This window comes from Tetrao urogallus (genome assembly GCF_951394365.1).
Source record: "Tetrao urogallus genome assembly, chromosome: Z".
NCBI classification, from domain to species: Eukaryota; Metazoa; Chordata; class Aves; order Galliformes; family Phasianidae; genus Tetrao; species Tetrao urogallus.
The window spans coordinates 59017465-59161643 of NC_136816.1; the positions used below are offsets into that span (position 1 = coordinate 59017465).

A 144179-nucleotide genomic window follows, 5' to 3' on the forward strand; every position below is an offset into this window, starting at 1 on the left:
TCTCACAATCTTCTCGAGAAATTGACTCACATAAATGTGTACATAATTTTCTGATCTAGAATTTATTTTTTTAATGCAGCAAGGTGTTAGGACTCCAGGTTTTGTAAGCAGCAAAGAAAATGTGTTTGTGATACATCTAGTTTTTTTTGTATAGCTTAATGAAGCATTGTTAGGAGCAAACACATTACCAAAAATCATTCTCTTCTCCCAGTTGTCCCGGAATCATCTCATAGAACTGTACAATGCCTTGGATTGGAGAGGTCCTTAGAAATCATGCATGTCTGATCCCATGGAATGTCCTGAAGTTTTGATTTTGTCTGCCATAAAGCACATCAGAACATATTTAAATGCTTTGAAAATAGGATTTGCAGAGTGACCGTAAGAGGAATGAGTTCATTCCGTGTATGAAAGAGGCAGGTTGGCCTGGCTGACTTCTTTTGACCAGCAAGATCCTGAGTCACTACAATCTGTTCTGTGGGAGATGGAAGGCAGTATGACCTGGCTCTTAGACATGTTTTCAGCAGTCATGAGAAAACAGCCTGTGGGCTCAGTGATGCTGTGGTTCTCCATGCTATTCCTGTTCTTGTGGGCTGTGGTGCTGCAGCAGATGGTTTTGTCCGGTTGGGTGGATTTGAAAGATCAGGGCAAGGTAAGAGCAGGACAGGCGCTCAGCTGAGAAGAAGGGTAGGAATGGAGAGGTATAAATGGGCCATGTGTATTTTCTTCTTTTTCTTTGATATTTTTCCTTTCTATCTTCAAATTCTGTATGTGTATATAAATATCTAACTATTATATAATAAGACCATTTTAGTGGGGAAGGAGAACAACAAAAATGTACCGTTAATGTTTCCAATAGTCAGGTAATGTTCTGATGCTTTTTTTTGTATTTATGCGGAGAATTTTCAAGTTCATAAACACTTTGTCCCCATTCTTCCTAAATGCATCAGTATCTAAAATGAATTAGTATTAGCTGTGTTATTACCACAGAAGATAAATTGGAAAGACAGAAAAGGAGCCTGGAACTACTTAAAACCCTTGATTTATTTTTTTTTTTCTGTATTTTAATATAGGACTTTCTACATCCATAAAAATCTGACTTCTCAGGACTGAAGTGTTTGAGGAAGTATAAGGGCCACTTTACAAAATTCTTTATATTCATTTTATAGTACATTATGAGAAAAGGCAGTAATTTTATTCCTGAGACTTGCTATAATGCTCTTGACTAATGGGCCAGACATACTTAGAAATATTACTTTTTGCAGCCACTAGCAGAGTCATAGCACAGGCTGACTGCATTCATCTCCTGGATAGGGTAAATCTTCTGTGCAAGGAACAGCTATTTTTATCTTGTTTATACAGAGTCTGAGGAGGATCAGTGCCGTTTTGAGCTTTATAGGTAGTTTGGGGTTTAAAAGTGAAATTCTAGTTTCCTAGCAGCTCATGCTCCTTAATTATCATCACTGATACCCTGGAAGCAATCTGTAATATTTTAATTCATTTTGATAATCTCCAGGCTTCAGAGAATATCAACTTGAGAAATACAGAGAAAATCTATGCTAAGTCTAGTCAGGTTCTTTTTTTTTTTTATTAGCTATAAATACTCAACTGTCTGCAGACTTTTTCACGACTGTGCATCTGACACAAGTCAGTTATATTGCTGTGCACATTTAAATGGTCTATTACTAGTGTGCTGCCAGGCACTAATAAAAATATATTAACTCTCTGATCAAATTTTATTATTTTTCTAATTTTCTTTCTAGACGGTTTATGGTTCGACAGGATTCTTTAATTCACAGTCATGATGCACTGTTAATAGGTTTTGTATCTTGTCTTCATGGCTTTGTGCCAAAGAGAAGTCTCAGTTATGCTTTGAACAGCTTCACATGTGGCAAATACATAGCACTCTGACTACCAATACAGCTGTAAATGTGCTGTAGTAGGACAAATTTGTTGCTCACGTTGCGGTTCTTTATACATAAACCTACTCATAAGTATGAGGAATGTATTTGTCAACAAAATTTCATCTTACTCTCCTCTAAACCCCCAAAATTTGAAAATTCAAAACTGAGCTGAAAAAGAAAATTAGCACCTTTTGTAGTAATATCACAAAGAAATGAAAAAGTAGAGTTATCGATAAGAAAGAGTGCTAACATATTCCAGTATTTACTGGAGAAGAGACTCAGATAATGAAAATTATTTATAATTCCTTATTACTGTAATCTACTGCATCCCAATATTTGATCTAAAGAAGGACAGGTTGTCTTTCTCTTAGGAGCAGCCAGCTCTTTGCACCTTTTTCTATTCTTACTTGCCTTGGAAGTCTTAACTTCTGGCAAGATAATGAGAGCCTGGATGTATCCACTCCTTTACATGGAATTTAGTGAATAACTAGAGAACAAGCACTAATAATTCCCATGTTTTCAAAAAGAAAAGGGTATAAGGAAAGCCAAAATGTAGTCACAGCTCTTCAGCAACTCAGCTGCCTCATTCCCTATCTGAGGTCACAAAACGTGGCAAATCCAGGTGCTGCCAGAGCCCATTCATAACTGAAACTATTTTAGGATCTTTATGGAGGAGATAGTTTCTGTGTAGAAGTAACACATTTCCTGAGCTTCTCCAAGGCATAGACTTAGAAAAGAACAAGTCTGAGCTCGTGTCAGTTCCAAAAAAGAAGTTTTGTTTTCCTTATGGCTAGCCATTACCTAGATTATTCCAAGAAGCTTGGAATGGGGGTGGGAGGGAAGAATTGGAAAAAACTACCTATAAGTCAGAAGTGAAATATTTACTCACCTGAATAGGACTGCTCACAAATAAGTATCGAACACTTGAAGCAACTTGCCAATCTGAGGATTTTGATATATACTTTGTACTCTTCATCTGTTAAACTGGGCATGAACATGTATATATGACATTTCCTTTGTTGCTCTCTAATATCAAATAGGATTCTGGTGAAAGCCTTATAAAATCCAACAGTTCTGCTTGTGTCTTAATTAAACCTTAATTTGTATCATTCTGGAGATGATCTTTTCCTGTTTAAGTGATAGCTGAAATATAAAATGAAAGTATGCCCTTAAATACTTCAGGAAGTAAATAAACCAGATTTGCTGAATTTATAATGCTCAGTGGTTGTGTTTAAAAAAATTAAAAAGTAATAAATTCCTGGGTCTGAAATTTAATCTTGCTGAAGCCATACTTTGAATATTTTATCTTCTTTTGGACTATGGTATATGATTCTCGACATATTGTTAACTGACTAGTAGATCCATATAACTGGGTATGACAAGGGTAAATGTTACCATATGGCTTTGTTAACCATGTTTTCAGGGGTTGTCATGATGTTGATTTGCAATTGGTAGTGGTATTGTTGAACTAGAATGAATAATATAGTGACGTGCAATTGGTAGCAATATTCTTGTACTAGCATGAATAATATCTGTGTTCACTTTGAAGCTTTTTCAGATTAAGGTGGGTCTGAAAGACACAGAGTGGTACGGCACTGTATTAACACTTCAGTACAATCTGCAGAAAAAAAAATTTTGCACATCTGGATTGTGTCTTGAAACATAGGTATTATGGAATGAAGCCTTTCAAATGACTCCTGAAAAGATGAGGAAAAGGAGTGGAGGTGCGAGAATAGTTTTAAAGGAAGATACAGTTCATTTGTAACACCATGTGTTATCAGCCTTTTGCAAACAACAGTAAAGAAAACTAATCATGATCCAAATGCTTTCTGCTTTGAGTTCTGTGTCTTTCCCTTTGTCTTTGTATGTTCCTAATGGAGCATATATATAATATATAGAGAGAAAATTTGCCCCCTTTTCTCCAGCTGGCTGGTGAAAGCAAAGAGAGTGATCCTTCAGCACTGACTTTGAACGTAAGACAGGAGGGAAGCAGCAAGGCTTTCTGTGAAAACCTGATCAAGAAACTAGGTGTAACTGTACAGATGCAATACGGCATCGTAATGTGCAGCCACAGAATCTAAGTTCATCTTTTTCTTTGAAAGCTAATGATGAAAGATTGTTTTCTTGGTCACCGGGACAGAACAAAACAGACTTTCAAAAACTCAGGATATAATGGCATTATTTTAAATTGATTAGCTCACTGTTATATGCAGGGTGTTTTTGTTTTTGGACATAAGGAAGAACTTCTTCTCTCAGAGAGTAGTCAGGCACTGGAATGGCTGCCCAGGGAGGTGGTGGAGTCACCGTCCCTGGCAGTGTTCAAGATGCGTCTGGATGACGTGCTGCGTGATATGGTTTAGTACTAGTGGTGGCAATGGTGATGAGGAGATGGTGGGACTGGATGATCTTATAGGTCGTTTCCAACCTTGTGATTCTTGTGATTCTTGTGATTCTTGTGTGCAGTGCAGACAGTTCTGAAAAAAATGAGTCCTCCTAAATGTGCTGCCATACAGCCATGTATGCCTGTACAGCCATACCCTAGCACTCCATCAAGCGTATGTGTGGAGGTAGAATGAGTGTCAAAAGCACAGGTGTCACTCAGTGCCGGGTTCCTCTTGCAGGTTGCGAGTAACTAGAAGCTGGCCCAACTGCTGACCTGCCTTTAAAATCTGTGACTTTGTTGTTAATTGTAAACAGGGTCAATAACAGCAGGGCTTTATCTGATCAGCTGAGCACTAGAGTCCACTGAGGAGGTTTTCTGGCTTTGCCAGAGTGTGTTGCGCTCTTAGCAGTAGTATCATCGAGTACTTAATGAACTGCAACATCATAAATGTCATGGGAGAGTGCTGTCGTCCAGACTCATTCCCATCTGTGTACTTGCAAATCAGTCCTAGAGAACAGCCCATTGTTAGTTAGTCCAGAGGGAATAATTTCTTGTCTATGATTCCACAGTTTCAAAAAAGCATTGTATTTGTGCTGGTCTAATGGATTTGTTAAATTATCTCTGTTACGTCTCTGTTACATGGATTTTTAATAGCAGAAGTGTTGTAATAAATTTTTGATCAGTTGATGAAAATTATATGATCAATTTGAGATTTACTATATTTTGCTAAACAGGTGAAATCACAGTAGCAATTTTCATACGTTAGTTACTGAGGAAGATTTTACTGAGAAGCTTTCCACTGATGATGACACTATAGATGTGTGATCAGGTAATAAAATTTTTTGTAACTTAATTGCAAAGCAGGTAAAGTGCATTTATATCGCTTCCATATAATTGTTTGATTGTGTTAATACTTCTGTAGAAATATCAGTGATTTTATGTAGCCAAAAATTCAGTCTAAGAAATATACTTTACATTTGTGGCATAATTATATTTTTAAATAAATCAATACAAAATATCTTTTTATTTATTTGAATAAAACTAGTACATGTTGGAATAAACAGATTTTTGGGAAGTGGCTTGTGAATCTTTAGAAGTACAGGTATGTGCTGAATTTCTTCTGCTTTTTGCTTTGTTTTCAAAACCATTATTTTAAAATTATTTTTCTAAGTGGTGGATTATGCTGATGAAGTAATTGTTGGAAGTAATAAAGTGTGACTAGGCTCCAACTTTCAGCAAAGCCACAGTTTAATCATACAGAGTGACAAAGCTGTTATGACTATGGTGAAAAATAAGAAATAAAAAAGCAATGACATTTCAGAAGGCATGCTATCATGCTGCTGACACTGAAGTTTAGTAGATGATTCTGATATTGTTGTGTTATAAATCATCTACACTTTGAAAGATATTCAAGAGCAGGAATAGTTATGCTCTTTTGAAACCGATTTTAACTCATATAGTTACCGTAGTTGGAAGCAGTACTCAGAGAAGCAGTTTAAGCATAAAGCTGCAGCTAAGTTTTCCAAAGCAAGTCTCATCTTTCTCTTAAACTGTTTTTCAGAATTGGTGGAAACCTGCTTATCAATGCTGAATTAACACACTAATGCAAAATGCTTGTTTCATGTATTTTAACTGTGGTCCTGCCTTAAGAAATTTTAAGGAACATTTTAATTGCTTTGTTTGCATACAAAAATGCCATAGTCCAAGATTTATTTAATATACATTTGTATTTGGACCTCTGTAAAATTGAGTAGTGTACAGTGTGTGCTAGACTTTATTGTACTTTACTGTACTGGATTGGTAGCAAACTCCCTGTTGTGACAAATGCTGATGGGATTTTAGTTTTGGCCTTGCCACCATGTAGATTCCCTGCGCTTTCATGCTGACTTTTGTTGGTAGTTGGTTGCCGGGCTGATTCAGTGTTGCTGATTTAGAATCAGCTGAGGAAAGATAGCAATTTTTTCTTCATTTGGATGTGAGAAATCATAGTATGCACACTCTGACAAGGAGTTCAAGATATTAAAGTCTATATGACCAATACTGTTTTCTTCTGGGAAAAAAATAACCCGCTGTCTGGTAAGACAGTCATATAAAAAGCATTAAAATATGACCAGCCTGGCTAAAACATTAACAGAGGTTTAATATGCTTTCTGAAATGAACAGTTTTGCTGGATAGCCAGAGAGCTGAACCATCCCCAGGTGGACTTGGAAGCATCCAACCCAAATATGAAAAGGAGAGTTAGCTTCCAAAATAAATTGTTAAGAGCAGACATTTGTAGTAGACAAAGCCAAATATGTTTTCCCTCTTCTGCTTTTATGTCAACAGATGATGGAAGTTACTTAGTTTATACTGAAAATGTTGGAATGTGATAGCTGGGGAGAGCTGTCACACCTGTGTTATGCTTTCCTGGTAGTCTAGACATTCCAGCCTCTGTTTATTCCTGTGGATCTGAATCCATCACCTGTGCTTAATACTGACGCCTGATGAAAAAAGTAAATACTCCTGCAAATGGTGTGTCATGTGCATGCTCTTCTAACTTCAAACAGGTCTTTAATTCTCTTGGGTTATGTGAAGTACATTGGTGTCAAGATAGAAAGATTACTTTCAAGGAACCAGGTGTTCATTCTTTCAGATTTTTTAATAGACCTACCCCTACCTCTCCTGCTGTTTTCAGCTATATCAGAGTGAGGAAGAGTGTATATTTGTGACTATGATGCTGCAACCTTTTCAAACATACCTGTGGAAGAGGGTATCCAACTTCCTAGAATGATAATTCTCACTTGTTGAAGTATCGCTTGCAACAGCTAACTCAGTTTCCTTCTCTTGAAAGTAGATCTCATGCTATCTTCAGAAAGCAAACTTATTATTTGTATTTGTTGATATTTAAATTAGAGACATTGTTTCCACAGTTCTCTCTTCTTTTCCTACCTCAGTCACCTGTCATCTTTCCAAAGCTTCAAAAGAGTACAATGCACATTAGATGTGAGAGAAGCGGTGTCTCAGTTAGACTGACCTGATCAGGAAAATTCCCGTCGTCTTTTCTTCTTCTCCACTTTAACCCGAAATGACTCCTTCAGGAAACATCCAATCCTTCTGTAGCCCAGTGGATCAAAGTGCTGTATTGTTGGATCTTAATCACATATGAATGGTTCCAGAAGGGATCAGAGCTCTCTTTGTTCATTAGAGGCTTCTAGGCCGAAACCAGTGCCAGCAGCCATAAAGGAAATATGTAAACCTCTATTTGGTCATTCAGTGAACCGTATCACTCTAGGCTTGACCTCCACTTCTTTGCACAAACTTCCTTCTGCAGGAAAGCGGCCTAGATCATGCTCTTAAAATATATTAATGCTAGCAATTGTACAGAAAGTGTTTTCTTTTTTTTTCTTCTTCTGTACTAATTTTTCTCCCCACAGTTTCCTGATTCAAAATTTTCCAGCCTGAAGTAGAAACCAGATTTCAAAGTATTCCAGCTTTATCTGTATCAGATACAGGCATAACCTATATTATACAGGCATTATACAGGCATAACGGGGGTATTGCAGTGTCTTGCAGTCCGCAGTGTTTAAAAAACAGAATCAATCCCATAAATCACTGTTGGCTGGGAGATGCAGTGTTGCCTCTTCTCTCCTCTCTGGTTTTGGAAGAGTGCCTGTTGTGAGGTTAGTAGCGTGCGGCCAAGCCCAGCGCACTGTAGAAAGGTCTGAACAGTAGCTGTTTCTACCAGTAAAAGAAAAATAGACTTAAGATATGTTTGAATGGGCAATTAGTGATTTAATTAAATAGTACTATTCATTCACAAAGAATACTTATATGAAGGAATCTGAAAGCTTTTTGAATTGTGCACATTCCAAACAATTTTATTATTTTCAGCAGACTGGAAATAATTATTTCCTGTTTTACCCTGTTTTTCTTCTCCTCACTTATCCATGCAATTTCTCACTTGTACTTACCATTCAATTTCCACAAATGTGTGATTGCAAATGAACTTGAGGCTACTGTGCACAAGTATGTGCAAACATCAAAGTATAAGACCACGGATATTTTTATCTTCCTATAAAATGGGTTTTTGTTGGAGAGGATGCATGCATATCCTGCTAATTGGGATTTGTGATAGGTAGATGAAGTTTTTGTGAAAGAGAATTACTTGAGCAAGTGCTTTTACTTCTCTATAGCACATCAAGATTTTGAGTCTTAATGAGACTAAATATTGTTGGGTATGACACTAACAAGATGTATCCTTATATTTCTCCTCTTGCTTCAGCTAGACATTTTTTTGTGCAGCCATTTCAATAATGATGTCACTTTTCCTTTATATATAATAAAAATTGAAATGTTCTTGTCTATAGACTAACATGGGTAGTTAGATGTATCCAGTATAGATTAAGTGCAATCCTACATCTTTATTATGCTGTAGTATCAAGGATTCATCAAATACATAATTGCAATTAATCTTACTGCCATCTCTGTTAATAACGAAAGGAAAATAGAAATTAACAAGTTGCATGTCATCCACAGTATTTGTGTACAAACACCAGTGGTGGTAGTTACTGAATTACCTTCCTCTTACTGTCATGTTTCAAAACATTATCCAGAGAAGAAGGAAAATCAAATTAACTGAATTGGTCATGTTTACACATTAGGTTAGAAAATTCCTTGTGCAAAGTGAATGGTTGAATGTGTTCACAGAAATAGGACTGTTTTATATATGAATTGTAAGTGTACAGGCTATATTAGCAGAGCAATATATCTTAGGAAATAATTACTTTGGCTTTTTAACTTTATATAGGGTATCTGTAAACATAGACAAGGCTAGAGTGAAAGGAACTTAATGTTTTAACTGATACTTCTGGTAAAATTTATGAAGTTTACATGTTATCCTTAATATAAATGGATTATACAAATCTTACTAAATATATTATGCTATTGCATGTGTTTTATATAAAATAATAAGAACTGCTGTCTCACCTTCTCCAAGAACAGATCCAAAATTGTAGATCCAATCAGACCACCAGCCTCTAGAGTTTTTGACAGCATTCAGCTGTTTTTTGTCCCGTGCTTGTTTTTAATCTAAACTCAGCTGACTCCATTTATATATTTTCTAATAGTTGCTTTTAATGCATTTTAACTCCTACCAAGGGAACAAATGAATCATTTTTTGTTTCGTGTGAAAATTGTCACTGTTTCGCCATGACTTTGTGAATACTGTCCACCTGCAGATTCGTACTTACTAGTTGGCAAGCATGAAGCTGTTGTACTAACAGCTGGACTTGATTTTTTTTCCTTTCAATATTTTTGAAAGGAAAAAAATATTTTTTATTATGCTGGATCAGACATCCTTAGAAGCAGTATGATTCATTATTTGTATGTCATCTAAGTCATGTTATGTGGTCAGTGTCTTCACACCTCTCTTTACTTTCCCTCTCCAATTCCTTCCACGCTGCCTGTGGTCTGACTGGCATGTTGATGACACTGTCCTTTCTATTAATCTGTCTACAGCTTGGCTTATAAAACTGCATGGCTGGTGGCAGCCTTCAGTAGAGGTTGAGGAAACTGCTATACAATGTGCAGCTCATTCAAAGTCTGAGGATTTGATTCTTCTCCAAAACTGCTTTTCAGTGGGCAGCATAGTATCTTTTCCAGCTTTTCTGGGCTGATGTATGAAACACTATATTTGTTACACTGATTTTTTTTTTTAAGCTGTTTTTACTGCTTTATCTTCTAATGAGGCCACTTTTTTTTTTTTTTTTTTTTTTTTTTTTTTTTTTTTTTTTTTGAGAGGACAATTGAAAATATTCCATTAGCAAGATGCCAAATTTCAACTAGTACCAAATAGACTTTGCTTTTTATTTTTAAGTCACTTAAGCATCTGTGAACAATGAGCAACATATCACTGGTATATTAATTCATTATAAGTCAATAGTAAAATTTTGGGAGGATGGGAGCAAACATAAGGCGTTACTTAAAAAATTCTACTCTGTTCAGTTATTATGGCTCAGTTATGTCTGTCTGTATTTATATGATCACACTAAACATTCAAATCTAAAGTGCTACCTAAGAATGTATTTTTAGCAGTTATTTTTTATGTATTCAAATCCAAGAGTTCATTGCAATAGATACTCATTTTTGTCTGAAATCTGGATCTTAGCAAAGTTGAGCAACTGACTGCCTGAGCTGGAGATGGAGGAATATTCAGTAATCTGTTGCAAGTTACCCTCTTTTCATGCCACCCACTGCCTAAATGACATTAAAAAATATGTAATTAGCTTGAAGTGTGAGGTGTAAAGCCACAATATAGTGCTAGTCTCAGAAAAACTATTTTCGGTGCTTGTAGCTGAAAGGTATTCTATCTGTTGTGCTACTTTGGAACTGCACAGGCTGTGGTGGAATAACGCTACGTCCTATACCATATATTTTAGAACAGAAATGGCAGAACAGTTCAATCATATTAAGCCTTTCAATTACCTCCCTACAAATGACTGTTTATTCTGCATTACTTTCTCATTCAAGAAACCCTCAACCTCATAAAGTACTAATCCAATACTGAATACTGAAACCAGTGCTTTATAATGTCAGATTTTTTTTCAGTTTATACAGTTAACTTGTATGAAGTTTAAAAATAATGCTTTAAAAGAATCAATTTCATGGTGAATGCGTCTAGTCAAACAAGTCATTTAAACAACATCTTACTCGTGTGTAGCAGACCGTTTTACAAGTAACTGAGAGTTTTACAAGCCTGTGTTTCAGACAGGATAATTGGTTGTTTCATATATGTGAATTTGGGATTTAAACTCATTAACTTCAATGTACAGAACCTTTCTTGGTTTGTATGAAGTGCTTAGTTACGTTCTTTTTAGCTGTATTAATATTTAATTGTTCTTTATTAAGTATAGTGGATGAATAGTGCCAATTTCAAGAATACACTACAAGCTTTTACACTGTCACAAGTGGTCAGCAAACTTATCACATGGTGATTTCTAGTGTAAAGAAAATTCAAATAGCAATTGTAAATGTGCAGGACTGAGATTTTTGCATAGGGAGCATCAACAACCCAAAATCTAAAGAAATGACTGTACGTTAATTAGATCACCATTTTGAATAGGTAAGTTATTTTGTCAGGGGAATGGAAGAAAATGTTCTTAGAAAAATCTCATGTGTGAAGATATTTTAATCAACTTGTGTTAATCTTTGTTAATCTCTTTGTCCCCTTAAAAGTTGTGGTTTTTTTTTATATTTATGTCCGTATGTAATTCACTTTATCACAATAGATCCTTTTTTGAGTATCATCGGTATTATTATCAGTAGGCCTTGTTCAGAGGGACCATAAGTTTTATGGATACTATTTCTCTGTCCTAGAATTTGCACATTTGTTGGAGAGCAGTGTGGTTTCAGTGTAACTTTCTTTTATGTTTGTGAAACTCTCAATCTACAGCCTACTATTTCCTCTTTTTTCTCAAAGTGTGGCTCAGGATAAGGTAGGGCAAGTGATATCTTGATGCAGTTAGTGAGGATTATTCACTACTCTTTTGTTTGTCCCTTTCCGTGGTACCTTTTTACTCTCAAACTTCTCAAACAGAGCTATCTACTACAACCTACTGCAGTGGAAGGACTAAGGCTCCAAAAAGATTGATTCTAACCTGTTACCTTAAATTTTGAGAACCAGAAGGAAGCTGGAGACCCATAAAGTTCTACAGCATCTCACTGCGTTCACCATCTTCTCAAAATCCTTCCAGTCACTCCCAGCTTTTCCAGTAGTCATCTCTGCAGTTGTTTGCTGTTGCCCCCCAGGGCTGGAAAAACCTCCATTATCTGGTTAAAAAACGTCTTCTCTCAGTGCAAAGAACTCCCTTTTTGCCCTCTTTATGATTCTTTGTGCGTTTACTAACACTTCAGAGGTGGTGGTGAATTGTTTTGCACATCTGTTCTCTATATATATCCCTTACATTTTGTATCCATGTGCTTTATGAGAGAATATGAAACCTGTGAAAGGCTTCAATTAAGCAATATCCTGTTTAGGGCTTGAAGGTGTTCCACCACATTTCTAGGTGGAGAGTTATTTTTTATCAAGAAATGGAGATAAGTCTGGAGTAGCTGGAATACCTGGCTTAAAGTGGTGGCTTGCTTCCAAAATTTATTTTGCTGTTTCTGATCTGGATTAGAAATAGTTAATTGCAGCCAGGTGGTTGCCATGCAGACTGCATAACAAAATCTCACCGAAGAGGACCTGAAAGGAGGGTGAAGCCATCCACATTTATTCACTCTGCTCTGTACCCACAGAACGAGCATGATAGGCACGACCTCTAATCTTAGGTGCGTGAGCCCATATTGTAGAACCACAGCTACTGCTGAATAAATGCCTTTTCTTTGTGTTCTCACTGCCTGTTGGCTTGGAATGCTCTAAGCAGTGTAAATGTGGGGAACCAACCACAAAGCCCTTGGAAACTGATGCTCGCTATTGACACAAGAATACGTGTCCATACAGTGTTGTGAAGCTTTGCAAACGTGGGCACAGAATACAGATGTTATTTATTCAAGTACGAGATGTATGTACATGTTCAGGCACACACAGATGAATCATCACATATGCACTTCTGCAGAAAATACTGTTTAACTGTTATGTGAACAGAAAACATGCTATTTGCAGAAGGAGTGTCACAATAAGGATTAATACTTGCACTTTTGATTATTCTAAAGGTTATTTTGACATTCAGCACCATAGGTAAACTTTTTTTTTTTTTTCATTTTTTGCTAAAACCAAGTGTACTGTGGCTTAGGCTTTGTTAGTAGCCAAAGCCACAATCTGTATTTAAAGATAGCATATTTTGCAGCTGAAATCAGAATGCTATGTTCTTGGTATTATAGTCTGAAGTAAACAATGAATATTTACAGTCTTTAAAACAAACAAAAAAAGCTATAAAACTGTGAAAGGCTGATGGATATCTGCTCAAAAGGTCCTATGTGTGGAATCTTCACTAGCTATTTGTATTTCTTAAGTAACTTAACCAAAATGTAATTTTAAAAGCTGCGAAGTGAGAGGGTAAAAGAAATGGTAATATGTAGTAAAAGGTTTTAATAGGTTTATTATAAAATTATTTTTGTATATGCCCTATTTTTTGAACTGATTTGGGCAGTGATTAAAATTTAAACAAATTATTTTGAGTTGAAAATGATCTTAAATTCAATCAGTTATTCTAGAATATCTTAATATGTTTGGATATGCTAAGAATTTGTACTTGTATACAAATCTGTCCTAACTTACAGAAAATGAACATTTCTGTCTCTTTGTAATATGCAGGAAAAATGTGGTATTTAGATGTCCTCCAAATATCTGACTTTAATCAATGATAATTTTCAGCTTTACTCTTAAAGATTTTGTATTCTAACACTCTAACTGAGATTTCTAGGTGAAAAAGAACTGATGCTGCACCTCCATTAAAACAAGACATTGTACAAGCATGCATCTGCCACTATCTGCTGCAACCCAAATTAGTTTGGATAAGAACAGATAGCTGAGGAATGAGTAGCAGTAGTGACCTACAGGATTAGTGATGAGGTAAAAATGGTGCAGTCCAATACAGAAAAATTACAGTTTAATATTATATATGAGAATCTGATTTTTGATTTCCTCTTCACTTTATTTCTTTGTACTAAATTGAAGACTTAAAGCTGTGGGCACTTAATTGTTATTCTTCTGTGCTTTCTTTGCACATTTTTTGTTTGTTTTTCAAAACACTTCCTCTGTTCTCATGGTTTCACTCATCACTTAAGAATGGCTTCTGTGTTGCTCGCTTTGGGGTTGGATATTGGTTGTCCAGCCTAGTGCTGTTTGTATGAATCTTCATCTGGAAGTCTGGTTTTCTCTGCATAGGGTATTACTACCATCCTCATATTATCTGTATGTTTTCCAGGTATATGAAAAACACATTATTAGATAAAAAGAATATGTTGAGTAAATAAAACATGGAAGGCAAAGTACAGGTGTATCCTTTTGCATAGTAAATGATTGCACGAAAAAGAGCAGATAGGTGCTAGCATCCACTCAAAGCCTATCTTTGCTTTCATCTAAACACAGTGCCTCATGCAAGCCTTGGTAGTGCCTTTGCACATCCAGCAGTTTTCTGTCATTACCTGTCTTATAGCCATAGATCTATCCTAACATAATTATATGTATCTGTATGAAAAAATACCCCGAGTACTTATATGTTTAAAGTCTTCCACTCTCTCCATCCTGATAAATTACACAATATTTTGTATTTTACAGTAAGCACCCCACTGTATATTTCTTCCTAAGTTGCTCTCCTTTCCTCTGTCTCACACTTTTATTTGCCAGGACTGCTTGCTCTCTGTTTGGAACAGCATGTCTGTACTGACTTGCCAGAGATCCTATTTTTTCATTCAGAACAGTTAGGAATCTTCTCTGAAATACGTTTCTTTAAGCAATTACTTACAATCTGAAAAGGGTGATGTCTTATGGCCACTCAGTATAACAAGAATGAAAAAGGGCACCTGTTCCACAAGCCACAGTGAAGCACAGTAATTTTGTAAAATATCCGTGTAAGAAACTATTCCTCTTTGTAAAGACTCATGAGACAAAATATCCACCACGTGTATTATAAAATTAAGTACATAAGTACTTAAGGCACAGTTGGAAGTGTTTCAGATAATCTTTTGCAAGAACCAGAATTAAAAAGTTTGGAAAGCTGTACAATTTAGAAATGCTAATTTCTAAAGCATTTACTATTACCTGTGAGGAGCTGAACAAAAGTCTTGTGCTTGTGTTGAAATCTTGTCTGGAGAATTTGCTTAGCCTGCTGCTGGAGACATGCTGGAGAAACTAGAGTTGTGTTTTCTTTTGCTTTTGCTTCAGCAGGTCATACTTCAGCAGACATTAATCAATCAATCAGTCTGTCAATAAAAGAGGTTCAGTGGCATGGTTCTGGTCATCATGGTATGCATTTAATTGATTTATTGCAAATGTTTGATGTTGCACTTAGAGACCTCGTGTTCAGTGGCACAGCTCAGCTGGCAATAAAATATGTAACTTCAAGGAACAAGGGTTTTAAGGACATTTTGATGGTCGGTAGTGTCTTTAACCTCAAATTGGCCTTTCTGGAAATAGTTCCATGCATGGGTTGCTGACCAGAGCTGTTCCTGATCCTGCAGTCCCCAGCAGCATCCCCATCTCTTCCCATCAGCTGAGGCACTTTTCTTCCTGTCTCTGCTGGGTAAGAAGTACCATGTGGAGTCAATAAAGATGAGGTATGGGTGTTTTAGGAGGAGTATGAGACATGGGTGCATTACAGGGATCCCTTTAGACATGGATGAGATCATTTTTCTAAAGAAGCATACAAATAGTCACGCATGAAGTATCATTATAGGAGGATATGGAGTGTCTCAATAAGAAGAATAAATATTATGAAACTTCTAACAGTTGTGCAGGTTTGAGCAGCTGTTCTGGTCAGACAGGACGCTTTTTTTTCCACCAAGTGAGGTGTCAGATAAAGAAGTTACCGGCAGATTTTTAGGAAAGGCATGCAACTGTTCACTTGTACAGCAGTGGATTGAACTAGTTGATTTAAGATGAAGTGGCTAAATATCCTTCAGCTCACTTTTATAAATCACTGTATACTGAGAACAAGATCAGCAGAAAGCATGTGTAGCAGCAGAAGAGACTGTGCAGCTTGCAGTCCAGCACAGCAACATAAACTAGAGTAGATTTCAATGTACTTTTTAGCATCAGTGGTGATTTAAGCCATGGGTTGCACTCTATGGTTAGTAGGTCAACATTTATGGTTTCTATTTAATTTGCAAGAATTTCCTTTCTTTTGTCTTCTATTTTCCTTCTTTAGACATAACTTCTTTTACCTCTAATACTATCCTTTTCCTTATTGCAACTGTTGAAAGCTTTTTTTGTTTCTTTCAAAGTCTTCTGTAGCATTATAAATATACTCTGAGCCTCTAATTATGGATGGTTTTTTTCTGTGCCACCTGCAAACATTTTACCATTTTAGTTGATTTTCTTTAAGTTATTCATTTTATGTAGTTTCCCTTTTTAAAACTTAATACTATGTGATGGACTTTTATGGCTTTTTCTCTTCTCCAAAGATACTGAATTTGAGCCTGCTTTGGTCACTGTTACAAGCAGCTCTTCTGTTGTTCATGGGCTCACTGCTCAAAATTACCTGTCTCTTGTGGGTATTCTAAACAGTTGCCCCAAAAAGCAGATTTTTGTGATGTTTGTGAGTGTAATCTGAGCATCACAGCCCAGTGAAACATTTTCAGTGTCAATACGGGGAGGTCCCATCTCCCATTATTGTTGCATCTCTTGTCCGTGGGGATTTGGGATAAATAAATGAAACATTCCTTGTAGTTAATATATGGATTCAGCAAGTTAGGTAATTTTAGTTTAATTTATACCTTCACCAAAGCAGGAATACTTGCCTAATCCTGTAAAAGACTTAGAAAAAATCAGACTAGTAATGAAACTGACATGACTGTGCAGCTTTTGATTAGATCTAATGTGTGTATGTTACTACAATTTGTAGCGTAGTGGATGAAAAAATATTTTATCCTTAAATTATCCAAATACAGCCTGGTAAAGTAAGCAATTGATGGCATCTAAACCTTCTTTTCAGCAAGTTAGAATGTACTGGAGGCCTTTTTGTATTGACGAACTTTCATATTAAATTTTTTAATTCAGATGAAAACAATGTATTGAAGCAGCTTTTTTTCATCTTGAGTGAGAGACAGAAATGACTCTGTATTCATGTATTCTTACAGTATGTAAGTTTTCCTGAATGTCTTGTGCTGCAAACTGGCTAGATGAGGTTCAGTAGTAGAATATATAAAAGCTTTCAGCCAGGACCGGTAAATCAGTTTACGTAGATCAATTTGGTAACATCAGTTCCATGCTGCTGTGCTAATTTACCCCAGCTGAGGTTCTGGGCATCAATCCTTTTATTGTGTCTTGACTTTTGCAGCGCATAGGTTAAGCAACATTTGATAACCATATGCTTAGTGTACTGTGCCAACAGAATAGGACTTCAGAAGGTGAGGTGTGGGAGGAGTAGAAATAATTGCAAAAGTGTATTGTTAATTTTTTTTTACTTCAGAATGTGGCATAAATGCAATGTCAGCTTCTCTATAAAACAAGGCCCTCATGTGGAGTCAAGACATACAGTGAAATCCTGTTAAATAGTAGTAAAAAAGTCTTGAAATGATGTGGATTTAATTGATTATATTTTCTTCTTAAGGTTATGTCTTAAAAATTCAGCAGTCTCAAAGTAAACACAAATGCAAAGCGAGTATGTAAATGTATGTCTGATGTGTCAGACATCTGAAGCATGTTTGAGTCTTAATATTTTGCTTCAGCATCCATGAGTAGGCAGAACGCTTTTCATCAGTTATGCAAGAGAGCAAGACAAAAGAGCTCCTCTTAATAGCTGCCCTCCTTCATACTTGTGCACTTCTAGGAGCTGTAAAATAGTTACTGGTGCTTATCTTGTTAGGAAGGGGCTACCAAGGTGTGTAGTCAGAGGATTTAAACTTCCTTTAGATACTTCAATGATTAATGTACCTCCTCATAGGAAATCTGGCAGAGGACAAGTATATATAATGACCAGGCAGAAAGCAGCTACAGAGCAGTGAAATGAAAGTGGATGGAGCTGTGAGCATGCGAGTGGAGAACTCAACTGCATAAACAGCAGCAGGCATCTGATTACGCCAGTCTATTTTTGTGTTGTTTTATCTCTTATATGTAACAAAAGACTCAAGTCTGAAAACAACTTCTTATTGGAACTGATTGATGGGAGAAATTGTAGTACATTGCAAGTGCAAATATTTGTGCCTGCAAACTTATTTCCGGGATTTTCAAAACAGTAGAAGCCTGCAAGTGATGAAATAGAGTAACATACTACAAAGTGTCTCTTAGCTTGTAGAAGATCACTTCTGTGCTAATGCTGGTTTAGTTCGTTACTACTTGTAAGACAAGTAGTGTTATTTTTTCTGATTTTGCATTAGATTTTTCTCTGTGGGTGTGAAGAAAATGATTGATATTTTTCTGATTGCAAGGAGTTGTGTTTTCGTGCTGTTTTCAAACCTCCTCTTAATGAGTATTTTAATTTCAGTATTCATTCAGACTTACTAATGCAGAGACTGTGAACTGTTCCTTAGCTGTGTAAAATGATGGCAGCGCACTGCTGATTTTTTTACGTCTTGATTACACACCAAGAAATATTAAAAATATATTTTAGTCTTCTTTGGGCATCCAAATAAAAAATGTCTCTGGAAAATTTGTCTTATGAAATCAGTTGATACTGTTTGAGTATTGAAATAGAAATTAGATCTTGAAGTCTGCAGGCACTGAAATATAACTTGAAGTCATTGTGTTTTTCTTGGCTAAAGACTGCCTTGGGAAGCAATGTTGTATTTGCTCACAAATGCACAAGACTCAGTGCCTGCTTACTGCCATCATTTCCTTTTGTATGTGTTCCTACATATTTAATGATTTTAAATCCAATTAATCTCATTAAACATAATAACCTTTTCCTAATCATTTCCTCATATGGCACAGCCTAAGTTAAAAAGCATATGTAAATAACACTGCAGACAGAGTTCATTGAGCTCAAGGAGCTGATAGCAATAGTCTTCCAGTAGAGGGGGTGTGGTAGACATCCTTTGGGTTTTGGGTCCGAAACATCTCAAGTTACTCAACCATATTTGTCAGCTTAACACCAGCAGGCTGCTCCATCAACTAGCTGTGCTGACACCTTACTTTGTTATGTTTCTGTGCCCCTTTTACTTCCTCCTCTTGTTTTGCAGTCAGGGAGGCTGTTACTGAGAGAGGCAAGAGAACTTTCTTTCCTGGCTTGTTGAATTATGTGATCAGTGCCACCTATTTAAAATATTAATGGGAGAAAATTCAATTTGGTGTCACTTCAGCTGCAAGAAATATTGTTGTGTATCACTGGTAGAGATTATTGTTTATATTCTGATCATGTACAATCATGTCATCATATTAGTTATTAATATGACACTGTGTCAGCAATGCTAAGAAGTTGATAATAAAATAGCAGTTGTTGCAGGCTCAGTTTTTTTTCTGATTTGTTTGATGTGCAGTGAGTGCCAGGTACTGCTCTTCATTTTCTATTTTTTTTTTTCAGACTACTATTTATAGTTTTATGCTTTGTTAGAAATACATTTGAAAAGTTTCCATCTATATCTTCATTAGGGGAAGTGGAAGTTCAATTCTCAAAACCAAATCACTTTTTGTAATATTTGTTAATAGAAGCTCTACTCCAAAATCTTTACTAAATGACAAACCTTCTTCCACATTGCCATGGCTGAATTCTGATTTGTGTGAGTTGATGCAATCATAGTTAGTTTCTTCTATTATAATCCATTATTAAATGAATAGGCATGTTGTGTAGACACTACACAGAACTGTATAGAGATGCTGCAGGTTGTTTTTTCTCCACTGCACACGGAGCCCTCATGCTGTGTGGCTCCAGTTGGCTATCTAGGGAGTCCACTGCCTACCACAATATGAGCAACTGTTCCTGTTGCTATTCATGTGCATACTTGTGGCTTGGTCTGCAATAGAAAAAAATTAAGTATATTTGGCAAGAACTATACAGAACAAGAATATGCAATCTAAGTTAGAACTAAATATTTCTGTTAACGTGCTGACAATAGCACATATTGGTATAATTTTGGGTTTAAAAACTGAATGTCTATTTTGCGCTAGTCTATTTTTGTGTTGTTTTAGTCAGCCATGAGTAGGCTTTTGGATCAAATACTATCAAAGGCTGAGAATCTGATGAAAACAGCTTAAGATAATCTACTGACCAAAATGACCTGTAAACTCTTTCTAATAGGCATTTATGAGATAAAAACCATGTTTTGATACTCCACTTGCTAATTTGAAAAGTGAGTAGAGGGTAGTATTCAAACATTTTATTTCACAGTGTTCCTGTGGGTCTGTTTCTAACTTGATACTGATCTTTTCAATAAGTAGTATCTTCTTCAGTATATTTTGTCAAGGCATATAATAATTCCAAAACTTGCAATTCTATACTGCATCAAAGTCCTTGCCTCCTTGATGCATATTTGCTGCTGAAATAAAACTTGTTTTATTTTTTACTAGTTTAATTAAAAGTCTTCTTTCTTTATAGGCATTATTACATATTGTTAGAGAGTGGCTGAAAGCTGATGGAACATGCAGGATTTTGAATGAAAACCATCATGTCCCACATTTTTTTTTTTTGTTCAAATCACATTGATGTGCTAATATTCTGTGCTGAATTTTAAAAACAAACTGATTTTGAAAGAATTTTGCTATAAGTTCAAATGCAACCTAGAATTTCTTTATTACATTTGCTATTTAGGCTATGCTTTTGAAAACTTGCTTTGTGTGCTTTGCTCTATGCCTTAAGTACATATAATTCTTCCCCAGACCTCCCATGCTTTAAACGTATGGATAGAATGGTAGCTTGCAAACAGGTCACTCACCCCTAAAGAAAACACTTTCAGGTCACAACATATAACCTATATTATAAGAACAGCTGTGGATAAGATGCTAAAAATGAGGTTCCTGATCTTTTACGTGTTGTTTTTGTCAATTTGCATGCTGTTTTCTTTCTTATTTTTTTAAGATGTGAAAGAGAGAGTGTGTGGTGGTTGTATTAGTAATACATTGGTCTCTTTTGTTTTTCCTTAATAGATCAAAAAATACTTTGAACTTGAGCCACTTGCACGTGGAAAGCGCTGGATTCTTAAACCCTGCTCCTTGGATGATATGGAGGCAGTAAAAGACAGCTTCTCTCTTCTAATAAACTTGTTGGAGGAGAGAGACTTCGAACCTTCAAGAATGTGAAACACAAGAGGGAAGAGTGATTCTCCAGACAAATCACTGTACCTGTTCATTCTGCTCACAGATTACTTATGGTGTGGTATCAAGACTGTGCTGTGATGTTCATACACAGTGCAGAATATCCTTTTGTTAAAATAAATGCTCTGTGAATCAGGTACATGACTATTTCCAGTAAAGTCGTCTACACTACTGAAATAGGGAGTTCCTCTTTGTTTACCACTAGTTCTGCACACACTGCATGTTGCTTTCTTGCCATCATCCTTGATAGGAAATTCTGCACGCACAAGAATAACATAGTCTGTAAAGGTGGGATACTACTTGCTAGCTTGTTTTCCAAAAATAATTCATGTCTTAAGGATTTGTGAGACTAATCTGTGTTAACTTGTTTACTGACCCCACAGTATGGAAAGCACAGCCACTGAGAACCTTAACATTAGTGATACCTTGAAAGTTAAGTTGTTTTATGTCAGTGCAAAGACTACTCTGAAATTTTACTAAATTAAAACACAGTGGATATATTAGATGATTCCTCAAGCCACTGCATAACCTTGTCAAAGGCAGAACCATTATCTTGCTGGAAGTTCCCTTAAAGGGAAATTTGCACACAGATGTGTGCGGGTAACAGTATTGCTTAAGAATAGGTGGCATAAAAAGGTGGTAAGAAAAAACAATGTTTTTAGAAAATATACAGAAGTTGGCTAAACTAGCAGTTAAAATAATTTTTTTAGCAGAGAAGCAAAACAAATTTCTGTTAATTCAGCTGTGGAGGCTTTATTACTAGATATAAGTGTGACCGATTTTAAGTAAAGATTGCCTTCTTTATCACTCATTCATAGTATGCTGTTGTTACTTTAATGGTGCCAAGGTACCATAATGAAGGAACTTCCAGTGTTTGTATCATAAGCTTCTCCTTTCAAGGGATTATAACTTGTTCTTTCAAACTTCCTCTGGCTACATGTTACTTAGAAGACAAAAAAGTATTCATTGGAAACAGCATTTATAATATGTTTGGAAAAATCCCATTTAGTCCCAGTAACACAGTGCACACTTCTTCTTTCCAAATTTTGCCCATCATAGATTTTCAGGTATTTTTTTACTGACTTTACTTTTAAAATGTTATTGACTGATTTTATTCTTTAAAGAATAAAGAATTGCTAGTTCACCATGAAGTCAATCACAACAGGGTATGTGCAGATTGATCACCAGGCTGGTGCACACCTTGAATGTTGTGCCTTGTGCATGAGTGTCTGTGTACACAAGCTGTAGTGACGTGTCAGTGGTTCCTCATGGATCCTGCTTATGTTTTGAAACTTGTAACTCCTGTTGCAAGGCCTTAGGCAACATATCTTTCCACTCCAAGCATTTATTTCTTATGTTTAAAGTTTATTGTAGTTTCTTATTAGTTTATTTGAGAATAAGAAAATAGTCAGCATCAGCTTTTAAAGGAAAAACCATTTCTCTATTTCTTGCAAATATTTCTTGTTGTTAAACAAAATGTTTTTATAGGTTTTTTGTTACTTTTCCATATCCTTGGATATCTTGTATTGCTCCCTCAGAACTATTTCTGCCCAAATGCATGGCGTGATAGTTACTGTTTTAACTCAGTTCCTACTATAAGAACAAAGCTGGAAAACCTGTTAAGCTCATTGTTTGACTTTGTGACAGAATAGGCAGAAAGTTTTGCTCATAAGCATGAAGGGCATCTCTTCTTGCTTCATTTTATTTCTTTTTACTGCCAGGCCAATCACCCCATTGGTTTCTCCTCTTGGAAATATCCAAAAACTGGAATTACTCATTTTAAAGCACACAGAGAAGCACTCTATGATAGCTCAAGCCTCTTTGGCTGTAGAAGCAACTCGGTTGCTCATCAGTTCCTATGCTGTGGATTAAGGAGGCTCCTTTACCTCAATTGGCAGAGGAAATGGATCTGATGTGCAGCCATAGCTTACATGAGTTTAGAGATAACAGCATCCCAAAATTTTCTTCCCTGATTAGGGAAAATGACAAATAGAAAATGGTGGGGAGGAGAAAGAGGCTTGTCTCCCAGAGAAGGAAGGCAGTTTGGCAAAAAGGTTAGGCAAAGAGATGGATTCAGAGCTTTTACTGCTTTGCCACGGAACATCCGTTCCAAAAAATTAATTCTTCTCAATTTTTTCCTCTTTCCTTCCTATTTTGAAATTATTAATTTTTGAAATTATTTTGAAATTATGGACCAAAAGTACAAAAAATTGAAAGAATCCCAACTTTATCACAGTATTGGAACTACACTCATTTGTACTATTAGTGTTTCTGGTCCGGTTGAGCAACCTGAACTAGTGGTAGATTCCCTGTTCATTGCAGGGGAGTTGGACTAGATAACCTTTAAGGGTTCCTTCCAACTCAAATGATTCTATGACTCTAGGATTCTATGACTTCATAGTTCCTGAGTTTTATATTTTAGTCATGATTTCCCAACTATGCACTGTTGGAAGGTGCTACATGACTAACATCCAAAAGGCCCACCCAACTAGTCAATGAGAATACAGCTTTGGCATGTGCCAGTATGCAGCTAGACTGGACCTTTTGATGATAAATACTTTTTCTTTATGGGGATACCAACTGCACAGTAGCAGTGATTTATTTTTCAAAATAACTTTAAATATGCTTTTTCTTACTAATACAGTGATAATTCCTTACCACAGGTTGAAACAATACCTCATAAATGCTTAAGGCTAAGACCAACGCTTAACTTTACTTTGAATGTAGTTCTGTGGCTTTGTGTTGTGGATGGACTTAATGGATATGTACCCTTTTACTGTCTGTGAACACCTTCATCTTTTTGTGAAAGTATTAAAAATGCTTATAGCAGTTCACATCACACTTCGTTGTCTAAAGTGTTTTGAATACTTTGGCTATGGCAGAATATGTAAGCACCGTGAGCACAATGCAGATTTTATTTGGATGACCAGTGTCAATGGCATTTTCTTGGTTTTGTTTAGTTTGTGACTGTATTTTTTTTTAATCTTTTCACACATGCTCATTGTTTAGATGAAATAAACTTGGGTACTGGGCTCTACTTTCCATGCAAGTTCATTAAGGATAGAACATTGTCTTTTTAAAAAAGATACTGTGCTTTAATGTTCTTTAGACATCTGTTAAATTACTTTGTGTGTATGTGTGAGTGCGTGTATGCGTATGTGCCCACATCAGGCTTCTCAGAGCTGTAGTTGTCTGCAGCGTCTCAGCCGTCAGAATGAAAACATTATCAATCAGTATCCAACAACAGCTGGTTTTGACAAGCTTCTGTCTGCTGCTTAATGCTTTACAACTTGTCAGTGCAACTTTTTTTTGTCTGCTTACTCTGAGCTGATAATCTTACTGCTTCCATGTTGTGTCCTGTACTTGTACTTCTAGCATTTGTATGGAAAAAAGTTAAATCTTAGTGCATTTTGATATTATTTCTTGATGTATAATATTCCGCATGTATCTTAGCTTGCCTCTTCAAAATGCGCTATACAAAAATCTGTGATGTATTATTTCATTTAATTTCTTGCATTTCATTATATTTATAGAGGTTGCAGATTTTTGTACCGTATTAGTTAATACAGTTGCCTTTTTGTAATGGCAATTAATTTATATTACAAAAGTTTGTATCTTTACTGTAGTTGAGAGTATTAGTTAACTGCCATATTATCTTGACTTTATACTAAAAATACAGTGTCTCTACGCAAAAGTTGATCCATTTGGGTGGACAACTACTAGACATGAGGAACTTGTACTGTTTGTGATTTATACATGATTTCCACTATCAAGAAGACAAAAAGAAAATAAACACTGTAGAATTGAGCTGCTAAGTTTGGATTTTTTGAGTAGTAACCAAGTCTAGGGACCTGGTGTATTTACTTCAGTAGGGAAACATCAAAATAGTTTATTTACTCTTAGATTTAAAAAAAAAAAAATGATTGGAGCATAATCACTGCAAAATTATACAAATCTACACACTTAGATATATGTGAAAAATTAAAATTTCCAAAAGTTAGCTGGCTTATTTCCAAAGAAAAATGTTGCTACTTGAGAAATATACCTGAGAGATATTTCAGACGTGCTGGAACAGAAGCTGGTGTAATTTTTATATAATTATTCTATAATGTCAAACTGAGGGACTTGTTTACATGACTAGAAATCATCGGCACGGTATAATACATATGACATGGCATAATACATACACAGAAAATGCTTCAGAATTTGAACAACTTAAAATACTATGGGAAAAAGAAAAGCTCCTTGGTGCTATGCTATAAAACACTTCAACAGAAAGACACTCACAGCTGATGGAATTACAGCACTAGGAGCTGGTCGGTAGGTTTCTGATTCATCTCCTGAGATATGCTTTTTCAGAATTGTATTATTTTTAAATCTGCATTAACGGAGATGGAAGTGAAAGATTTGTAAACTCAGAATATTTTCTTCGTTCTTATATGTTATATAAGTAGGAACAGAAAATCTGCTGATCATCCCTCATTTGATAGCTCTTTAAAGAATTTTCATTAGCTCATTAGCCCTTTGACCTAATAGTTCAAACAAATAAAAACATCTGTTTGTGTCAGCTGTAGGGTTAGTCATCCAGGGCCTAGGTTGACAAAAGGATGAGAGAGATATCCTATCTGAAAGGAGAAACGATTCCTTTTTCAGTATCTGCAGCTGAAAAGGAGCCCTGAAATCTCCCTGTAAAGAAGTAGGACTGCTGAGTTCTGTTAGATGAAGGTACAGGGAAAGATCATTAGCCTGCTCAGCCCTCATGGATGAACTGACTAATATTATTGTGTGGGTTGGACTGAAGATCAAGTCTAATTGAACAAGTAATGAGACATCTATGCTTAATGCTAGCTGCTTTTAATATATTTCAGCTTTTATCATAGCTATATTTATAGAAACTCAAGATATGTTGTCTATACTGCTTGTTCATTCACCAGATTTCATAGGAAAATGTAATGTAAACATGTTATTTTGGTGGGTTTTAATGGAATATATTCAGGACAGACTCACTTATGCAGTGTGTTTATGCATCAAATATGCTGAGCGCTTCCGTTTATGATGTTTTAAATCTGCCTTCATCACTGAATCACTGAAACTGTCTACAGAAGGGTATTTGTTCCAATGTGAATATTGAGGTTAACTGTAGTCTGCACAGCTCCAATTATCCGTGGTGGTTAGCTGGAGAGAACGCAGGGCAAATGTTAATCTGTTTGTCTTGTTTACAGTAAACCCAACAACAGTTTACAGCAAAATGTCCTGTGCTGGTTTGGGATAATCATGAAAAATAAAGTCAGAGTGGAAAGTGTGGAGGGTGGAGATGATGAATAATCCATGCTCAACCAGTCCACTATTGTGGGAATGGAGGACTTACTGCCTAGCAGTTTCTCGATTTTTGGTTGGGAGAATATTTGTAAAGAAAAGCTTTTATACAGTTGATTTCTAAATACAGCAACATTTCTTCTTGTATGAAAATTCTGTTTATATGCCCCTATGCTAGTACAGGCATGTATACAGAAGCATGCACTGTAGCTTTCTATTATTCTTCTGTGCAATATGAAGAAAGCAAGTCATTGTTATTTTCCTTAGTTCTCACTTTTAGATTGTAAGCTAAAACTAAGAAAAACAAAGTACAGCAGAGATCTATTTTATCTGCCACCTTGAAGTTGTGAAATGCTGTTGTTCATTTTTATTACTATGCCATGTAGCTATGATTTATTGCAGTTCAGTGTGCCCAGGGAAGTATTTTGTGTGTATTAAGTAAAACAAGATAAAAATTAATTATTTTGTGGTTTCGCAACTTCCATGTATAAAGAAATGCCCCCTTTCTAAAGAGACATTTGCTGTTGGAGCATAGAAGTCTCATATTATTGCTCTGATGTAAATTACTGCTAGCTGAAATGCTCAATCATTGAAATCCCAAACAAAAGATCCAATACTGGATGTTGTGAATATCTTGCGTAGTTCCAAAGATAGTGTGGAGGAGAGAGTAAAATCATTACGTACCTGTACATGTTGCAAAACCAAACCAAATATAATGACAAAGCACAGCAAAGTATTTGCTATTTTAACAATGTGACAGTCTTGGATTTGGAAGCTTGGTCGTTTTTTCAAGATCAAAAGAGCATTTTGTAAAAAGCTTAATTTTATGGTAGGTTACATTTTGAGCTTATGAACTTTGATGCAGTCTCTTTAAAGCAACAATTCCTGTGTGTTAAGGCTGGTGCTTTAAAAATCCTTTGCAGTGGCACCCCATCTCATTTCCACTTTGCACACTCATTTTCCACTAATAACACATCTTGTTGCTTTTTTTTTTAAACAAAAGATTCTCACACATTTCATAGAAAACTCTGTGGGCTACCGTGTGGGATGGCATAGTCTTAGAAAAGATGATGACCAAATTAGGAATAGAGTCAATGTTTTTTAGCCTATGTGCTAGGATTGCTGTATCACATTCAATGACTGTTGTTGCTGCCAGTATTAAAATCCTGAGTTTTTAATGCTTGTAACAACACGTCTTTTAGCAGAACTATGTCAGAATTATTTTAGTGTAGCAATCGCTGGTAGTGTTGTCCTAAGACGTACAGATTCAAGATGTGAATTGGATTGTAGCATTTAGGATTAACAATGATTAAATGGCAGTATCTGGGAAATTTTCTGTTTAACAGTGAAGGGAGCGATGCAGTCTCATCACTGCCTCAGTATTTACCTCTCCACAGAAGAGAAATGCGCACTCATTGTCAAAAATGCAAATTAAAAAAGCTTTAGTCTAGCTTTACTAAATTGCTTTCTTGCTGTCAAGATAGTTTAGGTCCTTGGTGTATTTGTATGTTAGTTAAAGCTGAAAGAATTCCTTTAAGTTCATGAAACTATGATTAAAAACAAGCAAAACAGACAAACAGAAGATTCTAATTGCCTCTTCTAAAAATATTTTTATGCATGATTTGCAGGACTGTGACTGATGGAGAAAAGTTCACTGTTTACCTTTAAAATTTAGATCATGACCTTTTGGTTACAGTAAATACAGTACTGCAAGTCTGGTAAAGTAATCACATATAGTAAAGGTATTGAGACCATTTACTTCACATTCCTCTCTATTAGCTTCCACAATTAACATGATCCACAGCTGAAAAAATAATTCTGGTTGTCAGTGATAAATGGGGTGTAATCGTCAATCACTGAAGTTGACAGTATTATTTTGAAGAGATACTGCAAACAAATGTTTACCCAAAGATAGCAGTATGTTGCTGAGATTTTGTTCCCTGCGGTTTTCATTTCATTTACATGGCAAGATGATTTTAGTGTTCATTTTCAGAATAAAAAATGTATTTTTTGTTTCCCACTTTTTATTCCTATAGAGTAAGGAAAACATTCAAACATCAAAGTCTTCAGCAGAACCAGGAGCATTCCTGGTAGCCCAGGCCATAAAAGCTGAGACAGAACCTTAGCTTTTATTTCTTTCCTTGTTCTGATGAATGGACCTGAGGTTTTGTTTCAGGTTTGTCACCATAGAGAGGTGCCAGTAATATATGAATCTACTGCAATGGGCTATATAAATATCTTGCTTATTTTTAGCACTTGGTTTTGATCCCCAGAGAATTTTAATATCAATGTCAAATGCTATGTGATGTTTTCATATCTTGATCCATTGGTGATTTAGACATGTAAGAAAATGCAAACCATTTTTGTAGAGAAGATATCCCATACTAGCGTTTTCTGAAAAATCTTCCATAAAATTGCTTCAGAATGGTGAATCTTGCTGTTCTGATTACTTGTGAGAGATTCGGCAGGCAATCTCGCCTTCAGGTTTGAGTCAAATCGAACACAAGAGAAACTGTTTTCTCTTTCCAGCTTAGCATTTTATAGTACATGGATACTGGTGATTGCACATTCTCAGACAGATCATATGTGGGAGCCACCTCATGTCTAGCCTGATTAAGGCCCAATGGAAGTGGTTAATACTGGTGCTAATCAATATTTCTGGTTACTGGTTTGATCCTTAAATGCCTTCCCGCACATAATGGTTAAAAACCACACCTTTTGTGCTCACACCTGTTTACACAGTTCCCACCTGCATGATGCAAGCATGCCTTCAGAGAGGTTGATTAAGCAGGAGCAGTTTCCGATGGGAACTCTAAAGGATCATCAGTCTCCAGATGAGCCACAGTATTGTGGCTTTTCTATCTGAGAGTGCATGAAGACCCTTTTATCACCACTTTTATTCATGTATTTATATATTCAGTTTGAATCTGTCTACTTTAGCCCAGTGAAGAACTCCGCATCATGCAATTGCTGATCTCTGAATGGTGGGTTTATCTTAAAAGAGGAGTTAAAACAGGAGGAGCAGTTGTGATGTTTCGTTTTGTGATTAAAACATGTAAAACATGTTATTGAAACACTCAGTTGGCTGGAGTATAACTAACATGAGCAGAGCAGATATGTCCTGATCCATCTGGCTGACACTGAAAATGGATTCTCATTTGCTAATCTTGGAATTAAACAAGAAAAAAAAATGGGTATGTAACAGCTGGTAGGAGAAACGTAGTGGTAACAAAAAAAAAAAAACTACTTGGTCATTCATTTCATTTTTCTGTGGAGATGAGCATCACAAATAGATCAGTTCATCAAGAGAGGTTAGCCCAGTGTAATTAAAGACGCTGGTCACCACTGTGCTGTAACTACTCCGTCTCAGGGGTTGGGAGTCTGAGCCTATGGCATGTTGACCATTGGTATTCAGCACATAGATAACAGTGATGAGGGGAGAGGATTTGAGGAGCTACTGGCAGCAATTCCACTCGCTAGGCTGGACCGACAGGGTCCACAGGGGGGCTCAAAAGACCATCAGCAGTGCAGCTCTGCCGCAGGAGCACACATCGCTTGTTAGATCTACTTTGGGTTCATGGGCCACAAGCCAGCCATGCCAGCTCCCTGAGACAAGCACTTTTCAAGACGACAAAAGAAATACTGAACTGGGAAAAGCAGTAATGGTGGCATGCCTCCACACCTGTCAGGATGTGTTACAATTTCAGTCTTTGATTGTTGGTCCCATAAAGGTGTCGTTTTTTTTTCATGTTATTAGAGCAATTACAGTTATTATACTAAATTTGTCCTTTCTGAAGGGAGCAAGAACAAATGAGGGAGGATTTGCATACAAATTGAACCTTGCTGTGTGGGGAACTCACAGCAGGTCTGCTCGGCAGACAGGCAAGGCGGTGAGATGTTACAGGGGAGCAGGGTTTGCAGACACCCTCCTCTGTGGCCCTTTGCTGATGACCCTTTGAGGAATGTCTCCAACTGTCTGGCAGATTCATTTGACAGAGAGGCATTCTGGAGCGCTGTCAGCCAGCGCAGATCAAAGCCTGCTCCTCAACTGGAGCAGACTGGGACACGTGGTTACCCGCCCCGCGGGCGAGGCCTGTTCTCAGCGCTGCCTCTGCCAGAGAAGCGCGGCCATGTAATGGTGTAACTAGAACATAACTCCCTCTGTGTTTTGGGGAGTACCTGCTCACCGCAGTGATGCTGTGTTTGAGCAAGCAGTGCTCCATTTGGTGTCATGAAGCCAGGCTACAGCCTGCAGTGCCAGCCTTCACCAGGCATCACCTCCTGGGAATAGTGTCAGGAAGGGCATCAGATTCACTCTGCGGATGTTTGTAGTTCAGAAGAGATGCAGGTGATAGGTTTCAGAGCTGTTTTAAATGGAAATGAACTGTCTTTCAGGCATGGGAAGCCATTTGCAGTATCCAGATTTCCTGCTGTGTACCCTTATGTTTACCTGCTCTCGTTGTCCAGGGAGAGGCAGAGGGTGCTCTAGCTTACCCAAATGCTAAACAAAAACAGAAGCAGGAACAGTCTGATTTTTCCCTGGGACTGAGTTTTATGCCTCAAGTAGCTGCTGTACAAAGTATGCTGTCACTAAAAATCAGTGGAGCAAATGCATTATGAGAGCACAGGCCATGGCAGCAAGTTGGCAGGCTCAGAGTCGTGCCATGCGTATTGTCACCTCTGGCCTTTCTGTTGCTGCACCCTAAAGCAAGACAGCCATTTGACTTCAAAAGCAGGTGTTGATAAGGAAGGGAAATATGGTTGTGAAAGGTTGTTCTTAAACATTACTCCTTTCTCCAGTCCTTGATTTCTACGCTCTCCAAGCCTCTCCACAGTTACGATACTGAGTTGCTGTTGCTTTGAATATAGATGTGAGGCTTTTGTAACTCATTTACTTTTGTGGAATGCTGAAGTAGAGCAGAATGGTATTTTCTGATGGCTGAAAGGCACATGTCTTTACTAGTATGCAGGGATGGTATAGAATATTACCTTTTGGCTGGACACCTTCCACCCAGAGATGGAAAAGTTTGTATGCACTTTGAATATTCCACAGCTGCTTAGTTACAAAAGAAATAGTTGGGTAATAGTGAAACTGGAAATTTTGCTACTTCAAACTATCAGATTTGGAAAAGTTTACGATCTGATTTAAATGTTCAAAATGGAGCCCCTTTTTAGATTTTGACCAGGTTCAGTTCAGCAAGCTCACTGGTGAGTAATAGATGTGTAACTTTCCAATATCACTAGTGGAACAATGTATTTAGAAAGCTTTCAAATAAACCTCTGGATCACTAAGTTGTTCACACCAGCACTACTCTGTACCTTGCTGTTTGAATAACAAAGGATGTTACTGTGCTTTAAATAAAGCAACGTCATTTGGTGCTGAATGAGATGTTTTGAATTCCTGTAGATGTGAAAAATTGCAGCTTCTTTTTTTTTTTTAAGTGGAAGAATTGTCTAGAATGGTGTATCTTTGGTCAACCTTTCAGCTGTCTTACTGCAAGAAACAAGTTGCTTTCCTGGTTTAATTTTTACAACTCTAGAATATCAAAACCTATAAAAGTATATTGCATTAAAACTGAACTTGCAGAGGCCTGATTGAAGGTAAATACTACTTTTTAAAAAGTCTTTAACAGTAACAAGTTTAGCAGATACTCTACATCCATGTGTTGTCAGTTCATCTCCTTACATATTTCAAAAAGTTATCTCTGTTTCACTATCAGATCTGTCTTGGAAGTATAACAGTACCTGGTTGAATATGAGTATTCAGTGTTGCTGAGTATCTACTCCTTAATCAGTATAACTATTTTGCTTTTCAGTTGTGATTCAGGACAGAAACAGAAGTGCAAATTTATTTCCATAGCTGAAGTTGAACAGCTAGTACGAAAATTACTGGTTGTTCATTCAAATACAGGATTTTTAATAAGTGAAAACTGGCTTTTTACTAAGGTATATTCCATTGTAGATGCAGAAAAACAAGCAAACAAATAAATTAAGAAGTTCTCATTTGCACTGTGCAATTTAAATCTAAGAAAAGAACAGAAAGGATAATGAGAGAAGCTAACTTTCCTCTTCCAAGCAAGAAAGAGAAACCACTTGGCTGGTAAAACATCCTGCTCTAGAATTCCTGGTGGGCTCTTTGATTTACAAAGATCCATTCAGTTCTCACTGTTACTAAACTAGAGGTGTTAAGATTTGGAGGCCTTCACCAACTCGTCTTAGTAACAATCCAAGTAATCAAATTTCTCAAATGTCATATTTTTGCTGACTTTTTAAAACAAGCAAACATTTATTTCTGACCACTCTATGGGTCAGTGATCTCATAATTGAGAAAGTAGGTCAGACTTCAGAAATTCAGTAATGTTGGTGAATGTATTTTCCATTATATAATATATAATCTATTGAACATGCAGAAATATTTTTCTCTTTTTTAATCAATAATTCAAAATGTTTTACTTACTATATTCATTGCTAATATTACTCACATGAGGATTTTTTTTTATAGATCATTCCTATAAACAGTAAAGATGCTAATTTTTGGACTGCAACTGTATGAACTTGTTCAGAAAGTATTTTCTGCTGTGATCTTTTCCATTAGAAATCTGTTTTGTTCCTTTTCATTTACATCTGTTAACCAGCACTAACCCTTATGTACTCTCAAGCATTCCCCTTGCATACAAGGTTCTACAAAGCAAATACTTTGAACTGTGTTCACATGTTTCCAGTGAAAACGAGCATATCTTAGAATATTCAAATAACATACAATATGTTTTTATTTAATGTGAGGAAATGCAAGGAGAAAAAAAATAGCAACAAAACATGTTGACCTCTCTCCAGTAAGTTTTCTCAGGAACATTGCAAAATACATGTGAACTCCCTTGGCCTATTCAGCCTTTCCAGATGCATCGTTCTCCTGGGTAGCTAGACAGATGCAGAGTTAAGTGGGAGTGCAGATAAGCATGTTGGATACCAATGCAGTACTGAGATATGTAGGCCTCCATATAGTAAGGTAAATATAATCTTTTTTTCTCTGTTTTAAAGTTTCCTGTGAAGAGAGTGTTTTGTTTAGCTATATCTTTGTTTACAGAACAAAGGAATTGTGGTGTTTTTTTTTAATACATTTTATGAAATAGCTCTTATCACTTATGGGATATTATTATGGGAATACATAACAGTGTTCTTTCTCCTCCCGAATTGCTGAGTTTTTCTCCTCATCTGTGGAAATGACTTGATCTTACTGAGCAGTGTCTATCCTGTATATCTATATTCTGTGGTCACGTTAACATCACAGTATACTTATTTTCACTTTCTTGAAGTAATTAATGTACAAAATTCAGAGAAAAATGTATTACCAAAATATTTAAGTTAAAAAGTGATTTAGAGGAGACTAATGTGCATGCTCAAAATGATACTTGGAGTAAACATTTTGCTGAAAAACAATATCACATTGAAGTTTCAGTGTATGTAAACATGAAATTTTGTTACCAGAATTGTGTATCAGATATCTGTATTTACAGTCAAATTTGTTTCATAACTTTGTCATCCTTATTGAATCACAGAATCATAAAATGACCTGAGTTGAAAAGAACCTCAAAGATCCTCTAGTTTCAACCCCCCTGCTATGTGCAGGGTCACCAACCACCAGACCAGGCTGCCCAGAGCCACATCCAGCCTGGCCTTGAATGCCTCCAGGGATGGGGCATCCACAGCCTCCTTGGGCAACCTGTTCCAGTGTGTCATCACCCTCTGGGTGAAAAACTTCCTTCAAATACCTAACCTAAACCTCCCCTGTCTTAATTTAGAGCCATTCCCTCTTGTCCTATCACTATCCACCCATGTAAACAGCCATTCCCTCACCTCTTTATATGCTCCTTTCAAGTACTGGAAGGCCACAATGAGGTCTTCCCAGAGCTTCTCTTCTCCAAGCTAAACAAGCCCAGTTCCCTAAGCCTTTCTTCACAGGAGAGGCGCTCCTTCCTCTATCTGGCTTTGTGATATATCTTTCCAAACAGTGCGTGGTCTGTCTGGATTTCAGTCTCAGTTCGGTTTGTCATTCAGCTGTAGTTATAGCCAGTGCTGAAAATTAGGGCTTATCTAGCCCTGTTTCAAGTTGAGGCTGTTGATCCTACATCCTAAGGGGATGTAGAGATCTTGTTTTTAAGTGTAATAGGGTCTGCAGTGCTAATGGTGTCACAAAACATTGGTATTATATTTCTCCATCACTGAATTCTCTTTAAGTCTGCAGCATTAGGTGCAGCATGTAATATATCATCAGTGGCCTTCAATGGATGAAAAGACAAAGCACAGATGTTTAAAGCAAGGGAGCATTTCCGCAGCTGAGTGACTGAAGGCAGGGTGAATTTTTCAAATCCACACAAACTGACTAGAGGGAATGATGGGTATCATCTTCCTTCACTTGAGACAGATGTGTTTCATAAACACACTTGAAAAATAGACTCTCTGATCCTTTGTCATGGTGTCTTGGACCCAGGTCTTGAACTGAGATAGAAGAAGTGAATTTATTCTCTTTGGTGGGCCTGGTCTCATGCTCACTTCTTTCTTCCAGGGCAGAAAGTTCTACTTTTTTCATCTCTAGGCCATTATGTAGTCCTCTGAGCAAGCATGTACAGAACCCATCCAAAAACTTGGCTTGTTTCAGTATATTGAACTTCATTTTATCTGTTCAACTAGAACTGTAGAAACACAGTGAACTTTCATTCACTGCTTCATTCACTTCTTGATCTTCAAGTCCCAAAAGAAAGCCCTGGCGTCTAAAGACTATGCCTCCTTATCATACGGCCCCAGCCGCTACAAAACCATTGAAAGCTTTGAGTGATGGCCTCTGCCTGGCTGCAGGCAGCATCTTCTCAATGGGAGGTAGCATCTGTGGCATGGTTTGGTGCAAGGGCTGACATGGCAGTTAAACACATTCATTTAACAGCATGGCACAATGCCAGTAGCTCAGATCAGATCGCTGCCGGACAACATCTAAAAATCATTTTGGGAAATAATTATTTTACTGATTATTTATCACAGTTTTCAAACAATCAGCAAATCTTATGGGGAAAAGAGGCATTTTTGAGATTTTGACATAGAACATGGTACTGGAAGTATTAATGAGATGTTGTTGTCTTACAGTGCTGCCAGTTATGTCTGGAGCATCCAGAGAATCTCCACTACTACTCTGATAGTAGCTGAGATCCATCTCACTGCTGATACATCATCAGAGGAACAACTGTTTACAAGTGTGTATAACACATTGTAGTGGATGTGATCTTAGGGTGTGACTGCTACGTGACCATGTATCCAAAACATTGTGCCATTCAGACAGAACAACAACTGAAAGAGTTGAAGCCATGTCAATATTTTCCTATTTTTATCTGGGTCATATGCAATGCCCTTGAATGTACTGCCTGGGCAGTACAAGATGTTAGCTGTCTAGGAAGGAGGTTTTGTCTATTAGTTAATCTATTCTCATAGTAAATATACTTTTATCACTTCTCTTCACAGCAGTACCTAATGACTTTGTGTGGCTGACTTACCTGACCTACCGTAACTCTCACATTGCTCTTACTCATTTATTATCCAGATACTTTTACAAGCCCAAAAAATTAAGACTTACAATCCTATGCTCAGCTGAGGGCCACAGAGATGACTGGGGGACTGGAGCACCTCCCCTACAAAGACGGGCTGAGGGAGCTGGGCTTGTTCAGCCTGGAGAAAAGAAGGCTGCGGGGTGACCTCATTGCAGCTTCTCAGTATCTAAAGGGAGCCTACAAACAGGAGTGAATCAACTCTTTGAAAGGGTAGATAACAGCAGAACAAGGGGAAATTGTTTTAAGTTGAGGGAGGGAAGATTAGGTTGGATGTCAGTGGGATGTTCTTTACAGAGGTGCTGGAACAGGCTGCCCAGAGTGGTTGTGGATGCCCCATCCCTGGAGGTGTTCAGGGCCAGATTGGATGGGGCCCTGGGCAGCCTGGTCTGGTATTAAATGGGGAGGTTGGTGGCCCTGCATGTGGCAAGGGGGTTGGAGATTCATGATCTTTGAGGTCCCTTCCAACCCTGGCCATTCTGTGATTCTGTGATTCTGGGGAATTCTCATTCCATTTTGCAGGAGTTCAAATACACAATAATGTTGGCTTGAAGATTATCCGAACTCTGAAGGAATGCTGGTGTTTGAACATAGTTTCTCTGTGGTGCTTTCCCTGTGCAGCTAAGGCCTTTCAAAGATGAGACTACCAAAGCAAGGTTGTGATCTTTTCATGTTAACCTTCACAAAACACTTTCACTTTGATAACTCAGTCAAATTCATCAGGTAAGAAGGAGCTTGATTTACTCATCTTCACTGATACGTAGTCCTGTGATGCCTTGTAACAAGTAGTGACTCTCTTCTGCAGATGTTTCAGAGGCAAAATGGTGGCTTGGATTTTAGTTTTCTCAGTCTTTTGAAATAAAAGTTAAGTTTTGCATCATAGTATTAAGGCTTTATGGAGAAAATGTGTATATGACAGAGTAATTTCACCTACTACAGGAATTGCACATTTACATCTTGGCTCATAGTAAAAAGACAATTGAAGAACAGCTTTCACAAAAGACTAATTTGAAAGAGTAGATTTTAGCATTATCTTTTTTATGTATTCCATACAAGAAAGGATCACTGGACATAGTTCATTTCCTTCAGCTGTATGTAAATATGTATCATTCAAACAGCATGAACTGAAGCCCAGTCAGACACAAAGAAATGATATGTCCTATTATGTATTTCAAACCTATGTTATTTCATCAAATTATACTACCACCTATCTCAGATTTATGAACAGTTTATGTTACCTAAATATATTATTCATGTCTTTACTATAATTCAAATCAATTAGTTTCTAATTTTCAGGCAATATGAAGTTCAGATTTGCATAGAAACTGAGGTGTGTAATTGTGTACTGCAGTTTTCAAAGTTCAGGCTGATTCTTTTTAAACAAAATGGGTTCATATGGCTATTTCATCCTTTAAATACTTTGTATTATGTTGAATTTGTTTACAGTTTTAGTTGTAAATTTGTGGCAGGGATTAAAAAAAACTGTAGATTATTTAAGAATAACTTATTTTTAATTGAAATTTTACTTGCGTATGAGCTGTGCCACAGTTCTGTATCTTTTCTGAATGATATACAGCCATCTGTACAGTTATCCCTGACTTACCAGAGCTGAAAAGCAGAACAGTGGTAGTATCAGGCAGTGAATTATCATTGACAGGTCTTGCAAACCACACTTGGTTATTCATTAGATCTCTCTATCTTTAGATGTATCACAACAAATGTTTGATTTAGGAACACATGAGGAATTTTCTCTGGTGTCTATTCTACTATCTTTCTGGTATCCTTTTGGAGTTGTTTTGTTCGTGCTACTTCATACAAGATTAATTTCCATCTGTCTTATTTTCCCTGTCCTAATCCTTTCCAATGCAATGCTTTGGGGTGACTAATGCCCAGGTGAATCTGCAGGCTCCGTCTGGCTTCTTTAATAAAGGACGCATAAGGAGGTATGTATTTCTCCCATACTCCCTTTTCTTGCTCTTCATCTTCAGACCCTGGCTTCACACCTGTGCTGCTGCCTCAGTTTCCGCTATGGCAAAGAGGATCAACACCAAGAAGCAGCAATAGCGCTGAGTGGTGTACCCCTTTCTCAGAGCAACTCACATTGGAGTTTTATTAACTTTTGTTCCTCTTTACAGTTTTGAAGCAAAAGTAAACTGGTTGACCAATTAGGAGTAGCAAATTTTCTAACAGTCATTTGTCTTCTACAGCCTGCATATGCCAGGGCGATGGAGCACAATCAGAGTCTTGGCAAAAGCAGATTTTTTTTGGCTGCAACTTCTAAATATATGACATAATTTTTGTGCTGCATCATTTCAGTATTGTGCTGTTATCTTCTCATTTGAGATAGGTGCTTCTTTTGTTCAAAGGAGCAAAAGAAAAAGAAAGAAAACCAATGCATAACAGGCAATCCCTGGTTTGCAGTATTGAAAAAGGTGAGATGTGTTCCGCTATCTTGACGGTGTCAATGCACTCAAGCTGGACAAAAGAATGGAAGAATCTATGACCCTAAATAGTGGTGTTAAAAATGCTTTCTTGAATTATATTGAATAAGAAACAATTCTAATTTTATGAGATTTTATCTACTCACTCTGCATTCCTCCCCCTCCCTACCCGCCACCTTTCCTTGTTAATTCATTTAAAGACGATTTCTTTCTGTTCAATTTGCATTCAAATGGCTGTCAGGGGAATTTATGGAAATAATATAAGTGCTTTTTATCATTGTGTATTTAATCACATGTGCTAATTTTCTAAAGATGAACTTGTCTAGCATCTTAGTTTAAAAAAAGCACAAGAGCACTGTCCTTGTCACGACTTCAAAGCCAACAATGCCAAATAGACATGGTTTAAAATCATAAACAAAACCAAAAGGTTCAGATAGTGATTTCTTGTCTCAGACAGTTCATCTTTGGTCTGTTGTTTTTATCTTTGTCTGATATTTGGCTGTCCTATTCACGGCCTGACAGGTATTTTCTGCATCTTCCTCCCCATTCGGATGAAATGGCTACCTATACATAGGCCAACCATATAATGATAATATAATGTCTTTAGCAATGACATACAAATTTCCTGATTTTGGAAATTTCACTTTCTGTGCCTTTTTATTTTTCTTTATTGATGTTCTGGAGATTATTTTCGCTCAATTAGCAGAAACTCCACAAAGGTGACCATGGTTACCATAATACCAGTGGTTACCTGTGTATGATGGAATCCCTGAAAGCTGAACCAGTCCTCTTTTCTTCTCAAAGTAGCAACCAGCAGGTTTCACAACCCCTGCTGCACTCAATAATACTGTCAGCAAATTCACAGCCAACATGAACTTGACTTTACCAACCTGGCAGCAGTGGCTTGTCAGCTTGAGAATGTAGCTATTGCTTAGGCTCCATGGGAGACTTTTTGGTTTAACTCATTTCAGACCCAAGTAACTTTACTTGTTCTTTTTGACTACTCCTACTCTGTTTTCCTGAATTGCAGAAATTAATACAAAATGAGATGTCCTTAAAGCATTTGAGTCACTGATAACAATAATTGGTAACAAGAGATGGCCACCAATTTAGGATATTTTCCTGATCTGCTGCTGAGGTCTTAGGGTGGTGAATTATTGATAGTACTTTTTATATCTATTTTCTAAAAGAAATGGAGAAATTGCACAGTATAAACATGAAAATGAAAATGTTTCTACTTGGGGAATTAAATTATTTGTGTTACCCTGCTCTTCTTGTTTTAAAAATTAAACAACTGTTACGTATGTAACTTAAAAGACAACAGTTCATTATGTGAATTTGTGAAATTCCTAAAAGAGAGGAGAGGAGCAGCAAAACTTTCAAATCTGCAGATCAAGAAAAATAATATTATGTCCAAATATGTTTAGTGAATGATAATGCAAACCACAGGAAAATATAGAGAAGAGAAAATACATTCCCTGGCTCAAGCTGGGAATTTATTGAATGCTTAGCCAGAGAAAAAAAATAATTTAGAGGGAAGTATTTCCCTGGATTCTCTGCTACCAATAAATCATTGCTGGTCATGCAACTTTTAGTGGTCCCAACAATGATTACATCTTGTATAGAAGCAACATATTTTTCTTTTTTTCTGCCCTCTGTATCACCAATGCTTTGGGAGCTTTCAGGTGCTGAGGAAAAAAGAACTGCGTGGCTATTTTTATGCACACACACCTATTCTTGTATACACACCACATCTCAGATCCAGTAATCATTATCAGGAAACACTATCAGATTTCATGATAAGTAGGAATCCTAAAATTATCTATGCACCTATTTTTCATGTGAAGAGGACAAGAAGAAACTGTAACAAAGCCCAGAAGTCTGCTTTATATGGTGAAAAAAATGGTTGTGTGATGTTCGTAAATACCTTAAAATTCTTAGGAGAGAGTTATTTAACAAGTGAAAAGTATTATCTTGTTAGATGTGCAGTGTACAAAATCTTTATCCTAAGCTATTGTGACTGATCCCTTGAGTTGTCAACATCAATAAAGAAAATGCTGTGGTAAATGAGGAGGAGCAGCCTCTAGAGCAGGTACAAAGATTGCAAAGAGATTCAGGGAGGAATGATAATTTCAATTTGTGGTGGAAAGAGTGTAGTATAGGCAAGTATAGGCCAGTATAGGCAAGTATAGGCAAGAAAGAACTACAAAGCTATATATATACATCTTCCAAGCCTCTGGGAGAGCTATCACTAGTGCAGTTGTGGCTGAAGGTTACAGTTTGTGATTATTGTTTGTTGAGTCATAAAATTTTTTTTTTGGAAAGGACAAAAAGTAAAAATATCCAATGCTCATCAGGTCAAGAATAAAAGAAATCACAAGAGGTTAAGTAGTAGAAAGTTTTTAAAATATCCTTATGAACATCTGTGAAGGACACCGAGTACTTTCTGGAAGACAGAGGAGTTCCTTCATCCCTGGGGAGCTGGTGGAAGGACAGCCCAGAGACTGCAGATGAAAATCCTGGCACCAAATGGTGAGACTGACGTTCAGAGAGAACCTGCCGAGAGCAATAGCGATCCCACAGCCAAGCCCCAGCGGTGATAGAGAAAACTTTCTGCAGACTACAGAATGCTGCCAGGTGTGCTGCTACTAGAGAAGCCACTGGATTGACTGGAACAAAGCCTGGAAGCAAGGATTGATCTTCCTTTGAAAATTCACCAGAATAAAATGTCAAGGCATATCTACTACAGAGCTGTGGTTTACATAGTTTTTGTCACCATATTGTTGAAACATTATTAAGTTGCAGCAGAGCAGACCAGAAATTATAGGAAAAAAGTAAATTTTTCTTGTGTTTGTCTTCTAAAAGGCTTAGTAATATATTTAAAATGTAGACACTGATGAATGAACTTTTAGAACTCCTTCCAGTTTCACATTAGAGATGTATAATAGCTACTGACAGTGGAAAACAAAGGATATCAATGGTAGCAGTGCAGAACGATGTGCAGTTTCCAAGCTAAATTGACTAGGTGCAAATATCTAAAGAGCTATAATGATCTTTTAAGTTAGAAATGCCTGAGCATAGAGCAGTTATCGTGTCTTCAGCTGAAATATCCAGTCACTAGGTTTTTGCAGTATGGCTATAAGTGAACTGAACGTTGCTCCAGGCCACAGTCATCTTGTTTGTGCCCTCCTCCTGGACATGTGGGAGAGCAAACAAGTCCATACGCAGATCCAGTTTTCTTAAAACTGGCAACCTAATGTGGTTTGTTGAAATGAGCTGGCAAACATTCTGCTCAAGCTCAAAACACTTTTTTTTATGTCTAAGAAAACCTCAGCTAGACCAACTAACAAAGCCAAGTGAAGGACATATCCTATCTGGGCATCTTGGTGTTAACTAGCTCCCTTGACAACACCCATTTCAGAAATATTGAACTATTTAGTGTCTCTGGAACATCTGGACTTTCTACTTGTTTCATAAGTCTCTAGCAAAAAATATCTGCACATCATCCATCAATCCACGGCCACATTCTTTTCTCACCCTATCATGATAAGATTCCTTGGGAGGTTGTAGGGGTGTTTTTCCTAATGCTTTTCTCCCAGTTTTTCTTGGACATCCTTGTATTATTAATGGGCTCGATATGTGCTCACTTTGAGCCATTAGGAATTAAGTTAGTGTTTTTGGTAGTCATTATATAAGCTGGAGAAGGGGGGACATTTATCATAGAATGGAATTATCATCATTTGGGGACCTGACCTCCTTACTTATCAGCCACACCTGACCATTCTGGCAAAACTGAGACAAATCTCTTCCCTTGTTTGAAGAAAGCCCCCCTCCTCTTGTGATGTGGAAAGCAGTGGTGCTGTTGTTTGTCCAAGGCAATCTTTTTGATAGGAACATCCAGGTCAAGTGCTGTGTTGCTAGGGCTGTCTTGCAACTCCCAGATTTTTAAGTTTGGTAACTCCTTAATATCCCCACTCAAAACAAGCTTCTTACTGTAGATCAAGAACCAGACAGGCTTGCTTTTCCATGGAAAAAGAGCTGGTTCTGACCTAAGGACAGTTGGACATTTCTTTACTCATGTATGAGTGGACTTGAGAGCCTGGCAAGGATGGATCAGTGAAGAAAAATCAGTCCTATCAGACATTATGAACCAAGGCCTCTCTCTGCGTGGATCTCGCCTCAAAGAACACTTCCTGTACAGCGAGTTATCAGTATTTTCCAGAGCCATTGTTCTCCTGCAGTAGCACTCAGTGGTCATCCCCCCTCACAGTTGGCCCTGAGAAGTCTCCCTTGCAGGAGCAGGAGGGCAGCCCTGTGTCTTAAGCAGATGCTGTCACCACACATTGCTTCCCAGCGTATGCTGCTGGGCACATCTCACCTTCCTTCACTACCTTTCTACAAGTGCCAGCATCCTTTATTCCAAGCCAGTTTTCAGACAGATGAATTCTCTGATATATCTTGTTGTGCAATTGCTTGAGTACAATTAGTTCAAGGCGGCTGTAAAATTATAGCTATCTGTAAAATTCCTCAGTGGAGGACAGTAGGGAAGGCTGAGGCGGAATAGTTGGGACTGAGACCTTCTGGGACTGCTGAGGAAAGGCGTCTCATACCCTGAGCAACCTCTTGGAGCCGGCTGGTTTGCTGCCAGTTGATGTGGGGAGCAGGCTGATAGCAGAGTGTTGTGCAGGGATTGTTTCATCTGTCAGGCTGCCAGTGGATACAACACAATTGTAATTTCCACCACTCCTCCCTGCCACAAAGATTAGGGGAGTTAGTCATGTGAAGCTGTGCTGGGAGACTGTTAAGAGAGATGATAACAATGCACAAACATTGGACTGGTGTAAAGATTAGGAAGAAAAAGGATGGTTCAAGGATGTGTGCAGTTAAGAATAATGGGCTGAAGGAAAAGGACATCTTTTTCATATGTTACTATTTTTATGCAACCTCCTTGTGGAACACAGCAAACAAAACTAGGGAGGAATACGCAATCTCCTCAAATGATATTGCAAAGTGAGACCTTGCTCCTGAAAATAAATCAGGGTGCCAGACTTCAGCTCATTGATTTTATTTGTCTGAATCTCTGGCTAATTAACAGGAAAATGTCTGAAGAGCAGACCCTGCTTTCCAATCAGCCTGTGAAATAGTCCTTTTGGGGGAAATTGAGAGATGTTTTGTATAGTTAAAAATCCTGGAAACCCTGCTGTGATTATCAGATAATTTGTCTATGTTTGTAATAATCTTGATAATAAAAGGGATCTGAAAAATAGAGTATGTCTGATAATAAAGTGCAGAATGTTTGTAAAATGGCATTTTCCCTTCTTATGTGCTTTTGTACTAATCGGGAAAAAAAAAAATAAAATCAGAAAAACATTTACTGCAATATCTGGACAAAATAGCCTTCTGTCAAAAAGTTAATTAAAGGCACCCTTCAGGAAGTGGGCGCCTCTCCCTGACCCCAGCCTGGAAGATGAGAATGGGCCCATCCCATGTTGCAGAAGTAAAAAAGGGGAGGATGTGGTAAACTGAGCAGGTCAGAGGTGTCGTAGGTTGGTGGCTGACAACCCTCCGTTGTATATATACAGGTGCTCTTAACCCATAAAGCTGTCTGATACCATTATTACTCATCACTAAATAGTCAGCACAGCTCTTTAATCAGACATTTTCTTTGGTTCTTGATTCCCTGGGCTCTAGGATGGTGATGGTACCGAACAAGGTTGAGGGGCTGCCTGTGAAGTCCAAACAGTTGCAACTCCCAACATATGGTAATTGTAAGAGATGTTGAAAAGGGGTGTAGGGTCTCAGACATCCTCTGTGGATGTAGGTGGGCACACAGGGTGTGGAATAGAGGAAAAGAGAAGAGAGAGAAGTGGAGAAAAGAGTGAAGGATAGATGGAGTTCACTGGGAGCAGTGCAAGTGAACAGGGAGAAGGGTGAACAAAGGGAGGAATATTTTATGCCAACAACACACATCAGGCAAATAAAATACTCTCTGTCTCTACCTTGTTTTGTCACTGTTCATCTTTTCTTTCTGTGCGATGTAACAGCACAGTGCCTTCACCCAGTAACTGCTGCAAAACTGCAAATTTGAGCATGCAGTGGGTTCATATTGTATCAAGAAAGCTGCAGCTACTCTTCCAGGCTGTACTGAAAATTTAGGAGAGGGGAAAAAAAAAAAAATTGCATTCTTCAAGATATGATGTTGTTCCAAGTAGTTGAGCCAGAAAACAGGTAAGTCCGATAGGATTTTAATACCTTGTCAACACTAATTAAGTCATGTTTTTTGTCAGAAAAGCTATTACAGACCGTCTTTTCAAATATATAAAACTTGGCTGTAGTACTTTGTTCTGGGAGTAACAAATTTTCTTTATTTAGAAAATAAAAATGAGGGATGTCAAAACTATGGAAGCTGGGAGGGATAAAGTGTGAGCATCAGTGCAGGAAGATGGGAAGACATGAGAAGAGGAATAGTTCCTTATCACAACACCTTTGAGATACTGAATAGTAAGTGGAAGAGAGATAAAAAGTAGGACTCAAAGTTAGGGAACTACCTTAAATTAATTAAGTCTAGGGGCTACCATAAGACTTCATTAATGACTGCTACAAACAACCACAATTTTCACTGTCTTCTGAAACCTGATAACCATAGGCTTTTGCAGATTGACACAAGAACCAATCCTATCTGTGGACACCCCAGAACTGCCTTACTTCTTCTACTCCTGGAAGATGAGCACTGTGAATCTTGAAGAAAAATGAATGCAGCAGATTGCAGAAGCTGTGCGGTGAGATATAGAAAGGAGACCTTTCAGGAGGTAGGTGACTCAAATATTGCTTAGTGATTGAGAGATGGACAATCAACACCTTATGTTGCACCTCAAAAATATGATAGCTAAGGTCTGAGCAATGGGTTTCCATGTCTGTGGAATATCAGGTACTAAATATGAAACTCATAATCTTCACTCTACCTACAAATCCTCTGAAGCAGGACTGGAGCTCACCTAATTTCACACAGCTGAAAAGAGTCACGTTAAAAAGCGTACTCTATCATTACAAATCCGCATAACTTCTGTTATAACACTGCCTCCTTTTTGGGGGAAAGTGCTCTTGAGCAGCAGGAGCCTCTTTTTCCACTGTATTGGACACAAATTTGAATTCTTTTCAAGGTGTATCTGAGAACCTACTAACAAGGAACAGTTGCAGCAGTTTGTCTTAGGGGCCAGTGAAATAAGAATAGGGTAGATGTGGATCCTCCACATGACTTGTTGTGGATCAGAACAGTGACGATATATTTGTCATACCATACTACATAAAATTCATGCTGGCTTCGTGCTACTGCAGAAGACTATACCTCATATGCCACAAAGCCTGTGGTTACAATATTAGCATGGCAACACTCCTTTGACAAACTGCACCCAGCAGCATGAGTTTCTACTGCGTCTCAGCTTTTCAATGGCATTGCTGATCCAGATGAGAAGCACTACAGCTGGATCCAGCTGGAGCATGGCCTGATCTATCAGTGTAACTAATCTAATGCTGAAATAAATACACTGGCATAGTAAATATATATATATATATATATATAATGTATATACAGAGAGAGAAAAAGAGGTTAATGAGTTAAGGATTTTAAAATTAGGCAAGACGTGAATCACTGGCAGATGGTCTCAGTAAAGTGGCCAGCCTAATTAAGTGTGTTATACTGTATCATCAATAATCCATTAGGAGAGTGGCAATAGTTTATATGCAGCAACAGTTTGCTAAAAGATCTTCATGTATTTCATAGCAGTGGAATTTGCGATTATGTTCAGAGAGGAAAACAAGAAAACAACCCTTTTAGTTCTGAAGAAAAACTTAAAAAATATGTGGTGTAATCCATTGTACTGTCATGTGCTGACTCCAGTGAGAATCAGAAACAATACCTCTCACTTCTGAAAACTGATCCAATTAATCTCAGTCTTGGTTCCCCAGACTCAGGGCCCCTGTGCTCAGCAAGTAGCATGCTCAACAAGTGGCTATGTAATTTGGCATTTTGTCAGAGTGCCACCAAATTCAGCATTCCCTCGTGGAATTCTCTATTTTGCTGCAGGCGGTTGCTCAACCTTTTGTTTTCTGTCTCCTGACCTGCCTCTTGCCTTCTCTCCTTTCCCCATAGGGAGGAGGTAATAGGATTACAATGCATGCTCCCTCTGCTCTTCCATGGAGCCAGGCAGCAGGGGGTTGGAAAGCAACCATCAGAGTCCAGCCTGCAGCCACGGATCTGAGAGCCAAGCATATAGGATGACATGCTGGGCCTCATGGGGAGCTGAGCAGCCGTGAAGAACTGGGGAAGGGCTCCTGAAACTGGCTGCAGATCCCTGCTTCCCTGGCACACACGTGAAAGGAGGTTCAAGTTAGGTTTCCAAGACAATGTCATGGAAGCTGAGACCTGGAGTATAGGTCAGGGCCATCAAAAGAACAGTGGAAAAAAATCCCACCCTTGGGAGTGCTGAGGGTGAGGAGGGAGGGAATTTTGCAAAAAAACAAGTGTTGCCAAGTCCCAAACCTGGCCAGTAGTCATACTCACCCTCCTCCCAGATCTTGACACCAAATATGATATTGCAGGACAATTATATTGTTTTTCTTTTCTACATTTCTTTATATTTAAAATATCCTTGCATGTGTTTGTGTATGTGGCAACCTATTAGCTATCAGAGAGCACTCCTATGTGTATGAAGTCAAGTCATTTTTGGCTTATGTTGCAAAAAATGTAAGGGCTATCTGGTGATAAAAAGCCTCCAGTTCTTTGTGACAGCCTTCCTCTCCAAATTCTCGTTTTTCCATCTGACAGTCCCACACTTAACCCATCTCCATCTTGATAATTAAACAAATTAACCTTGGCAGTTCTGCTTCCTGACCCCAGCACCTCAAGTGCAGTCCCCCTGGCTCCATGCAGTGCTGTCTTTTCACCAGCATGCATCTCCAGCTGGGACTCCGTCATTCCTTCTAGTCTTCTAACATTAACATTCATTTTCACATTAGGGAACAGCACTCTACCTTTGAACTCCTGAGAACATTTAGCTCATTTTAAACTATTTAGTTGATACAAATATTAGTGAGTTGTGGGTGGAGCACAAGGAAAAAGAATACATTTTCAGACATGAAAAATGTCTAGTGGTTGATAAAATGGCATTTTGTTCCATTTTGCCAAAGGAAAGCTTTTTCTTGTGGAATTCTTGCACTGAAGCCGTTCTGAGAAAGAAATTAACTACTACATTGTCTTATCTTTCTGAAGTACCATGCTATGAATAGACTCTTTATGCTCATGACTGTACATTCATCTCAGAAAAAAATAAATAGTTCTTGCACCATGCTCATTTTCTCTCCTTATTTCACTATGACCTAATAAAAGTGGAATTGAAAGAACTGGATGGTATCCTCAGGGTCATCTCAGTTTTGGTCCTTCAAGCTCAGGTTAAGTGATAGAAGGCATTTGCAACAATGGTACAAGTTTTACCTTTAGATTTTTCAGCCATTAGGATTTTGAAATTGGCTTTTAACAAAAAAGTCTCAAATTTCTTAACAAAATTAGTGGGCCAGGAAAAACTCCAAACCCATATGTGTATTTCTATATATCTGTATCTATATTATGGTAACTGCACCCCTACTCTCAGGATGTCATTTCTATGCTGGGCAGTGGGCTGAGGATGCATAGAGCCTGTGAGGTAGGCTCTGTTGTCTCAGTCTGTGCATCTGTGATGTCCAACTCAGTCTGTTGTTTTTCTGTAGTTATATAAAGACTAAGTTGTTCTGACTTTGCTTTGTCTGCCCCTACAACTTACCACTACTATTGCTCATTTAAGCAGTTTCGGTTTGTGATTGCGTTTTCATATGGAATACCAGCATTTCCTGCTTGTAGAAGGAAAAGGAAACTCTCAGATTTTTTGTTTTGTATATAAGCTGTGGATGCTTGCTCATGACAAATGGTGATTAGTGCGATATTGACTCCTAATAAGACCCCAGCATGAGCAAGACACAGTAAATAACACAGATATTGCAACTAAACAGCAGGAAAGAGGACTTGCAGTGAAAGTGGGAGGACCCTTTGGAGGTCCTAATGTGACAGCAGGCTGTTGTTTTTATAAATTATTTAAGGTTTAATTGCATCTCCTACTCTTTGATAGAGGAGTGGTTTAATGTCAATGAACAGTAATTTCTTCAGGAAAAATTTTATGCATTTAATTAATAGAGATTGCCTATTTCTAATTCTTAAAAAGAATGGAAACTCTATCATAATTTAGGGCGTTTTACTTGTGAGCTCCTGAAGGCATTGTGCACATGCTTACCTCCGTTTTTGCAGTCTCTTGAACTTAATAGATATGAAGATGTGTGTGTAGAATCTGACCACTGATCTTAAAAATCTCAAGCAAGTTCAATAGACAAAGCCAAACACAGAAAGATTAAGATTTATTTTGAGAAGTACATCATATATGTGGCCGGGCTGCATCAACAGAAGTAGTTTTATTTAAGTGGCTTCAACTAAAGTGAGTAATGTCTTCAAAGTCCTCTGTGTTTTTTAACAGTGCAGATCTCATCCTTCTGAGCAGGAAGGAGGGAGTGATGTGAACACCCTCTGATTTCCAGGGTGTTTTTAAAATAATGCCTATTACTGTAAAAATGTCCTAGTAGCCTCTTTTTTCGCTAGTATTCCTTTGCTTATTTCTGAATTTTCCTACAAATCATATTTCCCAAGATTGCTTACTCTGCTTACCTTTCTCTGCATTTTGCTAAGGGAGTAATGCTGAGAAACATGATGTGAGTTGATATCTGTACATTTAATTACACCTCATTTATTAAAACTGTGATGATTCCAAGACAAAAAACATTAAACAACTGGAGTTTGTGAACTTCATTACCTCGCTATGTAAAGCAAATGTAGGAACCTATTTAAATGACGCTTTTAATAACATCAGTATAAATTGTAGAGTCACAGTGCGATTAAGTGTTAACCTGCATCTTTACTGAAACAGAGAACAGAAAATAACAACTACGCATTTTAAAGCAGTAACGTGTCTGAGAATTTCCTTGTTAAAAATAGTAATAAATAAATAAAGTAACAGAGTTCTACGACACTCTCACTGAAGTGATTCATCATTCAGTTTATATCTTCTATTTTCCTCCAGAGGGCATAGAAATTAGTCGGCTGAAAAAAAAAAAAAACAGCAGTGAAGTGGTTGCTATTCCCATAGCTTGTTACAAGTCTTTCTGTAAAATCACATTTTCTTCCCATAAAGTACCACTTAGATCTGAGGGAAAATGCCATAAAAAACCTACACAGAACAATTTATTTTTCTTCTTTCTTTCTTTCTTTCTTTCTTTCTTTCTTTCTTTCTTTCTTTCTTTCTTTCTTTCTTTCTTTCTTTCTTTCTTTCTTTCTTTCTTTCTTTCTTTCTTTCTTTCTTTCTTTCTTTCTTTCTTTCTTTCTTTCTTTCTTTCTTTCTTTCTTTCTTTCTTTCTTTCTTTCTTTCTTTCTTTCTTTCTTTCTTTCTTTCTTTCTTTCTTTCTTTCTTTCTTTCTTTCTTTCTTTCTTTCTTTCTCTCTTTCTTTCTCTCTTTCTCTCTTTCTCTCTTTCTCTCTTTCTCTCTTTCTTTCTCTTCTTTCTCTCTTCTTCTTCTTTCTCTCTTTCTCTTCTCTTCTCTCTCTCTTCTCTCTTTCTTTCTTTTTTTTTCCAACTGAATAGGTCTGCATAATTGGTGAAGGCACAGTCAACTCATAGTATCTGTTTTTTAGGTGACAGCTGAAACGCAACAGTGCTGTTAGTGTTTAATCTAGGATACTTCTTACCTCTAAAAGTTCGTGAGATGCAGTTTAAGATTTTCAAACTTTAGATTTCTTTATTTCAAAAAGAAAAATATAGAAGACCATACAGTAGATAGATAGTGTGCTAAATGGGCTCAGTGTTACCTATTTTAGACAATCTGATAACATGAGGTAGCACCTAATTTTTTTCAGATGCCTAATTTTTCAGATATTTCGAAAGTTTGTATATTAACTTCCTGTACAAAGACAATTGGAATTTTCTTGGGTTGCTGACTATAGGCTGATCAGCTGTGTTATGTCAAGGGGGAAGGTCAGATTTCTGGCCATCAGTTTAGGGTACGAAGTAAATTTGACAAACTAATTTGGGACTGCTATTTTAATTTGCTACTATCTCTAGGCTGCCATAAATGGTATGACATGGGTGAAAGATAATGAAGAACTTCACATGAAATGCTGGGATTAAAAAAAGAATCAGATGTCTTTTGCAAGACAGTCACCATCTGATTGCACTGAAGATGGAGAAAAAAACCTTACATTTTAGTCTCCTGTGTCCCCCTTATATGCTACAAGGGAGAACGCATCATGTTCACTGAGTGGGAGATGTAATGCATTTTTAAAGAGTACATAAGGTTTTTTCCCTTGCAGGAGGGAGAGTATATAACACATGAATTGTTACCTCCCCAACAAATCTTCGTCTCACAAACAGAAATCAATCAATTCAGAAAAAAAAATCTCTGCAAGAGTCATGCAGAGAGTGAGGTGATATTAAATGACAATATTATCTAGCAATGTTTCTATTTGAGTATAAACATGACTCTGTTTCATGGTAGCTCTGGGAAACAGCTGGAAGAGAGTAAGGGATACTTGCTCCTCCCCACTTTTAGTGTTTAAAGTGTACCCTAACCACGACGAGTTTCGTTGGATAGGGCTACTAATTATTTTGTAGTCAGAAAGTGCTCTATAAAAGGCATAAGAGAGTAATTCAAAGCAGTTCCCTTTTATCTGCCTTCCCAATTGATGTCTATACAGAGCAAGCAGGGCTCCCCAAACACGTCAGTCTGTTTCAGATACACAAGATTAAGTAGCAAGTGACATTCAAGAGCAATCGGCCCACCCAGAAGGAGTGAAACCAGCGGAAAAGCTGTCAGATTCCGCCTTTTCTCCATTAATCTTGAAGCTTTTCAATGCTGCCAGGTCGCATCTCCATCAAATAAGCTGGGAAGGGTGTCAGGCTATTTTCTTTTGGCTCACCCCCCTCCCCTTCCCATCGGCCCCATTAACCCCTGCGCTGCCAGGTTTGAGTTTGGGAGAAGTTCTTGTGTTATCTCCAGTAGGTGGGGCAGCACTTAGAGGTGGATGGAGCCCAACGTGGACCTTGTTTTAGCTGATGACTTGTATTTGGATGGCTGGAGAAAAGACAGACAGGGGTTTATTCCAAAATGAAACTATTTTTGAGCACTTTTACAAGAAGTAAGAAAACAGCAGGTGCATTTGTCTTCTATAGCCGGAACATGTAATTAGCTACTCTCTCTCAGGTTGATCAGGGGTGAGTGGCATTTTTTCGTAATCTTAGGAAAGCAGTTTACCTTTCTTTCACTTAGGGCTAAGTTTTTTGCCAATTAATGATGAGCTGGCCGCACCAGGCAAGATCCAGAATACAACCATGACACAGAGGTATAATTCATTCTCACCCTGGGTGGTTCCAACAGTGTGTAGAACATGTTGTGTAGCTGTCATGGAGGAGGCGTTCAGGCTGACGGCAACCTTCAGAAGTTGAATCATAGAAGCAGAGGGTGGCTGAGTGGCCGGAAAGTGGTACAGATTGTGAAGTGCACATGGCAGGCATAAAAGTGATAATACATGTTGGAACTGGAGCCAAGTGACTACGTTCCTCTGATATGAGGGGATTGATCTGGCTGAAAGGAAAGAGGCCTCTTTGGCCTTTTTTGCCTCTTTTCCTTCAGTTCCTAGGGACTGCAGCCCAAGGATGATACCGGAGAGGGTGTGGTGTTGAAAAGAAGGAAACTGTGATGGAGGTAAAATACAGCTCTGAGAAACTACACCCATGAGCAAAAGAGTTGGAGTTGTAAAGTCAGTGATCCATGTAGTGTGTCTCTAAAAGCAAATTGAGAAAGTTATATGAATAAGGCATCACATAGTGATAGCTCCTTGGATAGTATTCAGTATCGCAATAAATTGTAGGTAAGAAATTTCTCTAGACTGAAGTGGCCTCACTCTCTCTCCACCACCCATATGTCCTAGTAATAATGTAGTTACAATGCTTACTTTTCTCCATTCTTTTTGCTCAAGTAATCTCTTAAGTCCCTCTTCCTGTAAGTAGAAAGACATGAGGATCTGCCAGAGCACATCTAGAGGAGAGCCAAAAAATGATCCAAGGGGTGGAACACCTCCCCTACGAGGACAGATTGAGAGAGATGGGGCTGGTCAACCCAGAACAGGGAAGGCTCCAGGAAGATCTGAGAGCAGCCTTTCAGTATCTAAAAGGGGGCTATATGAAAGAAGGGGACAGACTTTTTAGCAGGATCTGTTTTGATAAGACGAGGGGAAATGGTTTCCAACAAAGTGTGGAGTTTTAGATTGGACACTAGGAAATCTGTTTTTATGTTAACAGTAGTGAAGCACTGGAATACGTTCCCCAGAGATGTGGTTGTGGTGGATATTCCATCCCTATGGACATTCAAGTTCAGACTAGACCAGGCTCTGTGTAATCTGATCTAGATGTAGATGTCCTGTTAACTACAGAGTAGTTGGACTAGATGACCTTTAAATGTCCCTTTCAACTCGGACAATTCTGAGTCAAGAATCTATGATGTCATTTGGATTTCTGATGATAACAGACATAGGGTTGGTGTATTAGTTTCTACCATAAATCAGAGAATGAGAATTATGAAGGAAGGCAGTGCAAAGTCTGCCTTGATGCCATTGATGTATTTTTGTCATTATTGTTATTTAATTCCTCGTTTTTAAGCAGGATCAAAGCCAGACGGAAATGGTCAGAGGCTACAAACTATGATCTCATTTCTCCAAGACCTGAGCTGATGAGACCCAGGGTGAATGATTACCAGAAATTATGGCAATGGTAGATCTCCAGGAAGGTTTTCTTGCCTAGAGATGTGTTCTGATGGTTTCCACCAGATCTCATCTTGAACGTTAAAGAGAGGAAAATGTTTTGTTATTCACTTGCAAGATGTTTTTATTTGTTTTTATGAAGGTTTTCTTATCAATTTGATTTAGATCACTTCTGTTTTTTACTTACTAGCTACCATCGTACCAGATATATTTTATTTAAATATGCAGGAACTGCATTATAATTAACACTGTTCATCTTATCCTGAAGCATACACTTAGTTTCATAGAATATATATTTTTTAGGCTGGACTTGCAGGTAACAGGCCTTTATCATTTTTCTAGATGGCTGTTTTGCTGGCTAGGTGTACTGGATGTGCTAGAAAGAATTGCAGTTCTTTCTGCTCCACCTCTTTATTGGTATCCTGGCTGAATAGTTCCAGTGAATTTATACTAGTATAAATAAATCAGTCAATCTCCCAATACTGTTCAACAATGCCTACATGGCAATCTGTGTAAAATCTGTTAATTTTGTATGCATACAGCACAATCTCCAGCAAATGGGCTATTAACACATTTAATGATTGTGACAGAAGAAGTAAGTTTATTGAAAAAACAGTGATGTCATTATCAGATATGAATGCAGAATAGGGGTGAAAAATATGGCCAAAGTTGAGAAAAGACAAAATGGATACATAGAAAGCAGTTGCTAGCACAGGAGTAGTGGCAGCAGCAGCAACATCACCATGACTTTATTCAGACTGCATTGGAAGAGTGAAAAGATGCTTCACAAAGCAATAAAATACCCCATAGGTACCATACTAGCTGCAAGAGCCAAATGCCACAATTCAGAATGACAGCAAAAGTGAGATCTGTTAATCCTGGAAAGAAGATATGATGGGCTTTGTACATTTAAGAGCCCCCAAAATTTCAAAGACTTATGATTTCTGTCTTGAAGTCTTCTGAAGACTTCTGGATTTGCAGTTTACTGTCATCTTCTGAATATTGAATTTTATGTAATGAAAATTTTTCTATGCCAGAAAATAGAATTTAAAACATGGTAGCCTGTTGTCATTGTTAACTGGTGTGATGTGATTTTGTTAGCAGGTGTGATAACAGAGCTCTTTATTAGCCATCATTAAATTAAAGACAAGTATTTTTCCCCACGTTGTTGTGTTGAATATGAAGGCAGAAACATATGGACATGCTGAGACAGACACCAATGTACTTAGTGTTTACTATTCTTTGGTTTGTACTCAAAAGTCAGTGCAAGAAAAAATAATGACATTACAGTGCTGGTGTAAGAGCTGAATAGCCCACTTCAATAGGACACCCTTTTCCAATTCTCACTACTCACCCACGCACCTGGCATTCACCAGGCCCACACAGTCAGTATGTCCCACTCCTAATTTTACACAATGGCTAGACATGAAGTTTTTCCATTATGTTCATCTATAATTCAATGACATTTATCTTTACTAACAACTACAGTAGCTGTCTGTTCTCCACAATGGATTACTGCCAATACACAGAATTGAATGACCTTAAAATGTCTCCCTAAATATCTCTCTGCAGTTTCTTTTCCAATGCACAGTTTCCCCATACTCTTTCCTTTCAAACTGTCTACCCATCCCATAATGAAAAATAAACTATTATAAATTTCCTCCTTCTAAAACGATTATCCTACCTACCTCTTTCCTTCCATTTTCCACCTCCAAAGCCCACACCCTTTTCTCCCCCTTTATTTCATCCAGTTGTGTTTATTTCTTATTTTGTCTGCTGGATTCTGAATGCCCATTTAAGAAAACTGACCTGTTCTGTAGCACTTTTGGCATCTCTATTCATTTTGTCCAGCACACCTTCCTGTAGTCACAAGTACTTTTGTATTGTTAATTGCTCCAGTTACTCTCATTTCCATTCAGTTCTTCAATCATGTGCCATGATCTTTGAGCTTCAGTGCCATTATTTCAGCCACTCGAGTTACATTTCACTGCTTTTTCAGCTTCATTTTTTATACGTATAAGTTAAACACAAGGAATGGAACGTTTTGTTCATGCTTGCTAATTAAGGCCACAAGATCTTTCTGACTTGGTAACCTCAATGGTACTTCTGGATAATCCTATGAGATAGCAATATATTTTGGAGCCAGGTTTCTTCCCAAATCCCATCCCAAATCCCCTCTTAAAATAGAAAGAAGTGGGGTAGACTTTGACATCATATTCACTGAAGTGTTAGTGCTCAGATGTGGTCAATGCCTTTAAAAAAGCTCCCTTCCATCAATTGCAATATGTTCCATTTCCACCAGTTTATCTTCCTGGATAGGGCTCAGTGCTGAATAATGAAAAACAAGCAGAAATTCCAAAGGTCATGAAATAAAAGCTTTTTAAATTTTTGCCTCTGTTTAACTTTCTTCCTCTCGCCTTTCACTTCTTCCTTCTTTAATATCTGTATTTACAGCACAGTTCAGACGTGTATGTTAAATATATATATTTATATATCTTAAAGCTACAATCTGTGAACTGAAAAACTTTTCCTTTTAACAAAATAGTCTTTTGAATCTTGCACTGTTTTTCCAGAAGGACATAATTAGCCAAGAAAGAACTAGATTCCTACTTTATTCTCTGTCTTCTTCTAGTGTTTCCTAAAATAATCAGTCTTCACTGGATCAGTGGTTGCAGAAATGATAACATGACGTTATTATCTTAACACAGTTTTATCATGAGATTTCAAAAATACTTGTGATTTTTCATAAACAATTGTATCCTGCAGGAATTCTTAGCTCTATTGCAGCTATTGCTACTTACACACACACACACACACACACGCACGCACGCACATATATTTCTATTTTGGAGCTTATAAGATATTATTAATCAGCTTGCATAGAAATAGTTACACTTCCTATTATTCCACTATAACTGATGCAGACAGGAACTGTGAGCAACTGTGTACAGAAACCAGCATAGTCAGGCTGCTGTCTAGTGCTGGGAGACAAAACTGAAGACTGGTTTTGAAAATGGATACTTCTGAATGTGTACTATTGATCATTTGTTTTATGTTTACGTTTCTAACCCCTCCTCCCTTCCCAAGAGAGGTTGTGCAAAGTAATAAAAGGAAGATAACTCAAACATACAGCCTCTGATATTTCAGTACAACTACTGTATATTGCATTACAGAAGCCTGGAGCCATGACAAAACCTCAAGTTTTCTGTTGGATGTGCTTTCTAATAGAAGAGTATATTGACATTTTTCTCTCAGTAAAGTGGAATTCTCCATGTCACTGTGTAGCTGGGGACAAGTGATGTGTTCAAAAATCTGCACAGGATTCATATTCTAAACACAGAAATTTTTGATGACTGGCTTCAAAATCATAAGTTACCTACAGTAAAGGAGTAGTAATAGAGCAGCTAAAGCGATAGACCTGAAAGATATGTCACCTTTTTGATAAGTAAATGCCCTGGTATCCTCTGCCAAAGGTGTATGGGAAAAATTTCCACTGGCTTTCCTACATATCCCTTTCAAAATGGAAGGCAAGGTGCTGCAAACTCATCTCGACAAGCTGATGGACCTCAGGACTATGTGCATTTAGTGATGAGTAAAGTGGAAAAGAACTCAGTTGAGCTAACTTCCTTTTTTTAGCTCCTCAAGATAAAATCTGCCGTTTTGGAGTTGGTTTAGTTTTCTAAATTAGCCAAAAAGCTTCTAATTCTAGGTCTTCTTGGTCTCATTTGAAAAACAATATACACTCTGACAGGAGGCAACTACATCATGGAGTGAGATCCTTACTGGCTTAACACACTGGGTTGAAAGGTTGTGCCTTCTCACTGCTGTGGAAAAGGTACTCACAGCTTGTGTTCATTAGTAGAGCATTATACTATTTTTTCTGGTCTGTGACTTCCTGATGGGCCTCACCAAACCACCATCAATGTTTTTAACTCCACATAAAAAGAGATATTTGCCAGTGCTGTGTTATAAAACACAATGCTATCTTGTAGTTTAGGCCAGATGCTTTTGGGGAAGATTATGTAAGAGCAACAGGATTTATGGGGATGATAGTGCTTGCTACTTCCAGTTCACGAGTTGTGGATGCTTTCAAAATGCATATTAAATAAAACACAGGGAATTACAGGAAAGAAGGGGGCAGATTCTTTAGTAGGATCTGTTTTGAAAGAAGAAGGGGAAATGACTTCAAGTTTAAAGAGGGTAGATTTATGTTAGATATAAGGAAAATATCTTTTACAGTGAGGGTGGTGAGGCACTGGAATATGTTGCCCAGAGATGTGGCATATGCTCCATCCCTGGAGATTTTCGAGGTAAGGCTCTGGGCAACCTAATCTAGCAGTGGATATCCCTGTTTATTTCAGGGGGTTGGACGAGATGACCTTTGAATGTCCCTTCCAACTCTAAGGATTCTATTATTCTATGATTCTCTGATTCATTGTTTTGGTGATTTCATCTATAGTAACCTAGTCTCATCTCTGAAGCCAAGGAGTCAGAGTCATAGAGCCATAGAATCGTAATATAGCTTGAGTTGGTAGGGACCTTAAAAATCCCTAAATGACTAAAAGATCCCTAAAATACTAAAGATCTTCATTCTAACACCACTGCTATGAGCAGGGCTGCCACCCAGCAAATGACAATGCTCAGGGCCCCATTAAACCTGGCCACAGACATCTCCAGGGAGAGGGCACCCAACTTCTCTAGGCTGGCTGTGCCATTGGCTCACCACCATATGAGTAAAGAATTTCCTACTGGCATCTAACTTAAATCTCCCTTTTTTTTTTTTTAATTTAAAGCCATTTTCTCCTTGTGCTATCACTATCAGGCCATATAAAAAGCCAGTCTACCTCTTCTTTATAAGCTCCCCTCAAGTATTGGAAGGCTGCAGTGAAGTCCTCCAGAGCTATCTCTTATCCAGTCTAAACAATCCCAGCTCCTTCAGTTCCTTTGTAGGAGAGATGTCCCAGCCCTCTAATAATCTTCATGGCTTCTTCTTTACCCCCTCCCATATCAACATCCCTTCTTTGTGCTGGACACAGTACTCCAGGTGGGGCCTGATGAAGGCAGAGCAAAGGACAACCCCCTCCCTTGTCCTGCTGGCCATCTCTCTTTTCATGAAGCCCAGGAAACTGTTGTTCTTTGGGTCTTCAGGTGTACAATATTGGCTCCTGTAAGGCTTTTTGTCTATCAGAGCTCCCAAGACATTCTCTGCAGGTCTGCTCTCAGTGAGTTCTTCCCCCATTCTGTACACATACTGGGGATTGTTCTAGCACAGGTGCAATACCTCGCAATTGGCCTTGTTGAATCTGTTTAGGTTTACATGGGCACATTTGTCAAGCTTGTTCAGATCCCTTTGGATAAAATTCTTCCCTTCATACTAACTACCCAGTTACCATACAAATCATACTTATTATCATATACAAACTTGCTGAAAGTGTACTTAATCCCACTATCTGTGTCATTGATAAAAACATTAAAGAGCCCTGGTCCCAAGATGGACTTATGGGGGACCTCTTGTAACTGACATTCACCTGGTCGTAAAGCTGTGGACCACAAACCTCTGGCTGCAATCATCTAATTAATTCCTTATCCACTGAACAGTCCACCCTTCAGATACACATCTCTCCAACTAGAGAGAAGGACATGATATGGGACATGTAAAAGGCCTTGTAGAAATCCAGAAGATAACATCAGTTCCCCTTCCTTTGAACATCAATTCTGTCACTACAGGAATGGTCTGCCCTTGCTGAAGCCATGAGAGCTGTCTCATATCACCTCCCTTTCTTGCATGTACCATAATATAACTTCCATGAGGATCCATTCTACTATCTTCCCCAGCACAGAGGTGAGGCTCACCAACATTCACATCCCTAGCTAATTCCAGTTCCATCTGCAGCTTGGCTTTCCTGATCCTATTTCTGCGTGTCCAGATGGTTTTGTTTTGTTTTGTTTTATTTTTTTTGTTCTGTTTTGTTCTTGTTTTTGTTCTTAAATTCCAACAGTTTAGGTTTTTGCCCTTGACAATTCAGACCATTAATGTCCTTCCAGCAATTCTTCTTATGAAAGGACCAGTACTTTCCTCTTCATTGGAACACCCCAAGAAACAGCCTACTGTGGCAAAAAATAATCATTGCATTTCTGCTAAAAAAAGATGTTAGATTTGTGTGCATGTATTTCTTCATGCATATCCAGTGTCAGTATTATGAGACAAGGTTTACTACCGTACATCCATGGTAAGAGAACAATTCTTTGACAACATTCTTTTTTCTCTCTCACACATACAGCTAATAGCATCTGATCAATGAGTAGTTTCCAAAACTACATAAATGCCAGAACAGAATGGAACTTCCTGCATCCGCAGCCAAGCTTCAGCTCTTCACACACTTCCTTCTCCCCTTCCCTACCTTACATATCATCTGGCATCTCCTCCTGTATAGAACTACCTCTCGTCTAGTACTTTAAATACATTACACTACGAATACACTGCAGTTCAACATATTTAAAGTACCTGTTCCTCAAAGCTGTTTCAATAAAACAACTGTCTAATTAAAATAGCTATGTGCTACATAATAATCTATTCAGCATATCCCTGTTGCCTGTTTTTAAGAACCAGCAATTTCAAAGGATAAAATTTTCCTTAGGATTTTAAGTTTCAAATTGATGCTCATATTCCTAAAAAAAAAAAAAAAAAAAAAAAAAGACAGAGAGAGCTTTGCTGTAATTCTGGAATTCTGTTGAAAAATTGATGAAAATTAACGTTGCTGTTGTTGCTACCATTGTGGAAGAAGCTAAATAAAAAAACTAATCTGGTAAATGAACTGAATTGTTAATATTAATTTCATCCTAATACATAAATTTATCTATGGAATTTTTTTCTAGTTGTAAACTAAGTTACATTTTATTTTCTTCATTAGGAGAGAAATATCCTTTAAGGAAAATTTGGAATTTGTATAAGAAATATTTCATTCTCCATTTTAAAAATGACTAGAACAATAAAGATTTCAGAAGAATATCCTAAGATGTTGACTTTCCTAAACAATTCAGGCTTAGCAAATCAGCATTTGTTTCAGCAGTTGCAATCCTGATATGTACTGACCGCTGTCACACTGCAGACTGCAATCTTGATGAATAATTTTCCTTTCTCCCTCATCTATCTTGTTTGTGGCTACATACAAATAATCATCAGATTAGCAAGCTGTGTTGCAAATGGAAGGTAAATATTAGTAGCACAATCACCACCACAGGCAGAGTCAGTCTAGTAAGAAAACAACAGCCATTTGTTATTTGTTGACTGTATTCAGATGACTTTTTCCTTCTTGTTTCAAAGTTAAAGTAAGACGAAGTTTGTAGGGAGATGATGTCTTTTACGCAAACTGCTGATGGGTTTTTCTTTGAAAAACCATGAAAACAAAAAAAAAAGTTGAAAACTGAGACCTATCCTTTGTAATTTTAATGCCCTATGTGTCTCTCAGTTTTAAGCTAGGCTTCTATTAGTCCAATCTAAATCTATGGCGATGTCTTGTGTATATTACAGTGAATTGAAAGAGTTTCAGTTCCATCAGAAGGCAGTTACAAACTGCTGAATAAATCTATTTCATGTTTGATTACAAATTTCTTATTAGTAAATTAGTGGCTATTTTCTTGAAAACAACAAAATTCAGAGCAGAAATTTCTTTTTACCCAGTGTTGTCTGAAATATTTCTGTGTCCTTTTTCAACAGGGAGTGATCTGACTGATATTCCAGATTTCTTACAACTAAGTTCAGAGTTTGACTGGTAAGTCACGGCCCTTCTGCTTCTTAGAAAATTCTTTGGCTGTTGTGTTTCACGATCACATTATGAAATACCAATGAAAGTTAACTGCAGTAACAGATTTTCTCCACCTCCAGACCATCATCAGCTATAATGACAACAAACCGATTTCTACTCTCATTTTGAAGAATCATTTTGGTTTTGCATTTTAAAATATTTACAGATGGATGCAACCTGGCTAAGGAGGAACCTTCAGTTAAGTCTAATTGTTTATGTATAGCCCTAACAAGACAAATTTTGATACATTTATCTTCTAGGAGCACCTGGAGACAAAGCTCTAGAGAATATTGTTATCTTAAGGAAGCAGACCAATGGCTAAAATTAGGTGTGCTTAACCTGGCAGCACTTATAACTATCTAGTAGACTAGCTGATCTTAACAATATTGAAGATGACTGTGATATGTCATGAGATTATGACAAGTGTTATGAAGTGGACAGCATCTAAAGCAAGACAAGGCTTTGTTGAAAACATGTTCAGTCATCACCATTTATTTTACAAAAGAATAATTTAAGACAGCGATGTCTAGTGTAAAAATTTGTGAAATGGCAAACCAATGCCATAGGAGTTCAAAAAATCAGTAATCACATGCCAAAGAATAAGTTTGTTGAACCTCATAGAAATCCAGATCTCTTCATACAGCCTACCTGCCCTCAGGCAGATATACTGTTCCTTGGTGTCATCTGCAAACTTACTGAGGGTGCACTCATTTTCCTCCTCCAGGTCATCAATAAAGATATTAAAAAAGACAGGCCCCAGTACTGACCCCTGGCAAACACCACTCGTGACCAGTTGCCAGCTGGATGTGACTCCATTCACCACCACTCTCTGCGCCCAACCATCCAGCCACTTCATTACCAACAAAGAGTGGATCTGTCCAGGCAACAGGCTGCCAGCTTGCCCAGGAGAATACTGTGGGAGACAATGTCAAAGGCTTTAAGATAAAATTAGTAAGGAAATTAGAACAGAAAAATGAACATTTCAGAGATGAACTTTCTAGTGTTTGAAATGCAATAAGGATCACAAGGAATGTAATGTTTCAGCCAGGCAACTCACAAGTGTGTAAGTGGCATCTGATGACAGGATTGAAGTCATTCTACTGCTGAAAATTAAAACTTGTAATTTGTATCTTGGGGTAGTTAGCTTCTTGTATCTGTAACAGAGTCTTGAAAGGAGACTGCATTTCCATATGTGTATTTTGCACTGTATTTTAAATACTTTAATCTTGCCAGCTGTTTACCTGCAGGGGCTAGAGAGATTTACATTTTGCTTCAGTGCATAATTTAGTTTTTGGGGAATGAGGGTAGGCAAGGTTCCTTTCTTTTGAAGCATCAGACAATGGCTGCAGAATGTGAGGGTATTTTGGGGCAGAATTTATGGCATTTTTTTTTTTATATTGTAGAAAACCTTTCTTGGCCCTTGCTCAGTGGTTTAGGAAGATCCTGACTGTCAGGGTATATCAAACTAAGTGCAACATGAAGAATAAGGCAATATTAATAAAAATCATACACACAGTATGGAGTCCTCAAATTCAGCATGTGTTTGTCTTTGTTGACAGAGCCTTTTCTGTTTTGTGCCTTTCTATGTAGTGTCAGATAGTGCGTATTTTCTAGGATGCCCTAGGCACTTTCTCTTAACAAGTGCACCAGTATTGCTAAAGGCCATGTTGGGGACATTTGTGACATCTTTTTTTCCTATTTTACTCTTGCCTATTATCCTCCATGATTATCTTATTTTTTTAATGAAGAATGTTTTTGGTTAGTTACAGAGTATCAGAAATTTTTACATAGCATTTTGAGGTTTCATGGGTAAGTGCACAGTTATAGACTTTCAGGCAGTCAGAGCAGCTACTTTTGTGGACAGTGATAGAATACCTGTATGGGGTTGCCCGTGATTGTTCCTTTAATTTCACATCTAAGATTTTTAAAATGCTTTGAGAAAAACTGAAGTAAGGAAATGTATCTGAATTCCTAAGGCAGTCCCAAATCTCCAAGAAAACACGTCAGTTAAAGAAATAGTTAATTTGATCAGTCATAAGAGGCCTGCTCTGATGGACTGCAGCTATTCCTGTGAAAAGCAGACTAAGTTCCATGTGCTCTGGGACTATGAGTATTTAGAAAAGGTTTGCTGCCCCAGAGAGCACTAAATATAGGCACCTGCTCTATATGTCCTTTATTTGAACAAACTGAGAAAATGCCATTTACAGCAGATACAATTCTTTTTTTTAATGCCTTCTATGCCAGTCTCTGTTTCACTGGTTCATCAGCTGGAAGAGTAAATTCTAGCTTCAGGGGATGCAGGAATAAAATAATCATTTCTCAGTTTCCATTCTAACTTCACCACATGGGCACATTGGCAATATATCAGGACTTGGTCTTTGTACAGCGTTGCTGAAGATAACAATATTAAGAGTTACAGTGTTATATGCCAGATGGCATAAAAAGCATCAGTGCAACTTATCCATCTCTACTTTTGATACTGTTCTGAAATTATTGTAGAATATTGGACAGAGTACCGCAGGGCCCTTGTTCAGCTTTGTCAGATGTCACTGACCACCTGCTATGCTCAGGCCTGACTCTTGGAAACTACAGGCCTCTTCATTTGTTGCTTCCAGATATCAAAGGCCCACTAGGAGCACAAGATTGATCGTGAATGATATATATATGTATTTTGAGAACAACACTAACTCCTACTAAACTACCTCAGCTTTATGTGTTCTTCTGTGCTGATGGCACAGCAGTTCTTCCTAAGATACGAGTAAGATTGGATAGAGCTAAAATAAAAGTGTGTATCACATGTATTATGAATTCCCTGATAAACAACACTCTGGTTGGACAGAACTAATTTTTTATCAGAAAAGGATCAGTCTTGTAAAACCACCATGATCCAGCCTGCTGGAGCTAATATAACATCCACTTGCTGAGCAAAACTGTGATGATTCTTATTTGTTAGTGAGTGAGTAATTTGGAATTACAGCTCTGTTGTGGATAAGATAGTATGGGATGCAGACAGAGTACCCAGCACTTGTTAACAGTATGCAGACATCAAACCAGCTGGGTGCCCTCAGGGAAACATAAGCAGCATTTCAATCTTTATTTAGCTGGATGGTAAGCATCTCTTTCCTATCACTGGATTAGCATCGGCAAGGTACCAACAGAGAAATACACAAACACTCATTCAAAGGAGACCAAATGGTTGTTCTTCCTACAGTTGCTGTTTTATAAAATGTATTTTTGCAACAAATCTTTACCTGTTGTACATCAGAATACTTAATCTGGGGCTGTTACATGGTCCTCACTTGAGTCTTAGGTACCCCCCACATCTCCTCTTCAAAAGCACAGATCAAAGCCAAAGGCCTTTCACTTCTTTCCCTTATAAATCTGTTGAAAGCTTTGTAATAGCAAGGCACTAAATACGTGTGTGTGTACACACACAAACACAGAATACAAAGAACAGTTAATTTGTGGAAGTAATTCAAAGTAAGGAGAAAGAAGTATTGTGTATTTTACTCTTGGACATGACTTCAGTGGCAGAAGATAATTGCTCAGAGTCTGACTGAAGATTAAAGTACACTTCATCAAAATAAGCATACATCCTAGACTTGTCCCGCAGAGAGCAGTGTTTCATAAATGCATAAGCAGGTGGCATGGTGCAAACTCCAAAGATGGGAGTATTTCCAAAAGAAGCTACACAAGTTTTTATGGAGTAAATCTTTATCTGACTGGGGAGAAAATTCTCATTTATCTATCTGTTAACATAGCGTATTTGAGTTAGCAATCCATATGGATGAGTTTTGGGAGAAAATGTGCAGCATTGCTTGCAAAATGTCTTGCTTTTTTACTTTTCCAGCAAAGCCAGTCCTCACAGTCAGGTTGTGAATGTGATTTTAAGATGCGAGTCATTAAAAATTGTTCAATCATGTGCAGTATATGATTGACATGGAAGGCTAGAACTGTTTAAAGGAGAAATTTTGCTTGAAGATTAAGGTAGAATGAAATTATATTGGTTTTCAAGCAGTAGAATTAAAATACTCAGAAAAGGTCCTATATTCACACAGAGAGAATTTAAGAAACAAAACTAGTGAGTCAAAAAGCAGCCCCCCGCCCTCAATTTTACCTCTGATGTTAGAAAGGTAAAGCTCAATAACTGCAGAGTACATACACAGCAATTTTTTTTCAGACTGTAAAAAGCTGTATGGATTACTATTTAATATAAAGAAGCCAAAACTTGATTAGATTCCCCAGGTCTCAGGGAAGCAGGATGGACTAAAATTGCAAATTTTATCATCAATATTACTGCAGGTGAAAGTTGTGAGAACAATTATATACTCTAACAAGATCCTTCCAACAGACATGGTACAGTGTTTCTGACTCTGTACCAGAATGCCAGGTTACAGCATACTACAAAAGCAAAAATTGGCTTCAAGAGAAATGGACACGCCCAATAGCACATGATTAAGTCTTCTTAGATTCAGGCCTATTACTGCCCAAGTAGTTCTATAAAATACAAGCTAGTTTTATTGATTCCTACTGTTGATGTTCTGAAATCCAGAGTTTGCAAATTCTATTGTGCGAGATGGCATTGGAAATTAAACATATTTTCCATTCTAAGCCAAAATTTTGCAGAGATTTGAGAGGCAGTATATTCTGCCTGTGATCTGGCAAAGATAGTCTAAATTAACTAGTAGTGGGTGGGGAAATATTATCCCTGCGGATCATGCCTGGAAATAAACCATGGAGCTTTTGAAGTTTCTTGCAAAGAAAAAAAAGAAAAAAAAAAAGGAAAAAGAACCAGAGAGCTAAAGCAGCTAACAGTCACACCAGCTTCCTAGGAAACATAAAGTCCTGACTGAAGTTCTGGCTCCAAATCAGACCCGCGTCATTCACACAGGAGAGAAGCACCCTAACTAGCTATTGCCAGCTTTCATCTCTTTTTTGGAGCGGTCCTATTCTGTTCACACAATTAGGCATTAATTTGGCCAGAAAAATGGAGTGGAATTCCTTAGTCTAACACTTAGGGAATTTGCCTGGGATGTAGCAGCAGCAGGTGCAAGTCCCTTGACTGTGCCTTCCCAGATAGTACGCTTTCCAGCTATTGGCTCATCTCACACAAGTTCTGTGGTTTTGATCCTAAGTGCCTGAGCTGCAAATTATTTCAAAACTCATGTTCACTTATGCCAGAATTTCCCCACAAATCACAATGATTTCAATGCATCAACATTTCCAAACACTATTTCATTTTTCAGAGAATATTTTGCAAGCTGCCAAGTCTGAGAGCTGTTTATGTTGCTGACAACTCAAACAACAGGACTCTAATAGGTTAAAAATAATTCAAAATGAAGCCTAAAAATAAACTGTTTTTGAGCTACCCTAGTACTAGATTAATGATATGCCACAGATAAGAGATTTAAGTACCTAGACACTGCTAGCAATTCTAATCACAGATGAGACGGTTGGCTACACTCTGCCATTTTATGCCCTCAGGAGACAGCAAAGGTCATTCAAGTGCACAGATGTAGGATGTTCAGCACACTGGCCAAAAAGAAATTCCAAACGCCAGAAAACGTAGCAGCAGGATGGAATACATATAACCACATCACTCGAAGAATGACTATGAGTCTTCAAGGCAGTGCCTATGGAAAAGAATAAAAGGCCCAACAGGCGCCGGTAAGAACTGGATTTTTGTTTCTGTGACACCATTTGTTTTCTATTATGGATATTTGCGTCTTAGGTTAACATTCCTCTGAGATAAGACCTCATACCTGATAACATTCATCCCCAGGCCAGGCCACAGATCTATGTCCCTGGCACCATACAACTATTTCTGTCTGAAATCCAAAGTACTCCCAAGAACCACATCACTTTATCACTTTATCACTTTATCTTTTCTTTTCTTTTCTTTTTTTTTTTTTCTTTTTTTTAATTGAGATCTGGTCAGAAAAAGAAATTGCCAGGAAGAGAAAAATGGATCGTGATCCTAGAAAGACCCTGAGCACGTATGAAAGACCATATGGTAATGATCAAAGTTGAGGAAAAACAAAAAGCTGCCTTCCACCTGCAAAACAGAATTGTCTGAAGATAGTGAAATGGGAATGCTTTGAAGATAAGCCATCATGCACTGTGGGAAAAGGAGGCAAGAAGTGAAACCTGGTTTTGAGACAATTTCCTAAGATGCACTCTGTGATTGGTGAGCAGGGGAGCCAGGTGCTGATTATTTCTACTCTGTTCTAACATGTAAAAGTCAGCAGAAGAAGTGCTAATTACATTTGTTACTGCTTTTCCTCATAACCTTCCTTCCTGTGGATAGAAAGCAGACAGAGGAGAAACTGAACATGATCTCAACTCCTTCTTTGAAAAAAAATATTTCAGGTAGTCAGTCATTCCCCCTTCAGTATTCCTTTATTGCCTTCAGCAGTCTTCTCCTGGAGCGCTTCAAGAAGATAAAGGCTTAAGTTCAAACATGGGCTCTGCAGTTTCTCTATCCTATGTGTCTAAATCAGTCTGAAATCTGAAGGCAGGTACTGATGGAAATCAAGGATGCTATTTTTGAGGTCACAGGAAGAGAATTGAATACACCTAACTCCACTCTTCTATTGCACTCACTGGTAGCATCTATGCCTCCTTCAGAAAGCATGAGGAATCTTGAGACACAGGAGGTAATTCAAGTTTACACTGTGCAAAGTATGGCAAGTTAGATGTAGAGATGTCACTTCAAAAGTTTAACATCCCTCAGTTACATAGTATTGTACTGATCAGAAATTAATCATCTCTCTGACATGAAGAGCAGTACTGACTGATTGAACTGCAGATGCTTACAGTGGAGACGGCAGCTGCTTAACTGGTCTGTTTACAGTCATACAAAAACACAAAGGTGGTTACTGTGGTTCTATCTAGACCACGTGCTGTTTCTGATAGGGAATGAATGCAGGCAGTTGCCTAGGTCTGCAGGGATGCCTGCTGAGTTGCGTACCTTTGAGTATGCACAGCCTCCAACCATTTACGCTTTAGGGATTTCTAAGCTGGAGGTGGCTTCTGTGTGTTTAATAACCTTTAATGATTCCTCCCCACCCTCCCCCAGCTTGTTTAGTCTCTCTTTTGAGACACACAAACATTTAGCATTCACATCACACCCATGGCAGACACAAAGTACTTCTGAAGCTCAGCGCATCTCAGCTCTTCAGATTTTACACTAGCTAAATGGATCAAAACCTACGGGCTCTTAAAGGAATCCAGTGTAAGTAAGTGGGGATATCCACACTGTAGACAGGTGGGTAGTTCTCACATCACCTCACTTAGAAGCAGGTACCATAAGATGCTGGCATGTGCTGTTTAAAACAAATCAGAGTGACGGGCTGCAGCAAAGTTGTTTCCAATTTACTGTTGTTTTAAAATTTGGATTATATCCACAGTGGCATGATCTGCTTTTTCATAGCTTAGTCATTAAAAGTACTTTTGTCTAAGTCATTTAATTTACATAGTTATTACATTTGCCTAAGTGCAAAGTGTGGAAACCCACTACTGCACATTTTCAGTGATGTTCGTGGTGACTCCCTGTTGAGTCAAACATTCCTTTCTCTCTTTGCATTTTGCTTTATATATATCTGCTAAGAGTGGTTGCAAATGGGGAACTATAAGTGTTCAAAGTTAACGTATTTATTTCTAGTGGTAAAGTATCTAATACTTTATTTTATGGTGTTTCAGTGAAGTTCTTTTCTTTAAGAGAGATTTTATGCCAACTGTAATTACAGAATATTTTACATATTTTAAGGTTACCCTTTAGGATGCTGGCTGGTGAAGGAACTTTGCCATGAATGCTCCCAGTAAGCTGAAAATCTGTCTTGTGAAAAACACAGTCAGAAGCCAAAAGCCTCATGACCCATGCAATACATTAATGAATGAGACAGTCTGCAATGCAAAGGGCACTGCAACAGCAACATTTCCCCAGCCGTGTCTTAACACCCAAAAAGATTTCCTCAAGCACTGCGTAGACATCCCGAATGAGGCAATAAAAGCGGTCAGATAGGGGGTGAGAGGGAAAAAACTAAACGCAAATTTCATTTCTGAGCAGCTCTCTATGTAATGTTGACAAAATATCAATTTGGCAACAACTTACCAGACTGTCTGTAAACTAAAATGCTGAAAAATCAAAGCACTGACCAGAAAATGTACTGAAATACGGAAAGAATGTATCAGGGACTGCTTATAATAAGCAATATGTTCAGCTTTAAATTCATAGTATTTCTCAGTTTGATGTTTTACTTTTCCCTTCGCTGGTTAAAGCAGAAGGCAGCAATGACAAACTTGCATCTGATTAGAAAAAATCATCTCAACAGACTGACTACAACTTTGCATACATATTCCTGTAACAGACAATCAAGGCAGGCTAATAGACAACTACTTTACTTTAGAGACATGCAAAAAATGTTCTAGTCTTCCCTACATAATGCGGGCAAATTTAAGTATGTTCCAGTATTTCTAGGTGTTGAGTAAACAATATCTTGATGTTTTCCTAACCACTTTTGATGCAGTATTACAAACAATTGTCCTTACTGAATCAAGTCCCGTGACACCACTGTTTTTCTGGGATTTTTTAGGATGGTAAGCTGTACAAATTTTGTAAAGACTAAAACTTTGTTTAGATGTTTCCACAATATTAGAAAATAATTTTGAATCTGTGGCATCTAGCCACATGTACACATCTGAGCACGATAACCAGTTTTATAAAATCTGATGATTAACTGTAAAAAAAGCCAAGTCTACTTATTTGTTCTTTGCCTCCTAATACCCAGCAGATCTAACTCTCTGAAAAGGCACAAACCAGGACAGACGTTTCTTGCAAACTGACAGACGTACATTCTTCACCCAGCAGTTTGCAGTCACTAGCAAATTTCTAGGTGTATGTTACATCCCCAAATACAACTTGTCACAGTTTTTATCCAGAATAGCCACATGCACTTAGTAGTTCAGATAGATCAACTTTCTCTTGGTCTGCTGTTACCTTTTCTTGTCAGATGTTTTTATCACGTGCTACATGAATTCAATTGTGTGTACACCTCTCACAGACCTATCAGCAGTACCACACGGAGGCCTCACCTGAAGAAACATCTTCACACAGTTTGAGAGGTGCGACACCCCAGGTAACGCACACCACCAAACAGATGCAAGTTTCATCAGTTTTGGTAGCCAGAAAACTCTTAGCTGACAAATTCCAAAACTTCCTGTGTGGAACGATGCTTTGTTTATTTTGAACCTGCATTTTCAATACTTTGTTGCTTTGCTTCTGCAAGAAAAACAGTAAATAACAATGCACTATTTTCTGCATGACTGATGGAGTCTGCTACCATACTCATCCTCAATTTTCTCCCAAAGACTGAAGAGCTAATTCCATTCTACAGACGTGCTCCGGATGGAAAATACTCACACTTGGAAGAATGCTGTTGCCTCTCTGCACTGAAGAGGCTTTTGATGGAGTGCCTGGATCACCTCGTTCACTGACAGACTCCCCTGAAGAGCATGAGTGAGTTATGTGAGTTATTTTTTATATAGTCAAGCTGACTCATTTTTTTTGTATCACACCTGCATAAAGCAGTATATTGACAGACCTCTTGGGGGGAATAAAAAACAAATAATCAACCAAACAGTCTGACATCACATTTGTCCCCTTCTGTTATCCAAGCAGATAAATGGTTTCTAGCAAACTGCTCAGACTACAGGAAATACTTCTGTAACTTCTCATTTGAATTCCTTTGGACCCTTTCAAGATTACTGCCTAGGTTTTGTACTTTCTGTAATGAACTTCTCCAAGAAATTTTCATTCATATTTTCTATGCAGAAAGGCTTCAATATATGTATCTTTCTGTGGTCACTATGATAAATATGAATGTGAAGAATTCTTATTTTAGGTTGAGTTGAAAAAAAAAAAGATCTTTCACAGGATTTAAGAGTAAGATGACAAGCACTTACAAAAAAAAAAAATGCATTGCTATAGTTACTATAGTTTGCTATACAACAACTGCCTAATTTTTCATTTTTTATTCTATGTTATCTCAGGTTTATTTCCAGTTTTGTTCTTTTTGTACTAAGTAGCAAAATATGCTGGTATACCCAGTAATCAAATGTGAAGTGAGATAACTATAAATCTGGAAAACAAAACAAACAAACAAACAAACAAAAATCCACAAACAAAACACACAAAAAAACCCTTATGTTAAACTTCTGGTGTTAAATTACAGTTAATTAGTTCAAATTATCATTTCTTTTTTTCCTTTTCTACTCATGAACTCATACTTCTATATGACAAAACTTTGTAGACAAGGGTCCATTCAAGTTCCCATTTCATAAATTAATAGTCTGATTTGTTTTACATTATCCATTGAATGGCACAGTTAAGGAATACACTTCTAGAACACTGAAACCATGCTCCCAGACAGTCCTTAGGTTGCTTTATAACACTAGAACTTTAAGAGTTGCAGGGCCTTTGTTTTATTAAAAATTGCTTTTGAAGTGACAAATGCTTCTTATCTTCAAAATAAATTGGTATCCTACAAAAACTTTGAAATTTCTTCCCCCACCCCCCCAGCAAAACTATCCAAAATATATCAAAGCACAGCAGGTATGCGCTCACATTTTGTAGGGAGTATAATATCGTAAACAATCTAGTTCATTGTTTCTGCATAAGATCATCAGATACCTCAAATATCTGTAAATCTCACATGTAAATAATGTATTCTATTTGTTCCAAAATTCCTTTTCTTCCATGAAGAACTTCCAGAAGTTTGAAACCTTATAACCAGGAAGAACTTCATGATGAACAGCTACCTCCAATATTAAGACGTATCTCCAATCTCATGCAGTGTTTACATTAAGAGACCCAAAAAGCCCTACAGATTTCTACTGTTGAATAGTTAGAAGTTGAGGATACTCAAAACCTAATTATGGTAGGTTAATTGTTGCGTCTTTTGTTTTGATATTCTAAATTTGTGGCAAATTTTACCTGTCATTCACTTCTAAAGCCGGCCAAGTACGACTTTTGTACAATTTCTGATTAAGCCTAGTGCTGCAATACTTGATAAATTAGTGAAGAGGTAATGAGGTTTAATAATTAATAGGGTTTTTTGATCTCTACCATATATTCCTACGCCAGTAATGTTTTGACTTCTGCAAGCTCTTGAAGTTCATTTCACTTCTAGGATTTGAAGACTATGTTAGGAATAACCAACAACACCAATGTCAGCATGCTCATTATCAAAAAGCCCTACATCCTACAGCAGAAAACCATCCAAGTCCTAAGAAAGAGGAAGGACAAAAAGTTCTTGGCCAAACCTCACTAAACAACTTCAAAGTAGAGTGCCTGAACCATATATGTAACAAATAAGAATTTCCTTCCCCTAGCCTTTTCCAAGAAAAAAAATGAAATTCAATATTTGATGTAATGAATGCTCTTTTGAATAATTCTATTAGTTGGAGAAACAAAGAAACTGCTCTATATGAAACTAGCTCCAGTTATGAACAGCATAAATCAACATACATCACCTCCATAGATTAGGGTTACAATAATCATGTTAAGTATTTCCTGGTTATCAGTCTTTACCTTGGACTACATAATTTCAAAAACCAAGCTGCGCATCGGCTGCTTTGGATACCCAAGCAGTTTTCTGATTTTAATTTTGGTAGCTGTCATACTAAGTCTAAAGACCATTTAAGTAAATTTTTCCTGATCTTCACTATCAAAATGCAAAAGGAAAAAAAAACAACAACCAAACAACAACAAACCACAACAACAAAACTGGCAGTGACCCTTATGGCTTTTCTTTCTACTGTATCCTTAATAAGAGCAGCATATTTACCTTAGCTAAAATACAGAGATGCAGTAGATTCTGGACTGTTAAGATATCAGTTTGGTGTGGAGCTCCTGGAGGAATTTAGGTTCGACTGCATAATGCAGCTTTCAAAAAAGATGAAGTGGAGTAACAGCTACATCACCCAGCTGGCTGATTACACTGAAACTGCTTATAAACACCGGTTTAAACACATGTTAGCAGGCATATAGGGCAGCTGGTTAAAACTAAAACAAATTTGAACAACATACAGTAGTTTCATGCCTTCTTTTTGCTAAAATTCATTGGATTGCACTTACGCTATTCATGAGCTCTGTGAAGAGAAATGTTTCAACAGTTTCTTTTATGAGAATTGGTTGAGATAAAATTTTAAATTGCCTATCAAAAAACATATCCCTCCTCCAATTTGTAATAAGTTTCTACGATCTTGCACTGATATCTCAATTTAAATACAATTTAAAAGAAAAATAAATAAATCAAAAGCCACTGGTATGTAAGACAAAGTATTCAAAACATGATATTGTACATTATTACAGTGAATGCTTTATTGTCTTGTAACACAGACCTAGTTCAGGCTATATATTCAATACTATGGCTGAGATGCTATCATTATATCTCTTGTTAGGCAACAGGAAACTTCAGTGCAGATAAACACGTAACTAGCAATAAAAAACACAGAGGAATAATTACTTAATATGTATATAGTGATGTTGTGTGAGGCATCGGGACACTCTTTGAGACTTAATCTGTGAATATTTAACTGTTTTTGTTTCATGATAGAAGAGCACCACAGAGAAATAATTAGAATCTCAGTCTTCAACTAAGTCTTCTGCATATCTAATTCAAAAATGGTGGTTTCTTTTTATGTTATTCAATTCTGTTATTCAGGAATAATGACAATATTAATTTGAGAAAGAAGGAGCTTATACAGTATGCATTTATGCAGAACTATTTAAATTATGTTCAAATGTTAAATTCTGCATCTCATACTCTGCTATTCAATTGATAAATTTGTCTTATGTATGAGAAAAAAACCACACTTCCATTGAGAAACTTTATATACACAGAAAATTTAAACAAGATATTGAATATAAAATTACTGTGAAAGAGAAACCACAACCTTTCTTTAAAGTTGCAGCTGATTGCAAACATTCCTTTTGATAGATTCCTAATGCAGCAATTTTTTACAAGTATGAACACCCCAAATCTCCTCTATATATAGGGAAGTTTGTAACAGGTTCAATTGGAGACATCAAAAACATTTTAAATAGACATCACAAGATGCATTTGTAGTTTAAAGGTCAAATTTATTAGGAGATTAAGAGATGTATTATACGTGGACTATAAATACAGCACAGCTGACTTTATTCACAGTCAGAGACAGCCAATGCCAACTTATTTTGTAGACACCCTTGTTCTTTTGTTCCAGGAAAAGTTTGCACCGTAAGACTTGGATTTAGGTTTTGGAATCTTCTTTTCTTCCACATCATAGCTCCAGCCTAGGAGTTGTGAGGGAAATAGTTGGGGGAGATGAAAATTAAAAAAAAAAAAAAAAAAAAAAAGAACTTTTAGTATTCATTGCATACAATATAGAGCAATTGCATCTTAAACCTTGTAACTTTAGTATTTTTTTCTCCAGATAGGAATCCATGATGTTACTCCTTTGCAGCTGACAGCAGAGAATACAGAAATGTTGTACACTTGACACATGCCTGTTCTCACAATTGAGAGACTTTGCATACCTCAACTTTCAGTACCCCTTCAGAAAACTTGACAGTCATCAGCAAAAAAGCTCAATAGGGAACACTGACCATTTCTGTATACAGTTCTGCAAGTTCACAGCATTGCAACTCTAGGACATCACACAGGTACTAAGGCTCTGTGGGACAAAAAATGAAAAAAGCTGGGAAAGAAAGAAACAAGGGAAAGGGAGCATAGAGAAGTCCAGTCCTGAAAGTTTGGGAAAGAATCATGACCTTGGAAAGGCTAAGAAAAAGGAAAGGTGGAACGACCAAGGTAAGGAAAAGCAAAGAACAGAATTCAACGTCAGAAGGGAATACAATGCTAAACTTTTTATAAGAACATAAGAAATTAAGAGAAGGGAATGAAGTGATAGAAGACAAGTAAATTATGTGATAGTTTAGCAAGAGAAATGCTAAAAAGTGTCAGAAAAGAGGAGGTGGAGACATCAGTGTTTATGTAAATCAAAATGCAAATCAATTGCAGCCTCCAGGTGCCTGGAAAGTTGCCAGGGCAGCACTCAGTATTCCAAAGTTTGGTCTCTTCAGCTGCAACATTTCACTCAAAGCTGAAATACTTGAGTGGAAGCTAGAAATGGTAAAAGTGTAGTTATAACTGATATTGATACAATGATATATTTCTTCCTTTCCTTCAAAATGAAGTGTTTGAGAAGGTTTAACATATGCCTGAATTTTTACATTTGTTATACAGAGAATGCTCAATATATACGTGAAGACATCAAAACCTTTTTAAGACACAGGTCGTCCTGTCAATGAGCCTCAATTTAGTGTATCCACCAATAACACAAAAAGGTTACCTCTGATTACAAGGTTGAAACAATATTGATTTTTCTATAAGAACCACTGGAACACAAGGTGAGGTTTTGAAAATATATTCTTTCCATCTATGAAAGCACTGACTTTTGCCTACAGTTCTGATTAACAATATAAACTTGAGCAAACAGCCAGAACTGCAGCCAGAGAAAGACTTTGGTATCACAGCATTCAGCATTATAACACCTAGCTTTGAAGGCACTCGGCTGCTGGAATGGAATCTACAGCCCCAGCTTATTGCTTCATCATTTTATACTACAGATAAAGAGGTGCTGAGTGCCTCCAAGAGATTTGCAACTGCCTGCACAATTACTTGGGCTGCTATAGCTATCAAAAATCCACAATTAGTTACATCTAACTTTGGACTGAAAGAGGCTGCCATATGTGATAAGACTTCACACTCTAGAACAAGCTTCTTCAGTTAGGCACCTTCAGTTTTTCAAAACAAACAGCTGAGCTCATTATCATAAAAGTACCACAGTGGTGGGGGAGATAATTCTTGCCTAGAACTCTGTCATACAAGCTAAATGGACAAAAAGCAGACTACTTTCTCTGGAAGAACACTCTTATCAGACGACTAAAGGCTACTGTGGCACGAAATCACTCCATCCTTGTTAAAAAACTGTATGTTTTTCAATAGTGATGTCAGATTGAACAAAAAAGAATTTAGGTCTACAGTCTAAACTTTTAATTTCATCCAGTTACAAGTGTCTCCCCCTCATTTCAATTTCAGATCATCCTCAGCAGTCACACTCTGGACAGAGATCTCTCCTGCTACTGTATTCACAGTACTCTTTTTCCAGCTACAGAAGATGCTTCAGGAGACAGGTGAAAAGGTAGCTCACCTGAGGTTCCAAAGTTCTTAAGTGAGAACTGAGTTACAACTGAATCCTACTTTTATCGGAATACCTGCAGTATCTAGGATTTGTGGAAGATAAACTTGAGGTTTTAAAGAATTTTGTCATGTAAAACTCAGGTAATTCTCACTGAGAGGACAGAGAACTGTGTTCTTCTAGATTTACAGATTTCAATTATATCTCAGCATAGAAGCCAGGTGCCTACAGTCCTCTTTTCTTTCTAAAAGTACATCTAAATTTTTTGAAATTCCTATTTCCAGCTGCACCTGATATTGAATCTATTACTTAACGAGCAATTGGAATGCTAAATATACCAGATTTTAACAAGTCAAAAAAAAAAAAAAAGAATCATACAGTTCAGCTTTTTAACTGCAAAAGTTAATCAACCTTTTCTATTTTTATAGGTGCACAGCAGAATCACCTAGCAACTCTATTCAATTTGGTCTGATCAAGAAATGTTTCTCTCTAATTAATCTGGACCACATACTGATGAAAACTGTAGAATGTGAAAAAACCTTAACCTCCATGTATATTATTCCTGGTTTTAGCTCAGTTATACCAGTTCCATATATCCATGAGAACTAAACAACAAGCTGAATCTATCATATCTCATATGTATAATACGCACCATTTTTTTCAGCAAAGGCAATGGCATCTTCTTTAGTAGAGAAAGTAAGCAGCAGGTTGGATAAAGGATCAGCTCTGTAAGAAATCAGATGACAGATTTCAACAACAACTTAAAATATAAAATAATTATACCTGCATCTCAAATGCCAGCCAAAACCTATACTGCACAATATTTTGTAGTACACAATTTCAAAAGCAGACTAAATTTTAGCCATTCAAAATTCCTACATTTTTATTAGTTCTAGGATTAACTTTTACATTGTGTACAGTATTGTTTCTGTCTTCCAGTTTGCTGAAATTCCCCCCAACTCAGTGAAAAAATTAATGTCATAAGTTTTTTAGTCAACAAGCTTGTCTAACTACTTACTGAGGTTGAAATAAATGCTTTTCAACAATCTTATTTCAATTTTGAAAGCTGTGCAGTCCCTCTCTTTTTGAAAGAATAGGAGGCTTAAGTCAATTTAGAACAATTTAAGGAGGGAAGACATCGACTGAGCAGCTAGTGGGCGAGTAACTGTATGCAGAATATCAAAGTGAGCAGAGCAGGAGTTAATGAGATGTTGGAGAGGATGTGAACAAGTTGAGATTTTTTTGTAGTCATGTGACCTCCAAAAACCACTCCAGTACAGCAATGAGATCTTAAGCCATCACTGAAAACAAAGTTCAGAAACTCAAGCTGCTAGCTAACCAATTACACAGTGATATTTTTTGATGATCAGCTATTCTCAATTACATTTCTGAAAGAAAGTAAAAAAGGAAAATGCTTTTTGAAATGAATTAAAATCTCAGTAAAAAACAGTATTTTTATTTTGCTTTAAAAGCTTAATTTAAAAACAATGACAAAAGGTGAAGAAGCAGGGCTCTAAAAATTAATCAATAGGACTTTCATATATACAAGAAACGGGCTGCAGGAGCACAAGGATTACATAATGCTTCCCTGAGCCAGCATGTTAGCCTGGGAGACAACTGCAAGACAAGACCAAATTGCAATCTACTATTGACAGAGCTGTCTCTGACTGTTCTCTTTGAAGCTATAAGGGTAAATGAAGAGAAAAAGCAACCAAAGATACATTGAACTCTATACAATGAAGGACAAAGACTGTGACTGGCAGAGGGGGAGGGGAAGACAGGGAATCTAGCTTCCAGCAAAGACAACAATGTAATTTTATCTGATGTATGTGTAAATCCAATATATCCCCCAAGAAAAAAAAAACACATTGGATAAAAGCAAACATTACACTTCGACATACCATGAGTTTTTCCAAAAATATGTAAATATTTATCTTATAAAAGCAGTATAGAGAATGAGAGACTATGAATTAGCTCATAGCGTGACCAAAGGACAATCAAGCAATCCAATACATTGCAGTATTTGGACAGTTAATGCTTACTGTTCATCTCTTCTGTGATCAGACTCTGAGGTTGGAAAAATCTAGTCAGTGCTACTGAGTAGTAAAAAAAGAAATCTGATGGGTAATGAGGAACTTGTACCTGTTCAGTGCTGCACATTTAGTGAAAACCTTCCCAAACAGAAGCAAGTTGGAACTAAAGAAATGAAGAAATCATGCATTCTCTTTTCCTTTATGTTCATCCTTCATCCAATTTCAACACAGCTTTCTGATTTCTTTCTCTGAATGAGCTACCCATGTATTTAAATTTGTGATAATCTGTGAGCAAACAGCAGAGTTCAGAAATGCCAACATGATGTCCTGACAGCAGTAACAGTGCTGCAGGATTTCCAGTGCTCTAGGCTGTCTATCAGTGACTGCAAATAGTAATTCCACATTTTGTCCTTTTTATATGATTCTATGCAATAGAAACCATATGATTTCTGTGTTTCTTAGCTTATGTTAGGATGTACTCAAGAACAATTAACTAACTTTCCTGTAATGAAGGCTACCAATTAAAGCAAAATGACACAGATCTATTTTATTTAGATCTATAACTGAGTTACTTGTACTGAAAAAAAACAAAAACAAACTTATGAAGAGATAACAGTAATAAAAAAACATTAGGAAAGAAAATTAAGATTGCAAAATGACAGAAACACAGCAAAGACCTACAGGTAAATAAGTATATTGAGTCCAGAGCAAAAAGGGCTCATCACTAATTGCCAGACATTATTCAAAATTAAATGGCAAAATTGTTCTCTGGAGAAGAACTTCTGCAGAAATTTAATCTGAAGAAACTTTTGTTAGCTTTCTCTGGGGGTTGAACAGTAACTTGAAATTGCCAAGATGTCCACTAATATTTCTCAAGTGTTCTTTAAAGAATGAAAAAAAACAGTTTACAAAACCCTTGACCCAGCGATGTCAATTCACAACACAGCCCTCACTTTTGTAATGCTTGTTATGCAAGAAATATTCTTTCCCTTACTGCAAAATAAAAATGCACTCAGGGATGGATTAATTCAGAACAGCCATTCCATTTTATATACCTATGCTAAAAGCACTCCAGGACAATTTAGCATTCAGGTAAACTCTTAATAATGTGGCATATTTCTCTGGGTTGTTAGAAAATCTAAAAGACATTATTTTGGCTAAGAATGTGTAGAATCCCACTCAGAAAATAAGTTGTCTGGAGAGGACACATTCCCAGCAAAGGGGAATTAGAGGAAAAGTTAAATTAAACCTGAACTATAAAGCTGGTGTTACTGCACCTGTTACAGAACTGTAATCTGTGCAGGGGTATAAATAAACCATATGGTGGTGGGCAGACTTTGTGGGGAACATAAGAAAGGTGGGAAAGGTGTATTGCTGGTCAACAGTCTATTACCTAATCTAGGCCAGTGTGAAACAACTCAATCATGGCTTGCTAAATAGAGTGGCTAGTCTCAGCAGTGAAATCATACCAGCCAAAAGCATGTTTGATTATTTTAATTCTAAGTTAATATTTTTCCTCATCTAATGACGTACTATCTCAGCTTTCCTAATTTCTTTGCAATGCTAATACAACCAAAACATCACAGGCTGCAAGTATCATAACTTGATTTCAGAGTTATTTTGAAAATCAAACTATGATAAATTTACAATATTAATATATCTTTGGGGAAAAAAAATCCCTAAATATTTCATATTTAAATATTCAGATTTAGTTTCATCAGCAGTTTATGTTCTTTAATCATAAGTGCCTGTATGATTGTAGCCAGAAATTTCCAGAACACACTGTATCCTTTCTGAAGTCTGAAGATTAATTTCTATTGATATTTGCTTACAGAGAATAATTAACTTTTCTGAACAACCTTCTAACAAAATGGCTTCCAATCAAAATTACAATATCATTGGAAGAATATAAAGGAATTCTAACCACACCATAAAATGTAGGTTGTACACTTATTTAGAAAAAAAAATTAGCTGCATCAAAGTTACATCTCTAAATTTTTGCACAGTTTCCATGAAGGTATTGCTTTTCTGGATTTTGGTGTATTTAAGGTATTTACCAGTCATAATAGCTGAAAAAAATGGATGTTTTAAACAGTTTGCTTGTTAAAAATTTACTGTAGCTCCTCGTTTCAGATTTTTAGGATTTCTGTAAAACTTCGTAAAAAGAAATTCCAAGTGCTAGATATCATTATTTTATGTATAACCACATTTAATATATGGAACTGACAGCTGAGAAAGATTTATTGCTTCAGGTATCTAATAACCTTCCTTCCCCAGAGCTGTTATACAGCAATGTTACCTACAAATACAGTTGTTGAAATTTCTGGGTAACACTTTACAAATTCTTTAAGAAGATTTTGTAAACTAAAATCTGTACTTACATGATTGTTAATCATGACAAACCTACCCGACCATTTACTTGATGCAAGTGCTGTTACACAGATTTACAGACGATTTCAAAGTTTGTATGACCGGCTGAAGTCAAATATAGAGAAAAGCTCAGTAACTACTCACGTGGATGCCCAACCCATCAGAGGGTTCTCCCAGCGCTCCCTGTTATCAAATTCAATCTTCCACTTCTTCGTGTTGTTAACTCCTGCCTGCATTGCATTGCGTGCTGGAACAAAAATGTGAACTCTTCTGGTTTTAATGTGCTCATCTGGAACACCAGTTAAAGTAGAGATATCCTATGAAAAATACAATGGAATTTGTTAAAAAGGGTTCACATGAAAGGTGCGTAAACTAATACTGCTTCTGCTTTTGCACAATGTCGTGCTTGATTATTTTTTACAATCACAACACGAGAGTTTTGCAGAAATGTATGTTATGAGTCCGGTTTTATAACGCTGAAGCAGATTCACAACTAGGGCTGCTGTCATTCTGCTTCCCCTGGCTCAACAAGATTTCGCATGGATCAGCCACCTGAACCTGCTCATCTCCCACCTATACAACTGCTAGAGCCAGAGGAGGAGCAGGACAACCCCTCCAACTGCAGCTGTGAAGACAGAACTGATCCTATTTGCAGCAGCTAAAGCTACCATGAATTGTATCATAAACTCTTTTTTTTTTTTTTTTTACCCTCAAAAGGAAAATTATAGCATACATGGAAGCATAGACAAACCCCAAAATTCTACATTAACATCAGGAGCCTGAAACAAATATGAGCAGGTCTTCTCACCAAGATCCTCATCAGCCATTCGGATGCTACACTGTAAATGATTTCACTCTTGCTTAAGGCTGCAGGTAATTAACAAACATCCAGACTGAACTATAAAGCAATGCCTAGCATGAAGGAAGAGGCACAACTTATCTGTTCTGCAATAATTCAACAACTGACATGGCAGAGCAGGTAGTAGAACTCAGCTCTCTTATTTCACTAACCATTAGTTGTTACATGAAATTGACCCCTCTTCTTTAAGCAGTAAGGCCAACCGTGTCACAGGCTGTGAGCACCTGTTTTTGAGAGTTGCTTCTTCTCAAGACTACTAGTTGATATTTAAGTGCAGAACAAAATTTCATGTCAACTCCTCAGCTGACTTCACTAACTCTCTCTCAAACTGCAGGCCTTTTCTTCGCCCCCCCACTCCATTCAAATTCAAGATTCACAGATTACTGCAGGCTACCTAATTTGGTACGATTGGATTCCTCACCAACAGCAGGGGCTCTAATGCCCACGGCTCAAAAACCTGTGTCAATCTGAGTACACATTTATTGAACAGGTACTGTACACTAATTAGTCATTTTCGATAGGGAAGTTTTTCCATGATTTTGCAGCACTTGCCACTGGTAACATTCTTTGCTTTGGTATTCTTCTGAAGAACAAAAGGATTTAGAAGATTCCAGCCTTCCAAACAAAAACCATGTTTAATAAGGTCAGAAGTAGTTTGCCCTCCGCTCTGAAGGTTTAGTTTCTGAGCAATCTACAAATAAACATAATGAAGATAAAAACTAAAGGACCACAAAAAGCAACCTAAAAGAATTAGCTGTCTTTAATAAGATAGGGAAAAATCTCACATGAACTGCTACAAAAAATTACTCTCAGCAGCATCTGATATAATTAAAGTGAACTTTCTCTTTAAAAACTAAACAGTAATTACATAAAATTAAACTGTCAGTTCACCCTCATAGAGTAGAGTGTGAAATCAAATATCAAATCCATCTCTAAGGACTAAACTACTCCTGTTCCTTACATACTTAAAAGGCCAGTGGGAGCTCCTTGGTCTCCCTCTCTCCCCTCCTCACTCCAGAAACAAGTAGTAAAGTAGTTAGTCCAAAAAAACCCTAACAGAAAGTTGGGCATATTGAACTCATCTCACTAGCAGTGCCATGACTCGCATGAAAAGGCAAACAAGTTTAAAGGAAACACTGTGGCTTTACATGTCTGTAGCTACTTAATTTATGGGATTTTGCTTTGCAGCAAACTTAAAAGCCCTTGGTGCTGACTCCACACCATCTTTTGAAATGCGGCAAGTCTCATATTTTTGTGTTCTTCAGAAAATAGACTCTGGGAGATCAATCCCTCGAATACAGCAGGGAGCAGTCTGAAGCATTTCATTTGTATTTGCAATTAGAAAGAAGGCAAAACAAACAAATGCGCACACTAATTTTTCACACTCTAAATGTTCTACACAGACTAACAAAAGGCAACTGTCCAAATATCTTACCAATTCCATTACAAATGCTTTCATTAGGATCAAATAATGTTTATATGTTATGTAAATAATGTTTATATGTAAATAATGTTTAGCAACGAAAGACTACCACTAAGGAATATGTTGCAACACACACAGATCACCTCCTGACAGACAGACTGAAATTTCTGACTGCTGAAGCTTGAACCACAGTTTCAGGAGGAAATAGCTTCTTATTATAAGTTTTCTTGTTTGAATTCACAAATTGCTTTATTTTTATTTTTTAATGCAGTAAAATGAAGTAAAAGTGTTTTTAAAAACCTGGTTTGCTGTATTACTCTTGAAATACGTATTTTAACAAACATGTCTCAGTTGAGAACATTTTGCATTATTCTCCAGTAATTTTGTTTCCCCTTTGAAATAACCCGCACTTTGCTATGTACGAACCTGTTTTCTTGTTATCACCAAATACATCCAAATTTGCACATTTTTTCCTATCGTAATTCTCAGCAACTTCTATGTCCATTATGAATTTTATGCTTCAGATTTGGAGGTCTTTTAATTGTTCTAGGAATCTCTGGGATTAAAATAAAACACTGTATAAACCAGTGTTATGGATGTATTCCATTTTGCTTTTTTGAAGCTTTGAATGCTAGAAACCATAAGAACTCTACATGTTAATCCCTACAAGTCATGTTTTTTGGGCAATTGTCTGACTCCAAATCAGTTATTTTACGAACAATATAGGATTCATCCCATAAAAATTATTTTCAAGGTGAAAACTAAACCTGCCTACTTTCAGAAACTAAAATATCTACATAGTGTTGCTAGCTCTTCACACTTTGATTCATTATAGCTGAAGTTTCCATGCCTTCTGGGAATCTAGCAATTGTTTATTGATATCTTCCCCATATTAAAGCTGGCAATTGAACAGACAGTTGTTAGGACAATGAGTTTCTGGCTTCCGAAGCTCAAGTTGTCCTGACATAAAATCACTGTTTTTGCTTGCTGTAGACATATAAGGTACTGTAGCAAAGCTGAGCTGTTGCCAAAGATATGGAATAAAAAGGCTTGGCATCTATCACATACTTGACACCTAAAGAGCACAGAAGCTCTAAAATTCCTATTCCCTGTAGGCGCACTCTTAGTCTAGACAAACTGATTTCTCACACTTTTAAAATGCATTACAACACTCTATTGTGATCATTTCATCCACACAGCTCCAACTAGTGACAGAAGAACCTGTCCTTTAAGCGACATTTCAATGGGCTAAAGCTCCCGCTCCAAGACTCCATTAAAACAATATAATACTTGAAAAGAACTGTGCTGCACTGGGTTGAACTCTCTACTGTGTCTTCAGAGCTTTGTTCTGAGTTCAAGTTCTCATTGAAACTACCTGTGAACCAACTTTCCAAAACAAAGATGTTTTTGACAGCTAGTTTCACACTACTATCTTTTTTTTTTTTTCAAAGTGTTCCTTACTGAATTTTGCTCTATTAGCATATTAAAATATTAGTGAGGTGTTCAGCATTAAAATTCTAAATAATAAGGTGACAACATAAAAGACAAGATCTGAACTGTATAGCTTTTCTTTTAATAAAAATTAACAACCCCATTTCACATTTTTAATGTGGGCTATCATCTTTATGACCATTTTGGTTTTGGTAATACAGATCTTTTTTTTTTTTTTTTTTTTTTAAATAGTAACTTCTTAATATCCATTTATAACAGTTTTTTAAAGCAGAACAAATTGCATCCAGCATCCAACTGCCTACAAACCATGAGGACTTTGTGCCTCTATTAAAACTTATGCTTTTTAAAAACATGATGGAAGAACTGGTAAATCTGCTCTAGAAGGAGTAATAAGAAACGGTGGAAGTGCTATATAGGAGGAAGAAAAATGGGTACACAGGCATCAATGAAAACAAGATTCAGCATAAATGTGACATTCAAAGGAAAGGAATTACATCTTCAAGTAAGTTCCACACTCACAACACCAGAACCAAAAAATAAAAGAAACTGAACTCCGCAATTCAAGGTAAAGAGATAAAATGATTGAAAATATCTGAAATGTTTTTGAACGGGTGAGTCAGGTGTGCACAAAGGTGTCATATTTCAACTCCAACATTTCTCCACGCATAGGCAAACAGTGTACATAACTGCTATCAACTATCTATTTAGCATCCCCTTTTTTTTTTTTTTTTAATAAAGGAAACAGGGAACAAGCAATGGGAAGTTGATGTCAAAACACAGAAAAACCTCCCAGCAAGCTTCCCGCAACCACCCAGGATTTAGAGTCTTGCTAGGCGCTCTCTTTTCAATACCAGAATTTCACACATTTCAATGACCATTATGACTTCAAAGAATCAAATTTTCATCATTGTCCGTCATCTGCCGGTTGATTTGTATAAAGGAGTTCTTCTGCATGCACTCCAGACAAAAGGCTCCTTACTTTCGTGGCTATATATCAAATTTAAAAGTTCTGTTTGTGACAGTTGTGTCTGTGGTAAATTAGGGTAACACTGAAGGAGTGCAGCTGCTCTGCAGGAACCTCCTTTTTGGCATCATTTCACTTAAATAAAAACTGAATAATTAGCTTCTGCCTTTATTAAACCACAAAAATGCCACTGGCCTTAGTAATTACTTCCGGTTGCCCCACCTACTTAACCTCAGGAGTTTACACTTGTTAGAAAAGAGGGAAAGGAGAAGTTTTCTGTACTTTATGGGAGTCCACAGCAGCTTGCTCGCTTTCCCATCCCCAGTCTGTTTTATAGTCTGAGTGCATGAAACTTGGCTGTGGATTATTCTTGTTGCAATATACTTACTGTAGGAGCTGCGATATGAAAGCACAGACTGGCTTGCATAAAAGCCACCAAATAGCTGCTGTGAAAGAAGGTTTATACTTAGTGGGCTCACCTGCTTCAACTGGAAGTCAGGATGACAACATATTTCTGCACTCCACTACAGTATTTTTGAAATAAGTGTAAGAGTACAAAGTCTACTATGGAAATTGTGAATGGAAAAATGGAGCAGAATGAACTCAACATGGTCAGACAACATTTATCTAACAGCTACAGACATAACAAGGGGAAAAAAATGTCTCTGCCCTTAGGAAAGTCTGTATCACACAGAATGCTGCTTTCTTTCAGGCTTTACAATCTTTTTGCATTATCACAGTGATCTGTGAACACGTGGTACTTAACATGTGTTCTCCCATCTAACTGCACAGAAAATCAATAAAAAACCTCAGAAAAGGAATGAAAGAAACATATTTAAAAAACAGAAATCTAAACACTGTAAACTTGAGACTGTACTCAATAATAATGCCAGCAAGACAGCTTCTATTTGAAGAACATATCTTTCCATAGGGAGTTGTGCAGAAAACACTACAGAGAAAAGGATATGAAACTGGCATTAATGGAAGCAGATATGATCACACTAATGGAATCACTGTAAGTGGAAAGGAGGTGTCAGCACCCAAAACTGCAAGCACTGTCAGCAAACTGCTCATCAGTTTGCATTTCACAACCAAGGAGCTGCTACTTTAAGAGCCCTGGTGGCCAAACTTTTGCTGTTGTCACACAACCTCCTTGAGAACGACCTTGTCATCCCATTGCACAAAAGCTCACTCATATTTCTCAATATTTTGTGTGCCCAATATTATTTCACACTGGTTGAGAATCGTGGCGTACCACATCCGATACACCACCATTAAGTTGGTGTCACTTGGAATTTATTAGAGAACAAGATGAAAGAAAAAGCAGGCATAGACAGTTGGAGTTCCAAAAATCACAGCTGCTTTGTACAAATGTTACTTCATTATAAGCAGGAGACTTCCTCCTTTCCAACCAATCTTTCTATTCTTGAAACAATTTTAGTCTGAGTTGCATTCCCAAATTGCCCATACACATTTGTCCCCAGCAAGTCACAGAAAAATTGCATTTATAAAAGTAATTTATGCTAAAATTTAAGGTGAAAGCTGCTAAGTTGTGTTTATTTGAGTTTAAACCACAATGCTTAAAATAAAAACAAAACTATAAGATTTTGTATCTTCCTGATCGCCCAACAAACCTCAAATAGGGAGGTAGTTTCTTGGCAAACCATAATGCATGACAAACATGCAAAATATGCCTAGTATTTAGTCTGTTTTTTTGATGAACAAGTAAACAACATTTTGAGACTTAGAAATAAAGCATTTGAAACACTTAAGTTCTACTTTCTGCACAGACAGGTACTGCATGCTTGGTATAGTTGTTTTTTTCTGCCAAGAAGGAGTCAAAGAGCAAGACAAAAAAAATAACCATTTAATGTAATTTTTTCCTGTAACTGCACCTCTTAGCTTTGGGAATACTGCCTGGGTAAATGCCATGAAAGAAAAAACAAACTAAGTGTATGATTTCATAGTTTGATGAAAATTAAGAAAATCACTATTAAATAGATGGAAGTAGGGTTGGTCAGGAGAGGAAAACTGGAAGAATAATATCTTTTATAAGAATAGATGTTGTGTCTAGTAATGATCTGAGACTTCAATGTGGTCATGACACTCTTCAGATTAAGAAAATTATAAACAAAGTGCTTATCCAGAACAACAGGTAAAAAAAGTTTCTGAATTATTTATAGCAGACTGTGTAAACTTCTTTTTCCTACAATATGGTAAGTTTTACACAGCACATACTATCTAGAATTCATTCAAAGCTTATGTAAGTAAATCTTTTGCTGACACACACACAAGCCACTGGCTTGGTTTTTGTTAATGTTTGTAAGGCATTTAAAAATACCTTGCTTCTACAGTCAACAATTTTTTAGAGCTTCACAATCCGTAAATTAAAAACAGCAAAAAATCAGCTAGTTAAGAATAAGACAACAGCGGCATTTTTAGACCATAAACTTTCAAATTAAAGGAGAGGCAGTCTTAGTTTACCTGCATTTAGAAAGCCTTCTAGTATATAAAAAGAAGTTTCAATCACAAACACTAAGAGTCCTGGCCAACAATCCAGGGACATTGGCAACATTTTCTCTGTGCTTCCAAAGTTGTTTTAGTGAAGTCCTTACTTCTCTCACTCACTAAAAGTCATCTGTACCTATGCATGGAGAGGAAGTGGCATCGATTGTGTGAGATGTATGGCTGCTGTGCATTCTTGCAGTTTTGTGCAAAAACTGCCTTATCTGTTCAAGTCCCAAAAGATCCAAGGGATAACAGCACTCAAAGGCTGACTGTGACCTGAGGTACTACTTTCAAATAAGCACTGCAGTTGCTGCTGTGAACTTGGGTTTTACAGAGCCAATTCGTAATCTGGACAGCAAATACCTTAAAACCTGAGATGCCGAGTTCAAATTCTAATGCATGTCTAAATTTTAAGACTTGATAACTCCAGTGAAATTTCTTACAATGAGGCTGTAAACAACATCACTGCAGTGTACGAAACAGTATGGTGACTCAATTTAATTAGCTAGCAGTCTCCCTCGGCTGGTAGCTAGGGTACAGCATACCTAAAAAATTTAAAAGAATTCCATTATTGTGCACTCCGGTGTTCCTTTCGTTTCACTTCCTAGCTACCTATTTACTCCCTCCTTAATGGTAGCTGTGGAACACACATAGGGGATTTAACTTGAAGGGTTAAAATTTTAGTAACAACGCAGATTTTATTTAAAAAAATTATCTATATATTCATCAAAGGCTTGCATGGAGGTAGCAAAAAGTACTGTTTCAAACTTCAATCTGACAATACTGTCACAGCAGTGCACAGTTTGCTACTAGGAACAATATCCAGAAACCCTGAGTTCGTGTAAGCCGATGCCTGCTTCCATTGTGATGCGTGTTCTCTTTTCTTTACACCTTCTTTATAATTAAAGTGATTTCTGTGATCTTTGTCACAAAGTAACTAGTGATTTGAGACACAGGGGAGAAAAACAGAAAGCAAATCCTCAATCAAGAAATGCAAATTCAGAGCAAGATCCCTTGTTTGTGCATGCTTTGAGAAGTTGCATTTAAGAAGTTAGAAGGAAGCCAGACCTGTTAAAAGCTGTTCCTTACCCTAATGCAAGATGTAATGCTTTTATGTAATATGCATGGACTTCAAAAGTTGAAAGGGGGTGCTAAATAGTGTACACAATTTCCATACACAGCAGGTAGTGAAGCAAGAAAAGAAGGGACACAGTTACCCTCGTTAAAGAGATGCACAATAGAGAACTGTTATGCAGTGCTACCATAGGAAGGTCTATGCATAGGGATGCTGCGGCTATTAACAGCTTAAATGTGCGCTATATTTTGTTAATTAGTGCACACAGCTTTTAAGCCTTCATTGTGTTTTAAAAAGATCTTTTTGAACAGTAACGGATTCATTATTTCCTGGTGGGTTCATGGGACTTCAACTGTTTAATCATAATCCATAAATAAGTGGCTGAACACCACTGGACAAAAGCTATTTCTTTGAATCTACCTGTACGGTTAAAATGCAAGCATTCTACAACCTTTCTGTAAAAAGCAGAATCATAAACAGTATGTTTTACTGTTATTTTACAAGCCCTTTTTTTTCATCTGCTCTATCTAGAAGTTTGTTGTAATTTGTGCATAGACCTTAGCCTTTAAGGTTACTTACAGGGCACAAAATCATGGTCTTCTAACTTCTAATATAATACCAAAACCTGTCATTAAGATAAAAAGCTTGGTATTCAAATTCAGTGATTCATTTTGATTCACTACAGCTTTCTTTTAAGTATTCTATCACTGCGGGGGAAAAAAATCAAAGGAGAATACAATGTGCAAATACATTTACTGAACAGTGATAAAACAGTAAGATTTTTTATTCTTTTGAAACAGGCAATACAGATGATATTCAGCCTCTGACTTATCAGACAAACAGAACTAGATGACCCAGGAATGCTTTTGAATGGAACTGGCATGGTGGAAAAAATGTGTTCCCCTAAGAAAAAATAAAAAACAGAACAATAAAGAATAAAATATGAGTGCTGACTACATTTTATCTTTAAAAAGGTTCTGTCCAGTTAACATGTTACTCATTGAAAACTTTCAAATATGTGATGGATAACAATGATGCTGGCTTGCACTAAAAAAGTGGATTTTTATTTTTTTTTTTAACATGAATACACATCAAAGTCTGTAAAGAAACACTGTCCACTTCTTCATGAGCTGGTAATAGGAATTACTCATCCTATTCTTATTTTTTATTTTTAACATATGCAGCATAATAATAGTATCTCAAGAAAAAGATACACTATTAATTCTGCATGTCACGGCTTTGTTAGCCCACACTTGGTAGAAGTTTCTTACAATTCATGTTATTCTCACTTCTTAACCCAATCTTCAGACTAATAAATAATAGAATAAAAGTTGTTTACTCATCAAGCAAAGGTGTTCTTTTGCACAAAAAGCAAACAGATGGACATTATGGAATGGTTAGAATTGAATATGTCAAAACAGAGCAACTTCCCTATAGTGCTTCACAAGACATGAATTAAAAAAACTCTGCTGTCGGAATATTAGATCCTTTCTCTATGGTCCTCATCCTCACTCATAGTTTAACATCCATAATTTGAGAAAGCAGCCAAAGGGTAGTTGAAAGGCACTTGAATAAGTTGCCTAAAATAATATGCTGTCTAAAATTGGAAGACCACCTCTTTACATTTCATCATCAATGATCTGAGTTGAAATATGTACTGAAGAAGCACCAAACTCTACTGTAGCATGCCTGCACCTCTCCTGCTCCTGCACAAGATATTCTAGGATTCCCATGAGATTACAGGGACACAGTTTTCCCTTCCAGATACAGAAAACTTTTTCTTTTCTTTCTTAAAAAAGCAGTTCAGCTAGAACTTCACAACAAGAAACAGCTTTCAATTCTGCAAGCAGGACTTGTGCCTCATTTACAGAAACTTGGATCTACTACATAAACGCAGAAAGAGACATTTTAGTGAACACAAAAACAATGGCATTACAAGGACTTGTTTACTTGGTACTCCTCTCAAGACAAAAAGAATTCTTGTTATCTACCAAAATATTTCATAACAGGGGTTACTATTTAAGTATTCTAGACAAGCTAGGAGTAATGGCACTGTTTGTGAGAACCTGAAAATATGACCTAGCTTCTGAAAAGAAAAACCACTTTACAAAACAGCTCTGAAAAGGAAGTTACTGCTTTATGCCTCTTGATTACTAAACTATATCAAGAGCTTACTTTTGTTCTTACTAGCGGTGATGCGTTCATATTTGGACTTAGAAAACCAAACAAGCATTTACAAGTTGAATAACCTGTTGGAAACCACACAAACTAAACATGGAACAATGCTACTCCTTTAATTTGTTCTGAACAGTCATTGTAGCAAGCTCTTCAGAAAAAGTACTCTTTGATAGAAAATAAAATACTATGTAATGAAATAAACAACCTCCTGCATACCCTTCAAAGAGAGATATTCTTTGAGTCAGTGCTCCCAGGCTAAAGCCTTGAAATTTCTGCACAAGAATGCTGCACAAAGGAAGTCCAGACAAAACAGACACTTGAGATGTAGGCAGGTTATATAACTTCAATCTCAGACACTCTTCCTTTCAATATCCAACACAGATAGCACTGTCATGCACCCAAAGAAAAGGCACTCAGAGGAAGAAGCCCAAATCATTTCCCCTATTCTAAAAAGAAATATGCCTATACAAGGATGAAGATGCAATTGCAGCACATTGTTATAACAGTGGTTCACTTTACACTAAGTTCTGGGCTCTCTGCAAAATATAGTTATCTAAAATGAAAAAAGAAATCAAGCTGCCGTTTACTCATATAGCAGTATTTATTGCTCTTAAAAGACAGTACGTTTGAATAGAATTTCCTTAGCTTCTCTAACTGCTTAAAGGCATAGGAAATTTCTTCATCTAAGGTAGTAAATCGTTGCCTGCAGACATTCTTACAGAAAGCTGTGTGTAGGTATCTAGCCAACCAGGTTTTCTAAACCACTGCAATCTTGATCAAACTGTAACTGCTTAAAAAAAGAGTTGCAGCAAGCAGTATAGACTGAACTGAGCTACAATTGCTAGAATGGAAGAAGGATTTAATTGCCAAATAGCAAAACACAGTGAACTAGCAGTGCTGAAAATGTATATATAGCTACATTATCTGAAGCTACACACACCTGAGCTTGTATAGCACTGAAGATCAAATTCAACTACCACATAAAACTACAAAAGAAACTGTCAAGTTATTTATACTATCTATGTTTAGAAATAAACACATTACTCTGGTAAACCACTATGATATACATGAAATGAGAAGGATTATTGCTCTTCTCAGAACTATTATAACCTTTAAATACTAGATGTCATATTAACATGATATCCAAGGCTTTTTTTTTTTCCTCCCCAGAGTAATACTGTTAGACTTCACTAAGAAAAAAAGAAAAAGAAAAGCGATGTTTTTAAAGATTATGTTTTGCAATAAAGATCTCAGACACACTAATAATGACTATAAAGAGTAAAAGAGTTTGAGTATTTAATTCAATGCAAGCCGACAGTTTAATTAAATATTTGTGATTCAAGCAGATGCATTTGTATTTTTATCTGTGAACATTTAGCTTTCTTTTGAATATTTCACTTGTACTGAAAGCAAGCATTACTTCTGAAACACTCCCAGAATGCAGCTTTATGGAAGATGTTGATCTAATTGAGGAGAAAAACAAACAGAAAGAATACAACCTTCAAGAAAGAAGTTCAGGGGGAAAAAGAAAAGAGGAAAAGCATAATAATAGCGGTATCTCCACCTGAAATCCACAGAGACTGCCATCAAGGTATCTATTCTTTGAATAAAACTTTGCCACATCACAGAATGTACATACAAGGCACACAAAATTCTCTAAGCTACATTCCTCACCTAAAGAGGAATGCTGTCCTAAATGCAATTCTTTATGGTAACCAGTTGAATAAATACTGCAGTTAGAGTGGATTAAATGAAGAAAAGATCATTCTAAATTCTTTTATCCTATTAAAATGCTTTACGAACAGCTTGAACTTATCCTTAAGAAATAACCTGTAAGGAGTTAACAGTATATGAGAAACAAACAAACAAACAAACAAAACATCCACTGTATGCTTATTAACACAGTAATTCTTGGAGAATTCTCGGCTGAATAGCAGTTTCAAGGAAAGAAAATATAGTAATCCTGCCTTTAATAACTGCATACTTTGCCAAGCATCTCTCTTTACTGAATTGCAAAAACAGCTCCTATAAGCAGTCCTTAAATGCAATATCACACTGTTTCACACACAGTTTTGTGTCACATCATTGCATTGTTTTTCAGAGTAAAGCATAGCATATACCTTTGGTTCTTGGGAAAGGCTGTTAGGAATGATCACATTTTGCAAAGCATGCTAAGGTTTTATTTGCTATGTCCTTTATTTCACAGCGCTGTAGACTATCAGATTGATATGTGATGAAGTTTCATCATTCCAGGCTATTTTTCACTTATTTGTATATTTATTTTGAGCTGCAATATCATCTCTGTTTATTATGAGATATATATATATATGTCCATGTACCACTGTTCAAACTCAGAATGTAAAATTTCACTATTTTCCATGCCTCAAGCAACACTGGGATTTGGACGAATTCGTACAAGATGGCTTCACCCTGAAAACACTGTGACGACTGCTAATAATGCAGCCTTACAGAAAAAATGAAGCAAACTATTTCTGCAACTGGTTACTGAATGTCCACGCGTGCTTTCTTCCCCTTAAGATGTTTGTCTTCTGAGAATCCTACTGATACACTGTTGCTCCTGGATTATCCCATAGAAAGCACAATAGACACTATTTGTTACCTATGGACAGCAACAAGGAAGCTACTAACACTCCTGGTCCCCAGTTCACAACAGTTACTAATCAGTTTTGGTGTAGGCTGCTGCAGTATGTAGCACTCACTACCCTTTTGAACACAATCTAGAAAGTATGACTCTGAAAAAGCTGACATATTTTCTGCACCAAATTTAACTTATATTGTAGCATACAAGGTATCTTAAATAAAAGTTTTGTAGAAATTTGTCTACAATGAGAAGGAAATCGGCCCTCCACTATCTTCAGTAACAAAATATCTGAACCATGATGAAAAAATTCACAGTATAGAAAAAGAAAAAAACAGCCAATTTTAGGACAGCAGCTGAAGTATCAGTTGCATTACTGCAGTTAGCCTGCCATTCCTGTACCACACCCCATCCCTATATACTACTGCCATGCTGCAGAAACACTTTTGTACCATTACAACTGCACTTGATAGCACACTTCTTGAATGCTTAACTCTGCGCAGCAATCCATTCTATCTCATTTTGGCTTTATACAGAATATAAACATCTGTAACATGGCTAGAACTAACTGCTGATCTGTAACAACTGTTCTACAATATTCCTAGAATCTCTCAAGTAACCAAACTCTTCAGCTGCACTTTGATTTCATTTTTGTTTTGAACCACACCATTTACTGGTGAAATATGCATGCTGCTATTGAGATGCAAAGCTTATTTTCTGTGAGTTCTAATTTTGAAATATTATTCATTCAACCACTACAGAAAAGTCCATTTAGTGATAAATATTTGAGGGTAATAGACACAGAAGTGTCTAGGCTGTGGGTGTCCAATTTTTGGGTTGCCTGGGCAACGCTGAGTGAAGAGGAATTGTCTTGGGCCACATACATGTGGGTCATTCCAAAAGTAATGCCTCCTATTTATTTCCATGGAAACATAAGATACAAAGAGTACAATAACACTGTTGGATAGAGCAAACCCTTAGCTGCAAAACACTATTTTTCAGTACTATCACCATCATTAGCTATGCATTTTTGTTAACAAAGAACAAAAGCCTGCATGCCACATTCAAAAACTGCATCAGCAGAGGTGATCTACTGTCACCACTGCCAAAATGCACCACCACTACTGGTGCTCACATCCACTACTTGGTCTCCATCAACATTCAGCAAGTGTCAATGAATGTCAGTGCATGCCATTCTTTTCCACATGGAGAAGTTCAGTGACACAACTTAGTTTCACATGCACTTCCAAGTCAGACATTGTTATGTCAGACTGCTCTTCTGCTGCCATCCATTACACAGCATTAAAATGTACTGGAATACTGGTGGGGAGGTTCAGTCTTTGTTGCTATACCACCAACATCTGCCTCTGATGTTGTGGGCCAGCATCATAAAATAGAAGGCATTATTTTCAGTCCTCATAAAATATATGACATAGTTAACATACATAAAGGTTAGAGAATTTATTTTAATTTTTGATTATTATTTTTTTTTCAAACATAAGAAAGATAGCAACAGAACCATTAAACTAGGTATTTGACCTCGCTGTCAAATCATTGAAACTAATCCATCAGACTGGTTTGATGGCAGTGGTTGCAATACTTCAAGATGTTCAGTAGAGACTTGTTGAAATTTTACTCTTTTCTGAACTTCATTCTTGACAGCAGTTGTTCACAAATGTATGTAATGGCAAAACGCGATGACAAGAAAAAGGTATGATTGTAAAGTGAAGGGTACTTCTTTCTGGTAAGGGAGGTCTTATAAAGTCTGGAAAAGAGAAATGATCAAATTTTTATTGCAACTCTATATATTCTATTTGGAAATTCACAGGTAATATATTTATTTTCACTGAAAATGGAGTCACAAATAAAAAATTAATGATTTTTTTTTTCAAATTTGAAATTTATTTTCAAGACCAAAAGCCTTGGAAATCAAGTTACTTCATACACACAAACAGTTAAATTTTTTAGAACACTACCTGAGGGAAATTTTTTGCCAACAGCCTTTGTCCTCTATAGCCCATATTTCCTAATGCAAGCAGGGTCTTGAGGGACTGCTTTTCACCCAGCTATTTGTCCAGACTCTTAGAATATGACCTAATTCGTGGCCAGAGATCCAAAATATGACACAAGAACTGTATTTTTGTTTAGCTTTGTTCAATTTGTATTACACTATTTGGATTTAGCTGCTGACTAAAATTATTTTATTCAACACTCGCAAAAAACAACCAATAATTCAGGCAAAGATACTGTTTTTTGAATGTGTTCTATGTAAACTGAGCATATAGCATTGATAAATCCTTTTTTTTTTTCTAGTATCGACAACCCTATACTTCAAATTCATTTTTCTCTGTTTCAACAGAACTAACTTTTCTGTCTTATTCAACACGTGCTGGACTGCAGGCAGAAGGCAACTGGCTACCACTTATGTTATGATACTTTTCCCCCTTCTATTTCATTTGTGTTTTCCACGAGAAGGAATATTTTGTTCCTTTTGGATTCAAGCAGATTCTAGGTAATTCAAAGGAATCCCCGTCAATCAGGTTCTAGTTAATGTGTATGCTCATGTAGGAATATGAAGTCCACAAAAGTACTGAACATAGACTCAATTACAATAACGAATTAGAATTTTGTAATAGCCACAGTGTTACTCTATATTAGCCTTGTAATCATGAACTCACAGAGGAGATGAGTTTCCAAATATGAGTTACAGAAGGAATACAGCAAATGGAAAATCATATACATTTTCTGTCCATTCCTGCATCTTCTTTCTGATACATACAAAAGCTACCTGTGAGGTGGTGTCAGATTTAAAATATGCATACCGTATCATATGTAACTATATAAAAAGGGTAACAAATTCACCAAAATATAATTTAATGACTCCCAACCATTGATGCCTGTATGTGGCAGTAAGAAAAAGGAAGGCTTTTTAAAATTAAATGTTATTTTAAATACTGCTTAATCACAACTTACAGTGAAATAGTAGTTTTATTATACCTCACAATGTCATTTAAAAAATTACCTATTAAATTACTTGCAATGTAATGTTAATTAAAATTAGGAAATATGCTGAAAAAATCTAAAACATATTAATATCATACTCTATTTATACACATGGTTTAACACATATCTAGATAAATTCTGAAAATCCTGAAAAAGGTGAAAACCACATTAAACCTCATTGTGAAGGCCCTCTTTTCTAATGGGATATGCAGTTTTGCTTATTAGTATCAATTACTGGACATTTTATGGTACTAGGAATAATTATTCAAAGACTTATCTAAATATTCAAATGAAACTTTAGAAAATCTACTCTAATTTGATATCATTTTGTTTCAGGCCCAAGAATCTGGGGGAAAATATTTGTGCACCCAGAATGTGCACTTCTGTGTGAATTATTACAGGAAAATACCCTTCAATCTGACATTTAACCTAATATTCAAAATAGCTGGGGATTTAACGACCATTTATTTACATGTTTCTACAACTGACAAGCAAACGGTGGACTTGGAAATGATCCAATGGCTACTAACATCAGATCTCGAGAACATCCCAATGACTATGAGAGCCTTCAACTCGATAAGAACACACAGAGATGTTAGAAACAACCATGCCATTTACAATTCATTTACACTAATACTGAGAGAACAGGACAGTTGCATTTCAAAGTAGTATCACTTTAACTCAACCATAAGGATAAACTTTCATTGCTAGACAGACAAGGTAATGCAAAACCCTACCTTAGGATAATGTACGTGTAACTACAAAATGGAAGATAAAAGAGTATCTATTTTGTGGGTCTGCCTTTGCACTGCAATCTCTTTCTGATTTACGTAATCATCAGAGGTCACAACAGGGAAATCTGATGGTATAAATTCAGGTATTATAAATATTCTACTTAGATTTTTTTATACATTAAAGAATACTGTTACAATAATCAAATTTAATTTATAATATGTTTAGGGAAATGTAGATCTATTGACATGGTGCATCTTATTTACATAGTGACTCATTAACTCCTGCACATTAAATGAAACTTCCTGAAACCCAAGTTATGCAATGAGATTAGCAAGATAACCATCCTAGTAAAATATTTTTCCCTTATTTTTGAACCTAGGATGATGTCAGAAATTTTTAAATATAGAAAAAAAAATTACAAAAAAATATATATTTACAGATAGGTAGAAATTATTATTGCTAAATGTAAATTACAAACTGAGAAATAATAGTCCTGCATTGTTGTCAACCTAGGTGCATTTTTTTTTAATAATCTGTTAACCTTCAGCTGTCTCAATGTGTAATGATCTCTAAAATGTTCCATTTAAAAATACAAATCCCAAATATTTCTTTTTGTTTGTAAGTAGTTAACATAGCTTCAGGATTACAAACAAGCAGATACACTATGAACTGTCTGGTACATATGATGGGAATTTTTTTTCCCTGAAGATTCAAAAGTGATATGAAAACCAATGAAAAGCATGCTTTTGCTGTGACGCATTCCCTTCAGAAGTCTTACAAAAATTATACTATTGAATAATGTAAACATAAGTGTCAGGTTGCATCTAGAGTAACAGACCACACATTATGGAAGAACTTACAAGAAAAGATTGCCAAATTTCTGATCTGCTACTGATTAGCAGAAGAATGTTATGCGTTTGTTCCTAGTTGTAATCCAACCTTCATGCATATTCAAAAGCTAGAGTATATGTACATAGCAACAATAACCTTGCATGCCTCTTTATGCACACTATTTTGTAATACGGGTCCTAATGAGGATAATTTTAGGAAGCTGGCAAATTCGGTATGATTCCACTACACAGAAAAATACCCAGATTTCAAGAAAACTTGTTATAAATTACAGCTCACACTGATCCTTGACCACAATGTAATAATAAACAAGGTACTCATCACTTTATATTGCTTAATACTTGGAATGCCATATTTCCTTCACATAGTTGTTTTACTAATGCTGCCTTTTAAAACATGTATGAAGGATTTTTGCTTTGTAGTTCATATTTGTATGGCTTTCCTAGAAGAGCACAGAATACCATTCTGAATGCCTATTGTGTAGAAATAACCCTGAAGGCTGTATCATAGCAGTATGCAGCAGAAAACCCTTACCAATTTTTCATCAACTGTGATGAGTTGCGTGTCTCGAGTTTGGTCCTGTGCCAGCCGCCATGTGGAAGTGCTCAGTGACCTGCAGTGCAAGACTTGAAGTTAAAAAATGATTCATGCAATGAGAAAATAGAGGCAGACAAATCTTACATAAACAAGTTACTTTAACAATATCCGTCTTGTAAAAAAAATTGAAGAGGGAGAGATGAGGGCACAAAAATCCTTTTTCTCCCCAATTAGTTCTGTCTGCTGAGTTTTTGGCAGACTCCCACTTAGCAGTTCACAACAGGCTGCACTTTATGTCAGCCTACAGGCTCTCTGTCACAGAGAGACTGCCAGTGGCAAGGACTGTACTGCTCTATATGAATGTACAGTAGCTGGTTTGTCACGAACAGACAGAAAAATACAAGGCTGCTGCAAGTATTCTGGAACTCAGATCCTTAAAATGATGGCATCAGAAGAAAAAAATCCTGAACCTATTTGTAATGGGAAAGCTCCAGTTCCACACTTCAAAAGAGAACATTAACTTTTTTTTTTTTTTTTAAGCAAAAAGAAAAATCAACAAACAGAACAAAAACTCAAAGCTAATAATTCAAACAAAATTTTCTGTCTTTGAGTAGGCAAAGTTCACAACCATTTTGCTGCATTACTAAATCAGTACAGTCCAACTTATTAGCTTCCAGGAAATGTGATTAATCTTTCTTCATAACTGCTAAACCTGCAAGGTACAAATGGAAACAGTGAATCCAATCCCACATCACTGAATTAAGAAACAGAATTTGCTGTTAGTTTGCATTATGTCAGCGATGTCAGGATTAGGCCTTATGAGTGCAAATCATCTTTTGGCAAAACAATGCAACAGCAAGTGAAGCAAGCCAGAAAGCACAATTCTCTGAGCTAGTAGTGTGCTTCATGTTTAATTAAGGTCATTTTAAACAAACGAGGCACAAAAGTGCAGGAATACAAACAACTAACCAGGGGCTAAGCCACTTAAGTTCCAACTGTTCTTCAGAAGATTACTCAACTTGGGAAGCCAGACATACTTGCAGATGCAAAAGAACTTTTAGATTTTGCCTTTGGGATGCTTACGACTGTACTTCTAGTGATTTAACAGTACTATCTTTTGAGGAAACCATCCACAATTGTCTTCAAAAAAATGGAACAGCTTTTTAATAAGAATTACAAGAGTCTCAGAAAATCTGCAACACAGAAACAATCTCCAATCCAACTATATAGTAACTACTGAACAGACACTACTTTAAAAGGTATACTGGGATAACTAACATGCAGTCATTCAAAACCTGTAGAATTACAACAGCATACCTTACAAAGCATATCAGTAAGACGGGAGAACATGGAAGGTGTAGCTAAGGATAGAGTCCCAGTGATGCATACGCCTACTCATGTCTTCCAGTTTTAAATCTTTCACCAGTTTTTGTGGATTCTGGTGACAGTGCATTTCATAGGTTCATAGAACGATGTAGGTTGGAAAAGACCTTCAAGATTATGAAGTCCAATCAGCAACCTGATATACAAAGTCCCATCACTGAGCCATATCCTTCAGAGCCACATTTGAAGATATGAAAACAATCACTTGGAAACAAGTATTACAATGCTACATAGAGAATAGCTGCAACTGGATGTAGAATGTTAACTAAATGAGCATTCAATTTTCAGACAATATTGGCATGGCAAAGTTCTGAGGAGGAAAAACTTACACTGGAAAGGAATTTGAAATTAATCACTAAAAAATAAGTCACAATAACATTGTAAAACAAAGCAAAAATTGAACTCAACAAATAAAGCATACAGAATCACACAGCTTCATGACATGGACAAACATGCATTTGAAATGACAAAAGCTGTAAGGGCACTCAAAAGAACAACACAAAGCTTTTGAGGAAGCCAAGGAATCCAAGAACTTCACATCCAGATGACAGCTATTCTGTTACCTCAAAATCTCTGTTCCAGAAAACTTCTGGCTTATCACAGCTCTCATTTTTCAGTTTGCACATATCAAACAAGTAAGTCATAACAAAGGATATAGTAATTCTGCAGTATGCTAAAAAGATGCTTGTAGATGCAACCATTGCGCTAAAACAGGAGCACAATGCTTGACTTCCAGAAGCAAGCAGCTGAGAAGCACATTATTTCCAACCTCAACCAATGCAAAACATTGTAATGGGAAAAAAAAAGTTTATCTCCTCATCTCAGGAATTTTAGTACCAAAACAGCATCCCACAGTTATTGTAGAACACTATATGATGTGGTGTTTACTCTATTACATAGTATCTGGCCAAAGAAAGATCATACAATCAAACTGTAGAGAATTGCTGAGAAAAAAATGTGATATAAATCAAGAAGCTTTTCCTTGCTCTACGAAAAGGTCTGAGGAAAACATGAAGGGTTTGAGTTTGCCAGGATTGGAGTAATTAGGCTGATCAGAATCACACATTTTCTTTGTAATACAAATGCAATTTGAACAAATTCTCAAATTGAGTTTGAGCCAGCTTTTTAATATGAAAAAGCATTTAGCAGCTCTAAAAAGCATAAAAGCCATGCCCTTCCAAAATTATTTCCACTCAGATTATGCCATCTGACATACTTTTTACTCAGGTGACTGCTCATTTTAGAAATTTCTTCCTTTGCAGAAAAGATAAAAATTCATACCATTACAGTTGAGAGGGAAAAACACATATATGCAAAAACCCCATCAGATAAAAAGTGGGCAGAATCTTTCTCTGTGATACTACTACACTGCACACAGGATGAGTTAATGTTTTTGCACAAGGTGTCTCTGTCAGATGGGATAAATTGGAAGGCATCCCACCTTACAGCTCTCCATGATGTTTAGCTCTCTTCTTCAAAGGCAGATAGACAGTTTTTGCTAACAAGTCAATTTCTGCTCCTTTTCACCACTTCAGAAAAAGTTCACCTATCCCTGGAATTAGTAACCCTCTTCCCTTAAATATCATCTGTCTGCTGAGGTCTGAATTAAAGGGAGGTTGAATTTTCTTTAAAAACTTTGTAATTGAAAACTGTTTGAAAACAGGTACTTGGACAGACAAAGAGTTTGAAGCATAAGTTCATGGAGGACTCTGTGTAAGAATACATAAAACATCAGCTTTGCTTTAAAGATGACAGACTCCTGGTGCTATCATTTGTTCCATCTGTCATAGGAAAGTATCCTAGAGCATAGAAATATCAGCAACTTGAAACTATCATGCAATCTGAAATATTACTATTTAAAAGTTAATAAAAGTGTTACTGTTTCCAAGAGAACTTATTTCATTTTCACCAAGTTTCCTTGCACAGTTTCCCCTATGCCAGACACTAAGTTTAGGAAGGAAACCTCTTTCCCATAAAGCCTCTTTTGAAACTCCCACAATCGTAAGTATCATATCATCATACATATTTTCCCTCACAAATCAGTCATACAGTCTTGACAATACTTACTTAACCTTTAAATTTAATGAATGTATGACCTAAATACCTCAAGTGACTACTCCATCTCAACCTTTTATTCTATCCCCAACAATAAAACAATTCTCACAAGATTTCTAATTAATACTTAATTGTGCCTACATACACCCTGAACCTTAAGATGGCTTCTCTGACAAACCAAACTGCAGAAGTACAAAACATACTTTTTATTATTTCAGCTCCTTGTGACTCTCCTATCTTCTCATTTCTGGAACTGTAATCTGCTTTTCTCTTTTTTTTCTTTCTAAGCAACTTGGCTTAACGTCATCGCATTTTGCCTTTTTCAGCTTCTTAGGCTTTCTTTTTCCTCTGGCCAAAAATCTCAGGTTGACACCACAAGAGGAGAAAGTCCCATTTCCCACTCTGTTCCACAATGAACCAAACACTGATTTGAAATTACTGTACATAGAATATTTTAAATAAGTATATTAGTATTTTAATTCTAAAGTTCAGAAACCCCACAGAGAGTTTTATACATAACAGCTAGTAACAATCAAGCTTTCTATCTTCTAGGTTCATTAATCTCCCATCCAAAATACAGATCAGACAAACTTCCTTCACACTATCTATCAAACAAAGTCAGATGAGACTCCAAGCTGGCCAAAGCTCCACTGCGGATCTGTGTAAGCATTTTTCTTACAGTGAGTTCCCTACTGATGAACAAACAAGCTTTAAGTGCAAAAGCTGGGGCTTATTAGAATAGTTAGCCTTTTAAAACAAATGAACAAAAAACTCAAAGTGACTTAGACAAAAGTAAAATTAAGGTTTATTAAAAAGTCACTCATGTCCTCTCTGATCTTCCTAGTACTTTCCCACACGCTCAGTATGAGGCTAATCAACTCTGTAGCTTCTTGGACTGTAGGAAACCTTACACAAGTTCTTCTAGTCTCTAAGAAGGCTTTATTTCTGCCAACAAGGAGGCCTGGCTGCGGCTGCTGGAGACGCATCTGGCACCAACTCCCTTTTCCTCAAGGACATTTCCTCTCTTAAATATTGTCACTGTATTAATGGAAGATACCTGTTTTGTTCTTTGAACATTAACACGAACACAAAGGTATCTTTGTCTTTCCACAAACACAACTAACTTGGCACGAAGCTGGAGTAGGTCCATCACCATCTAGAACATCATTTGGTTTACAATTACAAAAGTGATATTTCCTCCCTTCCCTTCCCAAATGTGTTGAGCATTTGAATTCCTTGAATCTGATCTACAAGATCCTGCATAGCTGTTTCACACTATCATCATTTAATCATTTCTATTATTTAGGATCATTTCACTATAATAATGTCTGCATTTCACTTAAAATACAACTGTTTATAATACAATTTAGCACGAGTCTAATCATGGCCTACCTCAGCATGAAGTTTATTTTAAGATCTGCTATAAAACAGGACACTTAAATTACATTTCTGGGTTTCAGTGTTAAGAATTTTCAAAAAGATAGGGTAACTTTTTCTTCCCTAACACAGTCCTTTAGAGAAGCATTATAGACAGAACATTACATCCAGACTGGATTATTGTTAGGACTCGTTGTTTTAAAATCTCACAGCATATTTAAAGTTCTTTTATACTGAACAAAGAGAGAGGAATAGAAAATTGGCAAAGGGTACTCTACACGGTCTTCTTGGTAAATATTTGTAAAAAAAATACTTTCCCATCAGCTCAATAATATTGAATGAATTAATGATGAATACAACTGAAACTCTGTATTTGTAGAGTTAAAAAATTCAGTAAGTTTAACTTATTTTGGAAAAACCATGATCAGCTACCCACATGGATGTCTTCTACAGGAAGAGGTCACTCCTCTTCTACAGTCAGTAAAGACACAGATCGATTCTGTAATTCTGCTGGACAAATGGAGGGGCCCATTATGAAGGCATATGAAATTCTTCTATACTCAGTACAGCACGTTCACCAGTGCATAGTCTCTTGACTACCCTACCCCATTACATAACAAGGAAACAACAGAGTTCCTTGCTTATATGGACATATGTCTCTTCTTCCATTTCTGACAGTAGAGGCCTCAGCTCTGCTGATACCATTAATTAGTTCTGTTGAACTGGAACAACCAAATAGTTGAGCACAGAAATTTTCTGTGATACTAGGATAAAGGAAATTAAGACATTTGGCTTAAACTTTTACCTTAGTAACTTTGGATATCTATAGTCAACTTTTTAAAATTATCAAACATGAAGTTTTTAAGAGTCTGCTAACAACCAGTATTTAACACCCATATGATCTGTTTATTTAACCACACAAGCTTAAGTCTTGCAGAACAGGATGCCAGCCACAGAGGCTCTGGAAATCTCAAAAGAAATACCCACAAGCCTAGCAAAAGGTGACAAGCAGCCATATTCACAAGGCATGAGTTTGCCTTCCACAAAGAGCAACACTTACCGGCATGTTATACAACACCAATATACAAAAACTTATATTTACCTGATCTAATCTAAGAGTTGAGACTGAATTCATGGCAGGAAAAAAAAAAGACTCCTTAACCTCTTTGAGCAACACATCTGACTGTTTGATCTATTAGCACCCCCTTTTGGTCAACTGTTGGAGATATACTAAACAAAAAGTAGATTCTATGGCACACATAATCAGATCACAGCATAGCGACAAAAAAAAAAAAAAAAAAAAAAAAGTCCAAGAGAAAGACTCATGAAAAATGAAAGTACTCATTAAGAATTAAGTCTACATGGAGTTTTAAGTAATCTGTAACTGAATGATCAAAATGACCAGCAGGTGTGTATATATGGATGCTGCACCAAGCCCTCTGACGCGCAAAATAGGTAACCATTCTTAGAAAGCCAATTTCTTTATTATTTATGATTATTATGGCATTTATTAGGAACAACAAAATTTAATTTACATGGTTTATAGTCACCATAAAAACTGAAATTCTGAACAAGTACAACATGGAAAAACTGCCAGGTCAGAACTCTCCACAGCACCCAACCTAGCCACATGCTGTAATTTAATAAACTAAAAACAAGTTAGTATAATGTTCTTCCACGTATAATGAACAGGTCATCAGTGACCTGTTAAATCATTTCAGATACAGTTCAGATCATGACATTCAAGTCTAATATAATGCATTTTTATACAGAAGGCTCATAAAGCTGAATTTGTAGAAGATAAAATACAATGGGATGATTTATTGGTAATAGATTTATTACTGAAATACTGCAACTAAAGTGACAATGACTTATCAGACTCAATGATACTATATTTCATCCAGGATATATTTATTATTCTTACAACATAAACAAAATATAGGATAGTTTATAATACCAAACAGTCCATGTGGAATCCATGTGGTTCTGTTTTGTAGTATAACCTGCATGAATAGCTTCTGGCTTTGGAGGTGAAGCAAATTTGCCACTTACACACAGTTACACTCTCAAACATTAATGGTAATACTTGCTTGCAAAACAGTGCTAAGTTATAAACACTGCAAAGACGGTTTCTGGATGAATAAAAGGAATACTGAATTGTTTAACCTATACTACTGCCATTTCTATATTAAGCAGCAAAAAAAGACCAATGTTGAAATAGAAATGTATAAACACTACGTAAGAACATAAAAGGTCATATGCAAAAAATATATATATTCCAGGTGTGAGTTTAATAACCAGGGCAGGAACTTTGTGCTTTATTGTCAGGCAAATCTATTTACAAAAAGAAGCACTAGTCATCTAAATACACTGAATAAACAGGACAATAATTTCTAGCATTTGACCTGTGGCTTAGCGTGCATTTTCAAAGCTAAATGCTAAACTGGTTTGCCTTTGGAAATGTGACCTTGTTTAATATTTCTAAGTACTAAGTACTTTAGTTCTTTTGGGTTCTACTGTAATTATTCCACAGAGAAGGAAATCCCTGCAATAGCCAGGGAAAAATTCACAGAGCTAGCACAGGCTCACACGAGCACCTGGGCAAACACGGGCTTCATAGCCAAAAATAACTTTGAGAAAGCCCCATGATGACACCAGACTGTTTCTCAACCCTCTTGTATACAAAGTCATTAATTGGATCTGATGTCATGCAAGTGCTTCTAGATTCCTTTATGCAAATAATTCAAATTATTCTAGCCTAGCCCAGACAGCAGTGTACAGACTATAGAAATACTTTAGAGAATGGGGCTTAGAACATTAAGAATTACCCCAAAATGTTTAAGTAATAATTGTAGTAATCATAAAACTCACTAGGAAGGGAGATTTGATGTATTATCTTTTCAGCAACATGATCTATAATTTATAAGATGTCCATGGACTGTCAGGTGGCAGAGGACCAATTAATAACTGCCACATGTGCAGTTGCCAATCATCAACTTTTCATTACACAATACTCTTAAGCACAAAACCTTATCTTAGAAATTCATCTCAGAACACACAGTTGAGAAGGAAGACTGCCTGTGGACCAGTGGAAACCTCTTGTAGGCAAGTCAGCTGAAAGACAAGTAATACCAGAAATGCTGCACAGCCTGTATCAACTATCAACTGAATATTATATTATTTAAGGAAATGCAGTTATGTTCCTGTCATTTACAGTGATTTAAATGAAAATGTAAATGACTTCTTCGATTTTTGTAACTATGAATCCACTTCACTACTCCTCCTGTCTCAACTTTTCCTTCTTTTTTTTTTAATCTGAGGGCATACTATACAGAGTTTTATTTATTCTTTATCTGCTTCTAATTCCAAAAGCTCTTACTGCTGTTTTGTTAGAAAGCTGAATAAAGCTAACAAGGAAGGGGGGAAAGCAATGTGGGGAGTAAAGACAAAATACACAGGTGACATATTTGCTGTTTGTTCGTAGTAAATGTCAAGTTTCTCCCCACACACACATTCATATAACTAGACAGTAACTAAAAACTGTGCTCTCTTTATAGCAAGAACAACAAAAGTCAAAGGGTTTAATTCCAAAACTGTGAGGAATGAAACTAATGTTCCACAGCCCACCTCTGTGTTAGGGAAGTCCATGCATTTTGAACAAGAGCCTTTGAATTATGTAAAACTAAACAAGAAATGCAAAGATACAGGAATCTTCACTCAAATTGTTCTACGGCAAATTATGGTCTTGTTTTTTGGCCCCATTCTCTTGATTTTGCCTTCCTATTTAACCAAATATACAGGTTTAGGCAACAACTATTCAAACAATCTCAATGTAATCTCAAAGTCTATAAAACATAGCTGATAAATTAAGACAAAGTCCTTTTTATTTTAATGTCCTTAAACATTTCTAGCGTAAACTACTCAACTGTATGTAGGTCAGTCTGAAATTAGTACCTCCTGTTTATTTCCATGGAAACTACAACAGAGACAAAGAGCACAATAACACTATTTGACAAAGCAAATTCTCAACTACAAAACACTGTTTTTCAACACCGTCATCACTGTTACCTGTGCATTTTTGCCAGCAGTGAGTAAGAGCTCTTCATTTTGTGGTGTAACAGCTGTGCCTGGCCATGCAGTAAAGTGGCTTGCCTTTCATGTCACTGTTGCCACTAATGAAACACACCACTCACCACTTCACTGTGCTCACATCCACTGTGTGGTCTCCACAAACTTTGAGTGACCACTGATGAATGTCAGTGGATACCACTTCTTACATATGGAAGAATTCAGTAACACAACTTCACAGAATCATAGAATCACTGAAGTTGGAAAAGATTACTAAGATCATCAAGTCCAACCATGCTACCATGCTCACTAAACCATGTTCCTCAGGGTCGCATCTACATGTTTCTTGAATACCTTCAGGGGTGGTGAATCCACCAGTTCCATGGGAAGCCTGTTCCAGTGCACTGCCACTCTTTCTGAGATTTTTTTTTCCCTAATTTTTCTATCTGCCTTTTGACAGATTATCAAATCTACAATTCCTTGGAGTTTCATCCAGGACTGAAGGGGCAGCATCAAGCCCTACGCACCAAATGGAGTTAGCAGTTTGCCACAGGCGTGGAATAAAAATCCTATATTGAAAAGAAGTTTTACACAGACAGTCTCAAAACTGTACAACTTATAGAATTCTTTCTATTTGACTAGATTTCCAGAATTAGGAAGTGAAGCTCTGATTCTACCCTGGAAGACATATTCAAAACATAGTGAAATCAAAGCAATTTACTACACTGAATACTAATGGATAAGAGATTTAATCGACCAGACAAGGGGAAAAACACTGCTGAAAAAGTCCTTTCTTGCATCAAGAACTGGAAGAAATTAATCGGCACTTCCATGTCAGATGCCACTGTGTCAGACTGCCCCTCTGCTGCCACCTGTCATACAGCAACAACATGGAATGGAACATTGTTGGGAGTGGTATCCTCTACTGCTGTACCACCAATGCTGGCCTCTGATTTGTGGGCCAATAGAAAAAAGTAAGAGGCATCGCTTTCAGAACAGGCCCCGTATTAAGAATCAAGTATCACAGCAAAACTACGGTTTATAATTATTCATAAAAGTCAATTAATCTACATGGTTAGTAAGCCTTTGCTGTTGGGCAGCAATGAAAAAAATTTACTCTAGAGCTGTCAATTTTCGTTTGTATTATTTCGTAAACAATACAGCCAAATGGCTCACAAATGGAACATGACCGACAGAAGATCACTTTTCCGAATCACACACTTTCAGCAGTTGTTTTAGATGAGAGTGAGATAATCCAGCTAAAACTGAGGATAATTTCACTCTTTCTTTGTCCACTTCATCTTAGCCATTTTACTCTTTGGTTTCCCTCCTGAAATACCACACAACTTAATCATCTACAGATCATTATTTTCTCTTTCTGACTGTCCACGTTATTCCTTCACTGAAATACTCCAACTCCTCATTGTACACACTCCTGAGTGGAACAAACATGATATTACAATAATTCTTTGCTTACTGAGCAACGTGAAGATACACCAGTGATGCCATCTGACATGCAAGAATAATTATAGAGTTTTCAAGTCAGCTTGTGCTGAATAAAACATCCTGAAGACACAAGCTGGCTGCCAGACCATGTGTGTCAGGGCCCTGAGGACACCAACAGGCCTTAGAAAATCTGACCAGTCTTACCATGGGTCTCTGAACACACCAGGAGATCCATTTAAGCTCAGCTCCGGATCTTCAGTCCATACCTGAGTGACATGATTAAGTGTACCTTTCTACAGCCCTGGCTCTGGCTCCTGCCTCAATCCATCACTCAACTTACAGTATCTCTCCAGCCACTTTTTGACCTTGTTGCCTGGATGGACTTAGATACATTGCAGCTTGTTTTCAAACTTGTATCTGGCTCTCATCTCCTAATTGGAGTCCCTAGGTGGACCCTGGACCTGGCTTATCCCTTAGCTATACCTGGGACTGTTGGCAGATCCTATTATCAGCATCCAGTTCTGCTTATGTTGAGACGACTGCCCTGATCAGTGAGGGCACTGTCCTTGCTTGGATAACCTCCAGCTTCCAGCTTACCTTCCTTTCAGAAACAGCTGGACTTTAATGCTTCCTTACAACTTGATAATCATGACTTCCTATTAACTGCAGCTTCAACCATTTCATGTAACGTATTTGCATTTGTTTTTTAGCATCACTACTTTGAAAACAAACCAGAAGACTTAATTTTTACCCAATTTCTCTATAAAGACCTAATTTATATTTTATCACTTTCTAAAAAGATACTAACAACACAGATTTTTGTGGGGAGACCAGCATGATCAATTACCTCCTACAATATGCAGTTGCCTTTAGGTGTGCAGATAGCTGCAGCCTACATGGCTTATGAAAGCATCTCCAATTGAAGTTTTACAAAGTTATCACAAAAAAACTTCAAACATGAGTTTACATGCAAAGATGATTAGTAGCTACATGGTGCCAGTTTAGAAAAAAAGAAGCTTCATCTGCAGCATACCATATAAATCTCTGCAGTCTTGAGACAACTACTCATGAAGGAGAATTTACTGTTTGGCACAAGAGTAACTGTTAAGTTACTTAAATGACACCTACTTCAAAAGAATAGTTGACTGCACTGTTGTTCCATAATTATCTTTATTATTTTCTTTCAATTTAAAGCTGTTAAGGTAAACACTTCTTACAATCATTTTTTTGAGAACTCACCTATGAGATAAAAGTAACCTAATCAGCTACTGCTCCTGTATTTCTGTGCTCTCCTGTACTTTTATTTATACACTGACTCCCTCCCACTCCACTGCTACTACAAAGGGAAAGCCAGTTTCCTAGCCTTCTTTCACAGTCCTACTATCTGAGTGGCTATTAGCAATCTGGAAGGAGACTACTGCGGAATAAACCCTTAAGGCAAAACTGGTACTTCAAATTGGTACCTCATTCTTGAATTCCAGTACAGAGAGCAACATTCAGACTACTTGTCTCTTTCTCTGGTAGGCACAATCAACATCAACTGTATTACAAAGCATTACTGCGGCCGAATTTCCCTGTGGATAACTCATGTGGTACATACAAATACACCTTGAACACATGGCACAACAGTCAAAACCACTGCATCAGGAGCTGTTTCTTTTCTTAGTTCAAAATATTCCAGTTCTACTGAAGGGAGTAAGGCACTTCTTTGTTGTTAGGTCATTAAATACAACTCCAGTTTCATAACAAGAAATGGATTTCTGAAGATCGTTGAATTCAGACCAAAGTATCCATAAAATCTCCATTTAGAACTACTGAAATGCTTAAAAAAGACGGAGAATTAAACAATTATTCTATGCAATAGCTTTTTTATATACTTCAATATAAATGGCATCGCTAACACCAGCAGAACATTATCTTATCAGATTCATAGCAAATGACAATCATCAGAAGCATGTAAGTGCTGAGAATGCATTAATAAAAGATCAGACTTAAAATATTTAATATAAAATCATACGTGAGTTTTAAAAAATTAGTAGAAACTGTTCATGCAATCTTTCATAGAAACACTGCAAGAATAACCAGCTGCAAGAAGTGTTTGCCCACACACATTCTGGAGCTGCCTACAGTCCCGTCTAGTCTAGTCAGAAGTTAATTTACTTCCTCAGCATCAGTTGCAGGTCAAGGGAACATTACAGCATACACAAATTACTGCAGCTATGCACGGCCTGTTAACAAAATAGTAACTAAACATACTTTTGTACTGGCTAGGAGAGAGCAACTGCACCTAAAAGTTCAGACAAAAGTACGCCACTATTTCTTAAGAAATATGAAAATATGCATTATAAAGACAACAATGGTTAAATTTTCAGATTGACACCTGCTAACTTAATGGTACTTTTTAATAAACAATAATGGATGCGATCCTAACACGGTTGGGATACTCTGTGACATATTTAGAATCCAATTCTTAGTGAAATTTAAAAAATTCTATCAAAATCCACTCCACTATTATGAGAACAAAAGAATATATGCAGATTAGATGATAAAAATAAGCTCTTAAAGATTATATAAATTTACTGAAACTGTCAGTATAAAAGATGTTTCTGAATTTGTTCTCATTTTCAGAAAAACTATTCATAGTAGCTTTGAACTTTCCCGCTCAGCACTTCTGTGCATGCAACTTTTCTCTTATAACAGCTGATTTTGTTTACAACTGCCAGTTTGGTCAACAGCAGAAAAATCAATAGCCACTGTGTGAGCTGGTGTTTCTTTAACTTCTAATTTTTCTCAGAATACGCAAGTTTAATTTCAGGCCTTATGTTAACAAAAGCAAACAAACAGAAGAAGAAAAAAAAGCACATAGACATGGTTCAGAAATGCACAAGTTCTATTCTTAAGAACAGATTCTTTCTTCCATCACTAAGATCAGCATAAAGCACAGTAACTGTGAACAAGAGTTCCTGTCCCTCTCAGACAGAACTGAGTAATAATTTCACTTTTTTTTTTTTACATAATTTTTTAAAATTTTTTACATTTTTTACAATTTACCTTACACCTAACACTATTTGAAAGCATGCTTAATGTTCACAAATTCCTTAAATAAACAATATTAACAGACAACCTGTCACAGGTCAAGGATGACTAGAAATTATAACTACACAAAATAGATTATTTGTTCACTGAATAAGACATCAGCAAAAAGAATATCCAAAATTCTGAATACAGCTGTAAGTTTATTATACCAGTCATATTATTTGTAATTTGTATTTCAATCTTCACTCATTAACATGGGTTTAAAAACCGGCATGATTACCCACAGTGCTGCAGGGGAGACCTAGTGCACTGGCCTAATATACTAACATCTATACACTGGTACAATATTTCCTCCCAGAAAAAGCAATGCCAGATACTTATTTCAGCTGTACCTTGAGTGAACGATCAAAGCCAATTGATGAGTATTGTCGCCTAATACAACAGAGTATCAATTAAATTCATGAGTTACTTCTTTTTTTGGACTCTAAATTATCCTGAATCTCATTTGTGCATTTTGCTAGTGTCTGCTTATGTGAAGAACAGCTTTGAAAGTTCCCACAAGTCCCTACAGTTCCTTGTAATAGAGCCCCGAAACACCATCTTTTGGGCAACCACATAAAAATTCTGCAAATATTACACTGACTTCAGATTTATATCAGGAAAATATGGTCAGTTAAGTCATAACATTCAAACATACACTAAGAGAACAAGAGAACTTCATGGTCATTCTTCCCAAAAAGTATTTTCCCAGACTAAGTTAAACATGCTGAACAGTATACATAAAACAATGCAACTAAAGCACATTTTATTATTTTGTTGACAGATTTGAAATGCTAGCTATTGACAGATAGCATTCAAATTCCCCTACTCCATATACCTATACAGCATTTCTTAATCTATAGTTTTCCTGATTTATTTGACAGAAAATAATTTAAGTCACTGTAGCATGTTTAACAAAAACAAAAAAACAAACAAATAAAAAAACAACTCTCAAGCTGAGAGATACCAAAGATCTGGTATTAGGAAATATCATCACAAAATCCATCTTTATAGAAGCTCATGCTGTTCCTTTTTTTGTTTGTTTTATTCTAAAATAAGAGTCCTTCTCAAACTCAGGATCAGAGCCTATTTTAAACTGCTTAGTCTCTAAGGAAAATACTATAGCCCTCTGCCTTAGGAAATTAGTGACGACAAACTTAATCTGACCTTAATTTTTATTCCTCTCAATCTCTACTCCTCTACAGATCTCTAAAGCACAAGGAAGATCTACAAGTCAGTAGAATATGAAAAAGTTATTTTAGCAGGAAGTAATGTTTTTTGTTTGTTATTTTTTTTAAATATGCCAGACTTCAGGTAAGTGATCCGTAGTTCTAAGCCTAAACTGGCTAGCTGCCACTGGGCTGATAATAAAGGCTTTCAGATTTTTTACACTAGAGGCAAGCCTACAGCTTATTTAGTATTCATCTGCCAAAATAAACATATCTTAGAAGTCTTCCTTCTTTTCTCTATTAAACCTTGTATTTCTAGAAAGGCTGTCACTCCTCCTTTGGGTTTCTAATTCCAAAAGTGAAGGAAACAAATATAATTAAAGTAAGTCACTCTAAGTTATATTCTCAGTATAAGCAGCAATTTAAGAAGTTTCGTCAGGAATGTTCCGCTGTCATCACTTCCTGCTCTATTTACTTTTCTCCAATTACATTAGAAATACAGCTATTCCCAGAAAAGAAAACAAAACAAAAGTCCACGGCCTTCTTTCCTTTTCCCCCTTCTGAAATTTTGGCCTTCCACACCTCTTTTCCCTCTTACATCCTCACCTTTCTACTGATCCTCAACCTAGAACAACAATGAAGCTACCTGCACTTTATGAAATATTATGGGAAACCAACATGGTATTAAGGACAAGAATTAGGAGGTTTAAGCATATGAAACATACTGTTTTTTACTTCTGTGTTTCTCTCATCTGTAAAAGAATTCATCTTGATAGCAACATTTTAATATTCTGAATGTTTCACTTTATCCAAACTTTCCCATTCTTGACTGAGCCTTTCCAAAGCTTCCACCTTCTCTGCTAAAGGAAACAAGGAACAGGCCACCTTGCTCCCCACACTGCTTAAAGTGGGAAATAAAAAACACAACTCTGGCTCACAGGAGTTGCTCTAACCTAGCATGGGTATGCATATCCACTAATGACAGACCAGTCATGCTGGCTCATCAGCTCTTGCAGGACAGTAGCAAGTAAGAGTTACTAATTTTGATATTGTATAGAATGCACTATAATAGAACTCAAATTATCCTATTTGTCAGAAATCTTCCCTGTCTTTTAAAGCATGCAAAACTGATGGGGCAGGAGTTCTTCCTTCACTATAAACAGAGACCAAAACATCATTAAGAGACAAGTTATTATAAAAAAATAACCACAGGTGATGCTTTCAATCATGGTGAATACATAAGATTTGGCTACTACACTCCCTTGTATCCACACACAGTTATTGTTTGAATAGTGTGAACAGTCAAAAGGGATGGGTTTTTCATGAAGTATGCACTTAATTATATGCAGCATTTACTTTTACATTACTGTTCTAGACTATCTGCAAGATCAGACAAAGACTCGCTGCTGCTTACAGTTTTGTTTTTAAACTGATATTCACTAACTGTACAAATAGCAGTGTTTTTAATCTTTTTATCTCCCTTATATATTTGTCTCTCCAGACATTTCACTCAAGTCCTCAGGTCTGCTCCAAACCTTCACTAAAATCTGACTAAGAAATTCATTCAGCATTTTGGTTTACAGCTATACTAATGTGTACTAAAACAGTTTGATTCACCATACTTTCTCTGTGATATACATTAAAAACAAAATAGAAATTCAAAATTGAATTGTAAAATTCAAGTTAAATATATATTTTAAAAGGCTTATTTCCCCTCTAAACAACCAAAGTACAACTTATACAGTAAAAGCAACATCCCCACCAACTTTGTATCCTTATCTTATCCTGAAATTTTAACCCAGGTAGCCTTTGTAGATGCAGTTATCCACTGGAATCAATTTTGACAAAATTAAATGTTGAGTACTATTTTTTTATTTGAAAAAAAATCAGAGCTTCTGATGTGTTTCAAAGTGAGAACACAACACTTACATTATCTTGTATGGCATATGTGAGAATGTGGCTAGCATGCACAACAGGTGGATGAAATAGTAAGAAAGACAAGTAATGTGTTACTACTCCAGATCATTTTTTGTTTGTTTGTTTGTTTGTTTGTTTTTTAAAGGCACTTAGGCTAGCACCGACACTGGCTAAGCAGTGCTTTTATAAGCTAAGTACAGCCAAAGGATTGTGAATCTTTGTGCAGCCATCTGGTCAACCTGGATCTGGAAGATCTGGAAGACTGGGAAGTCTACTAAGCCACATACAACAAAATATGCAACAAAATATTCAACAAAAGGCAATATTATTTTGAGGAAAACAAATAATTAAGAGAAAAAAAAAACAGTATGAAAAGGTTAGTTATTCTCAGGGAAAATAAATGTAAACAAAAGATGAAACATTTTCTGTGTTATTGATGAAAAAGCAAGGTAGCAACTGAACAATGCGCTACGCTTCTTCTGCATTTAGAAGTCCTTTATTTTTCCACAAAAATGGCTTCCCCCTCTTTTTCTGTTTTGAGCAAACCTCTTGCCAACTTTGCATATGCAAATGGAAAAGTAATATTTAAATGGCATCCCAGATTTCTTCATTCTCTTGAGCATATGGCACGAACTGAGTAACAGGCTTTTTACTCCACAAATATCCTTAATTCCTCACTCTGCTAACTTCAGGTGTCTATTATGATGAATTAGCAGAACATTTCTTATCAGCCTTAGTCTCTACAATACAATTACAAGAAACAGGCAATAAATTTTAAAGAACCATTATCTCTCACTGAAAAGTGGTAAGAACAATCCATTATTATAAAATGTATGGACTGTATAGCCAGATATTACACCTGCACATACAAAACATTCTGCTTCTGCAACATAAATGATTCTCTTTGTATCATGACTGTGATATCTTGTGAGACAAAGGGATCCTGAAATTCTAAGTGATTTTGGAATAGCGGATTCTCAATTTAGAATAAATTCATTTGTTCTTCAATGACAGAGCATTTAAAGTTCTCTTTTCCCAGCTTAACCTACCTACATTCTCTAATTCAGGGGAAAACTATGATCTTTCCCAAGTGAATGACATTTAAGAGTCTCTCCTTTGTTTTCCTCCTATTCACATGAAATCGTACCATTTCTTCAAAAACAAACAAACAAAAAAAAAAAACCACAAAAAAATAAAAACAACCAATGACAAAGTGCCAGCAAAAAAATTAATAAGTGCTTTCCAGCATTATTTCATGGATGACAGTGAAGTGCCAGTGAAAAATCAGCTACGTATCGCCTGGGAAAACATTAAAGGCCTCGTTGAGAAGCTTCAAAGCAGCACGGGCCGAGGCGAGGGAAGTCTGCGGGAAGCCGGGCACAGCGGCTTCCAGGAGCTGCGGCCCCCGGACGCCGCAAGGACGAGGGGCGGGCGGTCACGGCGCGGAAGGACAGGCGCAGGCCTAGGAATGCCTTCCCGCAGAAAGGCCTGTGCCGGCTGCCCGCTCGCAGCCTGGCCGCCCCCTGCTCGCGGAGTCAGCCCAGATCCCAAGGCGGCCCCGGCGAAGCGCTAGGCCCTGCTCGGGCTGCTCGGGCTGCTCGGGCTACTCGAGCGGCGCGGAGCGGCGCGGCCTCTCCGCGGGCGCGGCCTTTCCGCGGGCCCGTCGGTGCGGGCCCGTCGGTGCGGGGCGGCCGGACTGCCGGCCGGCGAGCGCACGCGGTGCTCATTACCTGGCCGGCGACAGGCGGACCGCGGCGGCGCCGCTGCCCGCCGCAAGGTGCCTCAGAGCCGCTGACATTGAGAGAGCCGCCGCCATGACGGTCGCCGCAGCCGCTGGAGGACGGCGTCGTCGCTGGGCCAAACCTCCTCCGCTCAGACAGGAAACGCGAAGGCAAGCGGGAGAGAAGGAGGGGGCCGGGCGCGCGCGGGAAGGCCGGCTGCGGCGGGCGTCGTGCCCCGGTCTGCTCTGACGTAACGCGGCGGGCCGGGCGTCGCAGCCCGTAGTGCGCGTTGCCCGTCAGGGCCGGGAGCCGCAGCGGCCTCTCGCCGCCGTGGTGCCCAAAGGGCATCCTGCACAAGTGCGTGAATCTGCCCCAACTGTGGCTCTGGTAACTTTGGCGCTGCTCTGTCTCATTCTATTTCCCAGTCAAAACGGCGTGCGCCCTGCAGCCAAAGCTGAGCTCTGGTGTATCTTTTATGGAGCATGTTCTAGTTTTACTGTCTAAACTGCATTCTTGGTTCACTGCGGTAAACAAGCATTTAAAACATAGGCTGTACTTACAGAAGCTCTGTTGTGATTTTAAACTACTTCATTTCTTGCAGATAAACAGGGAAGACCAGCAAGACCCCTATTCTCTTAAAGTCATATTTTTCACATATTAGCTACAAAAGGCAAGTTGGTAACAGCACTTATATCCAGGAATACGATGCTGCATTCATAGTTGAAGAAGACAGATAAAGGAAGAGTCAGATACTGTTGTATTCAGTGCCAAAACCTCAGATGACCTAGAGCTTTTGGAAACAGTGCTAGAGTGGGATTTGTAATACTGTGAGGGACTGAAAAGTTTCTGGTTCTGGAGAAGTCTGCATTCTTAATATTATATGTATTTAATACTGAAATCTGGTATGGTTTTGGGGAAAAAAATTGTCAAGCTTATCTAAAATTTTGGCTTCAATCTTACTGAAACACGGGAAAAATACCTAGAAGTGTTAGACAAAAAGTTGCAAATTTCCTGCAGGAGGAGATGTTAGTTTTAACTAATAGTCTGTGAGCTGTTCTTGGAGAAGCCAGCCTTGTTTTCTATTTTGACAGCACAGAATGAGATACAAAAATTCTACAAGCAAGTGAACTCAGCATTTCCCTGTCTCAAATAAAGTAAGACAGAAGAATGATGGTTTTAGTGAAAAGTTAAACAAACTTTTAACAAATTTCTTCTGCAGTTATCAAATCAACAGAACATTAATTTCCAATGAGAACAAACAAGCCACATGCTTGCATTATATAATCCTAATTAAATGTCAGACCTGGAGCCACTATTTCATAGTCTTTGTATTACGGAAAGGTTGCAAAACATTTTCTGTTGTAAATCATTCTGTTAGTACTTCTCACTCAAATATGTAATTTTCTACACTTTCTTCCAGTCAAATATTACTGAATTATGGGGAAATGAAAAAGTATAATATTTTTCTCTTTCGAAACAACAACAGTTATTCAGAAAAAGAAGAAAAGTGAAAAATTGTTCTGGGCAGCATAGTACAAACAAAGTAAGGAAAGATGTTTACCCTTTTGGGTAGTTTTGTAGACAGGAGTATTTAAATGGAATTTTTTCATCATTAGTGGACACGGTCGAAGTCAGATATAGTAAGGCAGACAGCAGGAATAATCTTGTAGCAGTGATGAATTGAACATGACCTATAAGGAAGTGTATAGGAGGGAAAATATGAAGAACCTTTGCATTTGTTAGTTTTTCTTCAAGTATTTTGAGAGAAGACTTTGAAAAACTCTGTTCCCCAGTTTTTGTTTTTTTTCATCTGCATCAGTTATGTATCTAGTCATGCATGTTCTCTCTCACTCTGAACCTTCATTCACATGCAGACAGAGTAACAACATCTGCATCTCAGAAACCCAATAATTTTTATCCCTCCCTTGCAGTGGCCTGAGTGATGGCAGGTCATAGGAGGCCAACATACCAACTCAGGTTCACTTTGGCTAATCTAAACTTGTATCTTTTGTGATGGCTCAGCTGGGAGAAATCTGTCTTATCCTGAAAGCAGAGGGAGATTTAAGCTGTTCAAAGACATCAGCTGCTGAAGAGTGGTTTGGTGAGGCCAGTTGTTCTTGAGGGTCCAAATGTAAACTGAGGCAAGCTGTTTAAAGTGGGGCAAGCTGTTTGAGTCTGTCTACTCTCTGTCAGTTTTCAGATAACCAGAGCTCATCTGAAGACCTTCAGGGTAGATTCAGGTTTCAGGGTTTTTGCATCTGCTGTCTTCTTTCACTGTCAGAGATGTAAGTAGCAGTTTTGTCCTCACATGAATGCTTCCTATGGCTCACTTCTTTGAACTCCTGCTTTTCCTGCTACCTCTCCTGTTGGTGATGGGAAAAGGACAGGGTAGTACGGGGCAGCTGGAGCTTAGAGCTGTCACTCTATTAACTGAATCCGTTAGAGGAAGATGCCAAAATCAGGAGCTGCCTTTGGCAGCTGCAGAAACAGGACTGTCTTGTGCTAGATCGCTGTGCCTGATGGGCTTGAGCATGTGCGCAAGTGAACGTGCTGCTAATTGCTAGCACAGTCCCTGGAAAGGTTTCTGCCCGGGCCAATTAGCACCGTCCCAAACAATGTCTGGGAACCAGCGTGGACTGGGGACTGTTCCTAATAAGCAGTGTGGATGAGGCCAGTCTGGGTTTTGGATTGTGTTTTTGGAGCAGGGGAGAAGAGGAGAGTTTAGTTCTGTGGATGTGAGCTGTGCCACGTAAGCTGAACTACATCAGGGGTACAAAAGGGTCCTTTGACTGTTTATTTACTAATATAAATGTAACCATAGCATTTGTTGCTGAAGTATTATTGTATAGTAGTCACAAACACAAGAGACTATTTCTAGACAAATATCCGTAGCTCTCCAGAGACAGCATGTGTGGCAATTCCAAGTACACAGTTTACTGTGAAATTAATATGCACCAACAATCCCCTTGCAGTCTGGACCCTGAGAAAGGGCGAGAGATAGGAGTTTTTCTCTTTCCTACTTTTAACAGACTTACAAATAAACCTCTAAGATACTCCTTCATAGTTTTAAGTTGGGTATATACTGTTTTATCTGCTTGGCTTTGTGTAATGTATTCATATATATAGTGTACTTGTATCCACTGAATTGTTGCATCTTAGGTTAAACTGATCAATTTGTGTGCATATGCACAGTCCTAGAAAATAAAACATTAAATGCCCTGTTCTCCTAAATAATACAGTAAGTCAATTTTTGAGGTGACCACAAAAGAATCATCCGAAGTCCATACTTTCATGAAGGCTTAAACTTTTCATTCATAATTCTGGCTGCAAGCTGGTCTTCTGTCACTGATATACTGTGAAACACTGTCCCTCAAGACTGAAACAGTTTATGTGCCAGCACTTATTGTGCTGTACAGTATGCTCACAGTTCCTATTGTCTCACTCTATGAGAAAGCTTATTAGCTTAACTATGCAGCGTTAGAGTCATATTTTCTCCTGACATATGTGAGCAGCACACGTTCTGAGAATCTAAGAAGAAAACCTTTTACTTTTTTTTTTTTTTTTTTCTGTAAAACTAAGGCTCTAGAGATTTATTCCATGCCCAAGGAAATAAATTCATAGACTATGATAATCTCAAATAAACTGCAGTTAGAAGTGAGAAATCTAGAGATATTTCTTAATGAATTGTTGTTTCAAATTGTGGTTTTTTTTTCTGGGTGATTTGGAAGAACTATAGAGGAAACAATAGCATCATTCTTTAAGATTTTGAAAGCTTTATGTGGCAGAAAAGTGGTACAAGGGGGGTATAACACACAAGCAAACTAGTCATACTGGTTACAGCTACATGTGTTCTCAGTTCCATGTTGTGTGTTGGTTTTATTGCCTTTATGTTCAGAAACAATCATTTTAGTTTTTGGATGACTCTTGCGTTCTGACCTTTCATGTAACTAAGCATGACAATAGCTTTAAATGCAGTGAGTTATTTGCATTAACTAACTGGAACTTAGTTTTTTTTTACTATCAATTTTTAGTTTGAAAAACATATTTTGGCAACATGAGGGCTCATTCTGATGAAATATCGGTTGCAGTTATGCTTACAGGTTTTTTTGAGTATTAGCACTGGGACAAAGACTTTCTCTTACGTACTCATTTTCAAACCCCACTGTGCTTTCAGACCCAAGATAAATTTAACAGATTTAGTCCCAAATGTCAATTTCTGCATCAAAAGATGAGTGACCATATGATTGTAAGAACATTGTTTGGGAATTTTAGTTTTTGTTTACATTCTCTATACAGCAGCCAGGTTGGTAAGGAAGATGACAACATTCTCTGTATAGTCTGTTTGATTGCATATGAAATGTAAAGTGCAGTCATAGTTGTCTGGATTTAATTTTCCCCCCTGTTTCGTATGGGGGAATAAAACATCTCAGCTCATACAGGAGAAAAAAAATTAAAACCAGGCAACCACCAGCTCCATTGTAAGCTTCACATGCAATCGAACAGCCTCATAGGGAAACTCCCCTTCCTGACTGCACTGCTGCCACTTGTGAACTACAATTAAAAAAAAAAAAAAAATCACTTTTTATACTCCCTGCTTTCAAGCTAGACATTGACATGTGAACCAAAATCTTCTTTTTAACTATTGCCCGGGAGGCCACCAAAGAATCCCAGCTGACCCCCTGCCATCAGAGTGAGTGATGGTAGGCTGCTGGTGTTGCAGCTCGCTTCCCTCGGGCTGCCACCCTGAGAGATCCCACCATCCACCCTCGGTATGAGTGACATTAGCCCACTGGGCTTTGAAAACACTTTTCAGGTCGCTCATCGCAGAGAGATAGCTTCCTTCACACACACCATCAGGGTGAGTGACGTCAGGCCTCTGGGGTTTAAAATACAGACCCTCAGGCTTGCTAAGCTGACACTGCTGAGAAAACTGCTTTTATTGTTTTACATCAGCAGGGACCTCTTTGTCTTTCTTTGTATTGTTTACTTAGAAGCCAGCCTCCCCCTTTCCCGACTCCCACCCCAGACAATTATTAACATCTGTAGAGTAATTTCTACTTTTTTTTTTTTTTCCTAACTGGAGGTGAAGCAGATTTTAGTCTTTGAATTTTTATAGCCATCTGCTTTCTCATATGATTTTTGAAAGATCCTGGGTGTGTCTGAGTACTTGTTAGTGGGAGTGTCTTAGCATAATAAAAGGAGAACAATTCTGAGAGATTCTAGTCCTTTTACAGTCTTCTGTCAATAATGCTAATATTAATCATACTTCCACCTGAGATTTTCCTGGGGTTCATGAACTTCAGGAAATGCTTTTCTCCACTCATGACAGAATTTATAGTATATAGAGTATATAGCTGTTGATTGGTCATGCTTTCGTGCTGCAAAAATTAAAAAATAAAAATTTCCTCTATAGGCAACCATGATAGGAATCTATACCTGATGTTTCTGGTAATGTATTATCAGCCCTAAATTCAGATTTTAGGGGCTTTGTGAAGTGATATATAGGATTTCAGATAAAGAATCCTAAACTGGCTGGTTCATATATGAACGCTCTATATCATAATGTGTAGTGCATTGCAACTGCCATTTTTTTTCCTAAACTCTATTTCCTTTTCATTCAAAATTAGTAAATATTTCTTAATGAATTACTGAAAATATTTCTATTTTAAAGTTTCTAATTCTTAATGAAAACAGCAATAGAGTAAGCTAAAATAAATAAACGCATTTCAGAATTTAGATAAAGAACATCTGAGAAAGAATATGGTTTAATTGTTAATTTGTTTAAAGGTGTAGAATATGCTTATATTGGAACTAACTTTTTTGTGTGTACTATCATTATACTGAAACTCACATTTTTGTCTGTTTTGTGATTTTCTTTTATTTTCTCTACTGTGTGCTATTTGAAGCTCAGTCTTTCAGGGATCTGATCCACACTTGATTGCCTAAACCCTTTTTGCTGTTATATTTCACAAGTAAGATAAATTTTAGTATTTTTTATATAGTTTTAAAGTATTCTCTCTTTCCTTCAGTTTACCTGTTTTTTGAATAGCCTTAACAACAGGTACGGAAAGGCACCAATTTCACTGATGGAAGAGACTTTTTCTGTTTTTGAAAAATTAGCAGGAAATTATTAAAATATGTAGTGAACGTTCATTTTGGTGAAGCAAGTGGGCTGTCCAGTAAGAAACATATAAAAAGACTTTGCTTTGGAATTATGGAAACTGAGATAAAGGACATAAGTACAGAAACAGTGGAGACAGTTGGACAGTAAGGTGGATTGAGAACAGTCTGAGTGGCAGAGCTCAGTGAGTTGTAGTCAGCAGCACAGTCTAGTTGGGTGCCTGTAGCTAGCGGCGTTCTCCGGAGGTTGGCACCTGATCTGATCTTGTTTAACATCTTCATCAATGACCTGAATAAAGAGATAGAGCGTACCCTCAGCAAGTTTGCTGGTAATACAAAGCAGGGAGGAGTGGCTAACCAGCCAGAAAGCTGCGGTGCTGTTCAGCAAGATCTGGACAGATTGGAGAGTTGGGCAGAGAGGAACATTGTGAGGTTCAACAAGAGCAAGTTTAGAGCCGTACACTTGAGGAAGAATAACCACATGCATCAGCACAGGCCAGGGGATGACCTGCTGGAGAGCAGCTCTGTCGAGAAGGACCTGGAATGTCCTGGTGGACAACAGCTTGACCATGAACCAGCAGTGTGTCCTTGTGGCCAAGGCCATTGGGATCCTGGGATGCGTTAAAAAGAGTGTGGTCATCAAGTTAAAGGAGTTAATTGTCCCTCTCTACTATACCTTGGTGAGGCCACCTCTGGAGTACTGTCTCCAGTTCTGGGCTTCTCAGTTAAAAAAAACAGGGAACTTCTAGAGAGAGCACAGTGGAAATATACAAAGATGATGAGGGGCTAGGAGCATCTCCCATATGAAGCAATGCTGAGAGACCTGGGACAGTTCAGCCTGGAGAAGACTGAGAAGGGGTCTAATCAATGCTTATAAATATCAGGAGGCCAGGAGTCCAGTGGATGGGGCCAGTCACTTTTTTGGTGGTGCCCAGTGAAAGAACAAGGGCAGCGGGCACAAACATGGACACAGGAAGTTTCGTCTGAACATGAAGAAAAACTTTATTTTGAGAGTGATGGAGCACTGGAACAGGCTGCCCAGAGAGGTTGTGCAGTCTCCTTCTCTGGAGATATTTGAAACTTTCCTGCTTATTGACGACCTGGACAAGGGGAATGAGAACACCTTCAATAAGTTTGCAGATTACACCAATTTGGGAGGAACTGTAGATATGCCTGAAGGTAGGAAGACCCTTCAGAAGAATCTGGATAGGCCGGAGATTCAAAGGAAGTTGTGGTGAGGTGGGTGTCAGTCTCTTCTCCAGTGTAATTAGCAATAGGACTAGAGGAAGTGGCCTTCAGTTCCACTAGGGGATGTTCAGATTGGCTATTAGGAAAAATTTCTTTTCCAAAAGAGCAGTCAGGTGCTGAAATGTGCTGCCCAGGGAGATAATTGTCTCTGGAGGTGTTCAAGAAATGTTTAGATGTGATACTAATGGACGTGGTTTACTGGGGAAGTATTCCTAGTAGGTGGACTGTTGGACTGGATAATAGTGGAAATCTTTTCCAACCTTTGTAATTCTATGACTCTATGGGCACTTTCCCATGTAACCTATTCTGGGGATCTTGCTTTAGCAGAGGGGTTGGACTAGATCATCTCCAGAGGTCTCTTGCAGCCCCTATGGTTCTCTGATTCTATGAAACAGTGCAACTGACAAATTTGGTTAGATTGAGGTCCTTTCAAGTTGTCATAGAAGTAACCTCTAAAAATTACTTCTACCAGGTGCATCAGAGAACAGCGATGAAAAGAATGAGATTCAGTCTTCCACGCTGAATTTTTTTTTCAACTTATAAATGTTCTTTTAAAGATGTGGTTTTACCAGTTTAATGATGTTCTGTCTATACACCACAAGACAATTACGTATTCTGCAGCTTTCTTAAAATTATTTTCCTAAGTTTGTCATTAGTGCTGTTTCACTTTCATGTAAAGAGGACTTTCAAGCCCAGTGGCTTGATCAAAAGGAGCTGAATCTTCTACTACTGCTGATTGGAACCAAAGAAAAAGAACTAAGTGCTGTGATTTAAAATTTGCTGGTGATTTTTATTTTTTTTTTTTTCTTCTGGAATGACAATCCATGCACTCCTTGCTGTTGTGCGCCTGTTTTCTTGATCAGACTGAAGAAAACCCCACTTTTTGCTCTCTTTGCTGGTATTGGTGTTTTGCTCAGAATGGATTTTGTGCTTCCAGCGTATCCCAACAGCACTCATGGTCGGCTTCTTCTGGGAAAGGGCTGTGTTTGTTCAGCTCTGCACAGTTCTGGGATTTCCCTCCCAAGGAAATCACCAGAAAACTGTCAGTAATATACATTATGTAAGGACTGATTCATCTGCCACAAACGTGGCACTGCAAGTGAAATCTGTTAAGAAATGAGACAGCAGACTCAGCATGTCATTAGTTTATTTACCTATTTTAAAAAATAAAAATCTGAATTACTTCCATATATTTGGTTCAGTTATTGGCTTATAAGTCACATTTCTAGAAATAGTGGCAAAGTGTTATAGTCTTTTTAACCATATGTAAGGAAAGGGAACTTCTAGCTCATCCAGTCTTCTCCTGTCTCAGGAAACTACATCATGTAATCTTTGTAATAAATTGGTGAAATTGTCCCTTAAGGGCATCTGTACTTGGCCTACTGCTCCCTCTGGAAGACTGTTGTACAACTTCACTGTTCTTTCTATCCTATTTTGAGATTGTGTTTGACCTTTGTAGAATGTCCAGATTACGTAACTGTATTATATAATTTTTAGTATTTCCTCAATCTACAGTCTTGTTGTTTCCTTCTCATGTAACTTTACAGGTCCAGTTCTTTGTGGGTGTTTATCTCTGGCTTCATCTGTAGTGGTCGTGTAACTTTAACTTCTGTTAACAACATACTTATGGTTAAACTTTTGTTACGTTTTAACAAATAATTTATATCTGAGGAGTACTCTAGTCTGATACTTCCTTTCTCAGGACTAATTGTGATCATCTATGATCATCTGTTTCTTCCTTGATTTATATATATATATATATATATATATATATATATATATATATTTTTTTTTTCCCAAGCAATTTTTACTACTTGTATTACCATTATTCCAGTAATCCTCACTTTCGAGCATAACTAACAGTTTCTTTTAGTATCATAACACATTTTTTTTCTGATGCCCAACTGGATTATCACTATTGCATTTCCTTTGCCTGAAAATATCTGATTAAAGAATGTCACTAGGACCACATAATGGCAGTAGGACAAAATTTATGTCTAAAATTTTACCTCTCTCCTCTTGACTTCCTTTTTAATTAATTAGTTAGTTGATGAATTAATTCTTACCTTCTGCTGTAAAGTTTTGCACGTTTTTAGGATTATTCTAGCAAGCTCATATTTGCTTGTGTCAGTATTAAGCCTTTCTCAAAAATATATGCAATTATATGTATTCTCTGATCAAAAAGCATAATTATAGATGGTGATCTTATCTATAGGGAGGCCTCATGGAACCTGAAGGTTTTCCACCAGGCCCATAAGAAGCTATTCATTTCCTAGTGTATCATTTGCTCTTGCCACTTGCTACGACAGCCAGTTGAAATATGTAAGACAGAAATTAAACTTTGCGTAGTAATGGAAGAAGACCATGATGGGATGTCTGAAACTGTAAATATCAGTCAAAAATTAAATGCTTTCCTATAAGAGAAAGCTCCAAACTTAGACTTCCTAATGAATGTTTTTACAGGTAGTTGATTCTAGCTGAGTCCAATATTATTCAAGCTGTATTATTTATTCCCTTTTTGACAAATCATCTAGTCCTGCTTTTTTCTCTGGCATATACCATCCTCCTTTTTTTTTTTTTTTTTCTTTTTTTTTCTTTTTTTTTTTTTTTGTGGCAAAGAAATAATAAAAGATTTCCTTATCATTCTACCTAAATATTTGGAGGACTGTATTTCTTTATAGTATCCTGAGCCCTGGTTTCCCTATTACCAGTTTCTGGCAATAGAATTGCGATTAGAATACAATGACTGTAGTCTGTCAAAAGATGTCCTGAAGAACTCTCACAGAAGTGTCTCATGATGACTGAAAATGCAGATTATTTTCAGCAAAATATGTGAAGAAAATATATTTGTTTATTTTCTGTGAGTTCTACATGTGTGAGGGCTTTTTTTGTTTTGTTTTGTTTTGTTTTGTTTTTGTAAAATAAAACTCAAAAACCTAAAAGTTTAATGGCCCTTGTTTTCCAGACACTAAGACTCCATAGTTTTATAGATTTTAATTATAAAATACTATAAAAAAGATACCTGTGGTTTCAGAGAATAGGTCTAGTAATTTTTCAACATTCCCTTCTTTTTCTTCTTCTTTCTATGGAGAGTAAAAATGAACAGTTTTCGAAAGTATGCGTGGCACTTTTTGTTGTTGTTGCCTGTTTTTTTCCCTCCCCCCCCCCCCCTTTTTTTTTTTAATTTAAAGAGCATAATTGTTAAGGGTCAGTGTAAATTCCCTGGCAAAGGACTTCTTCACTGCATCTTTTAACAATGCACAAGCAGTAGATAATTTGACTAAAGTAAACTTTATGCCAGAAAAGGCAAAAATCCCAGAAATCCTCATATCAACAGAAAATTTGAACAGTCCATAATGCATGGACAAGTAAGAGAGATCAAGACTTTATTTTCTAAGATTTGCTATTAGGTGTGAAATAATTAGTGAATCTCAGCGAATTACATTAATAACATTTCCTTTAGAAGTGTAGCAGTCACTATTCTGTGGGAATTTCCTCTTTTTCACTCTTACATTTATGTTGCTAAAGCTTGAATGCCATTCTTAGCAAGTTGGTCACCCATATCCTTCGCAGTGAAAATCCAAGCCAGGATCATTAGTGTTTTTGTAGCTCATACCTTCAAGCAATTCTACCCAAGACAGAAAATTCTACTGGAGAAAATTAGAGAACAATTCATCTTATTTCAGAAAATAAAAAAATGGGATCTTCCTAAAAGCACCAAACTGTGCACACATGAAGCTCTCAATGTTGGAGGACTACTACTGCACTGTTGCACACTAGGCTTGGGCAGCCTGGCATGGTCAAAATCAGCTGCAGGTTTCTCCAGCTGGCATTACTGTGGAGGTTCAAAAGCTGTTTTCACTTCTTTCCCTTGTGTTCTTTTTCTTTTTTACCTTCAAGTCAGCTAGTATCTGCTAACCACATCTGCCAAATTCTGATGGAGACATGGCAATTCTCTGCTTGTTTTGAACTGTGAATGTAATAACATAAATTCTCCTTAGTTATTTCTGCAAAGCCAGTTTTCTCTCCACAGGATGTTGCAAGATGGTACTTTCAAATTACCTGCTGTAAAACCAACTTTCTGGAATAAAAACAAAGCCACATAAGTGTCTTTGTTTTAATTCCTCTTACTTGCTTTATAGGAGTAGTTGCCATCTGAATATTTTAATATTATTGTTTTCAGACTTTCTTTCTTTTTTCTTTTTTCTTTTTTTTTTAAAATTCTCTTACTGATGTATTTTGGTGTTTTTCTTAATAGTGTAAAAATTGCTCTGATCCTTCAAAACAGAGCTTCATGGTGTATTTGTGTTTAGTAGGAAAGGTAAATTGTTCTCATGCAGACACAGCAGTGACACAAAAAAAAAGGAGATGTGAATTATCTCCTCACATCCCATAGTCTAGATAGCATCTCAGACTGAGCTATGCACCTGGGGTATTCCTAGTGGTACCAGGAACCCACAAGGTGTGTCCAATAGTGCTTCATTCCTTCTAATTCCTTACTTTAGTCCCCCTAGCTATGTTTGTGCAGTTCTTTAATTTCAGCATGAAAGAAATTATTCCAAACAATTATTTACTGAGTATCTCCACTCTTGAAGTAACATGTTGATCCCGTGTACCATTCAGACTGTTTCGTAGTCCTTTACTCAGAGTGTCAAGACAATATTGCCTAATAAGAGAAGCAAAAGACAGGACCATTTGCATAGCTCAGTTGAACTTCACAGTTTGCATTTCTGAACAGGAAAAAAAGCCAAGACTCCATAAGGCAACTACTTATTTCAAATCTGGCATTTTTCCTATTCAGAAAGACAGATTGTGAAGTTCACTGGAGTTATTCAAATCAATCAATTTTTTTTCTTCCTGAATACGTTAATAACAAGAACGTTTTGTGTTATTAATATACTATTCATGCACTATTTGCATATCAGGATACTAATTGAGTATATTCACCTACCTGCCACCTCCTTTTCTTGATACTCTAAGAAAAATCTCAGCAGTGCAGTTTAAAGAATAAGAATCATAGACAGGTTGATACATGTATGCCCTCACTAGAGAATTAGGATGAGTGTGATGCGCAACTCATTTGTGACTTTATTTCATTCCACCACTTGGAAGTTATACTAGCAACTCCTAGTCCATTTATGTGACAGGTTTCTCACAAGTCATATAAATCTGACTTGAACGCTCAGTCTCAGTGAATAAAATGAACTAAGGATTTTTCTTTGCTACAAAAGCTCATAGAAATTGCAAGGTCTCTGTCTGTGTGTTTAGCATGTTTGCCCATCTGACTATATGAGCTGTATTTGAACCGCTTGTTGGGGATAATCCTTAGACCATGTGAATCCCTGGAATATCCTTGCCTGCCTCAAGTTACTATCCAGGATCCCTTTCCAGCTCAGTAATCTAAGCCCCAGCAGAGTTGTCTGTACTGAGCCCAGTATTGTAGAACTATTTGCCTTCACAGAAGGTGTGGAAGGGCAAAAAATGCAACTTCCTTAGACAGGGTTTAATTACTGGTAGCAGTTTCCCTTAACATGGGGAGAGAAAAGAAAAGCTGCACAAAGCAGTGAGTGTATCTAACCTCCCTCATGAAAATAAGCAATAGTTGGTTGAGCCACTGTCCCCCTTGGTGGCTTTAAACAAAGATGTCATCTAAGATTTTCAGTTTCTGTGAAACCCAAGGAAGCTGTAAGAATGCTGTGAACAGGATAGTGCAGTTTGCCTGAGACAGCGCATCAAGTGATTGTATGTGAAGGGAAATGACATTTATTTGCTCTGAATATGCAAATAATATGTGCAGGCTTTTTTGAGTTGTTGAAAACTCGACCTTAAATATTTTGCTTTTCATTAGAGAAGATAAAGATTTCACAGTGAGAGGCATATTCAACTCTTCGTTTTCTCTGGATCAGATATGTCAAAATACCATGTTGGAGGTTTTTTTTTTTAATTAACATAATCACAACAAAGAGTGAGAACATAGGTTCTGGACTTGATACAAGCTGTTGACTATTTTACAAGGCTGCAATTAAAGCTTATTTGATATGTTCCTGTATGATTTGCTACTGTAGTGAAAAGCGCAGCTATTAAAACTTTATAAGCAGCTGTGGCTACTTGCTCCTGTGAAAAAGCAAATCCCAAATTTGTCAGCTTGGTTTCTGTGGTTCTTCAGAAAATAGAGTATTCAAGTCTGGTCTATACTTAGTAAGTTTTACTAGCGTGATAATGTTTGCTAGCAACACAATTTCTTTCATCTTCATAACTATGTTTCAGAATGCCCTAGCATACATGTAAGTTTGCTGTTACTCCTGCTGAACGTAGGGCTCTTGCTTCCTGGTCGGAAGTGGAATATATTTTTAAAAGCAAGTTTAAACTAGAATTACTGTTTCTAGGTTTGAACAATGATTGCTCACTGCAGGATTTATAAGAAGAAATGTTCTTATCTTTTTAGGATGTTAAGTTGTTCTAAAGAGCAGGCAAGGCTTCAGTTTAATAAATATAGAATAGTTATGAATAAATAGAGTCCACTCTACTTGGCAGAGTAGCCAGTCCTGCTGATTCTTATGACTTATTCACATTTTTCCTGTTTTTGTTTGTTTCTTGAAATCTTCATGTCTTTGCATAACATGAACGCATAGAAGTCTAAGCTTCATATTAGAATGTCTTTTCAACCTTAGTGATTGTGGAGAAAAAGATTGAAAATAATCTTAACAAATAGAAGTATCTCAAATTTGCAGCATTTTTCAATTTTCTAAGTTTCCAATCAAATTAACTATTTCCCAGACATCCTTCTTTTTAACACTACAGTTGTAATAATGTTAACTTCTATGAACTTTATTTACCTGAGCTGATTTGAAATGTGCTGGACCTCATGTACTGTAAAGTTCAGGCAAAAATTTAATTTAATTTTGAAATGAATAGTATAAGTTATAAAGGCATGGAGATTCAGGAGCTTCTGTTTAAATTTGTTGTTTGCTATTTTGTTTTTGGAACTACAGGTATATTTAACTTTTTAAGATATGCTTTATGAACTAAAACTCTGAAATGGAGCTCACTGTAGAATACTGGTTATTAACATTCTGAAATAAGGAGATTTGAAACAAATGTCACAAGCACAAGATATCCCATGATTTTGTTAAAAACAGTGTTTTAGTGTCCACAAACCTCTTCAGATGTTGTACCAAGAAGGAGCTTTCTGCCTGTATGTGACTGTACACATCTGTTAATTCAGAGATCTCAATGTGAAATCTATCACTGAGGGACACCAGGTGGATATCTGATACTCACAGAGGAAATTGAGCTTCATAAACCATTGTATGGATTATTCACAACAATGCACGTTTTTTTCCCGCTTGTGAGAGAAAAAATATGGATGAAATATTTCCATCAATAATTAATTCCAGTATGAATCAATACAAGTTACTAATAAATGAGAAACAGACATATGTCACTCCCAAAAATTAGCTGTTAATGTCTCTTCCCTTACTGAAATGGCATCCTACACATCACAACAGTTCTATTAGTAATTAGAAAATATTTCATTAGGTCTTAGTTAGGAACACACTCCAGTTGTACCATGAATTCTGCATTCATAGCACACTGTAACTTGAGATTGGAATAAATGTACATATAGCATGAGAAATAAGGAGCTAACGATTCTTATTCTACATTAAGTGACTGCAGTCAGAAGTACATGATTTTGACACCTAATGGCTCAATTTACTTCTCCACACACGACAATTTTGTGCTGATTAAAATCCAGTAGAGTATCCCAGGCTTCCTCATGAAGCTACCAAATACAGCACAAGGACTTCTGAGAAACTGTGTCCTTTGGGAACAGCAGTTGGAAACCAACCAAGATATCTTAGGGTGCCTGAAGTGGCAGTACCTGAATGTATACTGGCAGCTGAACTTTAAACTTTCAAAGTCCACACTGATTTCTTATGATCTCTTCATGAAGATGATATATGTGCTATTTCTTCTACAGAATAAAGTAAGACTTAGTATTTTTCAGAATGGATACCTCTTTCCATTCGGTATGTGCACTCAACATACTGACTCTTTCCTTAATGAAACGTATTGATGCCCAAGTATGATGCAGGTAGTGATAGACAACCCCTACCTCTCAGTGGTGACACTGTGGAGTTGGGCAAACAACCCTGAGTTTGTCTACATCCCACAGTGATGCCCAGCTGGTTAGAGTACTCTCTTGAGAAAATTGCACAGCTGGCTGTAACGTTTTCAAGACAAGAGTCAGGGAGGACCTCTAATCGATAGATTAGTGGAACCAGTGCATTTATAAAGAAGATGATGGTTCTGTCCTTACAGGCCTGATCATTTCAAAGTGTAGTATGCAGAATTCTGAATTTAATTCTCAAATCTCTCTTTGTGTACCTGAGACCTGTACTTGAATCTGGCAGTAAATCAGCCAGAAATGGGACTGAAGTCTCCGAGAAATAGAGGCACTGTTAAAACCTTATCCCTCAGCTGTGATTAAACTCACCATCCACACAGGGTCTCACCTAGTAGCACAACATCAGTGCTTCCCAAAGTTTTTCCTCAGCAACCCTACTTCCAGGGTCATAACCCCACTTTCATTTTCACTTCCAGGCTTGTGGGCCCCAAGTGGGGTCATGACCCTAACTTGGGAACTGCTCTATAACACATTGAAAAAATTAACATACCAGCTAGTAAATACATCAGCAAAACAAACCCATCCAGGCTATCCAAGACCCCGCGCAGTCTGCTGTCCCTAGAGGCCTTACCTATTAAATGTGGGTCAGAGTTTCAAAAGCATGTATCTACTTGCAAGCTCACACACTGCTTTGGATATGGGTTACCATTGTCTTGTAACCTTCCTTTGTGCTATTTAGCTAAGTTGGGTGTTGACAAATATGTGCTAACACTTCTGAAAATATGACCCTCTTTTCCTTGCTCATTCATATGTTGGAGGTGCTGCTTAGATTTATTATTTGCACATAATAGAGTTCACAGTTATTGTGTGTCAGAAACAAGATCTGGAGAGTCTGCTGTTCCCACAGCTGGAGCAACACATACACATCTGCTAAAACTGCAGTGTAAATTGTATTGTCCTTAGCAATTAATCACTTACAGTGCATTCTATCAACTCTCTTCCTGCTTAACTCCTACTGGTCTTTACCCTCTTCTTCCTTCTTTCTCTGTTCTACTCTGTTCTCCTTTTCTTCTGTGCCTACAACTTCATTTTTAAACCTTTTCTACTGGAGTGCCACATTTGGAGATGACGATAAATCTTCAATTAAGTCCAAGTGTTCTTAATGTTCTTGCAGAACTTTCCACCATTAGATCTCAAGGAGCTTGGCACAAGTCATGAAATCATAGAGATTATGAAATCTTAGTGTCTTCATTTTACAGTGGGGAGACTAGCATACTGTTCTGTCAAGGTGTTACTCAAAGTCTCCAAAAAATCAGAGGCAGATGAAAAGACATAACTTGAGTTTCATGCTCCATGGTGGACTCCAAGGAGCTCGGGAAGTTAATACAGCACATACCAGTAGATGGCACTTCAGAGTTCATTGCGTAGTCTACATCTGTGGGGCTGATAGTAATGGGATTTTTGTGTGTCATTCTTCAATTATGATTTTTAATATGGTTTTATTTCTTTTTGTTCTTGTGCTCTTTTCCCGGGATCTTTGTCCTGTCCTTCTCTCTCTTTTCATTTTTCATTTTCCTTGCTAAGATGCTTTTCCATTGCTTCTCCCTTTCTCCCACTTTTTCCATATGGGATATCTCATTGGGAAAAAAAAAATAGAAGATAAAATCTTATAAAAGGTAACTTCTTCATTTGCTTTCCCAGAAATAATTACCTGGATCCTGACTCGGTAATTAACAAGGAGATTTGGGACAATGCAACGAGTTCTACTCCCAAGTATCTGTAAGGTCCTAAGTACATATATGAATCTGTGGCTCTAAATTGCACTTTTTTTTTTTTTTTTTTTTTTTTTTTTTTTTTTTTTTGCTGTATAAGATAAGCAGTTACACACTAATCTGTGAAATTTGTAAAAGGCATCCAAATGAAGTCAATGCATGACCTCAAGCTTAAATGTTGTGCCACCTTTACCACAAACTGGCTGCAACTTAACCCTTCAGATCATGGCCAGTACTTTCCATCAGATAGGAAATGAGGTTTTTGAACGAGTTCTGCTGTGGGCCCTGGCTAAATTTCACTCCATCAGCACATGTGGTGCTGCTTGCTAGGTTGCTGACAGTGGCAAGTGCCTTTCAATTTAAGGCTAACATTCCATCAGAGCCCGTAAGTGGAGAATGCTGGGGAGATTAATAAATGAATTGTCACAGCTTCCAGGCATGCTGGTTTGGGAAGTACAACTCTCAAGTGTGTGGGCTACTTAAACCTGGGGCTCCGTGTCTGCATCTTTACAGAGACGGACAAAGTCAATTTTCCTTTCCCATAAAATGAATGAAAATTAATTTATCTGAAGTTTGAGTCCAAATGTAGGAATACTCAATATTTGTATATCTTTTATGCCAAGCTTTTCACAGTTTTGGTGGAGTCAGTATTTGAAAAAAAGATCTGAATCGCTCTAAATAAACCATCTGTATGTGGGAAAAGATTATGGGAAACATCCCTGCGGGGCTCTTTTTAGTTGCTCCAGTGGGCATTATCCATTATTTTTGCAAGTGTCTTGCCTTGGGGTTTTTTGTGGGTTTTTTGTGTGTGCTTTTTTTTTTTTGTGTGTGTGTGTGTGTTTTTTTTTGCTTTCCTTGCTGTCTTGACCAGTCTAGCTTGTACTTGTTATTGTGTCTTCTTGAAAATTATTGTTGATCCTAAAAAAAATGTTGCAGATCTGAACAATACAATAGTTTCAAGTTGCATTTTAACTGTTTCACTCTTTCATCTTATTTACTTGTTTTCACTTAAAAATACAGGCAGAAACTTTTGTTTCTTCGTTCTACTCCACGTAAAATGAATAATATTCTACTGAATAGGTATAGCCTTCATTGCACAGCAAAAAGTTTCAGTAAAATCAATGGGAAAATAGCATTTATGAGGAATTTTAGGATCACTTAAGGATCGTGTAAAGGAAAAACATATTAAAGAAGGAATAGCCTATGTTCCTCCTGACAATTGCTTCCAACAGATGTGGTGATATGGTTCCATGGATATTTCCTCAAGGAATTGTGTTGTTTTTTTTCTTTAAACTGGACATTCCATCCTGGTTTTGGAGCCTGTAATTCTTAAAAATAAATGAACTCTACACAGGATCATAGGATAATTCAGGTTGGAAGGAATGTCAGGAGGTCATCTGCTCGATTCTCCTCAGAGGGAAAGAAGCTTCCTTTATAGCTGTACGATCTTCTCTTGTTTCATCTCATGCCAGCTGTCTCTTGTCCTGCCACCATTCACTGCTCCATCTTGGCTCTACCTTCTCAGTGACCTTCTTATAGATAGAATGTTGCTCCCAAATCTTCCCCTCTCTGGGAAGAAGCAGTCCTATTCAGACTGTATGGTTAAGTCAGTAGTCTAAACAGTCTGGTGGGCCTCTGCTGGTTTCTCTTGTCATGCGTTACTTTTTTCTATGCTGTTTAAGGACTTGTATAACTATGTGCTTCATTTATATGAATTGCCCTATGATTTCATAGCAATGCCTCTAAATCAAAAATCAAATAGTAGAACATACTTGTATCACATATGAATTTCTAACAAAGGGCATAGATCAACATCATCCTTGTACTTTAGGTGTCTCTTAAAATTAGAAGTGCTTGAAACTTAAAGTAAGAGTAAAAAACATGATATACAGAAGAAGATTCATAGGAACTGTGTTACTAGAATGGCACCATTCCAAACTGCTAAATGATTAGGAAATACATTGAAACTTATGAAAAGTGGTATTTTTTTTCATAAAAACATGCTGCCAAGGATATTGATTTTAAAAAAAGAAAAATAAGCTGCATTTGTTGTGAACCACTAGCATGTCATAAAGAAGTGTTCCAAGATTAATTTCAAAATAAGGCAATCTTTAGATCCAGGTGATTAGAATTTAGTTCTTGAATGTGAACACAATGATTTCAATTCTGCGGAGTTCTGAGTATCCATCGACTTCTCTGCAAGCACTACAGGGCTCTCATGCTGTTACTGTTTGGCACAGGTGGAAATTCAGGGGCCTTTATACATTCAGATCTACACTGAACCACCTTGATAAACCCATTATCCAGTAACTGATTCTAGAAAACCTGACGAGTAGTTATCAAAGTGTGAAGATCCTTCTCAGTTTTCTGATTCACCAGTGCTCTTCAATCCCATGACAAAGTTGAATAAATTCATTTAAGTTTAAGACATCAAAATAAAGTATCAATAAATGAGCAGACGTGTAGTTTTAATTCCAAATCAGTCTCTGAACGTGATGGTTCTCACCTTGCTTTCACACCATATTTCTCCTCTCTATGGGTAATTTCATTGGCTACATTACTTAGTGGTAATGAAGCCGAATTATACAGATAATCCCAAATAAACATCAGCAAAATCCATCCATTAATGGCCATTATTTATTTAAGTCTATCAGAAAAGCAAATAACTATAAAATGTTAAATTGTGAATTAACAAGTTTTCATATACTTCCCAGATTCCTGGTGCCATATTGAGTCTGACATGCCTTGAAATCGTAATATCAAACAAAAAAAATGTAACTGCCTTATCTTTAGGGACTTATGAATTTAAAATCTGATACTTTGTGAACCTCTTGGTCTATGTGCAAATGCTTTGCTTCACCAGAAAGCATGGAATCCTCATTCTTCAAAGGGATAATATACAGATGTTTCTGTGCTAGTGATTCATTGTATAGTAAAATGTCACTGCCTAGAGAACAGAATGGTGTACTGAAATTTAATTTCACCTGATTCCCATTTGGAGGGAAAGAAGGAAACATTTTTATGTCATGAAAAAAAAAAAAGAAAAGAAAAAGAAAAAGAAAAAAAAAGGCAGCTGTTTGAAATTTGCTGTGGGGCTTGGAATGTAGTTTTAGTGAGGTGCATTAGAAGGCAGAAAGCAAGGAGAGAGGTAAAAGGTGCAAAAGAGTTTCATTATATTGCTCTTAAGTCTATCATGTGGACTTAGGCATCAGGAATGCTTTTGAGTGTGATCAAAATTGTCAGTGCTCACTTGTATGTATTGCATGGACAAATACATTTGGGATCCTAGGCTTTAGAAGCAATATTCTTATCATTCAAATGCCTCAAGCTGAGTCTCTTGGAATTGGGCTGATTTTATTTAAGTACCAGAGTATGGGTTTCTGTTTTCAAACATGCAAGCTCTACTTCATGTTACTGGGCCTGATGTTTAAGTGCCTGCGTTTATGAATGGAGCTCACAGGCCTGGTATTCAGTATTCAAGTACATGCCGTGGAGAATGAGGGTTTTCAGAAATGTGATTTACAGTAAGGAGAATGCATATGTCAGCTGACAGAAAACAATGAAGAGAAGGATATTTCTGAACATTCTGGAACACTCTTCTGGATTTAGAAGCTTCTGCAAGATGGCTTCAGAGCAAGAAATCAAATTCATGCATCCGTTAAAAAAAAAAAAAAAAAAGGAAAAAAAAAAAGACAAGAACTGGAAACAAAGATTCATCACCTTACTAGGACTGAGGGAATCAAGATCAGATTTCCACACTCAGGAAGTTCCTTACATACAATTCTGGAAGAGAAGGAAGACAAAAGTAAAGAGTCTCCTGTTGTAGCTATGACTCAGTGTGTAGAAAGAGATGTGAGATTTGTAATCTTGATTTAAGCAGAGGGTTAAACATGATTTCATAGCTCAAGGATGGAGGCACTTACATACTGGGGGAAGGAAAAGGGGAGGTAACCTGGATTCTGGCCTCTGCTTCAAGCATTATTTGTGTAGGTTACTCAATTACAAATGCAAAATGTGTAGGCAATCCCTGGGGCGAGAACCCAAGACTTCCTCTTCAAAAGGAGCACCCATTAGGGTTGCAAATTATCCTCTCTCAATGAATCTTGCTTCCTTTCCGATAGAGAAGTATGGCTTCAGGAGGCATGACAGACAGCTCTCTGAGCTTCTCCCTGAGCTGATGGTGAATGTGGGAACGCTCTCCTCAGGAAGATAGGCAATGAATCTGCATCTCCCTCTTCATCAGCAAGCACCTTAACTCCAAGAATGATGTTAGGCAAAGCACTGGAAGTTGTGCTGCCATAACCCCTGGATATGTTTCTAGCAGAAGTCTCTGGGCTGCTATGCTGAAGTTGGTGCCTTTTAGGCGCGCTTCAAAGATGCTTGCCTGGTGAAGCCTCTCAAGAGGGACCTCACCAGTACAGTGCATTCAGGTTTGCTGCCAGTAGGTACTGAGATTTCAGCTGCATAAAAACAGCAGCAGCAACGGAAAATGCTGTAGCAGAACTCTCAGACAACTTTATAAGCATAATTCTTATACAGATTTTTTATGTCTGCTTAATACACATACAGGTGTGCAAATATAGCTTCATAGCATTCTTGATGCCTTTTTGAATTTTTCTATCAATGACTTTCTCCCAGTTATTTTGTGAAGCAAGGCATAAAGTTGCAACCCAGAAATCCTGCTCTGCTGCAGTCTTTCTTTAAGACATGTAAATTTATTTACAATTATAAGCAGTGTTTTAATGCTGCCATTTTTTTGGAAATGAAGTAGCTGGCACCTGTTTGAATTTGAGAAAAATCTCTTCTCATACTCACCACATCTATTAAGCATTTCATCTCTATTTCATTGTCATGAGTTCATTAGTTCCCCAAGAGATTTTCAGATAGGGTCTGTTTTTATCCCTCTGTTCTCCCAGCCTTCGTTTCTTTTATTCTGGGTTCCATTGCCCTCAGGAGACTAAAATCCTGCTCACTTTGCTCCTCTCATCATGCTCTTCCTTCCAAAGAGACTACTTGTCTAAACGAAGCAACAGGAAGAGGAAGGGCAGAATTTTGCTATCATTTTGAATATAATATTATGAATGCATGTCTGTAGTCTTCACAGATGAATAAATTATATTTGCTTTAGGTAATGCTAAACAACCCATAACAAATTACAGTTTACTGTGTAGTGAAAAATACACAGAAGACTATAGCAGGAACATGATTTATATTCAAACAAAACGAGTAAGTGAATCTCTGCTTCAAACCTCAACTCAGTGAAGTGCTACTTACTAAGGTGCTTAAGTACCTTCTTAAGTTCTGTGCAGCATGATAAGAGAAATTTTGACAAGTGGAGCCTTGTTTGAGAGAAAACTCTAACCCTGGGAACATACAAAAACATTTTGATCCCTGCTGTTCTACCTTTCCTCTGAGTTCACTGCAGCCGTATCCACTTTTAACAGTGCCTCCAATCTGAATATTGGTTCACTAAACAGAATTTCCAAGTTATATGTACTCTTTGATATACTTTTTTTTTTTTTTTTTTTTTTTTTTTTGTCTACTGTGGGAATTGTTACACATCTTGAATTTGGGCAACTAGGCCATCATCTGCGCTTTCTATTAGTTATCTAAAATGATTCTGCAACTTGAAACCCCCTAACGTGGATCTGAATCTTAGCAAAATTTCAAGTGTCTGTTCAAAACCTCTTAGAAATGCACAAATTAAAGATGTCCAAGAAGCAACAGATACTTTATTCTCGATGAGGAGGGAAACAAAAATGCTGAATGTCTTCCTATCCATCAGAGTACTTACAGATTAAAAATGAAGTAGTATCAACAGACATGAGATGTTGCTTCTGTCTGAAAAATGGGGTTTCATGAATCTAAGTAACTAGAAAGCTTACTTAGATTGCCTTAGTCAATGCGTTTTAGTGCTACATTAGGCACCAGCTTCCATTCCCCTACTACTAGTAGATCTTCTTTGCACCAGAACCTTTTAGAAGATAAAGCTGAAGACTGCATCTAGGGAAAATTCCATTTTTTTATTTTTTCACTCATCATTTATTTACAAATACACATTATAACTTTTATATACATTGCACATTTACATGGTAGAAAAGTACAAAACTATATATTTAAATGAATTTATATTTAACTCGCCATGTTTGAAAATATAAAATTGCATCAAAAAAAAAAAAACTATTATGAAAAGCAAGAAACTTGAACTGATAAAGCTTTGATATAACTTTTAGTGACACTCTGATTGGCAAAACAAAACTTTGAAGGTTGTACTGCAAGACCATCTTAAAGGAAACACCTGATAAACACGCATGTTACAAAAGAGAAGAATAAAAATAAAATAAAACCCTTATTCTTATTACAGTGAGTTCTGTAGCTATTAACAACCTTCATAATCCGATTTCTTTGGGTCTGGAATTCTTATAGTACAGTATATATGCTGAACACATTGAGATCGCATCAGGACATGATGTGATCAGAAGCAGAGAAAAGTGAAGTGGGAGAAGTTTCCTTAAAGATCGCCTCACTGCACCCTGGAAGTATACTTAAGTCAGTTACAATGCCTTTTGGTCAGTCAAGATTCCTTGTAAACAAAAACCCGAGGGATCTTTTATGTACAGAACCAGCAAGAAGAAAATCCAATAAATAAACATAACAGAAACCAACATGCAAAGTTTTTTAAAGTGGAAAAAAGATAACCCCAATAAAACAAAAAGATGAAACCATCTTTTTAGGTAAGTTTTAAGGAATGGACTTTCATAGTTCACAAGAAAAAAGAAAAGCTTTACTTTACAAGCAAGAGACCTCACAATAAATAACACTGCTCTTCCCGTAACGAATAAACTTCTTCAAAAAACAAGGTGTACAGTCAACCAGACATTCTATGTATAAATTATAAAACATGACACAGTATAAATAAATGTCTACGAGACTCAACTATATGTATACTTTTTTTTTTTCTCCCCAAAATAAATAAGCATACACTTATTTACAGTATGGACATTGATTTTGTGCCCAATGGCTGTCCCAATAGTGATGGAAGTTTTACCACTCTAGAATGGAAGATATAGGAAAGCTGTAGTCCTGGTCTTCATCTTCCTCTTCTTCCTCTGGGTCTTCATTAATGGCTAGATGGGGGAATACAGGGGAGCTGTTGTTTAAATAAGGACAACAACAGCGCAGAAGCAGCTCAGTGCATGTTTTCAAAGCACTCTGAACAGCCATAATACAGCGTTGCATTTTATGCGACTTGTAGTGAGATGCTCTTTGGCATCTGCTGTTATGCAATAAGGGTTTTTATACAAAATCTATGAAGTCATAACTGCAGAAAGTTCTGAAGAATCAATGGCTCAGGTTTTATTGGCAGATTCCTGTAATCAAATAAAAAGCGCTCTTGTGTTCTAGGTTTAACTACTTTTTGTCCTTCATTCAGAGTTAGTAGATGCAACTGTGCTAAAACAAGTGCCCATGTGCTATCAGGCTCATTCTTTTGGGCAGTTAAGAGTTTACCAAGTGTTAATAAAGCAATCAGCAAAGCACATGAGAGCAGACAAATTAGGAAAAAGTCTCTAGAATTACGCTCCTAGGGCAACCCCTTTCTGATAAAATGACTTGTCCTCAGTAAAGACCCAACACCCCAACTTGAATGCACACTGGTTGTTGGAGATCTACTGTTTTTTATCAGTAACCAAAGTGCACGCATGATACACCCATACTCACATGGCACATGTGCCATATCTTGAATCTCTAAATCGAGCTTTCTTAGGTTTAACGATGTAAGTCTTTATTAAATAGGGATTGCCTTCAGAAGCCTTAGATGTCTGCACAGATAAAAATCTCACTTACAGTTGCAAGATCCAGAGTGCTTTACTTCTAGAAGCATGCCCATGGAGCAGGCTGCTTCTTTCATGGCACACTCGCTCGGATAAGTCGTGTTATCACTGGCACAGACTGCCTCGTCTGACTTGCTTTCAGGGCAGAGCTCATCACAGAGGGCACATCGACCTCTGCCAACCTTAAAATCCCACAAGCATTTCTTCCCAGCACTGCACTGAATATCTTCACAGGACTTTGCTTCTAAAAATACACAAGGAATACTAGAGGTAAGCGAACAGACAAAGGAAACAAAGAAAAGCAATCCCTACCAGCCCCCAAATCCTTTTCCCCCAATGAACTATGAATAGACAAAGCTAAAATGCAGTAGCTGCAATGATTCTTGCCCACCTTAATCAAGCAGACCCTTGGACACCACTGCCCATCTGTACACTGGGGTTGAAGGACAACTGTGACAGTGGAGCTTGGCCTCAGCAGTATGCAATTACGTTTGCCTATTGCACAGGGCCTTCCTGGTCCATTTGCTGTCAGCAGAAATTCAGCTCACCAAATTAGTGATAAGTGGAGAATTTGTCAACGCATTCAGCATTTCCAGATCAATTATTTTTAAACTAACCCACATAAAGCTGCTGTCTACAGTACTGGAAAGGGAATTCACCTCAGGCTGTGCCAACCAAAAGCAGCATGAGATTCCCCAGCATCTCACCAGCAGTTTGGAGGGGCAGAGGTTGCTCTAATGTTGCTTCCTTTCAACATACTTCACTATCTCTTCTTTCTCAAAATCACAGTGCAAAATGTCAGGATGCACAGAGGTTATTTTCCTATTCACCCATTAACTGTCCCCAAACTCTGTAATATTTTTGAAGAGGAAAAAGTAATCAGATGTTTCCAATTACGTTAATACAAGCTTTGTTAAGACCACTTGAAGACAATTATTTCCAGGAATCCAGATCCACTGAACATCATGACCTTGTTATGCCGTAACCATGTCATCATCTACCTAATGGTGGGTACTTCTCTCTTAGACGCTAATGTCAGCACCCACGCTGACAGCAAGAGAAGCAGGATCAAACTCTCTACTCCCTTTTGCAGTTTTTTTTCTTTTCTTTTTCTTTTTCTTTTTTCTCCAGAGCAAAGCTCACTCTGGCTCTACTTTCTCCTGGAGGGGAAAACAAACCAAGGCTACTAGGAGTCTTACCTGCTCCAAAGCACAAACTTACTCTGTTCCTCCCCCCTTTCCTGCCACCCTTCCCCTTCCAACAATCCATCCATCCATCCATCCATCCATCCATCCATCCATCCATCCATCCATCCGTCCCTCCATCCGTCCCTCCATCCGTCCCTCCATCCGTCCCTCCATCCGTCCCTCCATCCGTCCCTCCATCCATCCGTCCCTCCATTCATCCATCCCTCCATCCATCCACTTCCACACAAGGTGATAAAACAGATGAGTCTGCAAGCTCCCCCTACATTTATCCCTCCAACCGAGATACCTACTGATGCATTTTCCCTCGTAGGCTAATCCAATGGATCTGCCCAGCAGGCAGGTCGCTTTTCTCAGGTGGCAGGCACTGGCATAAGTTATGCCATCATTTCCACAGAGATACTGCTCAGGGGAGGTAGGCTCAGGGCAAATTCGATTGCATGTCACACAGTAGGCGTTATTAGTTTGATCCACCACACACGTGGAGCTGCCTGGGCATAAAACATCCCTACAGGTCTCTGAAATAAAGATGGAAACAAAAAATGATTAATAGAAGATGTGGGCACTCCAGGGAGGAGTGAATGGGTGACAGAATGACACGAACAATCAGACAAAAGCCTTCAGCAATGG

At 37.3% G+C, this 144179-nt stretch overlaps 3 protein-coding genes across 3 annotated transcripts in view; 1 reads left to right on the plus strand and 2 right to left on the minus strand.

Annotated features, from left to right (window-relative positions):
* Positions 1-21155, plus strand: part of ARL15 (ARF like GTPase 15) — a gene marked incomplete at both ends in the record, with an annotated part of 215514 nt that extends 194359 nt beyond the window's left edge. The window contains 1 exon segment of the mRNA XM_079548400.1: positions 21003-21155. Within this exon segment, the coding sequence (XP_079404526.1) occupies positions 21003-21155 (153 nt within the window).
* Positions 21156-74342: 53187 nt separating this feature from the next.
* Positions 74343-104914, minus strand: NDUFS4 (NADH:ubiquinone oxidoreductase subunit S4; the record flags this gene model as incomplete). The annotated part of the gene is made up of 6 exons (XM_079548293.1): positions 74343-74541; positions 77101-77174; positions 80996-81168; positions 99031-99109; positions 103425-103627; positions 104909-104914. The coding sequence occupies 6 exons, from the start codon at positions 104912-104914 to the stop codon at positions 74438-74440; spliced, it is 639 nt and encodes a 212-aa protein (XP_079404419.1). The 3' UTR covers positions 74343-74437.
* Positions 104915-141556: 36642 nt separating this feature from the next.
* Positions 141557-144179, minus strand: part of FST (follistatin) — a gene marked incomplete at both ends in the record, with an annotated part of 5647 nt that continues 3024 nt past the window's right edge. The window contains 3 exons of the mRNA XM_079548630.1: positions 141557-141639; positions 142358-142588; positions 143843-144067. Of these exons, the coding sequence (XP_079404756.1) occupies positions 141557-141639; positions 142358-142588; positions 143843-144067 (539 nt within the window). The remainder of the gene's footprint in view (positions 141640-142357; positions 142589-143842; positions 144068-144179) is intronic.